General features: G+C 42.7%; 4 protein-coding genes and 1 long non-coding RNA gene across 18 annotated transcripts in view; 3 read left to right on the top strand and 2 right to left on the bottom strand.

Moving 5' to 3' along the window:
- LOC146372852 (transmembrane protein 87A) overlaps positions 1 to 11,422 on the bottom strand; it is a 19,203-nt gene extending 7,781 nt beyond the window's left edge. The window contains exons 1-11 of one of the 2 annotated variants that reach the window (XM_084950659.1): positions 11,180 to 11,422; positions 7,244 to 7,316; positions 6,751 to 6,845; positions 5,171 to 5,284; positions 5,016 to 5,072; positions 4,723 to 4,776; positions 3,668 to 3,706; positions 3,442 to 3,565; positions 2,507 to 2,568; positions 2,217 to 2,400; positions 2,032 to 2,131 (exon numbers count right to left, since the gene is read on the bottom strand). In XM_084950659.1, coding sequence (XP_084806785.1) covers positions 2,032 to 2,131; positions 2,217 to 2,400; positions 2,507 to 2,568; positions 3,442 to 3,565; positions 3,668 to 3,706; positions 4,723 to 4,776; positions 5,016 to 5,072; positions 5,171 to 5,284; positions 6,751 to 6,845; positions 7,244 to 7,316; positions 11,180 to 11,317 — 1,040 coding nt within the window. In that variant the 5' untranslated portion in view covers positions 11,318 to 11,422. The remainder of the gene's footprint in view (positions 1 to 2,031; positions 2,132 to 2,216; positions 2,401 to 2,506; positions 2,569 to 3,441; positions 3,566 to 3,667; positions 3,707 to 4,722; positions 4,777 to 5,015; positions 5,073 to 5,170; positions 5,285 to 6,750; positions 6,846 to 7,243; positions 7,317 to 11,179) is intronic. The other variant, XM_084950661.1, reaches the window with a different exon arrangement.
- Positions 11,423 to 21,967: 10,545 nt separating this feature from the next.
- Positions 21,968 to 27,754, bottom strand: LOC146372854 (uncharacterized). 11 transcript variants are annotated; one of them, XR_014802275.1, is made up of 5 exons: positions 27,333 to 27,754; positions 26,579 to 26,658; positions 24,539 to 24,720; positions 22,700 to 24,440; positions 21,968 to 22,557 (listed from the first exon to the last, which is right to left on the bottom strand). It is a non-coding gene; the product is annotated as an uncharacterized LOC146372854 (long non-coding RNA). The 11 variants fall into 11 exon arrangements; XR_014802283.1 differs by lacking the exon at positions 27,333 to 27,754 and having other exon boundaries at positions 22,700 to 24,172; positions 24,288 to 24,440; positions 26,579 to 27,290; XR_014802284.1 differs by lacking the exon at positions 27,333 to 27,754 and having other exon boundaries at positions 22,700 to 24,172; positions 24,298 to 24,440; positions 26,579 to 27,289.
- Positions 27,755 to 30,747: 2,993 nt separating this feature from the next.
- Positions 30,748 to 38,700, top strand: capns1b (calpain, small subunit 1 b). Its single transcript, XM_084951197.1, has 11 exons — positions 30,748 to 30,903; positions 32,020 to 32,078; positions 32,161 to 32,197; positions 32,595 to 32,687; positions 36,010 to 36,067; positions 36,198 to 36,262; positions 36,414 to 36,482; positions 36,580 to 36,658; positions 36,820 to 36,936; positions 37,548 to 37,606; positions 38,392 to 38,700. Exons 2-11 carry the CDS (start codon positions 32,032 to 32,034, stop codon positions 38,416 to 38,418), a joined length of 651 nt encoding a protein of 216 aa, XP_084807323.1. The 5' UTR covers positions 30,748 to 30,903; positions 32,020 to 32,031; the 3' UTR covers positions 38,419 to 38,700.
- A 1,568-nt stretch (positions 38,701 to 40,268) lies between these two features.
- Positions 40,269 to 54,161, top strand: LOC146372856 (synaptosomal-associated protein 25). 3 transcript variants are annotated; one of them, XM_084950414.1, is made up of 8 exons: positions 40,269 to 40,350; positions 43,824 to 43,978; positions 47,781 to 47,822; positions 48,450 to 48,498; positions 48,745 to 48,862; positions 50,855 to 51,001; positions 51,244 to 51,388; positions 52,851 to 54,161. In XM_084950414.1, the coding sequence occupies exons 2-8, from the start codon at positions 43,895 to 43,897 to the stop codon at positions 52,914 to 52,916; spliced, it is 651 nt and encodes a 216-aa protein (XP_084806540.1). In that variant the 5' UTR covers positions 40,269 to 40,350; positions 43,824 to 43,894; the 3' UTR covers positions 52,917 to 54,161. The 3 variants fall into 3 exon arrangements, with proteins under 3 accessions (XP_084806540.1, XP_084806538.1, XP_084806539.1); XM_084950412.1 differs by lacking the exon at positions 48,745 to 48,862 and adding an exon at positions 49,843 to 49,954; XM_084950413.1 differs by lacking the exon at positions 48,745 to 48,862 and adding an exon at positions 49,843 to 49,954 and having other exon boundaries at positions 40,274 to 40,337.
- A 3,972-nt stretch (positions 54,162 to 58,133) lies between these two features.
- Positions 58,134 to 78,637, top strand: LOC146372857 (uncharacterized). The gene is made up of 6 exons (XM_084950411.1): positions 58,134 to 58,280; positions 58,948 to 59,042; positions 60,276 to 60,432; positions 64,563 to 64,742; positions 65,007 to 65,054; positions 65,526 to 78,637. Exons 1-6 carry the CDS (start codon positions 58,139 to 58,141, stop codon positions 66,401 to 66,403), a joined length of 1,500 nt encoding a protein of 499 aa, XP_084806537.1. The 5' UTR covers positions 58,134 to 58,138; the 3' UTR covers positions 66,404 to 78,637.
- Positions 78,638 to 144,179: the final 65,542 nt, after the last annotated feature.

A 144,179-nucleotide genomic window follows, 5' to 3' on the forward strand; every position in this document is an offset into this window, starting at 1 on the left:
AAAGTCTATGCCAGGGTGCTGGAAAGGAGAGTTAGTCCATTAGTCGAACCTCGGATACAGGAGGAACAATGCGGTTTTCATCCTGGTCATAGATCACTGGACCAGCCCTTTACCCTCACAAGGATACTTGAGGGTGCATGGGAGTTTGCCCACCAATCTACATGTGTTTTATGGACTTGGAGAAGGCATTCGACCGTGTCCCTCGGGGGGTCCTGTGGGGGGTGCTCAGGGAGTATGGGGTGTCTGGCCCATTGCTACGGACCGTTCAGTCCCTATACAACCATTGCAAGAGATTGGTCCACATATCGGCAATAAGTCAGACTTGATCGGGAGATCGACAGACGGACTGGGCAGCGGCCGCAGTGATGCAGATGCTCAATTTACCGGTCGATCTACGTCCCTACCCTCAACTATGGTCACGAGCTGTGGGTAGTGACCGAAAGAACGAAGTTGCCGATACAAGTGGCAGAAATGAGCTTCCTCTGAAGGGCGGCTGGCCTCTCCCTTAGAGATAGGGTGAGTACGGCCATCCAGGAGGGGCTTAGAGCAGAGCCACTGCCCCTTCACATCGAAAGGAGCCAGTTGAGGTGTTTCGCGCATCTGACAAAGACGCCTCCTGGGTGCCTCGTTCCGTGCATGTCCCACCGGGATGAGGCCCCGGGGCAGACCCAGGACACACTGGAGAGATTATATCTCTTGGCTGGCCTGGGAACGCCTTGGTCTTCCCCCACACAAGCTGAAGGAGGTGGCTGGGGAAAGGGAGGTGTGGGCTTCTCTGCTTAGGCTGCTGTGCCCGCGACCTCGTCCCGGATAAGCAGAAGGAGATGGATGGATGGAATCAGAAACACTTTCAGTGGATCTCAAAGTTCTTTCAGTTCGCCGTTTGACTGCATTTCCACAGTGGTGACATTAATAGAAATCTATGGGAGGATTCCCCATCTGCAAACATGGCGGTTATCCCTTAAACCGTGAAACACAAGCAAGTTCTGGGATCTGCTACAGAGACTCTTATCTTCCTCCTTGTTTAAAGCTGGAATCAAACTTTTTTTGTTTAGTGAATGAAATTTAAAAAATGCAAAGAGTATGCTTTTGACATGACATCGATTCTGAGCCAGGTAAACAAACAACAACCTGTAACCCAATCATGTAGCCGCACTGATCTGAGGATGGAGTTGTGCGCCATTTCTTTTTGGGTTTTCTAACTTTCCTTGATGCATGATATAAATTTTAATGGAGTCCGTTCAGTCCTCTGGTTGGATCAGCAGAACTGACGATAGCATCAGCGGTCTGCATTTAAAAGTAATGTCATGTGACGCTGCACAGAACAGAACAGGGAGGAAATCGTATTTTTGAGCAAAGTCAGCAAAATGTTTTGATTATTTTATGAGACTTGACTGGAGACTCAACACAAGCAATTTTTATATCCTATTATTATGTAACTAAAGGTAAGACTTTACGTCGAGGATTCAAAATAATACGAAGCACTCTGGACCCATCCAGGACTTCATAGATGTAGTTTCCAGGTCTGAAAAGCGACACCATCGCATAAGAGCCTCAAACCTGCACTCTTTCTAAAGACCAGCAGGGGGCTCCTCTGGTTCCAAAGACTTCTGATTACATAGAACAGCGTTTCCCAACGTTTTGGAGCCACAGCACATATTTCACATTAGTAAAATCACATATGACACCACCAGACAAAAATGTCACAAAAAGCATTTTTTTTCCCAGTACACCTTTTTTGCAACAACAACAAAAAAATTTCCAGGCCTAAATTAACATTTATGGTATTTTTCTACGATGATGCTGGGCTACAGCTCCATCTGGTGGCAAACGGGTGCATAACATTACCGGCACTAGGCTCATAAATCTGCTAACTGGCTTCAGCTAAGCTGCTGGGTTTTTAACTGCACAGCTGGAGGTTTTCAGACACATCAGCCTCAGACTCGGTCCTTCCTTCTCCTACAGAGGAGGTTCTCACAGTGGAAACATATAAAGCACCCGCCAGCCGTCAGTAACAGCTGTGAAACTCACTTGACGATGCCGTATCCCAGACTGGCGATGATCACCAGCACTCTGGCCAGAGTTCTCTTCACTGCAGAGAGCACCTCAGCAAACACCACCGCCCCGGTGACTGCAGGAGGACACGTGACACAGGATTTTCATCACAGCTCTGTCACGCACCACGTGGGCCACCACCTGTGTGCGTCTTTGTCTACCTGACACGCCTTCATATCTGAGGCTCTGGAACTCGGCATAGTAAACGGCTTTCTCCAACATGCCCAGGAAGATGACACCTCCGATCCAGAACTGAATCCGGAGCAGGTCCCTCCAGTAACACGCGGACAGAACCAACCAGAGCACGGCGAGCAGCACGTACACGATGCACATCACCATGTAGAACTGGAAGAAAGGAGCGACAGGAAGTAAATGACTTATTGCTGCATTTTAAATACCTGAGCAAATAAATATCATTTTAATTTCTCTGCGTGCACGTGTTTGCTCTTACCATCATCAGAGGCCATTCGGACGCTGATATAAAGCCATGTGGACCCTTCATACTGATCTGGACTGCAAATACAAACATAGTGGGTATCAGACGGTGACTAAAAGCATTATCTAAAGTAGCCTCTGCTCACTGAACATCAGAGCAGACCATCCAACTCCTCTCAACATAGCTCCATGTTACAGTCCTCTACTCAACCAATCAGCCTCCATTAGCAAATGCTAGCTTTAAAAACAAACAAACAAACAAAAAAAAACAAGCAGAATCAGCCTCACTCTAAAACAAACTGAAGGACATAAAAGTCATTTTATTTCAGTTTGGACATGTTATGGACGCTGGATTTGAGAAAAACCAAATCAAAGGACTTCTTCTGTTGTACAGAAGCAGGTTTAAATGGTTGTTTTTCACCAGTTTAGTTTCATTTACACCAGGGGTCTCCAACTCCAGGCCTCGAGGGCCGCTGTCCTGCAGGGTTTAGATGTGTCCTTGATCCATCACAGCTGATTTAAATGGATAAATGACCTCCTCAACATGTCTTGAAGTTCTCCAGAGGCCTGGTAATGAACTAATCATGTGATTCAGGAGTGTTGACCCAGGGTGAGATCTAAAACCTGCAGGACACCGGCCCTCGAGGCCTGGAGTTCGACACCCCTGATTTACGCCTTTGATTGAGGACCAGCTCTCGAGCGCCCCCTGCAGCAACACCAGGTGAACTGCAGTTGATGTTTCTCAAATTCGCTCTGATTAGACTTCACTGACACGCTGGTTGAAATGCTTTATTTAAAAAGCCTGTTAATGTGATTTTGAATGATTTCATTATGAGACACAGACTTAACATATTTTAATTACAACTGTAAATCTCACTGATTGTCAACTAATCCTGAGACTAATGCAGACAGCTGTCTGTGTTTGTGTTTTATGTATGAGCGTGCACTGACGCTTCAGATTCCATTGATTTTTGGGACCAGACTGCTGGCTCTTTGACTGCTCGACTTTGAGGATGAACATGTAGGGTCCGTCATCCCAGCTCTGAGCCACCGCATCGAAACCAGGATTCCCAGCCTGAGCAACAGCGGAGAGAGAGCAGCTTTTACATCAATTTAAAGAAGCCTCCACCTGGATGTCCTGGGATCACAAGATAATCTTTCAGGAATAGCAGCTGACCTGTTTTTGATCTTTGACGGTTTCGTTCGTCTTTGCCGACTGTGAGACAAAGAAGAACAACGTTAGTTAAACTGACTCAAACACTCGAGAAGAAAATAATCTATGGATTTAAAATAACCAGAATAACTTTAATCAGTGACGTGACCAATAACAAAGTCCGTCCACATCTGTTCTCCTACATTATTCTACAGCGACTGTTACGCTTTGAAAAAAATATCTTCAAATCTCACATGACTCATACAGAGCTCTTTTAATATTGACAGATCATATAAGTGGCACACCTGCTCTAACAGAGGTGCTTCTATTGTTGCTAATGACACCTGTGCTGTTTCCACTGTGGAAAACCAAAATATCTGACATTCAAAACAAAAAATGTAACGAAATGTACTTTAAAAAGTGCCTGAACAAAATTCTATCACTTAAAATATGACAAAGCAAATACTGTAAGAACACCGCAGTGACTTCGTCCCATGAAGCGCTTCGTAATTTGGTCCAAAACATTGACATCATTTCCTGTTCTTAACTGAAGACAACAGATACGCAAACACACAAACATCACAAAGCTTTGTTTGCTGCCACAGCAGAGAAAGTAAAGGTACTTTCAGCTGCTCCCACAATTATTTAAATTTATTATCAACATAATTTCCTTAAATGTTAAGGAGCCCTGGTTCCAGACTGGGCAGGCACAAACAAGTGTAGATCTCATACTGATCCTAGATGAGGAACAGGAGCGTGGGGTTAGAAAGGGCGTGAGGTAGGGTGCACAATCTGTGACAAATCAAATGTGCGGAGGGTGAAGCTGAGAGCAGCAGCTGTTTTTACAAGCATGGAAAGAGCTTATCTCAGCTTCTGCTGTTCGTTATTTTACACATTAACGCCCCTGAAATGCAACTGTTGGTCTGACACTGTGTATTTATGCAGGCATGCAATTACATTTTCTGCATGCTCCCCTTTATGCTCAGTGAATGTGCATTCATATCTTTGTGGGGACCAAAATCCTTGTCCCCACAAAGATATGAATACCCAACGCATGTGCGTGTGCATGATGTGCTCACCTGTGGCTTTGGAGCCTCTCTCTTTCGTTTCCCTGAAGCGTTTCCTGTGCTTGGCTGAAATACAAACAGCAGCTTAAACCAACCGGACAAACCAGAAAGGATGTGTGAGCAAAGCGGCCATGATGATCCTCATCAGACATGCAGAGCATGTAAAACAGTCTGAGACACACCTCAAAGGGTCAAACTGGGAGTACAGTCAGTACACAGAGCTGAAGCTAGCTGCAGAGACAAAGGGCCGTAGTGCTTCAGGCGTTTGGCTTTTTGATTGTGAAGAACAGAATGAAAAAGCTCACCTGTGCCTGCTGCAGTGGTTTCAGCGGATGAATCGGCTCGGATTGATTCAGGTTGAACTGAGTCATAAAACAAACACGCCCGTGTTAGCGTTCAATCACCACACAGACAATTCATTCAGTATTTGCACTGTGTATGTGCGCGTGTGTGTGTTCACCTTGGGATTCTGATAGTCACAGTGGATTGTATCATACTTGTGTGAAGAATAGAACCCAGTTCCTCCTTCTCTCTCGACGCTCTCGGACACGGAGTACTCTTCCGCCAGCTTTTCCTGCAGATGGCACACATGTGATCATTTGACATGTTGGATCCTGAGACGAGACTCAGTGTTGTCACACTTATAGCAGTCCGAGGATTATGAATTTTTTTAAAAACACAACTAAAACTGTGATTTTTGTTCATTTCATTTCAGTGGGAAAGCAACTAGATGACAGAAAAAACAAAATGAAACGTGAAAACTGAATCCTGATTATTTGGGAACGCTCCTGTGTGGAGTGTAAACAGAAGGAGGACAGACGCAGCGAGCCCCAAAGGTTTGGGGTAGGGACACCATTTTTGTAGTCTTGACCCGCAGACCATCAGATTACACGTATATGTGGGGTGTGTGTGTCAACTCAAGCATATCAACATTCTCTGAGGTTTGCAACACTTCCTGTTGGAGAAGTGTTGCATCAACTCGTCTGCAGCAGAGCCAAAGTTTTACTGCCCTTCAAAAAAAGCATTGTGTTTGTATTTTAAAATATTAATGCAAAATAACTAATAGAATATATCCTTTCACTTTAAGTCAGAATGTTATGACATCCTGGAAATAAATATGGTCTTATGCACCCCATGCCCACCTTTAGATTCACCCCTGCTTCTTGCAGGTATCACTGCCGTAGACAGTTTATCATATCAGAAGAAGTTTACAGCTCATCTGCATATTTTAATGCAACTTCTTTTTTCTCTGTGTGGATGAAGCATCTACAGAGTTCTCCTTCCTTCACGCTGAAGCTTGTGGATCAGGTGCTTTGCTTTAAAGGTGACTACAGGAAGAAGCACTGTTCGCTTGGATCACCTCTGCTTCCTCGCTGTGTGTCTGTGTGCGTGGACAGACTCCACATTAACGTGCTTGCTCATAGGAGGTCATATAATTGTTGGGTTTTCTCTGTACATATTACTGTAGGGTCGACCTTAAAATAGAAAGCGCCTTGAGGCGACTGTTGTTGTGATTTGGTGCTATATGAATAAAACTGAATTGAATTAAACAATGACAACATCATCCTCACTGCTGATGTTGTGTTATCAGTGTTGCTGTTAAGAAACTGGAGCCTGTGTGGTCAGAGCCATAAATAAAGCACTAATGCAAAAAATTGCATTGAAGATCCTTTTTTTTTTAAGTCAAGTTATACATCACCTCCTTACTGATCCTCTCCCATTATTTGTATTATTCAATGAATAATGGTTGGAGTTAATACGTCTGTTAAACCCTTAAAGCTGAACGTCTGCACTTCACGTGACTGTCTGATTCGGGCTAGTGCACAAAGGCAAAACTGTCCACAAACTTCCAACCCTAACTGTTAATCAGTAATGATGTTCTTATTCGGACTCTGTGTTTTTGAGCGTCTGTGTGCGACAAAGTTAAAGGTTAAAAAGAAAATACTCAGATTATCTGTAGAAGTTTACAGAAGTCCAAAACATGGAAGTAGCGAATACTCCAAATAAGCAGTTTCCAGAGAAGAAAGCAGAGCGTCTTACGTCCAGGTTGAAGACTTCATTGTTGCAGCGCGAGCTCCTCAGATACCAGGAAATGTCCAGGTTCGGGTGCGACGAGGTGCAGTCTTTTGATACAACTGCACACACAAACAAACCAAATTAACTCACTTCTAGGCCACAATGCTGTTCCACTTGTTATTTTCTTTATTTCACTTCATAATTTTAACCTGACTGTTTCTGTGCTCAAAGTCAGCTTTCTTCTGATTGGCTATCCTTCATTAACAAAACGCTTGAAGAGTGGGTGGGCGGAGCTTCTGTCCTCTCAGACAGACACACAGGTAAACCTGAAAGTGTCTGCCTACATTTAATATGAACATATGATATGTTCTGTAAAATAAAGTTTAATAAGTCCACTTTAAGTAAGCTTTTTGTTTCAGAATGTGAGACATTACAGTTTCTGCTTCTGCCTGCACAGCAAACGTTATTATCCAACTCTGTAAAATAAAGATTTAACAAAGAAGAAACATCTGCTTACATTTGATACTGATAAAGCTGTTATTGAACAGAGTTTTACTGTAGAAGAAGTACGTCGGCTTCGTCAGGACATCCTGAAACAAACAAAGAAAATCCATTTTTATTCTCTGACAGTTAATAAAGTCACAACTAGGGCTGCCACAAACGATTATTTTGATAGTCGACTAGTCACCGATTATTTTTGCGATTAGTCGACTAATCAGATCATCATCCATTGGACGTACAGCTTATTGCACCAGCAGCATCTGCTCTTATATAACTATCATTAGCTTACAGCTTTCAGTGTTTAAGGTGCTAACTAAAAATAAAGACAAGATGACAGTTTATTAAACTTTTAATGACATTTGCAGATTGTCTCGGTGGAGTTTGATAAATTTGTCCGTCTGTTCTTTCTATCTAAATATAACAGGACACTGGAGTAAACTCTCGACCGTCTCACACTTCTGTTTAATCAGTTTTCTGTTTGACGTTTATTCAGCTGAGTGAAAATTATAACTTTAATCTCAGCCAAGCCGATTTTTCAGTAAAACAAAGCCAAACAATAATATTTTTAAGTTATCTAAGTGACTTCTATATCATGTTTAACCTGAGTAGGCACAGATCTGAAAACCACGTGCCGGGAGGTCGCTGTTCTCGCCGGCTCTAGTGAGGCTTGAACCCCAGCTAGCTACGAGCTGGTGGGTAACAGACGTCTCCGTCTGTTTCGTGGACATTGTCGTGTTTGTCGGGGAGAAAACGTACAAACTTACAGTGCAGCACTACAGAGTCACACTGCTAGTGATTGATGTACTGTACAGGAGAGACGGCACGGAGGAGATCGACAACGGTCTACAGCCGATCGAGGCGCACAACACAATGCGCTTTAAAAAAAAAAAGCATGCAAAACTGCACTAAAATAAAATCAGCGAAACAGCGAAAGGTGAACTGCGTTATAGCGAGCGACTGCTGTAACTGTGAAGATAAGTCACAACATACCCTTCATAAATACTAACATGTAAAGACCCTGACCAGCAATCATTCATGTATTTTTTATATTCTGTGGCTTTTAAACACTTTGATCACTTGGTCAGGACCAGATATCTGTTTCATTATGTTCTGATGTGAAAAACCTCACAGCTAACACAAGGTGGGCTTTGTTTTTACATGACTTGTAAAATGTGTTGAATGGTCACATTTGCTGTGAGACTTGAATCTAAGTTTTTAATTATTATCTTTACTCATCTCCTGGGAGACTAAAGCCTGTAACCTGCAGGTTTATTGTTTGTAAGCAGTCCCAGTCCGATATTTCCAGCTGCCCACACAAACACAGTGACCTCGATCCAGCCGTGGTCCCTCCCTAAAGTCGATAAATTTAGGGTTTTTCTGCATACAAGTTCCACCAAAGGAAAATCACCAGGACTGTGATAAAACTATTTTTCGCTATACTCCTAAAAACACTCATTTGCAGCCCCCTGTGTGAAGCATTAAAGGAAATTTCAGCCCGAGCTGGGAGATGCCTGTTATCATGTTACTCCGTGTTAACCGATGATCCTTGCTTTGGCAGTTGATAACAACATCAGTGGTTCATGTTCCTGTTTTTGGAAAGGTGGCTTACAGTGTTCGGGAACTTTGTGTATTTAATTCCACACCACTGCTGGTTGTGCAGATTAAAAACAGTGGTACAGTGTCAAGGCTCGCAAGATTTCAAAACTCTGCAGTTTTTGGTAAAAATAAATTTAAGTAGCCCGAATAAAAAAGAGAGCAATTTTTTATGTTTTGTTTCCCGTTTTGTTTCCGTTGTAACAGAAACAAAAATTAATCAAAAAAATTGTTACAATACAAATCACAACAACTGTATAAAAATTACAAACATCAACTCAAATATTTGGTTCTGATTGAACAGAAATTTCTATGAACTTGTAAGAACTGTGTCAGATCCTGAATCTGACATTTCCACTGGAGTCACTGGTAAGAGGCAAGTGGAACCAACATCTAGGACATTTGCTTTTTGAAGTTTGCAAAGACTGCTAAATTTGGCCAGTGGTAGTTCACTCTTTGCAACAGAGCACGCTGTTCTAAACAGATTTTTCAGGACTTCTTCTTGTGCTTGGTTCATTTTTAGAATGGTTTTTGCAATTGCTGTTTGTTCTGGGAAAGATACTGCAGACTGAGCAATAATGCATTCTTGCATTTCTCATGGGTTCTGATGGGGTCTTTCTTAAAATTACTGGTCCCAGTAACAAAGGCGCTTGTCGACTCAGAAATCGAATGAAACTCACAACACACCTGGCAGAACATCATGTTATTTAGCTCGTCATATTCCAGCCACAGAAATTCTTTTGTCCATGAAACCAAAAAAGCTGCGCTTTCTTTTTGCCTCATAGTCTGATTTGTGATAACTTTTCCGTTTTGTGATCGGCTTTTCTTTGGCTGCCCCTTCTTCACGCTGACCTGTCTTATTTGGCTGAGCAGAACTAAAATACCGGCGTAAATCCTGCTGCTTTTACACACGCACTCACATAACGCTCAGCGATTCTCTGCGCGATCAACCTCTCACATGTTTAAGCTTGCTGCGGGAGATTTCACTTGTCATGTCTGAATAGTAAGCTAATGAGTGATAAGATGATGCCAGAGGAATTGGTGCGCAATTAATCGTCACTCACCAATCAGTGCTGTCGCTCTCTACACTCCGTTCGCGCAATCACAAAGTGCAAAGCGCAAATTCAAACGCAATTTCAATATGTCACATAAGCACTGACATATATTTTCCTATGATAGCCCGGGACGTCGGGCTAGTGATTTTGCGAGCCCTGACAGTGTTGTCTTTGTGCATCAGCTTTGATATTAACCCGCAGCATTGATGAGTCTGGTTTATCATTAACCTGCATACTGTAAGTCTGGTTTTCCAGTGCACAGTCACAGCTTTACAGTCTTCTGCAGACTAATGCATGTAGCAGGTGGACAGACTGTGCTTACAGCCCAACCAATGCAGGATTTCTAAGACCCACAGCGATTAAAAATCTGATCTATCAGCAGATATTGTTTCCTTTAAGACACACAAAACTTTGTCTCCTCATACATGTCCTGCAACACCCTCTCATACTTCTCTGTCACCTCCTCATGCAGTTCTTCTGCATCTGCTTTTCTGGCTCCACAGACTCAAACATCACATGTGTGGAGCTGTTTCTCAGCATGAAGCCATACTGCTGCTCACTGATTATCACCTCTCTTGAACCTGCTCACGACTCTTTCCCAAACTTTTTATTGTTTTGCTCATCAGCTGTATTCCACTGTAGTTACTGCAGCTCTGTACATCACGCTTATCCTTGAAAAGTACCCGCACCACTTCTGCATTGCTCAGGCATCTTCTCATCCTACAGGACTGTGTTGAACAGTCCGGTTAAAAAGCCTGCTGACCTCCACATGTGTCATCTGAAGCGTCCACTTGCAGTCTTCAAATCTGCCGTCACTTTCTTTCTTACTAATCCTCTTCCTGATTCACCAGCTGTCCTCCAGTCTCTCTTCATTCACGATAACTCAAAGTACTCCTTCTGTCCTCTCAGCAGAATCTTTAAACAAGGCTTTTTATCAGAGAGGACCACAAACACACACGTTAAATCCTATATTACCGGCATCAGATGAGCGGCTGGTATCGGCCTGTTTCACATATACGCGAGTAACTGGTGATTTTATTGATATCAAACGTCTTTATGGCGCAGCTGGTTATCACAGGATCGTTCGTGTTGAGTAACGCGCCACTACTTTCACTTTAGCTAACGTTAGCCGTTAGCGGCGTAACGATTATGGCGCAGGGCAAACAGAGCGGTATTTTAGCGGCTGCTTCGCCGCTGAAACACGTTTTATCTGCTCAAAGCTCCTCTCCGCTCCAACCCGTTCATCACAGAACCTAAACGAACCATCACAGAATCACAGCGGGAGGTACGAGCAGGAAACTCACGCTATTGATGTCCAGGTCCCACTTCCCCGGTTCCGACACGGCCGCCACCGGCCAGCTCGCTTCCGCCAGCATCAGCAGGACCAGAGCCCAGCACCGGAGTCCCGGACCGGTCCGACCCGGACCCGTGAAGCTCGCCATTTGAGCTAACAGGAAGACGAGACCGACAACAGCAGCAAAGCCTCCACGACAACTCACAACAAGCTCCTGAACACTTCCTGCTTCCGGGTGACGTACACGTAGCGCAATGACTCTTCAGGGGAGACGTAATAAAATAAAATAAACTTAAATAAAATACATTTGCATTGTTTCTTTTCAAGAACGCGTTGTTGTTTTTACTTATCCGAGAACATTATTTATGAAATCGTAATAAAATTAATTAATTAAAAGTTAGAAATTAAGAGAAATGACTACAAGAGAACGTAAAACATCCAAACTAACTGGTAGCGCCGACACTACAGGGGTCCGTTCTTCGTACCTCGCTAAGTAAGTTAGCTGGATTTGATTGTTGACGATTTCGCGTGATCTTGGATCGTTCGGTTCTCCGAAGCTCATCCGGGACTTGCTGACATAGCAACAGATCCGTAAGCGTAAACCTGCTTGGGAGCAGGCTTACTTTATGTAAACAGGATTAGATCGCGGCCACTCTTCATTTATACGAAAGCAACAGCGATATTTTTCCACTGTTTTTCCATAAATAAATATTAACAATGTAACTAAAGATAATGCAGTATTTGATTCTTTTATTGATTTCATACAGATACATACAGGACATTTCCTAAAAAAAGGGAAATGTACTATTAATCATTCTATTTCATGCATTTGATTATTTCAGATGTAATTCATATTTTAGAGTAGTAATAGTAAATTACTTCGTGTAATCAAGATGAGAGACCACGGCTATAAAAGCGAAGGTGGATTTGGGAAGTCTGTCGCAGCCATGTCCTGTCCGTTTGTGCGCGAGCAACCCATTGCGGAAGGTGCAAGATTGATAAGGAGAGTTTTCAGAATTCAGCGTATATTGCGGGATAGACAGGATCCTTTAGCTCAGCGCGACAGTGTGCTCATAGAGTAGTGATGGGCAGATGAAGCTTCATGAAGCACTGAAGCTTTTCATCCAATTGGTTCACCCCAGCACAAAGCTTCTTGAAGCTTCATTTGCTCTAGTAGGACACCTACTGGACGTAAAAATATTAGTTGGCATGAATTTGAAGAGTGTGGCCTTTTGCACACAGCCTGTAAATGTCAACAACAAAAGGAGTGTGTAAAACATCTATATTGTAGTGATGCAGTATACTGTGTATATTTATACTGGCAGTATGGAAAATGATTATTTGGAAATGCTTAAAATGGAAATGATCATTTACTGTGAGGTGAGGTGTGGTTGGGTGTGGACAGTGGTGGTGCTTTTGTAACGTTGAGGTATGGACAGCTACACACTGAGGCTTTGAGCCTCAGTCCTGCCTGTTCACATTTTATTCTGTAAAAACTAAATTTTCACTGCTTTTATGACCTTTTTAGTGGGGAGAACATAGCTAGGATTTAATGATTTAACAAATCTTTTAAATCCTTTATCCTCCACAATGCTAAATGGCTGGGAGTCCTCAGTCACCATGCTAACCAGGTCTTCATCTATTTGAGATTGTTCTGAGGAAAGACAATAAAGACAAAGCACAAATATAAATATCACACACGTAACTTATAACAGTTGTATAATATTGTTATATCATTTAGTAACATTACTGCATGCTATATTATCATGGCATTTGATGGCTCACCTGGTCTTGCTCCACAATCGGTGTTCCCCTTATTCTCATGCAAAGCTCTGTAGTGCCTAAGCATGGATGAGGTGTTGTTGTTATATCCCAGCTCCCTGGCACATAGCAAACACTTCACCTTGTACAAAAGTACAGACAGTTTAACATAAATTGTATTGCACCATCAGTATTATGAAAATACATCTTCTGTAGAAATTTACATACCTTGTTGGGAGGAATAAGATCAAAATGTTCCCACACAGGGGAGGACATCCTCCTCTTCTTAGCTGGCTCCATTCTCTCCTGACTTTCTCTCCTCACTCTCATAAACCTCCAAACTGTCTCCAAACTCTCACTAACCGCAACTCTCCATCAAACACCCACATTTTTGAATGAAGTCTGAGGGGTTTATATCGCTGTCATAGCTCGCGGCAAAGTTCGAACCACTTCATGAACCAGTCACGTGGTACAGCCGGGCAGCGAGGCTTCGGACGTCATCATTTTCAGCTCCTCCCATAAATGAAGCAAGCCTCGATACGCGCATCGCGGAAACGCCCCCTCAATTACTCGACACAAGCTTCGAAGCCTCGATACAGAACGTCACATCACTAGTATTATTTACTTAACCAACTTGTTGATGAGGGGGTGCAGGACCACCACCTGTCTTTTTTTGCTCTGCCCTTTTCTTGGTTGCTGTTATAAACAAACAAACAAACAGATTATTTCAGGGTCTCTTTTCAAGAGACTAAAAGCAATATAAGTGATAAATATTACCATTCTGTAGAATATTCTTATATTTCACTTTTACTTGTTCCCATGTTCTATATGGGCAGAAATCTGTGCCATCAGAAACTGAATTTGAATAAGTTCAATTTGAATTTGAATTGCTCAGATTGAATCTGAATTGTAACTTGAATAAATGCTTTTGAAAACTGAATTTGAATTAGTCTAATTTGAAATTGAATTTATGGTTTGAAAATGATCATCACTAAATTGAAATTGAATTTTATATTTTGAAAATGAATTGATTTGCTTTGAAACTGCATTTTATCCTTTAAAAATTCAGCTCTTGAATAATTTCAGTTTCACTTCTCACCATTCAGTTTCAGTTCTACAATTCAATTTCAGTTCCAAAATTCAGTTTTTTGGAACTTACATCCGGTTCCGGTTCAAGCGCAGATTAATAGAACTACGTTTTACTAGCGGACCGAAAGTGTTACTGACGGGAATCTACAGCATCTTGAGCTGAATTAAGACTTCAGAAGTCATTCGTCATGTCGAATGAGCAGCGGATAAACTCTCAGGTTGGTAATAAATGTATTACATGTATAAGAACAAGCGTCATGTTAACAAATGATAGCTGTAAGGTAACTTTTATGCTTATTGTAGCTGTTAGCTAAAAACGCTAATTTAGCGTAGTTTGCCCTGAATTCAGCTTTGACAAACAAATATGATCGACTGTTTCTAGTAGAATTCCAGAGTTGTCATCTTGTACCCTCTCAGAGTACCCCCTCTGTATGCTTGCAGAGACCCCTACAGTAGGGAAACATGCAAAACGGTGTCCAAACCTTTGTATTTTAGCTTTATTTATGTCTTACACAGCATCCCAACTCTTTAGCTAACTTAATAACTTTAGCTAAAGTGAATAGTTAGTCTAATTCATTAGTGCAGCATTACTGGATCACCTCTGTTTGAAGTGATATAATATGATATACAACTATCACTGTGTTTAACTACCATAATAATTCTTAGGGTACTGAGTGCATGCTTAGAGAGAAATGGAGTGTCCACTGAAGACTGAAGATACTGAATCTCTACGCCTTGCCATTGATCCCTCTTGTGCCTTCATCTAGACAAGAGACATTAACTTAACCACTCTCACATGCTCTGTACCTACATCACCTTCCCTGACAGTCGTAGCTTGGCTCATCTGAGGGTGAAATTATAAGAATGTGTTATTTTGCAAAGTGCTCTCCAGGGTTCCTAAATAAAATATGGCATTGAGGTCATTTCTTTTGAATTAATCCCTTCTTCTGAAATATAAGAACCTCTCCTGGTTTTAATGGCACTTTGGATTTCCTTACTTTCTGTTCCACTTCCAAACCCAAATACATGCTGACAAGCTGACACAGTAACATGGAAGAGGGAAAGACGTTGGAAAAGACTACTACAAATAAACCTAATGCCTAACAATGAAAAGTGTAAAATAAGAACAATAATAATAATAAAGATAAAAGATGAAGTAACAAGTTTTTAGTTTTTTGTTTATTCCAAATGATCATCCAGATGTCTGTGACATGTGATGACAAACACCATAATGGAAGGCCTTAGTCATCACATGCTTAAACTCATCATATATTTTTGCATATGCTGAACAGGCAGTCAGACATGCTGTAACTGTGGGGTAGAAAACAGCATGAACACCATACGGCAGGGGTCTCAAACTCCAGACATCGAGGATGTGAGTGAAGTTGGCCCCCCCACCTTCTTCAAATCCAACAAAAGTGGTATCAAACGTTTGTGCTACGTTTGTGCTGGTTTGTGCTGCTAAAATTTTCGTTTGTGCTGCTTCTGTTTTAAAGATATTAATGAAAATGTAAAGGTCAAAAGGTCAACCAGCCCCCCCACATTACCCAAATCAAACAAAATTGATGTCAAACGTTTGTGCTACGTTTGTGCTGGTTTGTGCTGCAAAAATTTTCGTTTGTGCTGCTATCATTTTAAAGATATTAATAGAAATTTCTAGAGGTCATCAAAGGTCAACCAGCCCCCCCATATTAATGGAATCAAACAAAATTGGTGTCAGTCAGTTGTGCTATGTTTGTGCTGGTTTGTGCTGCTAAAATTTTCGTTTGTGCTACTATCATTTTAAAGATATTAATAAAAATTTCTAGAGGTCATCAGAGGTCAACCAGCCCCCCCACATTACCCAAATCAAACAAAATTGGTGTTAATCAACTGTGCTACGTTTGTGCTGGTTTGTGCTGCTAAAATTGTTGTTTGTGCTGCTTCTGTTTTAAAGATATTAATGAAAAGGTAAAGGTCAAAAGGTCAACCAGCCCCCCCACATTACCCAAATCAAACAAAATTGATGTTAAACGTTTGTGCTACGTTTGTGCTGGTTTGTGCTGCAGAAATTTTTGTTTGTGCCGCTATTATTTTAAAGATATTAACAAAAATTTCTAGAGGTCAACCAGCCCCCCCCATATTAATGGGATCAAACAAAATTGATGTCAAACGTTTGTGCTGCAAAATTTTTTGTTTGTGCTGCTAACATTTTAAAAATTTTAATAAAATAACGTCTTGATGCGTGCTTAATCATCCAGGTAAGTAAATCCCAAAAGGTTAATTCTGTTCATCTGGACATTTTCAGTTGGAGAAAGGTTTCGTCACTCATCCAAGTGACTTCTTCAGTCTCAGCTGACTGCAGGTTTCCCCAACCTTATAAACACACGTGAGTGAAGTTGCCCCCCCTACCTTCTTCAAATCGAACAAAATTGATGTCAAACATTTGTCCTGCAAATTATTTTGTTTGTGCAGGTTATGTTTCCCTAATTTTATAAACAGTACATGTACAGTGAGAGAGAGATGTTACATCTGTCTTCACTTGCATCCCAGTCATAGAAGCGTTGGAGGTCGTTCATAAGAGATTACAGGATCACCCCAACCTCAGCAACAGGACCACTCTCAGCACTGATCAGTTGTGTTTGCTTTTGGAACTGTGTCTTAATTCCACCTATTTTGCATAAGGGTCAGTACAGGCAGAAATCTAGGTGTGCCATGGGTTCCCACAGGCCCCTGGTCAAAGTCACCAAACCAGTTCGTAAGCAGGTACAGGTGTGGCCAGAAGGGTCCTCAGAGGCACTGCTTTTCCACCACAGGCTGCCACACACGACAACACCACAGACTTTCAGGAATATACAGAAACTGTCACTGCCTACATCCCAAAATGCATCAATGATGTCACAGAGACCAGGACTATCACTGTCCGGGCCAATCAGAAACCATGGCTCACAGGTCAGGTTTAAATGCTCCTAAGGTTGAAAAATGCAGCCTTCAGAGCCGGGAATTAGGTGAGTCTAAGAACAGCAAGGGCAAACCTGTCACGTGGCATCAGCTATAGCAAAGCTTCAGCGACAGCAGAAATACTTGGAGGCAGTGGCAAGGAATACAAACCATCACAGACTACAAGCCCACTCTACAGACCGTGGTGACACAATCCCCAGACAGTGTGTGGAGATCCCTTGCCAAAATCAGTACACGCAAAGCTCCAGGTCCTGATAACATCCTTGGACAAGCACTGACGGACTATGCTGTGGAACTCACAAATGTCTTCACAGACATCTTTAACACATCACTAGGGTCAGGCCGTCGTTCCCACATGCCTCAAAGCCTCCACCATCATTACTGTACCCAAGAAGTCATCTATCTCCTGCTTTAAGGACTACCGTCCTGTCAAACTCACCTCCATCATTATTAAGTTAAGTGCTTTGAACGGTTAGTCATGCATCAAATCAAATTATCGCTTTCCCCCAACCTGGATCCATTTCAGTTCGCATACCGGTCAAAACGCTCAACCGATGATGGAATTTCAACTGCCCCTCACTCAGCCCTCACACATCTGAACACTAGAGACTCATATGTCAGAGTGCTGTTCATAGACTTCAGTTCAGCATTCAACACCATCATTCCCCAGCAACTCATTCACAAACTGGATCTGCTGGGGATCAGCACCTTGCTGTATAACGGGCTGCTAGATTTCTTGACAGGAAGACAGCAGACAGTACGGGTCGACAGCAACACCTCCAGCCCAAGAACACGGAATACGGGGGCTCCCCAAGGATGTGTGTTGAGCCCCCTTCTCTTCACTCTGCTGACCCACGACGAGATCTACTACAGGGGTGAAGTTAACCATCTGGCAGAGTGGTACAGCAACAACAACCTGTCCCTGAATGTGGAGAAGACCAACAGCGACTCTACTTCCTCTGCAAACTGAGAAGCACAAGAGATTCAACCCCCATTATGAGCACCTTTTACAGAGGCACAGTTGAGAGTATCCTTACCAGCTGCATCACTGTGTGGTATGACTCCTGCATTGGGTTCTGCAGGAAAAAATGACAACGGGTAGTGAGAGCAGCCGAGAGCATTGTGGGGACCTCTCTTGCCTCCCTCCCCAGGAGATCTACTGCACCTGCCTCATATGGAAGGTCCTCTCCATTACAGGTGACTCCACTCATCCCTTCAACAGCGTCTTCAGTTTGCTGCCATTAGGAAGGATACTGAAGAGCCTCCGGGCCAGAACCAGCAGACTGAGAGACAGCTTCGTCCATTGGGCTGTCAGGATGCTGACCATCTCTGAATCGAGAAGGGGGGCCCAAGGGTACATCTTTTGCCATCTTACAATGCTGTGATTGCAGCCATTCCCCACTTTCTGTGAATGGTACTCATGGCCATTGATCAGTAGGCTTTGATTAGTTGTCATTGATCAATGGTCATAAGAATTTGCATACTAACAATCATGGAACTAACCCCCCAGCACATTGTTCATTCAGTGGCGCTAGTTTCCTTCACTATGCAAATGTACTGTTTATAAGGTTGGGGAAACCTGCAGTCAGCTGAGACTGAAGAAGTCACTTGGATGAGTGACGAAACCTTTCTCCAACTGAAAATGTCCAGATGAACAGAATCAACCTTTTGGGATTTACTTACCTGGATGATTAAGCACGCATCAAGACGTTATTTTATTAAAATTTTTAAAATGTTAGCAGCACAAACAAATATTTTTGCAGCACAAACCAGCACAAACGTTTGACATCAATTTTGTTTGATTCCATTAATATGGGGGGGCTGGTTGACCTCTGTTGACCTCTAGAAATCTTTGTTAATATCTTTAAAATGATAGCGGCACAAACGAAAATTTTTGCAGCACAAACCAGCACAAACGTAGCACAGTTGATTGACACCAATTTTGTTTGATTTGGGTAATGTGGGGGGGCTGGTTGACCTTTTGACCTTTACCTTTTCATTAATATCTTTAAAACAGAGGCAGCACAAATGAAAATTTTAGCAGCACAAACCAGCACAAACGTAGCACAGTTGATTGACACCAATTTTGTTTGATTTGGGTAATGTGGGGGGGCTGGTTGACCTCTGATGACCTCTAGAAATTTTTATTAATATCTTTAAAATGATAGCAGCACAAACGAAAATTTTTGCAGCACAAACCAGCACAAACGTAGCACAAACGTTTGACATCAATTTTGTTTGATTTGGGTAATGTGGGGGGGCTGGTTGACCTTTTGACCTTTACATTTTCATTAATATCTTAAAACAGAAGCAGCACAAACGAAAATTTTAGCAGCACAAACTAGCACAAACGTAGCACAAACGTTTGATACCACTTTTGTTGGATTTGAAGAAGGTGGGGGGGCCAACTTCACTCACATGACAGGTATGGTTGAACTGCATGAAGACTCTGGAGTTTCTCTTCTCTTCTGGCAGGACAGGAATGTGGCCTTGTCCTGTGAGCCACTGTAAGGATGTACTTAGAGTAGAACTGGACTGTCACCGGCCTCAGGCTCTTCACCCTTTTCAAAGACAAAGCAGTCATTTAGATAAAATATTAGATATTGTTTACCTGTAAATGCACAAAGTAAATTTAGAAATGTAATTATTGTCAAGAGTGAACAAGCACTGATAGTGTAATCTACAGCTGTGGCCAAACGTTTAGAGAATGAGAAGTGTTGTTTGTTTATTTACAAAGTTTGCTGTTTCAGTGATAGTTGTATATCATATTATATCACTTCAAACAGAGGTGATCCAGTAATGCTGCACTAATGAATTAGACTAACTATTCACTTTAGCTAAAGTTATTAAGTTAGCTAAAGAGTTGGGATGCTGTGTAAGACATAAATAAAGCTAAAATACAAAGGTTTGGACACTGTTTTGCATGTTTCCCTACTGTAGGGGTCTCTGCAAGCATACAGAGGGGGTACTCTGAGAGGGTACAAGATGACAACTCTGGAATTCTACTAGAAACAGTCGATCATATTTGTTTGTCAAAGCTGAATTCAGGGCAAACTACGCTAAATTAGCGTTTTTAGCTAACAGCTACAATAAGCATAAAAGTTACCTTACAGCTATCATTTGTTAACATGACGCTTGTTCTTATACATGTAATACATTTGTTACCAACCTGAGAGTTTATCCGCTGCTCATTCGACATGACGAATGACTTCTGAAGTCTTAATTCAGCTCAAGATGCTGTAGATTCCCGTCAGTAACACTTTCAGTCCGCTAGAAAAACGTAGTTCTATTAATCTGCGCTTGAACCGGAACCGGATGTAAGTTCAAAAAAACTGAATTTTGGAACTGAAATTGAATTGTAGAACTGAAACTGAATGGTGAGAAGTGAAACTGAAATTATTCAAGAGCTGAATTTTTAAAGGATAAAATGCAGTTTCAAAGCAAATCAATTCATTTTCAAAATATAAAATTCAATTTCAATTTAGTGATGATCATTTTCAAACCATAAATTCAATTTCAAATTAGACTAATTCAAATTCAGTTTTCAAAAGCATTTATTCAAGTTACAATTCAGATTCAATCTGAGCAATTCAAATTCAAATTTAACTTATTCAAATTCAGTTTCTGATGGCACAGATTTCTGCCCATAGGCTGCGTTCCATTTACAAGTAGTGACAGTCTGCCGCAACTCGAACTCAAACCCCGCTTTGTTCTTTAATTATAGGCCTTTTATAGCCGTCCATGACACGCACACACACACATAAAGCACTTTGCCTCACAATGACAGTGCAACTTTACCTAACCTAACCTTTAAAGTATCTGATATAGGATAGAAAAATGAAGCAACCAGAGATTTAATGATGAAGACTCTGGGTTCTGTAGTTCACGTTTTACAGTCCTGAATGACTCTTTGCATATGATTTATTGAAGAGGACTTTAGAATGCACTTTACATTTAGACTGTTGCTGTTTCATTTTTTACATTGTTACCGTGTTATGTCATGAATAAGGTTCACCTGCTGGGGGTTTGATGGATCAGCTGCACAATACAGTCAAAGACAGACTTTATTCATCATATGCAAGAATCCTAGTTGGATTTTTGTTTTTACTCATATTTTTGAACCAAATATTGAAAACAATTCTGACAGACTGGATACCTGGTCAGGGTGTACATTACCTTTTACTCAAGCATCCCAGGACAGAGCCCTGCCCCACCATGAGCCTGGGTGGATACATGGTTATAATATAAAAGGACCGATACTGAATATGAATATTTCATGAAAATCAAATTATAATACAAATCCCTAGGTGTTTGTTATATCCAGCAAGAGTAATATTGATTACATATGTCTGAATTGCTAACCCTAACCCTAACCCTAGCTCAACAGACCACAATGCCCTGGACTGTCAGTATTATTACACGCTGTGAACATAAGTACCTTTGATCACAGTTTATGTTGTAAAAGAGAAGGAATATTGGAAAGAAAGATCAACATTGTGATATTATTTCTTCCAAACTGACCAGAAACATGCTTGTCAGACTCTCACAGCAAAGGATCAGACTCACTGTGCATGACAGCTCGGGCCAATGATGTCTGTTAGATTGTCAGTTGTTTAGTGCTTCTGTACAGTTAGGGTCACCGTCTCTATTTCAGAAGAATTAATATGCGGAAAACACTAAAAGTTGATTGTCTTCCAATATTCTAGCATAATTAAAAAACTTTGACTTTGTAAGCACATATTATTAGTCCTAATGCCAATATGATTCTTCATAACTCCTGCTTTGAAATACTGAACTTTAAAATTTACCTGATGAAAGATAATTACAGTGGCACTCTGTCAGGATCATTCTGACTGTAAGATCACTGTATTAATCTGAATCCTTCTGCAATGTGCTGTGAATGAATGCTGATGCAACTCACTGTGGGAAAGCTGTTAATAAAATGAATCTGTGACACATGCAACACATTCACAGAGGAAGAGGACACAAAGGGAGGACACGCAGAGGCTGTGTTGAAGTCAGAAATCCAAATCTTTAGTCAAAAACAGGCGGCGGTTACAAACAGGAAGACAAGCAGTCCATCAAACAGTCTACAGGGTCAAACATACAGAGAATTCAAACAGCAGTAAAAAAATAACTGGACACTGAAAAACTTAAAGCAATGTGAGACGCAATAAAAGGAAGCAGCGCAGTATATTCACTGAATTATCATCAATTACAAAAGAGAAATCTAAGGATTGATTTCTTAAATGCAGTTAGAGTGTGGCTGGTAAAGATGGAAACATACAGAATGTAAACTGTGTGAGTTTGGTGAACTTTGTTAGTAACAAATGAGGTAAAAAAAAAAAGAAAAAAAAAAAGAGAGAGACAAAAACTCAGTATTCATGAATAATTAGAAAGCATCGAAACATTCTGGTCATGGATTTTTACAGTCTTAGTTCCACTCGCTGTCATCATGATCATGATCAATGGCGAGGTCCTGAGGTGGGCGGGGCTGTCTCTGGTGATGTCACCATGAAGGAACAGCATCTGGCACGTGTTACTGAAACGTCCCAGTACACTGGTGTAGTTTCCTCTCCAGCTGTTTGACATGTGACACTTGAACATTAAGGGGAAGAAGAAGAAACAGTGTTAGGTCAGGTGACCACATGGTTTCTAAAGTAACTGACAGGAAGTAACCAGGCCGTTAGAAATGGATGGCATGTGTTTAGAGTTACTGGAGTTGGGTAACTCTACTTACCAAAAGCAGAAGCACACAGATGAAGGATCAGATGCTGAATGTTGCAGGAACATGCTCATGTGTGGTGGTCATTCAGTGCTGCAGGTTAGACAGTCCAAGACTGATATGCTGCCCATCTGAGAGTTTGAAAACACACATGCAAAGATTTATTTTGTATTACAGTCAAAGTTGGACGTTCATTTTTGTCCTTTAAAAATGTTTGTGTATTTGAAAGCACTAACATTTAAGGATGACTGTGATTGTCTCCTTTAAAGGGGAGACAAGTGTATCCACTGATCTACGTCACTTTACCTGGATGATGACTCCTCCCTCCCTCACTCAGAAACACTCCTAATATAACCAAGCAAATAAATAATATTGAAGATTTACTTACATCATTACAAAAACAGCAAAAACATCTCCCTTTGATTCCGTTTCTCCATTCCTGCTGAACATCAGGCAACAAATATCTCAATAAATCACAGTAAAATGTAAAGCACATATTTTCTTTGTCTAACCTCTGCAGAGCCTCTGTCAAGAAAAACATATCTGTAAGCATAAAACAAATATACATTTCATAACACGTCACTGGACAAACCTCGGTCAGTCGATTTCCTCTGTGCAGTGCAGACGAGCATCAGTCAGCAAGTCACGGTGGTGAGATGGACTGGTGTCCTTTGTGACTCTGCTGGTTCTTCTGAGGAAACACCACCGTCTCTCCACACCGTCACCATCTGTGAGCACAAACTGCTGCTCTGCTCTGCCAGCATGTAGGAAATCACATATCACATATCACACACAAGGGTGAAGAAACATCAGAGCTCAACTTTGGATACTTTAGATCTAAACAGATCAAAGTAGCTCTTAGTTTCAGCAATCAGTGAGCAGACAGACAATGATACCAAACTGATTCTGTATGAATACAATATGGTATTTTCAATACAGGTGTCAAATTAATTTATTAAAACTAATACAGATATATGTGTGTGTATATATACACATCTCTCTCTCTCTCTATGATAAATTAGTTTGCTAAATTATAAGAATATATTTTTATTTTTTTTTCATTTAACAATTGCAACTGAAAGAAATTAAATATTGAACAAAAATATATTGTCACATTCTGAGCATGCTCAGCACGCTGACAGACTTGAAGTTGCTACAGATTTTAAGAAGTGATAATTATAGGGAAGAAACTTCTCTTTTTCGTCCGTTTAATCAAACATTTGATGCCTCAGCTGTCTCAGTCCTATAGCGTTCTGCAACTACAACTAACCCGAAGCTTGGATTTGGCTGCAGGTGCCCCTGTACATCCTTCTCAACATGTGGGTACCATTTAATCACACTTCTTCCTGAGCTTTGCTTCATCACAAGACCAAAGGTGGCATCCCGTGTCACAGTCTTATCATCATCCAGAAGAAACATTTGAAGAAACATCATGGAGAAGAAACATTTACGCGCCTCCTGGTTTTGTTTTCTGATCCTGCAAAAAGACTGAGGACAACAAAGCCCAGAGAACACGAGATACACAACATCCAACATTCAGACTCAACAGCCTCCATAAATGAAGAGCACCAGGTTGGTTCAGTTATAGTAGATATGAGCATACTTCACATTACTGGGTATGAATAATAATGAGGAGGCAAACTTTGAAGATGCAGAGCATGATGTCCCATCATCAGACTGCAAACAAACATCCACCAGGCTTCTTTGTTGCCAAAATTGATGATTCTCCCATCAGGGATCAGTAGAGTGTATTAACCTGTGGTATAAGCAGCAGTCACTGAAATATTATTGTTTCAGATAAGAAATCTAGCACATAAAAGCCAGGGTGGGAGGGATCTCTGCAAACTGACTTACCTCTGCAAGTGTGAAGCTCAACAAAAATCTGACTCTCCAGTCACAGACAAACAAAAAATTCCAGGTGGGAGATAGAAAACGCTGTCTGGGTCTTGCTGGATGTTGCTGGTCAGAGTCCACACATTAGCAGAGTGCTTCTTGGTCCCACTGACCCATGTGGACAGTGACTGTGGAGAACTGTTCTGGAAAACAGAAAAGAGAATTAAAATAACAAAAAGCCAAACAGGATTTCCACAAAGATTATCTTGGAATCAGCAATCAAAAAATCACTGGTTCATATTTCAATTAAATATGAACAGGTTCCTTAAATGTAAGCAGTTCAGATCTGATTTAATTTAATTTCCTTCACACAGCACATTCGTCCAGGCTGACAGGTAAACATAGAATTAATCTCAGGTAACATGACTCAGAGTAGAGATTCAGTAAGAAAGATTGCAGGCTCTAATATTATTACCACACAATCCAAGGACACACCAACAGCTCAGATTTCTAGAAGTATTTAAACAAATGTCAGTCTATCCATTCATTTTCTTCTGAATATTCAATTCATGTTCACAGTGGGAGGGTGGGGGGGTGTCGTGGAATTTTTAAAATAAAGTCTGCAACACAGAAAGAGCTGTGATCAAGCTATTTATTACTGCGCACAGGAGAGCCAGCACACATCACAGTTCACAGTCAGCGCTGCCGCAGAAGTGGTGCTCCTACTCCTTTATGCATTCCAAGGAAGAGGGAGGAAGTTACAAACTGATCCTACCACACTTCACGTGCCTCGCTATGAAACCTAACCGATCAATGGTTAAGCTGTTTTGTGCCCTTGGCCTTATCAGCACCTGTAAAGGGAGTTGTTTTCTCAAACTGCTGACGCTGAAGTAAGTTCATCTAGTTTTAGAAACTTTCACTGAACAGTAACAGTGTCACAACTAAGCATATGCATAAGCACTTAAATACTTTAAATGAGAATAACAGAAAATTTCTATTAAAAAGGCTAGAGCCTGTCCCAGTAGTCATAGGTAGAGCACACCTGGACAGGTCACCAGTCTGTCAGAGGACTAACACAGAGACAGACATCAGAGTAACAAATCTATTTAAAATTAATGTAAGTTTGCTGCAGCTGTATGTATGAACATGTGTTTCTGTGCTCACAGTCCACCTCTCAGGAACCTGCAGTTCATTTTTAGTCTACTTTAAACAGACCTCACAAAACGCTGATGTGGCTGGATCAGTAGTCTGATTTAAGTACGATACCTTTGGCCAGGGATTAATCTGGTGCATCGCTTCACTGCAGTCTTACGTATTTTCCCCACACCTGAATTAAAAAAAAATACTGATATATACAAATAACAGCTTCAGCTGATGCAGCCTGACTCAATCCTAGATGTTCAGCACACAGAGACACAGAGGTACCGTTTAAAGTTTAGTGTTAACCTGAGTCACTGATCATTTACAGTATTACAGAGTCTGGCAGTCTTTGCATGATGTCCACGTCACTGTACGTTTCTAGCTGACTCTCAGGTGTGACAGGTGTGCCAGCAGGAAAGAGTAATAATAACCTGCATCCTGAGGTTTGTCATGCAGGATTAAAGGAGCCAGGCTTTGTTCACACAGCTAGGATTGTATTTTACACTGACCCTGGGTCAGTATAAGTATCATACAGTTTAAACGAAGCACTGAAACTTGCACATATTTATTACAGATGCACTGAAGCTAATCGAGATATTTGCTGTCAGTCTGTGGCTGCGATTAAACACTTTACTGGAAACTTTATTAACTAGTACCTTCATCAGTCATGACAGAAGCTAATATTTCTGTGCTAACATCGTTTAACCAGTAACAGCTTTCCTCCAATATAAGCTAACGTTTACACCGTAACTTTAAGCTAGCACCACAAAGACGGTAAAACACGTAATAATATCTACAAATGCATCTTAAAGCTGTTATATTAGCACTCGGTGTATTACTAAGATAACCACATTAACATTACTGACACTCGCTGACTTTTAATAGTCATTCTATAAATGCTGTCCGTTTAAATGGTCTTACCTGTACACACTGCATATCCACCGGATTGCAGCCAGAGTGGATTCTGGAGGCTTCCCACGCTCCTGTTAGTGATCCTCCATCTGGATGGATGAGAACAACCTTCTGAACAATCTAGCAGGAGATGGCCCATATCTATGGGACTGATTTGTGCTAATAACGCCCATTGTATGGACTGATAACAGCCGAAGCGGGTGAATAAAGTCACCCAGTCGCTAGCTGTGCCATTACCCAGCATACATCACTCCCTCCATAAATGCAATAAACGATAGAAAAGTAACAGCCTATAATTAATTTATCTGCTGTATCTGCTGTTTCTCAGGTAGTTGCTTACATTATATAATTTATTGTGTTCTGTATACGTCACTACAATGTGATTTTGGAAATATATAAATATACGGACAACAGGCTCTTCCGCGGCAATCTCTTGTCGTCAATAAGCAACGTTTAGGGAGCTCTATAGTATTCAATAAGAGGACCCTGCACGTCAATTCTCGACGCGAGGGGGGTACCCTGCGCGTCGATAAGTGAAGCAGAGGGAGCCTGACCATGCGTCACACGTTTGACGAGTTGGGAGCGAGAACGTGTTGTTCTGTCAGTCTGCCCCAGGGCAGCTGTGGCTACAACCGTAGCTGCCTCCACCAGTGTGTGAATGTGTGAGTGAATGAATAGTGGCATTGTAAAGCGCTTTGGGTGCCTTGAAAAGCGCTATATAAATCCAATCCATTATTATTATTGTTATTATTAAATTACTTACGAGTTTAATTTGTCAGCAACTTTCTGCCAGCCCTCTCTCCTTGCTTTTGCAGCCTTTGCAGTGTTCCCTTGCGTTTTAATTAAACTCTGAAACTCCTGAAATCCCTCAATCAAGAGTTCTTGCTCTGCTGCCGAAAAATACTGAGCGCGCTCCTTCGACATTTTCGCCGACCAATCAAAGGGTTGCCGATCAATGTTTCTACTATCGATGCGTAGCCCCTTTTAAGCCACCCAGTGATCTCACATTACTTCATCCAGCTGTACTAATCGTCAACAACAGGTGTGTTCGGAGAACCGGAATAGCGAGCTCAAAGTTGGCGCGATGATTTGATCTTGGATGTAGTAAGCGAGGTACGAAGAACGGACCCCTGGGCAGCCTCAGGCATTGTTGCTGTTGTTGTTTTACACGTGCAGTTCTTTACTTTCACCACTGGAGGGCAGTGAAAACTCTTTCATTACAGTTTTGTTAAACAGCCCATTGGTTCATTTTCCTTACAGACACTGGATTGCCCAATCAGATCTCTATAATTCGCTGTGCGCTCAGCAACTTGTAGACAAAAGTTTGGTGTGGGAAAAGTTGTGAGAAGGTGGAGCTGAAAGCTTAGAGCAAACAATACAAAGAAACTAAAAATAGATGCAGTAAAATGTGTCAAATTAACGACACGTTAGCTGTCGGTGCTGCTGCACCCTGAACAGCAGTACCAACAACAACCAGTAACTGATGGCAACCAGGCCTCTCAGTGACAAGAGGCTGGAGCTGCACCGGCTCTGGAGAAGCGAGAAACATCCGGTTATACCGCATGAAGAAATCATTTATGCGAGGTTTACACTAGAGATGGCACGATACCACTTTTTTATGTCCGATACCGATATCATAAATTTGGATATCTGCCGATACTGATATGAATCCGATATAGTGTATTCTTTAATCAATAAAACAGTTTTTTTAATATCTTGTTGCTTTTTGTATAAGTTCATACTCAAGTTTAAAAAAAAACAAAACACTAAAGCTATTCTGTTATACCTATATGCAAAAAATACACTGCACCCAAAATATTTCAGTTCAGCAAAACTGATCAATCTAATAAAGTTAAACCTGCTCCATCCTCCCTATTCTGGTATTTTAAAGAGTACTTAGCAGAAATATTAAGCAACCTAACTAATAGGGTTCTAAAACTCCCAGCAAAAAAAAAAAAAAAAAGGGAACCCCACCCCCCACCTCATGATGCTTAATTGACGTAATCAACTTTAATTTGATGCAATGTGAAAAACAATGCACAGAAATCAATTATTTTTCAAGAATAATTAAATAGATTCAACACCTTTCTTCAACAAAATTGCAGACTGCACAGATGGTATCTTCCCAAAGGAAAAAGTACTATAGCTTACTAGGGTATATTAGACTTAATAGTTACTATATACAGTAATGGACTTCTATACTTCTATTTTACATCAGATTAAAACTTTGGGTGTAAGATTCGGATAATTATTTATTAAAAGCTCGACATTTTAAATGAGAATAAGAAAGAAAAGTATGTCTTTGTGCCCCCTTTTCCCTGTTCATGCCCTATCGGCCCCCCTGGCTAAACTTTGCTAGATCCGCCCCTGCACAGTTACCAGCCGTCAGCTACGTAGAAAAAGATCCTGGTGTAGAAAGTAATATTAAATAAATTCTAACAACAGCTTATCAAGCTTAAACGTGCTGCTGTTGTTCAGCCGCTGGTTTCCTCTTTCTGGCGCGAAGTGGGACAAAAACAAACAAGAGAGACGGACTCACGACAGAAAAGCCGATCAGCTGATCATTGATCAGTTTCACGATTGAAGTAGCAGCAGGAGAGAGAGAGAGAGAGAGAGGCAGTCGCTCCATATATCGGTTGTTAAGCTTAATGCTGGAATGCTTTACAAACATTCAGAGATGAACTTACACACTTGCTTTACTTCTCTCTGGGAAAACTTCCTCGGAGATGAAATGCCGGATTGCTAGCGAGGCTACAAATACACACAGCCGCTCTATCACGTGACCCGTACTGCTGCGACGTGCTACGGTTATGAGCCGAGTTACGCCGTGTCGCAAGTTTTGTGAGGTGTTTTTTGATATTTAATGGATCGATTACATTTTTTTAAAATTTTTCTCCGATATCCGATCCAGTAATTTGGGTCAGTATCGGACCGATACCGATACGTAATATCGGATCGGTCCATCTCTAGTTTACACTTCATGTTATCACCGCCAAAGGATACAGACATAGTTTTAAACGCACAATCATAAAAATGAAGAAAATAAATGTGATAAAACATAATCAATTTATTAATTAAACAGAAAATACAATTAAATAAATAAAATGCTATTTTCTGCTAAACTTCCTCCTTAAAAACCACAAACTTAGATAAAATAAAACAAATGCAATCAACTATCAACAATACAATAATATAAAATAAATATTTATAAATACAAACACAAAGTAAAATAATACAAAATAATTAAATTATAAATGCATTAAAAAATTAATAACTAAAGTCAAATGAAAAGAACAAAAATAAATCAAATCATAAAACCTTCTAAAATACATAAACAGCAGAGGATTCATCTAAACAACTGTAGAATAATTCAGTGCAATTTATTTCAATCCACACTTCTCTGCTTCAGAGTAAATAATGATAGTGATGCCTTTAATAATGTCTCTGTAAACGTGTGTTTATGAGGAAGTCTTTGTCATGATGTCAGCTGTAGTAACATCAGTAATGATGTGATCTTCAGTTCTCGAAGCTGAGACACAAGCTGAGCTCCACAGAGAGGCTGGAGCTGTCAGAGGAGGCGTTTAAAGGTGGGAGACGTAAAACAGGTCAGCCAGCTCTTTAACAGACACACCCACTGAAACAGGAAAGATGGAACATATCTGAAATATTTCTGGCAGTAATCAGCTGATGGATCAGTGGCTAGAATGTTCCTTTTACATCCCACCTTGTCCAACATTAACTTTTCCTGAAATCTGAAAAGTTCCAGGTCTGAAGTCTGTGAGTCAAAAGAAACGCAGAGGATCATAAACCACCCACATCATTTCACATCATGTCGAATATAAAAACATTAACGTGTTCATCTGCCCCGTGCAGGAAAGGCTGACCATGTCCACAGCAACACTCAGGTAAGCTGTGGACTTAAACGATGCTCAGTTGGACCCAAAGTGTGTCAGGATAATATCCCCCACACCATCACTCCACCAGCAGCCTGACGTGCGTTTACAGACAGGCTGAATCCACGCTTCCAAACTCTGATCGTTGAAACTCATCAGAACAGCTAATATGAGGTGAGATCTCTTCTGTTAGTGATGAGTCATTTGACCTGTGGGCCCCTGAACGCACCACGTATTTGAACTCTAGAGGGCGCTAGGATCTGGCGGCCTGCCCGTGCATAAGTGCGTGTGTTCGGGGAGGGGTTGATGACGCATTGAAAAAGAACGCTGTCAGTGGGCTCGCCCTGCAGTTCCTCCGTGTCCGTGTTCCCCGCAGTCCGTGATCGTCTCTCTCGCCGGCTCCGCTGTCTCTGCCTCCGTCTGTCCTCAGCTGAAGCTTCTGTAAGTACCACAAAGCTCCTCTGTGTCCTGTGTGCTGGCTTTGCCTCAGCTGTGTAAAAGTGCAGAATTGTGCATGCTGTCCCACCCACCCGGTGGAAATTTACAAAACAAGGTTAAAGTGGAGAAAACAACCCAGCGCGGTCAGAACAGGGAGGCATAGAAAGATTACTGAGGGTGAGATAAGACAGGAGCTGTGAGCCTTCAGTACCGACGAAGAAAAATGTCTTTTATATTTGATTAATGAGCTGTGACTTTAATTCGTCTGAGAAAGCTGAATAAAGCGAATCCAGCGGTGGGAGGGATGCTGGGCTGAATGGAACCTGAAAACTGTTCCAGACACAATCATTTAATTTGAATAATAATCGTTGATTTTGTTGTTTTAATAATCTCTGAGAGCCAAAATGAGCTCAGTGGATAAACTACATTTACTCATGAACTGCTCCAGCTTCAGGTATAATAATAAGCACTTTGTCTTTGCAAGAGTCAGCAAAATAAGAAGTAACAAAAGCTTTAAAGTAGAATAACATAGAAATACTTGAGTGAAGTACAAGTACACTAAAATATTAGATCAGTAAAATGCTTGAGTACATGTACTTGGTTAGATTCCAGCACAGGTCTTATTCGTAAGACTGACAGTAGCGTTGAGTTCATATTCATATTTCAGGAGGGGTGGTGCCACCATGTGTCCCCTCTCTGGACACGGCCCTGCCTCTGAATGCAGTTTGGAGCCTGATGTGTTAGTTGAAAATATTTAAAGCATGTAGTTTAATGAATCAGTGTTTGTTCTCTTTATATGATTATTTCTCCATGATGATGTTATTAATATGAAAACGGGCTATTATCAGAAGTATATAATCATATTATATTATCATATAGTTATCATATTGTTATTATAGTTATTATCTATGACATCATACTGACCAAAGAGTATAAAAACGTGACAGAGTTAACTCTGTCAGCTTTAATGAAACGTTCGTTAAACTTCTGAGTGAGTTCGTCTTCAGTCGGCGGTTTCTGTCTCAACCTCAGTGTTCAGTTCATTTACAGCCAGAAACAGTGAAAAACCTCCCGCAGATTTCATGTATCAGTGTCGATTAAATCTTTGGTCTTTTTCAGATCGACGCCAAAATGTTTCTGTTGAAAGGAGTGATCGGGAGCGTCATCAAATCTGTGACGTGAGCACACTTTTTCTATCAGTTTCTACTCGAGTGTTTATGCTGAGCTAGGCTAACCGATCCTGTGATTTCTTCCCCACAGCGACATCGACCCGTCTCAGTTCATGCCGTCAGACCCTGTAAGTGCTCTGTGTAAAGTCTGTCCTAATGCAGCCTCCAACATTTCTAATGAAAGCACAGGTAGATTTGCGTCAATGAGAAACGGGAAAAATAGATCCCAGATCAAATTTCTGGGCCCGGGTTGTGTGCAGCACCTGAATGTCGATGAACAAGTTTTAATATTTAATGTAGCAGAAATAGAAAGATTTTTTGTCTTGTTCCTGTTAACAACTGATGACACACAATGGATAACCCTGAGCTTATGTGCATCGCTTGAATCTTGAACTGTGTGACTGAAGCGACGCCCTCTCAGTGGAAGATTTTATGTGCAAACAAACACACAAACTGTCCAAACACAGTTGGAGGGAGGATGTGTGTGAGTGTGTGACCTAACAGAAGCTTCTTCTCTGTGTGCAGCCTCCTCCCCGCAGACCTCTGCAGTTCGCTGAGGCCAATGAGAGCGAAGAGGAGAAACAGTTTCGGAGGGTTTTCAAACAGCTGGCTGGAGATGTGAGTGTGCCTGTGTCCTGATGTTCTTCTCTTTAAACCAGGCTTAAAGCATTATTGGGGGCGTGGCCTCTTTCACTAAACTTTTAAAGTCACTGGGGTGTCTGCAGAAAGATCAGCGGCACGTGCCCCTTAAATCAGCTTGTTCTGGTGGGTAGAAAGTGTATTTAGGCTCATCTGTATAGACTGGGTAACACCTGTGCACTCCGTGTTTGTGCTCTGGTGCCTGTTTGGAGCATTTTTAGTAAAAACGGTGAAGGAGGACCTGCAGAGGGTTGGCGTGACAGAGGAGGACAGTAGAGATGGAGGCAGATGCTCTGCTGTGGGGACCCCTCATAGAAGACGTAGAAAACCTGAAGGGTGAAGTATAAGTAGTCAAGGTGAGAAAATGGACAGGGGACCGGATAGACGGGATGAGTGTTGGAGTATGAAAAGCAGGCAGACAGGTGTGGTGAGGTATGATGGCTCAGGTGAAACACAGACACTGACTGAGAGAGAGAGAGCCTACAGCAAAATCAGTTTTGCTGCCGACTGTGCACAGCTGTATGTTTAGCATCTGTGCTAGCAGCATGCTACAGTACGATGCGCTGCTTGCTGTGAACCAGGAAGAGCTCCTGTGTATTTTTACTGGCTTGTAAAGCTGTGAAGCAGCCTTGTTGACAGGCTTGTTCAGTTCATAAATATCTCATAACATTGTAGAAAGGCCTTTTCTGGATATCGGACCTTTAACAGAAAAATAAAAACTGTGCGCAATGAGCTCGAACCAGCTCAACAGCTCTGAAGTTTTCACAGCAGTGAACTAACTGTCAGTTTGCACATCTAAACTTCAACCGCCTGTTTTTGACCCGTGAAACGAGAAACTCCTGTAGCAGGGCGCGGCTGTACGCTCAAGTATCATCCCTCACAATAAGGACAGACATGGTTTCTGTGTGCTCTGCAGGTCGTATACAATAGAAGGATGTGTGTAGATGGGTGCATGCTTTATCTGTGCATGCATTTACACTAGAAAAATACTAAACGCACTTACAGTGCTTCCATCTGTATTGCTGACTAGAGGGTGCAGTATAGAAGCAGGAAAACTACAATATCAGGAATCAATTGTGTGTCGTGTAAATCTGCAGTCACAGAGTCCAAAGATAAAAACACAGAGCTGGAAATGAGGAGCTTTAAAGAGTCGCAATTTGGTCGTCTCAGGAGCACAAGGGGAAGCCGACTCTGTGCGGTTGGTTGTGTGTGAGTCCCCGAGTCACGTGGGCCCCTGACTGTAAACCAGGCGCAGATGTGCTTGGATGTTACAGCTGCAGGTTGAAACCCTGAGCCACAGAGTGCAGCACTGAGACGTCCTCGCACCATTACAGCCAACCGGGAATGATCGTTATTGGTCAGATAATGTCATTAAAAATGCTCCAACAGCACAAACACAGTGCAGCTCAGGGACTCCAACTAGCAGACAGACAGCAGCTACAGCCGCCTGTGCCGCCATCCACCTGTCAGAGGCCACGCCCCTAATAATGCACACTTTAAGCCTTAATACAGTTTAAATGGGTGAAGTCTAAATACATTCAGCCCCTGTACCTGAAGGGGAAATTATCTATGGAGACCAAAACTTCCAAACCAAAGAATCAAAGATGACTGAAAAAATAAAGAGAGCTGGAGGAAACTGAATTACCCTTAACATCACTGACTTCAACGTGATGAGGTGAAGAGTATTTCTACTTTTTTATCAAAGCGAATGTGTGTGTGTTGGTGTGTTTCCAGCCACTGACCTCACCGTATCCATGTCAGAGAGCCTTAAATATGATTTGGAGGTTTGTAAATGAAGTTAGTGAGAGCAGAGAAAGCTCCAGAGCTGTTGTTATTGTGCACTAGTGATTGTCTTTAATGTGCTTCTTCCTGGCCCTGCTGCACAGTCTACACTTCCACTCTGAGATGTGCTTCATCTCAGAGTGGATCAGGAAATGCCACCGGTGTAAAATTCAGCCAAATCAAACACGGAGCCGCACTCTGTGGAAGGCCTGGTGAATAAAGGAGCAGCTTTTTCCTGCTTTTTAATTACAGCGTGCGGTTCTGTCACAGACATAAACAGTGAACTCGTTCAGTGAATCCTCTGACAAACATGTGGAAACTGCAGTTCGCTGCAGGGCGTGTTACACAGAGAACTCCCTCTCTGCATTCCTGCCATTGTCTGGCAGAGCCGCAGTCATGCTGTGTGTGTGTGTGTGTTTCTTCTACTCATCTGATGGGCGTGTGCACCAGTTAGACCAGCACACAGCCGGTTCTCGGCTAAACCAACAGCAGTAATAACTGCTGTGACAGAGGCTTGTAGTAAAGTATGCTCCTCCCATTTGCTTCAGGTGGGTGGAGTCAGGAGGCTGTGAAAGGTGAGTACTTTCTGGAAATTTCCTTTCACAAGGTAAAAAAATAAAAAAATAAAAATTCAGCAGCAGTTTAGTTTAGGGTGTCTAAGGGGAGCCCGTCAGGTGACCGGGGCTGATGCTGTCGATGAGTTTGCAAAGCATGAAAACTTTGAGAACAGGCCTGGTTGTATCTGAAGAGAAGGAAGACCTCAGACACAGAAAGGAAACGGAAGAAAGGATTTCTGTTCTGAAGCTTAACGTTGGGCCCAGATGTGATGAACACCTGCAGCTTTGTTAGGTCTGCAGGGCCACCTTATAAGGGCCAGTATACTTGCTGTAACACATACTGGGCCCACCTCGTTATCTTTGGCTCACAGAACAGTTTTCAGTGCCATAACTGCCAAAAATGCTCCTTATTCAGTACAGTATTTGTCACGTGTGGTTTGTTCGTACTTTTTTACAGTTAGATGTAAATAGTGGAAAAATGAAGTAAAAAGAAGAAGGAAAAGAGATTGAAGTGACTCAAGTGGCAGTGACTAAGAGTTTAGAGCTTTAGAGAAAGCTCGGGAAACATCACAGCTCACTGCTGGATGAACATTTGATTCGAAGTCGAGGTTTGTGAGCCGATCGGCCAGCATGTGAAAATAAATCTTTCCCGCTCACCCCGTGGCCTTGGAGCCCAGCTCACAGCTACAGGCTTTCATCGCGTGAAGAAAAAAAAGAGTTTTGGAGGAAGCTGCGTCCGGAGACTTTTAGCGCTGCTTCTCTGTGTTTTGGTTGTGTTGTTGGCAACAGTGACTGCAGTGAGTCAGACGCTCTAAAAAGATCGAAGGCTTTGGTTTGAGTCATTCTGTGAGGCTGTGACTCACTCTGTTATCAGGGGACTTCCTGTGTGGAGAACTCATACACTGTGTGTGTGTGTGTGTGTGTGTGTGTGTGTGTGTGCGTGTGTGTGCGTGTGTCTCCAGGACATGGAGGTGAGCCCCAATGAACTGATGAACATCTTGAATAAAGTGGTCTGCAAACGTGAGTCCTGTTTCCTTCTGCAGCTCATTAAATCGTTCTTATTGTTATTTTCTAGTTTCAGTGTTTTGTGTGTTTGCAGTAAATTTGTATTTTAACTAAGCTGAACTGAAGTTGTGGATCTGTCGTTCAGATGGGAAGCTGAAGACCGACGGCTTCAGCAGTGAGTCCTGCAGGAGTATGGTTGCTGTGATGGACGTATCCTTCCACAAAACATAGTGCAGACTGAACACACAGTAATCTCAGTGGTTGCAGAATTAGTAGCAGCAGATCAGAAAATCAACCGTCACGGTTCTCAGTGAGTTCTGCTTGTGTTGCTGAGTTTGACCTTTGACCTGGCTCCCATCAGAGCGACAGCACAGGAAAACTGGGCTTCCACGAGTTCAAGTACCTCTGGAATAACATCAAGAGATGGCAGGTCGGTTCGCGGGGAGCAGCCGTGCAGACGGACTCTGACGGTTTCCACGCTGGTTTTATGTTTGTGTTGTTTATTATTTGTTGTGTCTTGTTTTCAGGGCATCTACGTTAACTATGACGCCGATAACTCAGGTGTGATCAGCGCTAGCGAGGTGCCTGGTGCCTTCAAGGCTGCAGGTAAGAAATGCTTGTGTGTGTGTGTGTGTGTGTGTGTATACATTTGTTGGGACCAAAAACTGGACGTTCACTGTACTTGTGGGAACCAAAGACGTTTGAGTGTGTGTAGTTTCATACTAAGTGTGTGTGTGTGTGTGTGTGTGTGTGTGTGTGTTTTGCAGGCTTCCCGCTGAATGACCAGCTTTACAAGATGATTATCCGTCGCTATAGTGATGAGAACGGCGATATGGACTTTGACAATTTCATTGGCTGCCTGGTGCGACTGGACGCCATGTGCAGTGAGTCTCTCTTCACCCTGTGATTTCAGATATGCGTGCACTCGGCTGTCCGACCGTCTTATTTTCAGCTTTACGTTTCTGAATACGTAAAGTTTTTGAGTTTGTATAATGATGTGTTTAATTTTCCTCACCTGTGAACAGCTGTACATGCTGTACATGACGTGTTGTCCCTATTTCTTTGTCTCTCTTATGCATAATAGAAGTTGTTAGTGTATCTCCAGTGTGTTGCCGTGTGGGGTGTGGTGAACCCATTTGCACGAGTCTATTCTCAGAGGAGAGACAAACCCAGCCTCAGGGGGTCAAAGCCATTGTAGCTAGTGGACCAATCCCAAGCCCAGATAAACAGGAGGGCTGTGTTAAAGTTCAAATCTGTGCTATACCAAAACATGTGGATCCGTCCACTGTGGCAATCCCCTGGGAAACAAGGGACCAGCCTGAAGCACCTAGTTCATCTCTAACCTACACCAAACTCCTCCTCCCTCCTCATCCACCCAAGAAACAAAAAGCACAGAAGAAAAAAATCTTTATGTCAATTTAAAATGCACAACGTGTGTGTGTGTGTGTGTGTGTGTGTGTGTGTGTGTGTGTGTGTGTGTGTGTGTGTGTTGCAGGAGCGTTCAAGACGCTGGATAAGGACAACAGCGGCACCATCGATCTGGACGTCAAGGAGGTAAAACCCAGACTGGTTCACTTCAGAATGTTTTCTAATTCTCTCGATTCTCAAGTTTAGACACTGAATGGATGAGTGTGGTAAAAGTAGGAACGTGTGTGACAGTCCACAGGGGAAAAGATCCAAATACAGGAGACGAGGGTGAATCAAATTCATCAAGGGGTCAGGCAAGCAAAATGGGTGGGGGTCAGGTCAAAGGCCAAAGACGAGAACGAGATTAGAAAGGCACGGAAACAGAAGTCTGAAGTAGGAAAAGAAAACACGATTAATATTTTGAAATGATATGGAGCAGAAAAAAACACGAGGTGGAGAAGGATTTACTGACTGTGAACCACAGAAAAAAACAAGTAAATACCAAAGTGCCTTAAATCTGTATTTTTTCTACTATCCACTAGGGGGCAACATTTCTTCTTCTTCATTGATTGGGTTATGGTCTCAGTCCCTAGTTTCAAGTCTTATTGAGCAAAGCATCCGTTTGATTTCGTAATTCTGGCCTGATGATGTCCAGAATGGACAACAAGTCTGAAGGTGTACCTCTGAGTGCACAGTCTCCCTCAGTTACTCAGTCAGAAATGCTCAGCTCGCGGCTCAGCGAGCAGTAATGGCCACATCGTTCTTTTCTATACACTCTGGTCTGGTTGGAAATGAACTTGAATCACACAGAAGTCTGTAGGAAAACATCGGTCAGCTCCTGGGTTGACAATCAAACTGAAACTATAAAACCGAGGAGGACAGGACTGCTTGTGGTCACATGTAAACACTGACGGTCTCTTTCTTCCTCACAGTGGCTTCAGCTCACGATGTATTCGTGAGGCGATGGAGGGAAGCCTCTCCACAGCTTCTCACTTCTCACACCTTCTCCTTCCTCTCACTCAACCCGCGATGCGCAGTTATCGTCTTCATCTCTGTAACGGGACCAAAACGCCGGCACTGAGCAGACACGAAGGGAAAGCTCGTGCTGCCGTTGCACTCTCCGGCGCTGCGGCATCTCTGTGTTAAAGATTTCTGTTCTTTTGTCTCTAAATGAATTTTATTAGGCTGAAAGTTTGATGACTCTGAACGTTTGAAAGAATAAACTGACACAGCTGATGCTACAGTTGTCCTTTTCTCTGGGTTTTCATGCACGCTTTGTCCTTGTTCATGCACGTGACCACATGTGATGTTACACTCATTCTTCTGATCGGGAATATTTTTTTACTGCATCAAATTTCAAAGCTCAACTTCAGCCTGCCGAGGTTCTTCTGCAGCCCCTGAACCTTTAGTGGCAGCTCTGCTCGTCTCGCAAGTGAAAGATGAAATATTGCTTTTACGTTTTCATTCATTCATTTTGACTTTTAAAGACACTTTTCAACACCTTACTTGTTGAGCTTGATTCTTTCATCTGAATGTGAGACATGAGACGGGCTCAGAACCATGACTGTTTTATTCTTTCACTTAAACTGTGAACATTTTTTGGAAATTTTAAGCGAAGTTACAAAACCTGAGTTGAAATGTCCTTCAGAAAATGTGTTGACGAATCCTAAAAGATTTTATTGTACAGAAACCAAAAGGATGATCGGCTTATGGATCCTAATGGTGTAACTTATCCTGCAAGTTTAACCTGTGAGATGCAAAACATTCAAAAGGTTTGACATTTTCTCTTCAGCTTATTTGTTACCCAGTGCAGTACCGTCAGAGCCCACCAGGGGGCTTCAGCCGCACACTTAGGATATTCAGTGCATACTCGGTCACACCAGGCATGAAAGTTTGTTAAAGAGAGGCTGAGAGCGCCTCTGGCAGATGTCTGAAATAAAAAAGCTTAATGAAAACTGTTTTTACACAGTCTTCAACTTCAGTTTGAATTTGGTTAAAACTGGAGGGTCATCTCTGTCCTCGACATCTGAGGTCCGCACACCTCATTAGGAAACGATGAATTTGATGTTCAGAGAAACACCATGTGACAAACACCACGTGATTGACATTTAGACAAGTATAAAGACTTTTTCGGTCATGTTTAAAAAATGATGAGGGCCTGTGTGGCTGTTTGATCACAACTATTTTACAAACATGTCATTTAAAAAAAGTTAAATGTTTGAAACACCGCTCAAACCACTGAACGCGATATACAAGTCTGCTAAACTATCACCTTTTAAACCAACTTCATCCCAGTTTTAGGCTTCAGTCATGTCCAGTGTGCCATTTAGACACCTTTGGACAGGGTTTCTAATGCTTTGTTCAGCGGATAAACGGATAAAGTGAAATCAAATGAGAAAAACACCATCACTATGACGTCATTAAGAGAGCATTAACACATGGGGGGTAATGTGTTTGACAAACGCAGGAAAGATGCAGATTTCATGGTTCAAAGCTTTCAAGCTTCAAAACAATCAAAGCAGGATTTGTTAATTCTAAAAATATTTTTTTGTAAAGTTTGCTAAACTGTCAGGATGCGAGCAGAGCTTCCTGCTGACCAGCGCTGAATACACACCCATCGTTTACCCTTAAACATGTCACTGGTTCCTCCACCTTCAGCTGCGTCCTTGTGGTGGAGAGAGGCGTTCAAAGCCGCTGCTCTCTGACGTCACGCTCAGGAAGAAAGTTTGGGTTGCTGTTTGTTGGGGGGGGCGGGGCCTGTGCGGAGGAGGGGAGCGGTGATGCTGAGGAGGAGTAACCGAGGAAGAGCAACAGGTTTCAGTGTGCTGATGGGTTCACGAGGACAGAGCACGAGCGTATGAAGAGGACCGGATGAAAGGTACGGAACACAGGTTCGTATGGATGTTGTCTCTGAAAAGAGGCAGCTTTAAAAAAACTGTTTTTATTTCAAATGTAAAAGTTGGTCATCAGAGTGACCCCGAGGTGGGAAGTAACGAAGTAGAATTTCCAGGTATCTCTACTTAACGTGAGCGTTTCTTGTTACTTTTTACTTTTACTCCCCACATTTTTAAACAAATATCTCTACTTTTACTCTTTACGTTTTAAAACAGACCCGTTACTTTAAGTTCATTCATATTGTGTGTGCTCGGTGTTAAACAGGGCCGGTGTTCCAGATTAACTGGTGTCACAGGTTAACTGGTGACGGTCAAACAGGCAATAAAAACTAAATATTTCATCTGTGACATTTGTGAGATTAATTCAAACAGACTCCGTCGTTTTGCTCTTGAACAATCAAATATTAAAAACTGCCGCGCGTGTACCTGGTAATATTCTCACGCACGAGTTGATCGCGAAAACGGCAAACAAATATACGTCACCACGCCGATTCACAGGGCAGCACGATGAGGAGAATCCTGTCTTCGTTATCATCCCCATCACTCCGTGTCAGCCTCACAGCTAAGGCTGCAGTTTAATTCGTGTACACGTAAATGAACTGCCATAGCCTGTGACCAGGTGAGCCCGTGACACACACCTGCACCTGCTGTCACCACAGAACCAGAGGTAGCCGCAAGAAATCACAATGGGGTCAAAAAACAGTAGAGGAACAAAAGACAGCATGGTACCCGGATGTTTGATTTAAAAAATAATAATCCAAAGAGCATTTTTGTGGTAAACTTACAAGAGTGATGTCACTATATGACGGAAGTAGCTGCTCAGAACAGGTTGTACCATATGAAAAGTCTCCTTTTACCTAAATTTGATCCCAGGCTCATCTTCTAAAATAATTTTCTAACGTAGTCGTGAAAAAGATTTTGAATTGATAGTAATGCTCTAAACTGACCAGAACAAACAGTCGTACTGAAGAAAAGAAGATTTGGCTTTAAATTGTGACACTTGGAGTGGGTGTAAAACAGATTTCAAGTTTTCTACAGATCCTGAAACTATCACACGACTATCTCATCTACTTAAAAAGTTGTAAATGGTCAAAAATGTTGGGAATAATAATTAAAAAACATTAAATTTCAGCCCGCCTCTGTCCTCTGAGGGCTGTTAATGCAGAAATTATGAAGGTAAAGTCTTTCATGGCTTCATTAAATATGTTAAAGCTGATTGTGACGGGGTAAAATTCACAATCCCCCTTAAATAATAGTAAAAAGTTGTAATATGAAAATATGGATCATAGTTGTGGATTTGAGCTGGAGAAGATTTTAATGACTTGTATAGTGCAGGTATCTTTATCTATAGTAGTACTGTGTAGTACATTAATACATCATATTTTGGGGGATGTGCCATGTGATGCCCCGCCCACTTTTGGGCACTCCTGAACATGAATGCTCATTATTATGCCTGTGATTAGGAAGCAGTGCCAAAGCCTGCATGTTTGTGTGTGTTGGTTATTTGTCTCTGGTCACTCTTAGCTAAGCGTGCATCACTTTAACGTGACAGCTGGAGGAGATACTGGTGATGATAGTCAAGCTAAAGGAGGTGACTCTGTCAAGTGTTACAGAAAATCTAGTTTACAGTCAACCTGATGAACATCAGCCTTTAAAAGCCGAACACAGTCGTTTTCTTCTCTGTGTTGTGTCACAGACTGAATACCTCTGTCTATTTTAGCAGTTTCATTTTGTAGACTAAAAGATTTATCAGTTTATGGTGCATAATATTTAAAACTGATTTTTTTAATATCAAGAGCATCGTGGCTCATTTTTTCTTTTCTTCTTTCTTGTTGTTCCTCTTCTTTATTCCAGCAGGTGGTGATTAGTGGTTAGGGCTAATTATGATGCTGCAGCCTGATCACACAAAGAGAAGTGTGTGTGTGTGTGTGTGTGTGTGTGTGTGTGTGTGTGTGTGTGTGTGAGGACTCAACACCTGGTTAGAAGCTGGCATTGTGTGGACTCCTAATTACAGAGGAGGCAGTTGTTGTAAGAGTGAGGAGGGATTCATTTTAGGCGCTTGTGAGAGCCGACGGCCGCACTGCATTCATGCAGATACTGTAGCACTTTATAACTGAATTGTGGTCTTTTCTAAAGAGCCTTTGTGGGAGTTGTGCGAAGACCGTGTGTCTTGCCATCACAAGAATAACATCCAGTGAAAGAGGACGAAAATTCCTACCATTTCATATTTGAATGACATATGCAGAGAGAATGATCTGAGCAGGAAACAACGGGAAAGCAGGTTAAAAAAAATATGTGTGTGATGTCATCACTCTGCAGGGCAAACTGAAACTGGAGGTAAAAAACAGAGATTCACTCATATGAGCTTTGTTTTAGATGAAAATAATTTTGACTTGATATTAATGCTCAAACTAAGTCGTGCTTAAGAAAAGCAGATTCAGAGTGGGTGTAAAACTGATTTTAGCTTTTAACAGCACTTACACCTGAAAATGTTGTGTGAATATATCTCCTCTTCTTCAAAATTATAAGAGCTCCAAAGGCTGAAAATATAACTAAAAAGCACCCAGTTTCAGACCCACCCCTGTGCCCTATGAGGGCCTGTATCTGCGTATATATAAGTGAGTAATGACTCTGATTAACCCCCGGATTAACTGGAGATGGTGGCTGGGGAAAGGGCGGTCTGGGTGTCTCTGCTCAGACCTGCGTGACTTGGACCTGGATCGGCAGCAGAAACTATGGATGAATTTAAGAAGAATGACGACAGGGACAAGAAGGAACCCGACAGTGTGCTTCAGTGCTTTTTCCTGCACACATTAAATGACTTATTCAGACTAAGCTAACCTGAGAGTTCATCCTTCTTCCTGTTTGGCCATTTGAATTGCTTGTGGTTTTAGCTGAAGATGATTTTAGTGTAATTTAGTGTGTTAGGTGTTTATTATGTGAATCACAAAGAAGCTAGCCTTTAAGGCTGGAGGAAGGAGCTAAGAGAGCTTGTTTTAGACAAGAGACGCTGCATCAAAGCCCGTGTTAGACAAAGAAGGATTATTCTGAACTGTGGATGTTTCAGAACTATTCTTTTGATAGGAAATGAGTATTATGGGTCCCCTTGACCTTGAAGTATCACGTTCATGTGTGCAAAAGGCTGCTGCAGCTGATGTTTTGAGTGCTAACTGGCTGACTGTTGACAGTTACAGTAACTGCCATTAAAACGAAACAGTCTGTTGGAAATAAAAGTAACTGCTTCTTAAAAAATAAATGTGGTTATCCTGAAGCGTGTTTGTGTAAGCGAGAGCCTGTGCTGCGTGTCTGCCTGTGCTGCGTGTCTGCCTGTGCTGCGTGTCTGCCTGTGCTGCGTGTCTGCCTGTGCTGCGTGTCTGCCTGTGCTGCGTGTCTGCCTGCCTGGCGTCTGTCTGCTCGAGTCTATTGTCAGTCATGAAAAATAATCATGGCCTCACTCTCACCCTCTCCAGCTGTTAAAGACACCTGATGCTGCAGTCTGATCCGCTCACCTGGGACTGAACACACACACACACAAACACACATGGCTGCTAACGCACGTTCAGACCCGCCCATCCTCACAGAGCAGGAGGAGTTACAGAGAAGAGCCAATCAGGTCACAGATGAGGTAAGAGGATTATGATGGTAAATAAGTGTTTTATTAATTATTAACAACCACACATAGAAATGGCCGTTTACTTGTTACACTTGTATCCAGTGCACATTAACCTGATAACACCTGTTTGTGTAATTTACCTACTTTTCTCATGCCTAAAACCCTCCTGTGATTTAAACCGTCAACGACGGTCCTTCACCATTTTCAGTCTTAAGCTTTTTCTCCCTGACTGAAAGAAGATTTCTGGTCATCTCACCACGTCCTTAGTTTCCTTTGACTGGACAAAACATGTGCTGCAGACATGAAATATACTTCCCTCTTGTAAACGTTACTCACAAATTTGTGCCATCTCAAAAAAATGTCACAATTCATGTCCATGAGCATGAACAAATAAACAATATATCTCACGACCCGGCTGTAAATCCAGGAGCAGGAAGTCAACAAACTTGACAACATAAATGAAGGTTTGGAGGAAAATGGAAGCGTTTGGAATTCTGGAATTTTGTTGTTTATAAAAAGTGAAATAATTTCTTGATATCTTTTAACCTCTTTTGTCCCAACGTAAAAACTTGTTGTATGAGAACTAAAGGACCAAACAAAGTTGTTCTAGTTGTGTCTGTGTAGCATATGGCTAAAACACAACCATATCTGTGAAGTGTATAACTCGAGCTGTGGTCTCTCTGTGGAGGCGAAAGGACTTCCTCAGCTCCACTAACCTCTAAATGTGGACACAGATTAGTTCGTATGAGACGGCACATCTGAAACATCAGGTTCCAGGACATGAAATTCATTTCCAGAATCACAAATGAATCAATTAGACGTTTGGAGTATTTCATAGACTGCCTTGAAACAGCAGTGGGATTTAAGTGATTCTACTTAAAAATAAAAACGTATTATTTCTTTTTTATATAGTGAATTTTATCAGGGATGCCAAATATTTCCTTTCAGTGCAGCCCACCATATGGAGAGCAAAAACTGCAAAGAAAAAGGGGCTATAATACACTTTACACTGTATTTTGCTTAAGGAAACATTATGTTGCAAGTCATTAATAATGAATCAGACTGCATACCATGACCAGTTATGGAGTATGGAGCTCCATACTGAGCCTGGTCTGTCTTTGGGCTCTAGGCTGGCTTCAGAAAAAGAAAAAGTTTGAATAATGCATACAGAGAAAAACCCAACAATCATGTGATCCCCTATGAGCAGCACTTTGGCGACAGTGGGAAGGAAAAACTCCCTTTTAACAGGAAGAAACCTCCGACAGAACCAGGCTCAGGCCATAAAAACACATGGATAAAGACATGCTGTGGAAGAGAGCCTGAGATTAATAACAAGTATGATTCAATGCAGAGAGGTCTACTAACACATAGTGAGTGAAGAAGAAACACCCAGTGCATCATGGGAATCCCCCAGCAGGGCTGGAGTACCTGGCTGGAACGTCTAGTACCGGCGCGTAGCATTAGAACGCGGAAGGTCACCTTTCGCGTTCCTCAGGAACACCGCGGGATGTGACAAAACGTCGGCATGTTACGCCTCGGGAGTGAGAGCGGTCTGTCTAATCTTAAAAGCAGAGATAGTTTTCAACAGTTACTTCAAGGAGCATTTTGTTGCACGACCTTACAATCCTACACTATATCATCATGACTACAAGTAACAGACTCTTTGAGCAAACTGAATTCCCAGTTCCAGATGTTATAGCTCCTCCCCCTTTAAGGCCATCTTCCCTTTCTTCTGACTGGCTGCTCCTGTAAACAGAAAACGAGATGAGGATATTGGGCCATATCCACTTATCCCCCGTCTGCAGTAGAAAAACGATGTGAAACTAAGCCAAGCCTGAATGTTCGGCTCATGGGAATTACGCGGATTCATCTTCTCCTTTGACACTTTTGCCATGTTTCATATGAACATGGTTTTACATGTGCGTTACCCTTCAGCTAACTCGGCCTAAAGAACAGATCATGAAAGTGTCAGACCAGAACAGGTAGTCGGGTATTTCCTTTGCCAACACATTTTTGAGGCTGGCAAGGAGCGAAGAAAAATACAATCTAACAGTGGTGATATGGACGGGAGCGAGTCACAGCAGCATCCTCAGCTTATACCCCGGAGAGCGTGTCACACTCTGTGTGTCAGTCAGAGAAACCTAATGAGGATAATTATAATTAGAGCATCTCAGCAATAAAACCAAGAATTCATAATAAACAAACTGGCAAGAAGAGTGACGCAAACTACTACACAACCTGCTGAGCCACAGAGGACACAACCCTGCCTGAGGGGCGGGCCTCTTCAAGGGCACCTGGCTCACCTGGTTGCCTTGGAGACAGCTGGTCTCCAGGTGCAACTGTCTGGCACAGATGAGCTCATACATTCAGTGGGGGTAGTTTTGAACACACACACACACACACACACACACACACACACACACACACACACACACACACACACACACTCCCTGGTGTTTAAAGGCTACTGCAGGTCAGAGACATGTGTCACCTCATCATCCCATCAGTGGGGAAATCCCAGAGGACTGACATGATATTTACACAACACACACACACACACACACACACACACACACACACACACACACACACACACACACACACACAGACCTAGGGGTAGATAAACAGGCAGCTAGCAGTTTCTGCGCATGACTGATGTAGACTGTATCCTCCTGCTATAACCTATAATAACTCCTTAATGACATAAAGACGATTTTGATAGAAAGTTAAAAGTTCTTTTAACTAGAAATGACTTTCTATACACATCAGATATCTTACTTGTTCCTGCTCCCATGTGTCACTCTTTACATTTGGAGCTGAAACTATGACATATTCCGCAATACTGATGCTCAGAGATGGTTACTGAACAATAGTGAGGAACAAGAACAAGTTGTAGCTTTAGATTTTCACACTTGGTGCGAGTTGAGTTTGACTGCATTTTTGACAGAGCTTAAATGTGTTTTTACACCCTCAAATATTAAAATGTAGAATATTAACTTACTACCAGCTGCTGTCATTGTTCAGCTGATGATAAGAAATTGCATCAATATCTGATATAATGGAGGACGAGGTCTATCTCGCCCCTGTAGGCGGCCATGGTCTTTTTTTGGACACGGACCGGTTTAGGTCCGACAGTATTTTCACGTACCGGCCTTTAAGGTGTCCCGGATAAATACAAAAAAATAAAACCAGTACTGGTACCAAAAAGAAATAAGATTTAGTCATAACACACGGGAAAAGACCCAGGGAAACGAGTTAACGATAAAAACAATAACAAAATAACAATAAAAACCTGGTACCAAACGACTCACGGACCGGTACCGGTCTGTGGCCCAGGGGTTGGGGACCACTGCCCTACCAGAGGCCTGGAAGCTTGAGCTTCCTGTGTAGTGTGTGTTTAAGGTGGTGATCCACACCACTGACAGGGCCATTAAGACCACCCTCCCCACTTTGCAGGACAGCTACATGAAACGATTCACCTGCATCGTCTGCTGAATGAGGAGAAGCTTCTGACCTCACACCATCACACTGTTAAACCAGGCTGAAAGACCTCCAAGACTCAGTCACTCTTGCACTTCTGTTATTGTCGCACCGTTTCTTATGTTGGTCGGATGCATTTAATGTATTTCTTTAACTTATGTGTAGCTGCAGAGGGGAATTTAAGGACTTCACTATAGGTTATACTAAACTTTAACTGTTTGTATAACTAAGAACAAAATTAAAGCTACAAAAATGACTTGATGAGCACGCAGTTCACAAGTTCATGTAATGTGTTGAATGTTAAATATTGAAGCAGTGATTTTGTGTCTTTCAGTCACTGGAGAGCACGCGGCGGATGGTTCAGTTGGTTGAGGAGGTACACACACACACACACACACACACACACACACACACACTATAATCTAGCAATAAGAAACAAAGAACCCCACAGTGATGGAGTGATGAAGCACAAACCTCACTGTGAACTTTGTCATCATCATCTGTAAATTAGCCTGCTGTGTTTCCACATGAGGAAATGACCAGAGATCCCTGTCAGGATGACTCTAACAAAGACGGATGCAGTGTTATGATTAAGTTTAAGCTCCTGGAAAATGATTTTGGACAAACGACGGCCGGGAGAGCAGAACAGTGAGGAAAGCAGGTTTTTTCATTACTCCATAATGCACAGCATTCATGTCAAGTGCTCATACGTTCTTTTTCCATAACAGCCATTTGTTTACTTTTAGTCACTGTGATCAGGATCGAGGTCATGTGATCTTACTGCAGATAAACAGTTTAGGCAGTCTTACCTTGTTGGCTTTTTACCATAAATCTAAAATAGAAAGAATTTAAAGAAGTGAGCAGGAGCTCAGTGGATCGCCACGTGGCGTCTGCAGCAAACGTCTTTAAATCGATTTCCATATGTGCAATAAAAACCTGTTTGTAAACGATGCGTCGCTGGGGCTCCTGTCAGTAACGGGTTTTTATGTGCTCCCTCCTCCAGAGTAAAGATGTTGGGATCAGGACTGTGGTGATGTTGGATGAACAAGGAGGTAAACAGGTTTTACTTGGCTTAAATGTAAAGACTTGTCTTGACCATAAAATTTGAAATTTGTGTTTATTCTTAAATTTCTCATTGTATCAAGTTTTTTTCTCATAATTTAGCCTTTTTGTGTAAATATCCCTGATTTGAGCTTTTGATTTGGAAGGCTCGCCAGTACACATTGTGTAAACATGCCCATCTCTGTATTGATCTCTGCTCCTGCTGTGGCAACACCATAAAACTCCCGTTCAAACAGAGCAGTTGGAGCGTATTGAGGAGGGTATGGACTCCATCAACAGGGACATGAGAGAGGCAGAGAAGAATCTGACAGACATGGCCCAGTGCTGTGGCCTTTGTATCTGGCCACTCAGGAAGTAGGTCCAGGAACCTGCGTCTTTATCCAAACAGGCCCTAAAAACTGGTGCCCAGTTCCATTAAATGTGTTGCAGTGTTTATCAAATGTGATTAGATTATCAGACTCCTTCAGCAACGATAATCGTAATCAGTCGTCATCATCATAATAATCAGGGGCTTAAATTACTCGATAAGCCATCTTGAGTGAATGATGTCACTCTCTGCTCGTTTCCTTTTGCCCAAGTATTAAACTCAAAGTTTTTTTAATTTAATAATTAGTTTTAATTGATCCATTAAAAAGAAAATAATGCCAAAAGACAAAGAATGCATGTTTTTACTAATAGATGTTCAGTGAATCAGGATCTGAATGATATATATGAACAAACTATTTGGTAAAAGCCTTCAGGATGTGAATAACTACACGTTTGGTGTTTCTGAAGTAGAGATTTTTTGGCTTGAAGGATCAGAAAAATCTAATTTATAGACAAAGGCCTGTAAAAATGAACTCGATATAACAGATAAGCTCTGCATCTCTTGCATCTGATGTCTGTTTATAGCAGAACGGTGACAATGAAGAGTTTTCTAACTGCACGTGACTAAAAATACCTAAATTTGGATTTGGAAGACACATTTGTAGAAATGTTCCTTAAAATCTTCTTTAAAAGAAGCACAGATGCAGAAACATCCTTCGTACATAGCCCGAGAGAATAAAACAGAATGGAAGTGGGCACCGAGGTCAAAGGACGTTGGCTCTGCACCGTTTGGTCCAGTGTGCTGTTAGCATTTAGCGCAGCGTGGTGGTGTTCTGTTTCACGTTTCTGGTGGCTGGTTTCTCAGTTCATCTGTGCAGCCGCGTGGAAATACTTTGTGATTTTTTTCTTTTATTCCACCTCCCTCCTCCTCTCTTCTCCCTCCATTCTTCTCGTTACGTTCAACCTTATTTCCTGCTTTCTTTCACCTTTGCTCTTCCTTCATCCTGCTCCGCCGCATCCTCTCATAGAGCAGTTGGAGCGAATAGAGGAGGGCTTGGATCAGATCAACTCTGATATGAAGGAGGCAGAGAAAAACCTGACTGACCTGGGCAAGTGCTGTGGTCTCTGCTCCTGTGATAAGTAGGTGGAGGTGTGTGTGGCGTGTGTGTGTGAGTGTGTGTTTGTCTGTAAACATTATTCAGAGGTAAGTATATGAGATGTAGTCATAAAATTATGGGAATCTATTTGTAAAAACCTAAATTATACCTGATTCACAGCCCTGGGCCACGTTTACTGCAGCGGCTTCACCACAAACCTCAGATTCATACAAAAGGCACTTTTCCACCATATCAAAGCAATCTGTCAGCTCGGTCCTGTTATTATAATGTTAATAAAGTTGAATTCGTTCTGTAAGGTCAGACTACAACATTCAAACACCATCACAATGAGCAGCCATCTTATTCACCAGTTTTTTCTGGCGATTTCACATTTTCAGGGCTCGGCGTTGGTGTTATGGCTGCTGCCGTGTTGGAAATGACCATATTTGTAGTTTTTGGCACTTAGCAGGAAAGCTAAACTGAGTGTTCTTCTTAAAGAAACCACTCTGAAGTGCAGATCTAAATGTGATATAGTTCTTGTTCTTTATGGGCAGAGACCCCAAACGCACTGATCAGGATGATCCCAGTGATACCAGTGAGCACTGGAGGTAAAATAGATGTTTCCAGTAAGGTGCTTTAACATACAGTGCGACGCTGACAAGGAGCAAATAGCCTCCTGAGATTTAAACATGAGAAAACTCTTCAGATTTGGTTCATTAGTTGCTTTTAGCTTTTGCTGTCGGCTTGCTTTGCTGCTCTGATTTGCTCTGAAGTAGTCCAGCGCCATGTTTGTCGTGTTTTATGGTATAAATGGACCCTTGGTGTACCCGTACTGTAGCTGCAGGAGCAGTATGGGTACACCTGTGGTTCTCACGTTTCACGTTTAACAGACTTCACTCATTAAAATCGACATCCATGGGGTCATTGTCTCTTTCTCTTCCAGACTAAAGGCTTTTGAGGAGAGTGGAGCATACAAGGCAGTTTGGGGCAGAGCCTCAAGCCAGGATGGCGTTGTAGCCAATCAGCCGCCGTCATCTCGGGTCGTGGATGAGAGAGAGCAGATGATTATGAGTGGAGGATACATACGAAGGTAGGGAGAGAGTGACACACAGAGTTTAGTGGAGTGTGTTATTGTGTGAGCTGAGAGATGGCAGCTGCATACACGGTTTGTGTGTGTCTGAGTGTGTGTGTCTGTGTTTGCTCTTCTTTACAGCAAACTGACATCTAATACTTAAGCCATCACACACAGGCAGCTGGTCAAACACAAACACAAAAACTTGCACACATCTTTGCAGCATTAATGTTTTCCTGCTTTATTCCTGCCCGTGTCAGGGCGACCGGCGACGCCCGCGAGGACGAGATGGAGGAGAACCTGGCACATGTGGGCAGCATCGTCGGAAATCTGAAGAGCATGGCCCTGGACATTGGCAACGAGCTGGAAACACAGAATTCCCAGATCGACCGCATACAGGGCAAGGTACCGCTGTCCTGTTCTGCATGTAGGAGACCTCAGTGTGTACTAATCAAATAAAATTCATTTCACCAGACTCTGTTAAATGTAACAATTTTTAGCTCGCTGGGATGAACGTGCAACCATATGCCGGGTTTGAATCCGACCTGTAGCCTTTGCCGCATGCCTTCCCCTCTGCTTTCATGTCACTCTTTACTATATCGCTCAAATAAAGCCAGATAAAGAGTAAATAGTCGACGATTACTTTTACAAGACTCTCAAAGCACCTTGTAGTAAACTCAGGTAGGGATTCGGAAGAGTAGGAGGCCAAGGAAGACATTAAGCTCTTAACTCCCACCAGGTCAGGGTTAGAGTTGGATTTTGTTTTAGCCACATGATGAATAAACACATTTTACAAAACTGGAGGACTTTACATAAAAGCTTTTCCTTTGACATGTTCTAGACCGGTGAAACTCTGTGAAAACAGCCACACCTAGAACATGCCAGCAAACCTCAGACTCCTGTATCTGCTTTGGCATCCAGTTCTCCAAGAACCCAGTTAAAAAAATAGCATGGAGCTCATGTTATACAGAGAAGAAGCACTAACAACGGTAAACAGTCAAACAAAAGGGCAATAGCTTCTCAAGACTATACTTGAACAAAAGCAACTGAAAATAGGTTCATCTTCAAAGTTGATTTCACAGGTTCTTATGTAGGAGGGCAGACTATTCCAGAGTCTGGAAGCAATGAGAGCGTGGCCTGGTCACCGTTAGGGGAGAATTCCCAGAAGTTGTTGGGATAATGATCTCTGTGATATGGAGGAAAAATAGGCAGTTAACAGACCTGAGCAGCCATAAACAGGAGTGACCTGCTGTCTTTTCTTTGTACCAGTTAAAAGTCAAGCTGCTGTACATTGAACTATGTGAAATAGAGAGTGAGAGTGGAATTAGGCAATCTTATACACAGAGTTGCAGTAGAGCAGCTGAGAGGTAGGTAAGGGGTGGATAGCTGTTTCCAGATCCTTTAGTCAGACGGAAGATGGAGTTCCATGAGTTTCACACGGATCTATCTGGGATCTTAGTGAGGAGAGGAAAGGGGAATTATGGCAGTTCATCTCAGGCTTGTGCCCAGAGAGGGAGATGAATGAAATCAATAATGGGGCTTTTTACCTGACAGAAGCAGTTTGTGCTCTTCCCTTTGAGTCAGAGATGAAAGCAGCACAGGAACTTGTGCTAACAGCACTCAAGCTAAGAATTCTTATCTATGAACAGTTCCTTCTGAGCAGGAGGTGTTTGATTATATTCACCCTACTGTGTGTTGTTGGACTGTAGAGCTTGCCGAGCCTTTTTTGTAAGGCCTTCCTTTGATTATCCAGTGCAATTAAGCAAACCTGAAAGTGAAAGATAGATGGAGAGCACAGCTGTTTGTGCCTGCCTACCACATTCTTGTTAACACTTCCTTGTTCTTTCTTTTTTCCCATCCTCTGCAGGCTAATCTCAACGTTACCCGAATCAGTGCTGCCAACCAGAAGGCTACCAACCTCATGAAACGATAGAAGTGCTCTTCCAGTCTTTTTCTATTAAACTGTGCTTTTGCGTGCCGTGCCAGTATGCTGACACTGTTATTTTAAACCTCCCATTACTCACTTTTGACAGTGAAATGTGCTGTAAAACTCATCTAGAGGCCGTAAGTCCATTATTTTTACTAGTGGGTTTAAAGTGGAGCTCTTTATTCCGTAAGCCGTATTTTAACATTCCTGTTTGTTCCCCAAATATCATAATAGAAAGTCGTAAGTTTTGTTTATTTGTATAAAATGTGACCTATGATTATTATAAGTCAGTTTGCAATGCAATGTACGCTCTGTTTTACCGCTCAGCGTGGCCTCCTTTAGCTCTTGGGAACCTTTAATGGTCCCTGTGGGGAAAAATTGGGTCACTCCAGCAGCACCATCACTGCCAGCAGTAGCAGTAGAGAGCACAATCACACAAATACGTCAATTTGTGTGAAGAGCGGCTGTCCCTGCTGTGGTGTTGTGAAACATGAGCCCATACGTCGCCTTTTCCATCTGCCGGACGGACAGGGGAATAACGGCATCTGTGCAGCAAAATGTTCTGAAAAGCAACCAGTCCAGTCCCAAATTACACAACCCTGTTCTTCCACTTTCTCCAAAATCTGCCACTGTGTATGAAACACGTATGTGACGGCGCCCTCTGTCGGCCCAGTCGGGTATTGCCCAGAAGAAGGAAATACGTATTTCCCCACAATGGAGGATCTCTGGCGACACCAAGCGGACGCAAGCGGAACATGCATTCTTCCTGGCCTCTCCCATCTTCCTTTTGTCTCCATGTTGATAGAAAATGGTGGTGACACCAAGTGACGTTGTTGCTGATTTTACGACCCTGTCTCTCAGTCGTGCACGTCAAAGGTTTGCTGACAATGCCAAAAGTCACCATATCCTAATTGATTTGTACTTGATGTCTGTGTTTGTAATGTTAGCCAATCAGGGAGATCCTTAAGTAAACTATGCTGTCTTTTTATTAGCTGCTAGGTTTGAAATCGTTCATTGGGTAATTTGGGGGATTTAGAAGCTGTTTTTTGTTTAATTATGCACTGCTGAGTAATATAGCACAAATCATAGAAGTGTAGATGATGCTGACCTATGTTGACCTAAAAAGGCCTTCATGTGCGTAACTACAAGGTAACTACTACAGCTGATCACTTGTGTGTGTTTGCTACGATAAAATGTTGAAATATGAACGTAATGAATAAAAAAAAAATGTGCGCAGGAATATAGCGTACGTGATTTTGGGACTAATTAATTATGTGAGGCGGGAGGAGGGGCTGTGAGGGTGATGGTAGTCATTAAATATTCACCATATTCGTGAGTTTGGTGACTGATGTGTTGGGAATGGGAGTGACTGGTGCATACCGCGTCTGCGGCACATGGGGGCGCGCAGCGGCCTGAAAATGTTGCGCGTTCGAGGAAGAAGAAGGAAAAAAACCACACGCGCTGCGTGAATAGAGTCTGCGCAATTCGCTTGTTCTCGTCACTCCGAACTTTCGGGAGAACCACGAAGGAAGGAGGGGAGAACAGCGCCATTTGCCTGGTAATTATTTACAGCATATGCGGCCTTTTAAAAAACACTGCACGTCACGCGGAATCCGCAATAGCAGCCCGCACGGGCGGCGTTTTCGCGCAAAACGTACGAACGTGCTACAGTGCGAAATAAAAGCGTAGCGCCGAGCTAGCAGGCGTCTCCTCCAGCTCTGACACCGAGAGTTGGAGCGCAAAGACACCGCACAGCTCCGCTTGTAATGTTCGCGATAATCCGGCTCGTGGTTACGGAAATTCGCAGGATTCGCACGTCTCGTCGTTTTCACGCAGCACCGGTTCAGCTCCGCGTAGCTAACAGACGCGGAGGAGTCGGGTGGGCAGCTCCCCGTGTGAACCATCAGGCACGAGCTCAACAAAGACACAGCACGGTCGCAGCTGATTGGTTCGCGTGGGTCACGAGGCCTGGTAGAACGCAATGTTGATCAGGTATTTAATGAGATCTGGAACATTAGTACGCTCTCGTGGATGTTTACAGCAGGCCAATCAGCGCCGGTCCGAACTCCGTGACGTAAACAGAATTCAACAGATTAACCAAAAGAAACAAAGTAACTAATAAAAGCACTTTAGAAGGATGTCTGCACTGACATGGTTACTTACTTTGTAGCTACTTGATATATGGATACACACATACATGTGTATGTAGAGGAATTTCCTACACACACGTGTGGGTGTCATTAGGTTTCCTCAGAAAGTAGAAAAAGAATAATTTCTGAAAGACAGGAAAATAGTCATCTGTCAGTGTTCGTGTATGTTAAAGTCCAGCCAGGAGGGGGCAGTATAGGGACACGAGCTGAAGGAAAAACGAGATGTTCTCGTCCACAGCCATGAAAGCGGCCTCTGTCCAACACTGCAGGTGGTTTTCCTGAAATCTGCACTGGCTGTTTATGGTTCAGTCACCCTGAAAACAGTCCACTGTCTGCTACGCGTGCAGCACTTTTTGTCTGTGTTGCTAATTAAAGTTAAGTTTTCACAACATAAAATCCAGTTCTCAGAAGTCTTGTGTGTCAAAGGAGGAGACGGAGACACTCGTAGGTTCGGTTCAGCTGCACAGCTGTCGCTCAGGTGATAACATCTGCGAAGTCCAGTTTTATATGAATTCGTCGCAGTCACTAAATTTGTATTTTTTTTTTTTTTTTTAAAGTATGTAGAAGGATTTTTGAGAACATAATTTTGTAACCTTTAAGTTGTGAGCTGCAGGTACATTTAAAAGTGCCAGTGGATGACTGGACTACCTGCTTCTGCAGTCATTTTTAAAATTGGGAACATACTTGAAACATGCATGAAATATTTATGAAACTGTATGAAGAAAGTTTTGTCTCACAACTTGTAAAAAAACATGCCAAATTTTATATTCATCACTTCAAAAATATTTGTTTCAGTGGATCAGTTAGTGTCGCTGGGACCAGAAAATTGGTCCAGTGAATAAAAATGTTTTGATTTTTTTCTTTTTTCTGAAGAAATTTAATGGTTTCACAGACTTAGAAGAAACAACGCCTCACAATAGGGAAAAAAAACAATATTGCTCAGATTCCTACAGAAACTGCTCACTCCACAGCTTGGTAGCTTGTAATATGAACGTATTAGGTGTACCAGTGCTCTAAATGCTCACTCTAAACTTGAGTGGGCAGATAAATTTGGCTGGCCATTAACATACAAAGCTTGGACGAATGGGACTGCTATCACTTCCCGTGATCCAAAACAGTAGTTACGCCTCTTTTCCGCTGGTATCTACTCGTCTTAACTCGGTTGTTAGGTTTTTCCATTAGGTAGTAGTACCTGGTACTGGTTACTTTTTTAGTATCTGTTCAGTGGGGGTTGCAAGTAGGGTTGGGTTTAAAAAATAGATTTTCCGATTCAAATCGATTTCAGTTTGAATAATGCGATATGGATTCATTAAATCCTGAGTCGACTTAAATATAAATGTATTTTTCCAGAAATGCCAGAATCTCAGGTTAAAGCTAACAAAACGATTTCAACAACCACCAACAGCTAAAACAGCAAACGATTAAAAAGCAGGTAATCCGATAAAGATGTAAACCCGACGGCACGCACAATTCACTGAACCAGCAACAAAAGAAGATCAAAACCGCTTCACGTTTAGAAACATCGTCATGGATACACTCTTGTTTTGGCAGTTTTGCTTCCACTACGATAAAATTACACTTCCTGCACAGCTCTCTCTCTCTCACTGTACTCGGAGACCAGTTTACCATCAAAAATCTGTTTTCTGCATTATTCGCTTGCTTACTACGCACCAGTCTACCGTTGTGTACAGCGCTGTCTGCCACACATGACCTCCAACAAGAAAGCCTCGTTTCTGTTCGATCCTAAAGAAATGTAAACTTTTACAAATGATGTCAAATTGCAAAACTCTCAGCTGTGTCTCTCATCAAACCTCTGTAACTTTGCTCTGCTTCACTTCAGCAGCATCAGGTAATGTTCAGATGTTGATTCATGGTTTTCTTCAGTTTGTTTTTCTACTGCAGAATATTTTAAGGTTTTCTGCTATAAAAAGCCAGGACAGGAAAATCTGCTTCATGTTTTTGTGTTTTATCCTCAGTTACTTTGACACAAAGGCATCTGCTCACACCTCTGATGAAGTCTCACAGTGTCAGCTTTGTTTTTATACATAGATATAAAATATGGATGTACGGATAAATGATCAGAATTATAAGATTTCTGACTGTCTGAGTCAAAATCAAATTGAATCAAATCGGCACCTTGTGAATCAGAATTGAATCGGTCATGGAAATCCTTGACGATAACCAGCCCTAGTTGCAAAAATGTGACGTCGACAGACTGCATGCTGGTGACTGGCCAGGCTGTGGCGTTGCTCGCTGAGTCATGAGATTGTCTCCTTCAAAGAAATCAAAACCGCCATTTTTGAATCTCGGCCACAAATAGCCACACAACATCCAACACTCTGGTCCGCGAGTCTGACAGAAAGCCACAGACTGAGCAGCAGGTGTAGCATCACCTTGAAATCCTCTATTTTTGTGTTTGTGTCATATAAACATGACATCACAAGACTTTCAGCCACGTTACTTTGATGACCACATGCACATTTAGGTGGTGCTTGTTTGCAGTGTAAATCGACCCAAACTGATCAGTCAAATCGAGTCATGGAGTCCATCCTACCCAGGCCTGCATCACAGCATGAGAAAATATGAGACAGGAAGCACCACAACTAGCTGATTAGCAATGACTGAATTTTCAGAATAAGAGCGAGGGTTAGGAGACTGTTTAGTGTAACTCAATGATGTTATTATCTTACATGGATTAAATCTCACATTAGTCAAAATGTACTCATCTGTTTATGCTGAAATTTAAAGTTATACTTCAATCTGCACAAAAGCTTATTAAGTAGCTTATTTAGAGCAATAATAAGGAATAGTTTTTAAACAGAGTGAAATATTTTGTATGCTTATGAAGCAGAGATGCTATTTCTGCCTGCTTATAATTCATTTTATCACAATGTTTTTTCCTCCATATTTCTTTTCTTTCATCGTTTTTTCCTTTGTGTTTTTTCTGCAGGTCCTGTGCAGTCAGCCAGGCGTGTCTAGTCCCGACTGGCAGCTGGATCAGGATCAGCTAGTCGTGGAGGGCGGTGAATTTGGACTCGGTCTCTGTTTTAGTGGGCCGTCCGAGGCAGCGGTGGAGCCATGTCAGCCACGTGGCGTGAGGACGATGAGGAACTGAGGGTGGGAGGAGTAAAAGGAACATTGAAAGCCAAACCGAGGTTCTCCTTCACTGAGGTGAAGCTGCTGCTGGAGGCGGTGAAGAGGAACAGATACATCATCCTCAGTGAGTAGGAATAAAAAAGTAGATTATTTCTTTTCTATTTAGGAGGAAAGTCTTCGAGGAGCTGTTTGTAACGTCCTGTTGGTCGTGTTTATCATGCGAGTGTTGAGCTCCTCAAATCTCTCATCACATAGGCTTATGGACGCCAGCTTCGCCACCTTGGGCTGCATTTGGTGACAGTGATCTGTATTCTGCTGCAAAATGCACTCCAGCCGACTGGCAGCAGGTGGAGAGCTGCTTCTGATGCTGCTCTGTCGCCCTGCTCAGAGAGGCTGCAGTCAGAATCCCTCCATCCTTTTGTTTTTGTCATCACGGCGTTTGGGCAGTTAAAACACATCCGAGGGACATTTTTTAATATTGTTTAGTTCAGGAACCCCTGACACCACTGATACAATCCAAAGCTGTGGAAACACTGGCTTCACTGAGCAAGTTGATTCTTGAAAGAAATTTCAAGTGAAACTGATTGTGGTGCTGAGAACTTGAGTCAGATGTCAAACATAACATTTGATTTTATTGTGAAGTTACAGGATGTTTTACTGGTCAGTCTGCTCTCTCTCTGTTTTTAGTGCACTGTGCTTTTAAAGATCCTTACCAGCAGAGGGAGCACGTGGGTCACCTTTTACAGCACTGCTGTGATTTAATACTTGAGACTGATTCGTTCTCTCTGTAGGGAAGTTTAACCAAGGTGTGTCGGCTGAAACGAAGAAACAGACGTGGGTCGAGATCACCAATCAGATCAACGGTCTGGGAGAGAATCACAGAGAGGTTTGTTTTACATCATTCTCAGCTCCAGAAAGTCCTTCAAAAGATGATTTGTGAAGTTCGAACAGTTCAGAAAAGCCCTGATCTGTCCTTCAACGTTTTGTTTTTCTGCATTACGTTAGGGCTGCTCGATTATGGCAAAAATGATAATCACGATTATTTTCACTGAAATTGAGATCTCGATTATTTGACGATATTTATTTAACTATAACAATGTGTTGAATAATGGCTTTAAAGATTGTCAAAAAATAATATAAAATAGTGTGCAAATACTGATAGCAGCGCAAATGTTTGCAATATAAAAAATAAATGAAAAATGTAAAGATTAATGTTTAGTGAACTTCAAAATACTGCATAATATTTATGCATACAAATAACCAAACATCAAGGCGAGCTGTGTAGCCACACAATGCACAATTGCATCAAACTGACATTGAGGTATGTCAACTAAAGTTGCTGCTCCTTCATTGTTTGATCGTATGTCACTTTGTGAGCGGTCTTCAAATGATTGAATAAATTTGTAGTGTTGCTCTGTGGTGCAGCTACGACACCGTAGCAAAGTTTACTTGATCCACGTCTGACTCCGCGAACCCATAATGTTTCCACACCACTGAAGTCGTTTTACCTCTTTTCAACCAACGGCATTCTTTCTTCAGCAGCCATTATCCTCTCCTCTCCAAATAACTTCTGCTTAGCTTTCCGAGCTTCCCACGGGTCCTCTTAATTGTTGTGACGCGTGTTCGAATCGCAGAGAGGTGCGCTCGTTTTACCACACAGAGCAGCGCGAGAGTAAAGCACGAGGGAGGTGCTAATAATCGGCTCAGTCATTTTTAATGATCGTTGAAAGCCCAGATCGTAATTTAGATTAAAATTCGATTAATTGAGCAGCCCTACATTATGTTATTAATTTATTCAAAGTTATGTAAAAACAATCAGTTCTCCCAGATGAGCGAATTAATAGAAAGGCCATTCAGTCCTGCCACACCATGCTGCCCTCTGCTGTTTGAACACAAAGGCTGTATAAAACCTTTGCAGTTATACTCATACCAAACTTAACAGTCACATAAGCTGAAAGTCTTCACTTCAGGATGCGATAGATTAATATTTTTTATCGTTTGTGCTTCATAAACGACCGGCGGATTGTCGACAGTAGTTTAATAACTTGCAGCAGTTGCAGGCAGTGTGATGGATGGGATATGTCACTCAGCACTCCTCAAAGGTTTCGTTTCCACTCAGGTGCGTCAGATCATGAAGAAATGGGCAGACCTCAAATGTGATGGGAAGCGACGCATTGCAGCGCTGCGGGGTCCCAACGGCACAACCCTGAGGAAGAAGAAACTGGGCCCCGTGGAGAGGATGGTCCATAAGATACTGATGATGAGTCCTAGAGGAGGTGAGGCGAGGCGAGGCATAGAGCAACATGGGGTTTTATCAGATTGTCCATTTTCTTTCTTGGAAAGGTTTCTAAGTGAGTGAAGTGACCCAGAAGTATCAGTTTCAGCCACGATAAGAGCTGTTCAACTCTCCAAATCTGAAGGAAAGGCGCTTCACTGCTGCCTCCTTTCACAAAGGATGCACTAAAACCCATCCTTTAGGAAAGGAAACAAGATGATGCCATCCAGCCCGTGATGAAAACACGTGTTAGTTTCACTTCACTGCTTTATAAATTCTTTAATGTAATTGTCCTTTTTACCTCATAAAAGGCTGATGTTCTTCAGAGATTAGTCTCACCCCAAGCTGCTGTCACGTCACTGCACACGTTGGCGTTTCAACTAGAGATGGACCGATCCGATATTACGTATCGGTATCGGTCCGATACTGACGTAAATTACTGGATCGGATATCGGAGAGAAATAAAAAATGTCATCCGATCCATAAAATATCAAAAAAGCACCTCACAAAACTTGCGACACGGCGTAACTCGGCTCATAACCGTAGCACGTCGGAGCAGTGTGGTCACGTGATAGAGCGGCTGTGTGTATTTGTAGCCTCAAACCAGCATTTCATCTCTGAGGAAGTTTTCCCAGAGAGAAGTAAAGCAAGTGTGTAAGTTCATCTCTGAATGTTTGTAAAGCGTTCCCACGTTAAGCTTAACAACCGATATATGGAGCGACTGCCTCTCTCTCTCTCTCTCCTGCTGCTACTTCAATCATGAAACTGATCAATGATCAGCTGATCGGCTTTTCTGTCGTGACTCCGTCTCTCTTCTTAGTTTTTGTCCCACTTCGCGCCAGAAAGAGGAAACCAGCGGCTGAACAACAGCAGCACGTTTAAGCTTGATAAGCTGTTGTTAGAATGTATTTAATATTACTTTCTACACCAGGATCTTTTTCTACGCAGCTGACGGCTGGTAACTGTGCAGGGGCGGATCTAGCAAAGTTTAGCCAGGGGGGCCGATAGGGCATGAACAGGGAAAAGGGGGCACAAAGACATACTTTTCTTTCTTATTCTCATTTAAAATGTCGAGCTTTTAATAAATAATTATCCGAATCTTACACCCAAAGTTTTAATCTGATGTAAATGTATAGAAGTCCATTACTGTATATAGTAACTGTTAAGTCTAATAAACCCTAGTAAGCTGTAGTACTTTTTCCTTTGGGAAGGTACCATTTGTGCAGTCTGCAATTCTGTTGAAGAAAGATGTTGAATCTATTTAATTATTCTTGAAAAATAATTTATTTCTGTGAATTTTTTTAACTGCATCAAATTAAAGTTGATTACGTTGATTAAGCATCATGAGGTGGAGGGTGGGGGGTGGTTCCCTATTTTTTTTTGCTGGGAGTTTGCAACCCTATTAGTTAGGTTGCTTACTCTTTAAAATACCAGAATTGGGAGGATGGAGCAGGTTTAAGTTTATTAGATTGATCAGTGTTGCTGAACTATGAAATATTTTGGGTGCAGTGTTTTTTTACATACAGGTATAACAGAATAGCTTCAGTGTTGTTGTTTATTTAAACTTGAGTATGAACTTATACAAAATGTAGCAAGATATTAAAAAACAGTTTTATTGATTAAAAAACACTATCAGATTCATATCGGTATCGGCAGATATCCAAATTTATGATATCGGTATCGGACATAAAAAAGTGGTATCGTGCCATCTCTAGTTTCAACCAGACCTTATTTTTGTTTGTTTTTCAGAAATTTGTCTCGACTTCACAGGTTTCTCCTGTTTTTTCTCACCGTGCCACTCAGCTGTCAGTGACCCAGCACCTGCTAGTGAGGTGATCTGTTGTTCGACAGCTTCACGGTGCATTAACGCCACCTTCTGGCAGCAGAGATGCTCTGCATCCTGCTAGGTGGCTGTAAAAACTGGTCTAAATTCGTACAGCTGATTTTATAACTGACTCGAGTTACAGCGTTGTGCATCACTGACACTGGTGTATATTTCATATTGCTGTGGCTTCAGTGTGTGTGTTCTGTTCTGTTGTTTATTTTATTACAGATTTAATGTGCTGTGTACACAAACTGTGGTTAGAAAGTGTTTTTATCAGCCTGCCGGGGGCTGTGTACTTCCTGGGTCAAGTGCTAAAAGTCTAGAGAAGCGTTGTACTCAGCACCGCCCCTAGAGGCTAAGGAAAACACTGCATGCACAAACTGAGTTCCTGAACTAAGTAATCTGTCTGATGTATTCTTTGCTGCTCATGTGTGAAGAGCTGCAGCTGGAAGCTGATCACATTACTGGCAGCCAATCAGTAGATGCGCTCTGTTCGCTGCCTCTCAAAGGCATTTCACTTTGCAGGATGGCGCTGCATTGTTAGTGCAGTCAGTGTAAAACTGAGAGAGGAGGTTACAGTGATATTTTTTAAAAAAAAGGTATCAGATATACAGTTGTGGTCAAAAGTTTACATACACTTGTAAAGAATATAATATAATGGCTCTACCGAGTGTCCCGTTATTTCTAAAACTTTGATTTTTCTCTGATAGAGTGATTGGAACAGATACTTCTTTGTCACAAAAAACATTCATGAAGTTTGGTTCTTTAATGACTTTATTATGGGTTAACAGAAAAAAGTGATCACATCTGCTGGGTCAAAAATATACATACAGCAGTGCTAATATTTGGTTACATGTCCCTTAGCCATTTTCACTTCAATTAGGCGCTTTTGGTAGCCATCCACAAGCTTCTGGCAAGCTTCTGGTTGAATCTTTGACCACTCCTCTTGACAGAATTGGTGCAGTTCAGTTAAATTTGATGGCTTTCTGACATGGACTTGTTTCTTCAGCATTGTCCACATGTTTTCAATGGGGTTTAAGTCAGGACTTTGGGAAGGCCATTCTAAAACCCTTATTCTAGCCTGACTTAGCCATTCCTTTACCACTTCTGATGTGTGTTTGGGGTCATTGTCCTGTTGGAACACCCAACTGCGCCCAAGACCCAACCTTCATGCTGATGATTTTAGGTTATGTTGAAGAATGTGAAGGTAATCCTCCTTCTTCATTATCCCGTTTACTCTCTCTAAAGCACCAGTTCCATTGGCAGCAAAACAGCCCCACAGCATAATACTCCCACCACCATGCTTGATTGTAGGCATGGTGTTCTTGGGGTTAAAGGCCTCACCTTTTCTCCTCCAAACATATTGCTGGACATTGTGGCCAAAAAGCTCGATTTTTGTTTCGTCTGACCACAGAACTTTCCTCCAGAAAGTCTTATCTTTGTCCATGTGATCAGCAGCAAACTTCAGTCGAGCCTTAAGGTGCCGCTTTTGGAGCGAGGGCTTCCTTCTTGCACGGCAGCCTCTCAGTCCATGGAGATGCAAAACACGTTTGACTGTGGACAATGACACCTGTGTTCCAGCAGCTTCTAATTCTTGGCAGATCTGCTTTTTGGTGATTCTTGGTTGACTCTTCACCCTCCTGACCAATTTTCTCTCAGCAGCAGGTGATAGCTTGCGTTTTCTTCCTGATCTTGGCAGTGACGAAACAGTGCCATGCACTTTATACTTACAAACAATTGTTTGCACTGTTGCTCTTGGGACATGCAGCTGCTTTGAAATGGCCCCAAGTGACTTTCCTGACTTGTTCAAGTCAATAATTCACTTTTTCAGATCCATGCTGAGCTCCTTTGACTTTCCCATTGTAGCGTTTGTGGGCGTTTGTATCCAATGAGCCCTATTTAACTGGTCTAAGAGAAGTCACCAGCTGTAGTCACTCATAATCACTCACAAGAAGTTAAGAGGCCATGCTATGAAGCTCAGTTCACTGACAACTTTCTAAGTCACCAAAATTGCTAATTCATGTTGCCGTATGATTATTTTTGACCCAGAAAATGTGATCACCTTTTTCTGTTAACCCATAATAAAGTCATTAAAGAACCAAACTTCATGAATGTGACAAAGAAGTATTTGTTCCAATCACTCTATCAGAGAAAAATCAGAGTTTTAGAAATAACAGGACGCTCGGTAAAGCCATTATATTATATTCTTTACAAGTGTATGTAAACTTTTGACCACAACTGTATCTATGAGGATCCGTCCAGTCAGAGTATCAGAATTTACTCAGATTTCATGTGTTGGTTTTCAGACGGCGACAGCGATCTGGACCTGGGAGAAGACGACGACTTCTCAAAGATGTGCAGTAAAGGGCTACCCTCCAACAGTTCCCCCTACTCCTACCTCAGTCTGACAGACGGCACTCACACTTTATCAGGAGGACCCTCTTTTGACCTTTCACCTCTCTCCTCACCTGAAAAAGAACTTGGCGGTGAGTAAAGAAAAAGCTCAGGCAGCTCGATCGAGGGTTATTTGGACCAGACTCTGAGGTGTAAACCATGGAGCTTCAGGGTCCTGTTTTACATTTAATATAAATATGAAACGGTTGGTTGTGAGACTGATCTCCCATCGTCACCGACGTACAAATCGATTGTTTAAGAAGGGAAAAAAAAGTTCTTATATCCAATTCAGATGTCAAAGCTTTTATTCTGAGGCCTTCTTGGACATTTTCATGACGTTCTCGTGTTTTTTGCAGGAGATCCTTTCCACTCCTCGTCTGACTTTGACCTGGGAGATGATGGAGGTAAGGACACTGTTGATACCTATTTTTTAAACCATGCAGTCCAGCGTTTGGCTGCAAGTGTTAAAAATCATACATAATGTGCATTTAAATTAATATGAATCAGGCATGACGTGGGTGTTTGAAAATGTTGTGAGGTCCTGTAAACTTCCTGCTTTCATTTGGCACAAGCATGAATGTCATACCTGAGCCTCGGCCATAATCTGATGGAGGCAGTGAAGTGAGGAATAAGAAATGAAAACCCTGAACATTCATCTTCTAGATTTGTGCATTTCTAAGAAAAGCAGGCTTCCTGTAAAATGTGGAGAAATACGATGTAAACATCTAAACGGTGCTGTTTCTTCTGTCCTCGTTTTAATCTGGTGACAGCATTAATGACAGTAATGAGAGTTTGCATCACCCTGCATGTTTCAGTGCTGCTCCTTTAAAGAACAAACTGCACAAAGATCCTCCTGTGGCGTTTGTCCTTCACAGAACACATGATGGATTTTGATGAAAACGACGACTCCATGTTCTCCTACCCTTCCTCCGTCCGGCCACCCCCCACCTCCCTCGATCCTCTGCCCGATAACGCCCTGATGAGGGTGAAGCCCGTCTACACGTACTCCCGAAGCAGCAACGGCCAGAGCCAAACCATCCAGAACTCCTCCTCCTCCAGCAGACCTCCACCCGGACCTTCCTCCTCCTCAGTGGCTTCCACGTCCTCTGGCTTTCCTTTGGCTTCTGATTCAGAAGCTGCTTCATCCTCTGCTGTCCCCCCACCATCACGGTCCCCCAGCACCTCCAACAGACCTGGCTCCGCCCTCCCTGCTCCCTCTCCATTCTCTCCTCCATCATCTTCCTCTGCACCTGCTGCAGCCAATGGCGCTTCCTCTCACCCTCGACCTTCTACCTCAATTCCACCACCTGCAGCTTCCTCCGCTTTCTCAACAGTCACCTCTGCGACTATTTCTTCTTCTTCTCGAAGCCAGCCTCCTCCCTCCTCCTCCATCTTTCCACGCAGTGCTCCCACCTCAGGCTCAAGCCTATCGGACCCTCTCCCAGCTGGAGCGTCCTCACGCAGGGCACACGAGCAGGTCGCCCAGGTGGCGTCTCAAAGCCTGCAGCAGCAGCGGGCTAGCAGGATGCTCCTGACCTCGGTGTCTCAGTCTCTGGAGACGTTGGCTCAATCGGTCCAGCTGCTCGTGGAGAGCCAGCATGAGTTCGTGCAGGAGTCCCTGCAGCTCCAGCGGGAGACCGTGGACATCCTGAGGGATTTCTCCAACACTGCACTAACCATGCTGAGAGACAAGGCCAGCAGCGGGCAGCTGGCCCACCATCACCACCGACATCATCCCGCCTCGCACTTCTGAAACCCAGAGGGAGAAAGGACAGGTTTGAGCAGTGCGAGGAGCTTCTCATCAGTCGGGAGTCTTTCTGGTGGGTGTTCCTGTTTGCTGCACACAAAAGCTGCTTTCCACTGGTGACTCGAGCACACGCAGATTTAGGCCCAGAGCTCAATTTTATTTATGTGCCTAAATCCTGTTTCATTTTTCCCCTTTTTCTAGTTTTATTTGTGTCAAATTCTAAAAGTTTTCCACACTGTAATAATCAGCATTTCTGATGGTGCTGAGCTGCTGTAGTCTCACAACCGCCGTGAACATTTCCACACAAACCCAGAGTGACCGAGCGCATTTACAGGAGATGATACACTACGTGGTGCAAGGACACGATCTGCAGTTTGATAATTCTGCTTCCTGTGTGGACATGAGAGGAGAACACTAACCCTGCATCTGATCTCCAGAGCCAGGCTCAAGAGTCACGGCGCTCTTAAACTCAGACTGGCTCCTTTTCAGTTTCCTGAAACACCAGAGGAGCAACACCTGGGGACAGGTGGGACAGGTGCTTCATGTCTGTAGTAAATTAGGATAAATTGTTGAGCAGAAGGAACCTGTTTTGTTGGGGTTACTGCTGAATTTCGCTGCTGCTGATGAAACTTTAGCTGTAATTGACCAATAGATGAACTGAATCTCTTTCCCTCATTAAAAACAAACAGTTCTCTTTTGGTAATCTGTGTAATCTGCTTACAGAATGCATTCATGCACAAAATCAGATAAACTTCACTGTAGACACAAACAACACATCCAGAGCGTGCAGCATAATAAAGTACCTAAAACGGGAGGCAGCAGATGTTAACGACTGATTCGTAAACTGGTTCCCTTTAACCCAGTCAGGGTCTAAGCAGCCGTGCAGTTTTCAATAGAAGCTCCGCCTTTTATTGAACAAAGCTATAAAATTGCAAATGTGCAACCTAACAGTATCCAAAGTTTCCTGACTGTAAACCATTATAGGAGGATTAACTGCTGCAGGTGACCGTGACACCGCATCATAATGTAAATGGGGAAAAACAAATGTGGCTTGAGCTGACAGAGTCTCTAATATCTTTATAAATTTACTTTTGCAGCCTGGGGCACCTTCTTAGTGTGCTTCTTGAAACTAACATCAATCAGATATTGCAGCTCTGTAACTTGTGCTGTGGCTCACACGTGAATCTTTAACTTATTTGCCTGTTTTAAGGACGGAGAAAAGCAAAGTTTCACAAAACTTTAAGAAGTCCAGTCGCTTTTCTTTCCAGGCTCTTTAGAGTGCCGTGCCTTGCACTTAGGGAGGAACACCCTTCGACTGGAGTATGAAAAGGAATCAAAGAAACTAGCGGATTATAGAAACCATCTCTGTTTCAACCTAAGATGCAGACAAAGCAGACTTATTTCCAAGAGTTTGCACCTTGGATCCACGGTGAGGCGACACAGAATGGCGTTGTTTCTGTGAGGAGCACAAAACCAACTTCTAGGTGAAAGGATGGGGCGGGTCACTATAGATGCACTCCACAACAAGATCAGATTCTGCAGGAACTCAAATCAAACCCATACTCTCTCCTATGTTAGAAGACATTTTTAGGTTTGTGGACAAGGCTAAGCTCACATTTAAGGAAAAGAAAGACAACTCCAAAAATTCCATACTTTCCTAACAAAAACTTATATTTCCCAGTCTAGACAATACAAACAAGAACAGGAAGACGTCACAGCCGAGGACAGTCAGGAAAAATGGGTGACGAACTTTTCAGGCAGGACTCTCACTGAAGCTGAACAGGAGATGCCAGCCAAACGACTCCGTTTTTGCCATTTCTCCACAGCAGCTGCCCGTAGTGGATGTCATCACAGCCACGGAAACCGCCATAAGGATTAATAAAGTAACAGCCCGAAGCAGCGAATCAGGGCGAAGGTTTCACCCACCCTCTCCAGTACAAAAGTTCCTCCATCTAACCTCACGATACAAGAAAAGAAGGCCGTCGCTGAGCAAAGATCAAATTCAAGAAACTTTAAGAAATCCAGTCACTTTTCTTTCCAAGCTCCTTAAAGACTGTTTTCTAAATGCTGGGTGTCCCCTCTGTAAACCTGCACCACGACGTGGCTGTAGTCCATTTATATTTAAACAAGCAGAAGTGGGCTGAGGACAGAACCCTGTGGAACACCTGTCAGAGGTTACTTTTCATTATTGGAGAACAACATCACGTTTCCCAATTAGATAAGATTTAAACTTATTTTTTCTAATAAAATCCTGCAGTAAGCTTAGAAAATTCATGTCATGGTTTAATGTGTCAAAACCAACACACGATTGAAGTTGTTCAATCAGAAGTGACCATCTCTGTGGAATAATGAGCTTCTGATTATTCCACTGATTCCCACTTTAGATGCAAAGGTTAGTAAGTTACAAAAAGGAAGGCTTTACTTCCTGTGTCAGGGCACGTTAACGCTGTAGAGACGGTGCCCACAGTGTCTTCGCTGTGGGGTGGTTCTCACCTTTACCTGTCATTTAAAAGGTGCATCAGCAGCACAGCTGCAGCTTAAACAGGTGAGAACTTGAGCCTCCTCGTGCCAAAGCTCACTTCCTGTTAGACGTCTACTATCAACTATTCTTCTAGCCCAGATTTAATTTAGATAACAGGGCAGTGGTGACATCAGTCGTGCCCAGTATTTAGATGTTTCCTATGGAGTTATTGTGGATTTAAATCCCAGCTACAAAGATTTAAACGTCTGAATGTCTGCATTTCCAGCCGGTTGTTGGCAGGTGCTGTAAATCTTATTTAATGTAGTTCAAAATCCTGCTTTCTTTAAGCGTTGCATTCCCAGGGACTGTTGAAACCTTTACTCGATTTTCTCATAAACCAGTGAATAGAGTTGAGTTGATAAACAATATTAATAAACTGTCTCGAGCAGAAGATTAATTTTATACTGTATTATTACTCTTCCATTTTCTGGAAAATAAAGACCGAGCTTCCACCTTAACCATCACTTTAAAGGCTCAGTCACACATCAGCACTGAATCAATGCTTGATGAATGTTCCAGGCAGTCAAACATCTCTGGTAAATTTCTCGTCGGCCGTCGTGGCCTTTGCACGAAGAAGTTATTCTCTCTTCTGCAAGAGTTTATTCCACAAACACCAAACTTCTTTGCTTATACTGGTTTTCATTCTCCGTGTGATTATAGTTTATTCTGGTGTCCACTCAGTTTTTCAAACTGCTGCTGTACCACAACAAAACACCTACTGTGGCTTTTTAAGTGGTATAGATGTAAAATAATGTCGGCCACAAGTCGAGTTGATGGACCAAAAAATCCAAAATGAATAAAAGCAAAGAATAAACAAAACAAGAAATTCAAGAAACATCCAACAGAACCAGGTCAATAAAATAAAATCTATAAATGAGTAAAAAAAAATTGCTCGTTAAACGTTAACATGTTAAAATATTTAACTTTACAGCAGAAATAAATATTTACAGCCAAGTATAGAAAACAGCTTTTATTTTTTAAATAGGTGACGTATAGCTTGCTCTGCAGAGGAGACCGACTGAGACGTCTGCTTCAGTTTTAGTCGGTGAAATTCTTGCATTTTGTAATTCTGTTGCTTATCACTAATCAGCTGGTGTTTGTCTTTGCATTCTCCAAAACAACAAATCTTGAAAATGTGGAGATCAGAAAGCAGCGGGCGTGGATGTGACTGTCCTGAATATTCAGTCTGTAGCAGGACATCAAACTTGTTTTACACTGTGGGCCACATGAAGCCCAATTTGATCTAATCTGGCTTAATAACCTGTAAAAAAAATAAAAAATAGGCTCAAACATTAAGGATGAAATTTGTAAAACTACAGAAAAATCCCAGTCAGCTCGTTGCCCAAAACACAACTTCTCTCAATTTTTTTTTATAATACTGTGGACCAGCTGAAAAAAATAGAGGCTTTATTATTTAATGAAATATTGTCAATAAAAAACAAACAAAAAACTATCATATAATGACTTGTCTTTTATTTACTTTAGTATATGGCAGGTTATCATCTTTGTCAGTAAGACGATTTAAAACTAACCGAACTTTATCGCCTTCTTTGGAATTTTAGTTTTTTGGCAGCTTCCAGGCGGGCAGATGAGGCCCTGTGCTGGTCTGGTACTGTGTGTTTGGCATCCATATCTACAGTATGCAGCACAAAGTTCAAGCAAAAAGTTTTAAGGACGAGGTTGTTGAACTAGAGAAGATTTAACAGATGATCCGGGCAGAGGGAGTGGGAGGAAGAAGAACAGCAGAGAGTCTGAAGCAGAAATAAAAATGAACACATGGACTCATCACTGAACTACAATAAAACTCGAGCGGTAGTTTGGGTCTTTTAGTTTTCCGGCTGTGTTCAGTACAAGCTCACCTGGATGTCGCCAGATTACAGACGGCAACAACGTCAAGTGTTTGAAATCAATTATGCTGAACAGTTTATTTTGACCTTTGTTTCTTTGCATTATAAGTGTGGGCCACTGCTGTCCTTGTATTTATTCATCAGAGATCTGTCTGTTAGAGCCTGAATATTCAATTCAGTTCAGACCCTACAGTAATGCAGAGAAAATTGACCCTCCACGTGTCAACAGTGGGAAGGAAAACCTCCCTTTTATCAGGAAGAAACCTCAGACAGAACCAGGATCGAGGCGAGGAGGCCATCTGCAAAAATCTGCCTTGATATAAGAAGGAAATAAGTTCTAACAGTGACCAGAAGAAAACCACTCCTCTCACACTGGAGATATGCTACACAAGAATTGATCTTTTCCAAGTGGATTAGTGGGCTGGGAGTGGGAAGCCCAGGACACCACGGTCAGAGTTATCAGATCAGCTTGGTTATAGACGGGAAAAGGTGGGTCACTCAGAGGAATGACATCATCAGTCTTGCATCTTGTTAAGAAAAAGTTTTCAACCACTGTAACTCTCTCCGCTAACACAAGGCCCAGTGTTAGCGGGGAGAGACCTTCCTCCTGGGGATATTCCTCCTCTCCAGGTCCTCCATGCTTCCACCAGGCTGGCTGCTTCCTAATTGCACAGTGAGCTTTTCCTTCTGAGACCCACACAGAAACAGGTAGTGCACACATGACCTGATTAAAAATGGATCCTCCTTCCAATGATGAATAAATTATTTTTAAAAAACAGAAGCAGTGAGTCTCAACGCCGGTTTCTCCTGTTTCCCCTTTCTAGAGAAGGGCCGCAAACCCACAACATTCATCTACCCCGATACTCGACTCCAAATAGCTAGCAGCTGGATTAGAGGAGAATTTTAACTCCCACATATCTGAAAACACTGATCCAGTGTTTTGTAGGAGATTGGGAGACTGCTTATTTGGTCAGCATTCAGCAGTGATGGAGCCATGGTACCAGTACAGACCTTACTGCACGCATCGGTAAATGGCAGATGTGACTGCCGTAACCACAGATTCAGTTTTCAGTCAGTGAACATTCATTTATTCTCAAACAGTTTTTAATTTCAAACATTCATGCAGGGAGGTCCTTACAGAGCGTGCACAGACATGCAACACGTTAGGTTCTTTTCCCGATAATAAATCAATGTGCACAAAAGCGCAGGTGAATGATCAATCAGCTTCCTCTGAAACATTTGTAGAAGATTCTACGGAGCTCAATTGGATAATGAAAGGGTTTCTACAGAAGACAAAAACAGTTGCTGTGAAAATAATTGTTAAAACGGCATTCAGTTAAACCTGGAGACCAGTCAGTGACCCTGGCAACCATCAGTAGAGTTAAACTGGCTGTTGACAGGTTGCTGTGCTTTTATGTCTTGTCTGCAAATACTTGCAAACTACTCACCAAGTGTTAGTGAAACTGTGAAAAGTACAACTCAAACAAGAAATGGAGAGTGTGACCTTCAAAGTAAAAGCTGTGTCCTCTGGATCGTGTTAGATTAGATTAGATGAAACTTTATTAATCCCTCAGGTGGGTTCCTCCGGGAAATTCGGTTTCCAATAGCACAGCACCGACAGAAGTTACAGAATGTGAGCAGAAATATACCATATATACACATATGTAACTACAGAGACATATATAAATACAGAGACATATATAAATACAGAGTGTACAAAAGGAAAATAGAATAAATAGGAATAAGAATACAAGGGAATCGCACATTTCAAGTGTTGTGAGTCTATTGCATCGTTGGATATTAACAAAAAGTATTGCACAGTGAAAAGGCACTACAGCTTAGTTGTTCCCCCCTCCTTTGTCCCCCTGTCTCCCCTCCCTCTCCCCTCCAGAGAGGAGTTAAACAGTTTATGTGGGACAAAGGAGTTTTTAAGTCTGTTGCTTCTTGTCTTTGGGAGAAGCAACCTGTCACTGAACAGACTCTTCTGGTTGTTTATGGCCGTGTGCAGAGGATGCCCAGCATTGTCCATAATGTCCAGCAGTTTCTTTAGTGTCCTTTTCTCTGCCACTGTCACCAGAGTGTCCAGCTTCATGCCGACCACAGAGCCAGCCTTCCTGATTAGTTTTTCCAGCCTGGATGAGTCCTTCTTTAGTTTGTTAGTTTTACGTTGAAGGCGAACCGTCTCCATTTCTTGTTTGAATTGTACTTTCTTGGCGAGCAGTTGGAGAGTGTTTGTAGACAAGTCAACATCTTCCATACAAACCACAGGTGACGATGACTGTTTGCTATTGACCACACCAGTCAAAGAGGGTTTCAGTGTAGCAACCAGTTAAGGTCATTATTCCCCAGTGACCAGTGGTTACCAAGCAGCATCTAGGCTTGTGACACTGAGGCCTTAAATCAGGGGTGAGGGAACTCCAGGCCTCAAGGACTGGTGTCCTGCAGGTTTCAGATGTGTCCTAATAGTGTGAATGCCTCACAGGCTGTTTCTCTTTATCCTCTATTATTCTAGTTGCTCCGTTTCTTTGCCGCTTAACTACTCCCTCAGTTTTCAGTTGATTTTCACCGTTCAAACTTTAAACTGTTCTGCTTTTTCTGCTTTCGACTGCTATATCTTTTGGTGATGATAACTTTTATACTGAGATATTCAGCTTTTTATGCCATTTTTTGGCCCATTTTGCTGACAGGGACGACATTATCAGTGTGATCACTAGTTTTGCTTGCTGGGCTGAGCCATGTTTTAGCTCAGTGAAGATCTCAGACCAGGAGGCACGGGTTCGAATCCCGCTTATGGCAACATTTTCTTCAATTAACACTTCAACTGTTTAAACTTTTCCACACAAATTTCAGCTTTTTCACCCCTTTTTAGCAACTTCTACACCTGTTTTCAACAGATAGCTTTCCTTCTTCTGCTGTTTTCAGATTCAGACTGCATTTTCGCAGGAAATGCAACTTTTTCTAGTTTCAATTTCAAGTTCTCCTGAGGCCTGGTAATGATCTAATCATTTGATTCAGGTGTGCTGACCCAGGGTGAGATCTAAAACCTGCAGGTCACCGGCTCTTGAGGCCTGGGGTTCTCCACCCCTGCCTTAGCTGTTGGATTTGGGAGGGAGGATGTAGTTACCATTTTATTTAGTGGATTCACTGAAAAAATACTAATACCGCCATGGTTGTATTTTAATCTTTTGCCTTAATTACTGCTAAAAGTAGTTGAGCAGTCAAACAAGAGCACTGGGGACCCGACCCTGTAGAATCAGTACCATCAGAGTGGGGCGCCTTTGTTGACCATAATTTCAGAATTTATACAGGAGATAGTTTTAAAGGATGCATCATTGTAAGGAATCCCAAAGGGCATCAGAGAGAAATAACCTTATAAACCCGAGGCTGTACTGGATTAGAACTAGATTCTTTTCCTTTGATGCAAAAACTTGATGTATTACTGATTTGATTGGGGAAAAGTGTAGGAAAGTGGTCCAAGTACGTAGTTCTTCTCTTTAAACTTGGTGACAGATTCTGTTTCTTCTTTGCTCTTTTCTGCAAAGTTGCTCAAACGAGTTCCCTGCAGATGAGTATTTTTGGAAAATTGGGTGGAAATAGGGACCCAGAAGTCAGTACTGGGGATATGAGTGTTGAGGCAGATGAACAGAAAACTGCTTTAGTAGCAGCTTTTTCCAGTACGAGTGGTTAGATATTACTTTTCCTTCAGGAGGCACACAGCGGTCGAGATAACAAGGCAGATTGATGCTCGTGTAGAAGGGTCAGCATATCTTTCATCATGGGTCCCATTTCAGTGCCCGAGGAAGCTGTCGAGAGCAAAGAGGCGTTATCCGGGGCTGAGAAGGAAGATTGTTTTATTCCTGAAATGAATAACTCTAATTTGGGTGGTTGGAGCTTCAGAGGAAACCTGCAGTAGGTGTTTATTGAGAAATAAGAGCCACGAGACATATGGATGCTCCTCCGGCTGTTCGGGAGTGTCAGAGGCAGCAGATGGGGAGTCTCTTTCTTCCAAGTACTGATCCAGTTGGAATGAGGGCTCATCTGGTGGCTCAACCACACCTGCTGAGGTGTGATAGAGCTGTACTGATTAAACATGCATCTACACACATTTCTGTTAGAAATCTGGTTTTGTGTTAATGTAAAAAGCAAACAGGGCAGGAAACTGTGTGGCTAGGGTTGTGAGGAACATGCACGAGTTTGTGCAGCTTGCTAGCTAACAGCAAACCACAGGCTGTAACTTTTAAAAGTTCTTAGCAAGACCGCCGTTAAGAACCCAAGCAGAGAAGAAGGACTGTGTGTCCTGTATGTGAGGTCAGCCTCGCCCACCTCCCTGCCTGAACGGGGACCCAGTGTGGGCCGGGCAGTCAGTCTTTAATCCGCAGAAGATTATAAACAAGATGAATCAATGGCTCTGTCTGAAGATGCCCTCTCAGCTACTCAGTGACTGTGTTAACGTTTTGAACTGTTGAACCACACAGGGACAAATTTTACATATCCTCAACCAAATCCTCCCTTTTTTAAAATGATCTATCAAATACCTAAGGTTCATATTAAACATGGCCACAGTTTCAAACGATGGTGTCAGTGTATGTTCCAGTAATCCCAGTGAAACGAATGCTCAGGCTGCAGGCTGTGGCACTTTTTTCTAGTCTTGGCTCTGTATGACGCAGCAGCCCGTCCATCATGTGCCAAACCTGCTTGTTAAGGGCTGATCCAGTGAAAGCTAGCTTACAGAAGCAGCTAATGTTTATATAATAAAGATTAATGTTTGATATCTTTTTACAGCTGGTTTTCTTAGATTTGTAGTGTACATATGTAATGTTTTTGCACTCATGTTATAAGGCCCTCACTATGTGCCTGTGATTCTGTTCATGTGGACGTAGCGTTTTCAGTGGGAAAAACGTCACTGACAGATGTACCCTTAGGCCCCTCCTCCATTCAGAGATGGTCTTTCCCTTTTCACGTAAATGGCCTCCTTGACTCCGCCCTCAAACCAGCGTTCCTCCCTGTCCAGGATGTTACATCCTCATCATTGAAAGAGTGTCCACTGGCCTGTAGGTGTGAATAGACTGCAGAGTCCTGGCCTGATGAAGTGGCTCTTCCGTGTTGTGTCATCCACTTCCCCAGAGGTTGATTGGTTTCCCCGATGTATAAAACCTGCCTGTGACACTAACTTTAACTGTGTTATTTATTGTAGGCTGTATTCTCCCAGTGATGAACAGAATCAACGTTCTCGGACTATTTTTCTTCTGTATCCTGCAGCTCACCTGGTCGTCCACCCGCCGGCGGCTTCAAGTCAAGCTCGCTCACAGAGACTGCAGCCTTTCTTGCCATAAAACTGGATCAGGACCTAAGACTTGAGTCGAATACATCAAAAATTGTTTTGGCAGAAAGGTTTTGGCTAAAAAAAAACAACCCAAACCAAACTTTGGAACATGAAATTTTTATGCAAATTGGAAATGGTCCATCAGAACGTTTTCTTTGATTCGCGGTGGAATGACACATCTTTGTCCTTCATGTACACAATGTGTAAAACGTATGTTGGACTAATCTACCCTCAGATCTCTCGCTCTCCCCGTCTCCTGCCTTTCAACCTTTGTGTTCATTTTCATTTGGAAAATCCAATAAAACCAACAGTCGTCGTTTCCCCTCTTCTAAAACAGATAACTCCGATTTTGTGAATTTCAGGCATTGATAAACTTGCCTCATCGGACTCACTGATAAACCTTTTCTTTCGACAGAAATGCTAATAATCAATCGCTCCACCACTCTCTCCCTCTCAGGGTCTCTCTGCTCCAAACAGTGATAAAGTCTCCTGCTACTTTCCTTTGAAATGTTCAGAAAACAAAATGTTCCTCTTGAATTCTTCACAGGCTCGCTGACAGACTCCATGTTTTAATAATTCACTTTGTTTCTTTATCTTCCTCCAGCCTCCATTTGTTCCTTATTGTCTTCATTTTCTGTATTTGGTGGAGACAGAAAAGACGAAATGAGATTTCTTTTCTTTAAATCTGTCATTTCCGCCTGTGACACCTCCCTCGACAAACCGCTGATAATACAAAATTAAACCAAATTATGATGCTCATTCAAAGCTGGTGAGTAACTTGTGTCCTTTGTGGGTTTCTGATAACACTACTTTACAACATATCAAATAATTATCTGGATTATTTTTCTGTTCAAAGTCAATACGCTGTATGACGTTTACAAAATTGTTCTCCAGCTGGATCTTGAACAGAAGACGCTGATTTTTACAGTCATTCCCAAAAATCTGTCGCAATGACGCACAACTCTCAATGCAGCACCCTGTGCACTAGTGTGAAATAATGAAAGTAGCCCAGCATGTCTGCGGTATTATAACTGATCTAACTGACCACTCAGAGACTGAAAGACACATTCAAGTGTTCTAACCATTCATGGCCAATAACTGGGTTTCCTGGGAGGAGCTGCCTGGATGACATCAAGTTTTCTGCGTCTATATTCAGACAAACATGAGGTTATTGGACTAGAAGACCACATTTTCCCTATAATGACTTTTCTGCATTGGCTCCCTGTTAAATCCAGATTTGGATTCATAATCCTTCTCCTCACATGCAAATGCTTTACTAATCAGGTCCGGTCATAACTTAACATCCATTACCTTAGCACACCTCGCTGTTGCGGTCCCCTGGAGTATTTAAAAGTAGAATGGGAGGCAGAGCCTTCAGTTTTCAGGCCCCTCTTCTGTGGAACCAGCTTCCAGTTTGGATTCAGGAGACAGAAACTATCTCTACTTTTAAGATTAGGCTTCAAACTTTCCTTTTTGCTAAAGCATATAGTTAGGGCTGGACCAGGTGACCCTGAATCCTCCCTTAGTTATGCTGCAATAGGTGTAGGCTGCCGGGGGATTCCCATGATGCATTGAGTTTTTCCTTTCCAGTCACCTTTCTCACTCACTATGTATTAATAGACCTCTCTGCATTGAATCATATCTGTTATTAACCTCTGTCTCTCTTCCACAGCATGTCTTTTATCCTGTCTTCCTTCTCTCACCCCAACCAGTCGCAGCAGATGGCCCCGCCCCTCCCTGAGCCTGGTTCTGTTGGAGGTTTCTTCCTGTTAAAAGGGAGTTTTTCCTTCCCACTGTCGCCAAAGTGCTTGCTCATAGGGGGTCATATGATTGTTGGGTTTTTCTCTGTATCTATGAAGCGCCTTGAGGCGACTTTTGTTGTGATTTGGCGCTATATAAATAAAATTGAATTGAATTGAATTGTGCAGAAAAAGTAAATGTATTGTCCATATCCACACTGCAGACTGTGCCACTATTTTCCTCTTCCAGGCACACAAACTGAGGAAGGCAAAGAGAGGAGGTGTAAACTGAGCGAATGAAAACACGCAGAAGCAAACGATGAACCCAACTGGTTTTCCTGGGTCATGGAGACAAAATTACCCCCCAAATATCCCTGATGATCTGTCCAGGTGCATCAAGATGATGTATGTTCAAAGAAATGAGCACTGATGATGAAAGACACGCACACAGATTGTGGATATTTATTCAATTGCCTTAGGCTGAATGTTTGCATACACAACTTGTCTCTCTCTCCCTGTGTGTGTTGGATTGCCACTAAACAAACAACAATCAGCTAGCAGGTTGTTGCCTGCAGGCAGCTTGTTGTAAAGTCAATACCTGTGAAATTGAGAGTCATCATTTTGCTGCAAGTATTTTATCTCCACTGACACAAAGAAACAAAATGACTTCATAATGTGTGTACAAGGCAAAACACACGCACGCACGCACGCACGCACGCACACACACACACACACACACACACACAGGCAAGACAAAGTTTGTTGCTTAAAGCTGAATAAAATCAAAAGTATGTGCACTTGTTAAAACTACACACTGGAGTTGTTTATATTTTTTCCTTCTGCTTTACTGATTGTGTTTTTTCCTTCTGCTTTACATGGATCTATTATAAGGTTCATTTCTGAACTTAATTACTTTTGCATTGTTTTACTTGGATTGGAGGCGCGCGTTTCTCTCCTTGTGTTTGTGTTGTTTTTGTTTCCTAATTTTGTTATGACAGATAGAAATGTAATTATTAGCATTCTGATTTAAGGAAACACGTGTGCTGCTCTCAAGTATTTGTTGGGAGAGCACATTATAGATGTTTTCACATAAGAAAATATGAGGAGTTAAGCTGGACTCTTGTCCAAATTTGTTCTTTTGCACATGGCCCACCGCAGGAGAGTGTTCGTATCAGACGAGGTCACACTAAATGAGGATGCTACGTCTGTTGAACTTGCAGAAGGAAGGAACCAGACAGAAACCCTCTGAGCTGAGAAATGAAGCCAGCAGGGAAGTGGCAAAAGCTGCAGTTCTTCTAACGTCCACTTCAACTGAATGCAAGAGTGAGTCCGTCCCTACAGACTCTCGTGCATAAACACCTATAAAAGCAGATTTGGCCTGACGGTTTGCACCTTCGTTACAGCTGAGCAAGGTCAGATGTTTTTATGACTCACCCGTGTGACGCTGTAGTTTTGACTGATGGGTTTTCTGTGTGTTTGTTCTCTTTTTTGATCATTTATTCAATTTTAGTTTCTGTTATGACCATTAGAGGCATTTAGATGTTATTAACACTTACAGTTAGGTCCATATATTTATATTATATATATATTTTTGCTTGTTTACTGAAACATATTCCAGTTATAGTTATATAATGGACATGGACATAATGTGCAGACTCTCAGCTTTTATTTGAGGGTGTCCACACTCAAATAGGATGAAGGGTTAGAAGTTTCAGCTCCTTAACATGTGCCACCATCTTTTTAAAGTGAACAAAAGTAATTAGAAAATTGACTCAAAGACTATTTCATGGGCTTTTGTTATGTTATTATCGATTAAGCAGATAAAAAGCCTCATTTCCATACTCATAAGAAACCCCTTCACAACACCAGGAGGAAGGTGTATCGATATCCAAGTCTACAGGAAATAGAAGACTGCATGAAAGTAGATGCAAAGAGTTCAGTGCAAGATGCAAACCACTCATAAGCCTCAAGAACAGAAAGGCTAGATTGGCTAATAAACATCCAAAGAAGCCAGCATAGTTCTAGTAAAACATGCAGATGAAACCGAGATCAACCTCTACCAGAAGACAAAGGTATGATGAAGGTGTGGAACAGCTCATGATCCCAAGCATACATCTGTGAAGCACGGCGGAGGCAGTGTGATGGCTGCCGTGGCACCGGGACACTAGTGTTTATTGATGACACAGGACAGAAGCAGCCGAATGAAGTCAGAGGTGTTCGGAGACATCACATCCAGGTAAACGTACAGTGGTAACATAAAGAACTCTGCTCTAAATCTCATTCATGCGACCTGAATCCTTTCACATCTCCACCCAATCAGAGACCCTCATCCAAGTCTCCACCTGCTTCATCTCTACAGCCACCAGCAGCCCGTGCTACTTCCTGTCATTGTTGGGGTCCACCTTGATACACAGCGTCGTTGGACCTATCGGGCTAATTGCTGCAGTTATCACTCAAACTGCACTTTAGAGCTCAGGTCTTTCAAATGCTCTCTCTTTAGTGGAATACAGTAGTTACAAAGCTGTGCTGACTGAAAGGAAAGCTATTCGTGCCATGTACCCATGAAAAGGAGGTTATTGATATTTTGCCATGTGAGTGAACTGGGTGCTGAAACAGGTTAGAATAAGCAATCGTCTCAGGTGATCAAGAAATATATACTTTACATAACCATTTAATGAGTCCTTACTGAACTGCTTCACAGTGTTATACAGCTTCGTGCATGTGGTTCGATGAAGTAAGAGACGGAAATGAAACTGAGGAAAAAGTGACTCAGATCAGAAAAAAGGGGGAGAGGAGAGAAAGAGAGGCGCACTCGATCTATAACCAGACACCGTACACATCACTGCTGAGCTGTGACTCCACATGAACCTCTGCTTTTCTTCCACATAATTGGCTTCTAAAACAAAGCAGAGGTCTGGAGGTCATCTAAGATCATTTATTATACAAGCAGATGCAGAATCTCTGGATATTCACTTTGTGTTTTCAAACTGGTTTTCAAGACATCAGAGAGCAGAGAGAATGAGTTTGCATCTCTCTGCAGGATAGCTGTTATCTGTTTGTGTGTTGCTGTTTGGGGGGCAGAGTTCCTGCATTATGCAAGAGGTGGGTGATGAACCCTCACGAGAGGGCGGCTGAGCTGAGCTGAGCTGAGACTCCGTGACCCGTTTTAGGAGAGCATGCATTATACAGCACCAGTCCTCCGACTTCTTCTCTTGTCTAAGCTGCTGCAGTGCTGAAAACATCTTTTAAAAAATGTGTCTGTCACTGGGGAATCAGTCCAACCCTCAGCTGTTGTACTGCTGTACTCCCCCACTCATGTCCTAAAATACTCACTTCAGTCACAACAACTCATCCAGAAAGCTGTCTCCTCTGCTGCCTCCCCAACATTCTCCTGTGTCTCCCAGTTCTCCTAAACTCCCCTCTCCTGGCTCACTGTAAAACCTCGTGTCAAATCTGAAAAGCTAATGTTGGTCACGCCTCACATGCGTTCTGCAGATTCAAGCTTAGTTTTTATTCCTCACCACATTTAATATGAGTGTCTCTTTTATTCAAAAATGAGAACAGAAACACAAAAATAAAAGAGAAAACCAGAAGTGTTTATATGTAAGAAATCTAAAAGCAAGCACTAACATTTAATTTTAACTTGTTATAACTTAACTTTTTTTTTAGCTGCTGTTGAGCTGCAGAAGTTCCTGCCCTGACAAGGTTGGAGTTTGAATTCACTTCATCAAATTCAAACTTCCAGACTGACAGAACTTTGTTAATGGTTGATTTGTGGAACCACATTTTTGCAGATCAGAATGTAAACTGGGATATTGCACATGAGATAAAGTCACTGTCACTGTGTTAAAGTCAAAATGAATGGAGACCAACAAAAAGCCAAACATCCCTCTTCCACAGTCCCACCGCAGAACTGCAGTCAAACCAGGAGAAAGCTGCAGGAGGCAGCATGTAGCGCATACTCAGGTAACTTTGAGGCTTTCATTGTGATAAAGGTGGTTCACGTCTTACTGTGGTACATTGCCATGGTAACTCAAAGATGCTGGACTTGCTTTGTAGTTTGGGTGAATAAAGCTGCTGTGCTCATAGGCAGAGCCGTGTACCACAATTAGAGACACGCCCCCTCTCCACGTATCAGGAGTAGAACAAAAACACCTTAAACTGATATTTACAGCAGGAGTGGGAACTCCAGGCCTCAAAGGCCGGCGTCCTGCAGGTTTTAGATACGACCCTGGGTCAACACACCTGACAGAATATAAGACAGCATCTTCTGAGTTTCTGGAGGAACTGATTTTGAAGAACACAAAGGTGTCACTGAGGACAAAACACCTCCAGTTTAGGTAACTTGATTAATATTTGGTGAAGCCATAAACATCAGCTAATACCTGCCTGGCCTTTTTAACCAAGCTGACAGCAGCATGTGGATGACAGAATTTAAAGTGTATCCTGATATAATCCCTTTAGAAATCCTTTCTCGCTGTCACCTTGGCTCTTTTCTAATTTTAAAAGTCGTCTTTGTTATTACTCCTCTTTCCTAGTTCACTCAGAGGTTGCTCACATCACTGCTGGTTTACTGAGATAATGACTTACTGAATATATTTAGCCTTTGCGTGACCAGATATGCCTTTCTGAGTCTGAGGGTTCATCCATCTCAGCCAGGTTCAATGATATTTTATGTGAATATGACTGTGCGATGTCTATTTTGGCCTGTCAGCAACACAGATGCTTTTCCTCAAACACACACAAATCAAACAGGCAGCCAGAAAAAGTTGAAGAGCCCTGCCAGCTTCATACAGTGATGTGTCAAAAGTGCATGTGCCAGGATGAAGATGAGCTGAAATATATTGGCAGCTTTTGGTTTTATGTTTGGATAATACGAAAACGTGTGCCACCCTTAGCTAATAGCATCAGTCCATATCTGCCAGCACACTTCTCACTCTTCCTCAGACCATCGTGATCTCTGAGGGCTCACAGTCGAGGCCTCCCTCCTCATTCATCCAGCATCCTGACATACAGGATGTTACACAGCACTACTGCACGATCCCTTCATCTGATTTACATCACTTTACAACCTAGGTTTAATTTGCAGAAGCTGGGTAACAGAAATCGTACATGTGATTTGGTTTCATAACCTCCAATATTTGAATATTTGGCCATATTTAGATTTTCCTTTTCATGTCTTCTGTTTAAAATGGTCAGACTAAACTGGTAACACAAGCAGCAGGTACACAAGCACTGGCTGAACTTTGAAAGGAAGACCAGAATCCTACCTCTTCTATTATCTTGTATCCTCCGGAGTCATGACACAAATCATCAAGAGAAGATGTCGTTTTTATGTCTTCTAAAGACGTTTGTCGCCTCTTACCACAAGACAGATTCATGTCAGGGAGGAAAAAGTGATGTTTTCATGATTGACAGATAGACCGTCCTGTGGAGGGATCATCCTCTCCCCAGCCACCACCTTTAGCTCTTCTGAGGTGTATGTAAGGCAGGTATGACTCAGGTTCTCCTCTCAGGCCGGCTGAACTGGCTCCTTTCGATGGACCCTCCTGAATGACTCGAGTTCCTCACCCCATCTCTGAGCCTACACAGCCTTCTGCAGAAGCTCATTTCCTGCGCTTGTATTGGTGATCTCGGTCTTTGAAAAGTGTCCCAGAGAGACAGACCCTGAGTCCAATGATGGAATAGCCTGCAACAGTGGTGTCGATACCCAGCACTCCCGAAGAGCCACCCACAGGAGAACCTGCAGTTGAGTCCAAAATGTACCAGAAAGAAAGACTAAACAAGCTGGAGATTAGTCAGATGATCTAAAGCAATCCTTACTTTGTCACGATGATGCTCTCGCTTTATTAATATCTGCAGTTAGCTAGTTTGCCAGCTAAATTACACAACAACAGTTAAATTGAGCAAAAATCTTTGCTCATATTTTAAATGCTCGTGTTTTGTCATTTAGCACATCTACTAAAAGCTAGGACTAAAAGAAATTAAGATTTTATTATGATGTCCAATAAAGTTGTTTAAATCGAACAAAATTTGAATGCTTCCCTGTTATTTTTTCTTCATCACTTCTTTGGTCAAAGGTCAAAGCAGATAATTGTTAAATTGGTCTGATTATCTCTTTTCCTCCAGCTTGTTCACTTCCTACCAGGCATCAGCTAATGAGGCCCAGAATGAGGTTTTTGTGATACTTTGTAACACACACACAAAATACACAGATCTGTAACAGATTTGGAGAGAAACCGCGCTTTCCTCCAACCAGACTAACTCCTCCATTTATCTCTGTCTGGAGGCCACTCCAGTTAATGATGCAGGACGTTTCCTAACGAGGTGCTTTAATGAGCTGACCTAACAATGAGGCATCCCTTCAGTCTGATGGCCTCGGCTCTGCTCTGTCGGGCCTGACGTCATTTCTCGTCTTCGCGTCAGAAAGCAACATAGCGTGCAGTCCAGTCATCCTTCAGTCTCTGTGGGCAGGACTGATGACTTTTCGTCTTGCTGACCGGCACAGAATCGTTCCAACACGTCAGCGCTGTGACCTTAGAGCTCAAAGAGGTGTGCATGGGACGGAGCAGTCACTGGTTTAAAGTGGATAAATCTGAGCAACTTTGTGTGTCTGTTGTGTCTCTGCACGAAGCCCCGAGTGAACCCTATGCTTACACTAAAACCTTGCTGCCTTCGACAGAAATACAAGCCTGTTAAACCAGTCATATTTTATTAAGGCACTGTTGCAGCTGATGGTTGTAAGCAACCTGGACGAGATGAAGCCGCTCTCTCGTACGGGAAGAGGCAAGGATATCGTGTTTAGCTCTGCACTGAGTACAGATCTGACAGTTTGGCCAAGTGTGTAATCATCTGTAGATTAGTCACATTCCCATCCCACATTTGAATTTTCTGGACACAGCGGTGTTTCTGTTCAGAGGAATAATAAATGTAAGGGTCTGAGTGTGCGTGTTTGGTCAGGGCAGGGCACTGGAAGCTAAAAAACAGACATCAGTTCAAACCTAACACAGTGAAAGCAATCCCTCTCCTCCTGTCTTAAGGCACCGGTCAACCCACCGGGATGATCGCTTTGCTCACCGCCATCTTGTCTCACAGTCACTTGTGTTTATATACACCATAAAGGTGCAGGAAGCTGCGGCAGTATTCTCCTGAACGATAGGTGTCGCCACTCAGAAAACATTACCACATAAGTGCTGATGTTGGAGAAGAAGAAATCAAAACCGAAAGACAAGACTTTGAAATCTCCCTCTGCACATCTGGATGTCTCTGTATTGTACACTTGAATCATACAGTCCTTACTTTGTTATGATGAGGCTATTGTAGACCTGTGTCAACTTAGCTGGGGCAACCACAGCGCACCACACGCCACAAAGGCTGTGCAACACATGATGTGACATGAGAGCATAATGGCTCCATCCTATCAGGCAGCATCATTAGAAGACATAGCATAAATTTTCACTGCTATGCAGATGACACCCAGCTCTATCTGTCCATGAAGCCAGATAACACACACCAATGAGTTAAACTGCAGGAATGTCTTAAAGACATAAAGACCTGGATGGCCGCTAACTTTCTGCTTCTTAATTCAGATCAAACTGAGGTTATTGTACTCGGCCCTGAAAATCTTAGAAATATGGTATCTAACCAGATTCTTACTCTGGATGGCATTACCTTGGCCTCCAGTAATGCTGTGAGGAACCTTGGAGTCATTTTTGACCAGGACATGTCCTTCAACGCACATATTAAACAAATATGTAAGACTGCTTTCTTCCATTTGCGCAACATCTCTAAAATTAGAAATATCCTGTCTCAGAGTGATGCTGAAAAACTAGTTCATGCATTTATTACTTCCAGGCTGGACGACTGTAATTCATTATTATCAGGAAGTCCAAAAAACTCACTGAAAAGCCTTCAGCTAATCCAAAATGCTGCAGCAAGAGTCCTGACAGGGACTAGAAGGAGAGAGCATATTTCTCATGTTTTGGCTTCCCTTCATTGGCTTCCTGTTAAGTCCAGAACTGAATTCAAAATCCTGCTCCTCACATACAAGGTCTTAAATAATCAGGCCCCATCTTATCTTAATGACCTTGTAGGACCATATCACCCTATTAGAGCACTTCGCTCTCACACTGCAGGCCTACTTGTTGTTCCTAGAGTATTTAAAAGTAGAATGGGAGGCAGAGCCTTCAGTTTTCAGGCCCCTCTTCTGTGGAACCAGCTTCCAGTTTGGATTCAGGAGACAGACACTATCTCTACTTTCAAGATTAGGCTTCAAACTTTCCTTTTTGCTAAAGCATATAGTTAGGGCTGGACCAGGTGACCCTGAATCCTCCCTTAGTTATGCTGCAATAGACGTAGGCTGCCGGGGATTCCCATGATGCAAAGTGCTTGCTCATAGGGGGTCATATGATTGTTGGGTTTTTCTCTGTATGTATTATTGTAGGACATACTGTGCAATATAAAGCGCCTTGAGGCGACTGTTGTTGTGATTTGGCGCTGTATAAATAAAATTGAATTGAATTATCAGCATCCTGTCTGGTAACGGTTTTCCTGTTGCTCATTTGCATCAGTTTTGTAAATTCTTCCATCTTCTGGCTGCAGGTGGCGCCTGTCTCTGTGAGCGAGCTTGACTTGAAGCTGCTGGAATCTACAACTTTTTTTTACTTTCCTTGCTCCATTAACAACAGCTAGACCTGTGAAGCTGAGAGGAAAGCTACTTTCTTTGGTTGTCATTCTCACCGTTAACCCGAGGTCTCTGACCGAACACTGATGGGAGAAGGAGCATGCTGCGGTCTGCGTTCACTACAGTCACACTGCAAACATGATGCATTACATCAGATTACAGCAGAAATATTCATCTATTTATCACTGATGGACATTTTTCTGCAGAATAATTTGTTTTTAGATATTTAAATAAACATTGCTACTGTACTGCTGGTTTCTTAAAGAAATGGTTCTAGAAATTCCTCCACTGCTGGCAAAGTTTTGATGATGAGATGAAACATCTATGAAACAAATCCAAACAGGAGGGAGAACAGAAAGCTGAAGATGTGCAGGAGACGTGGAAATCATGAAACACCATGTTTTAGTCTCAGACTGAATTATTTCTGCTTGCTCTTCTGAAAAAGATCCAATCATCCATATTACGAGTTCTTGTTAGCATGGCACACTTATTGCTGGCTGTGATCTAGTATCACTAAATCTACTATAGTTTATAAAACGAACCAATGAGACAGCCCCGTTCTTGTCACTTCATTTGAAGTATGAGCTAAAGGTAAATCACGGCATTGTTGGATGTCATTGACAACATAAACAACAGATTAATTTGCCTGCCTTTGTGTTCTTGAGCTGTTCAATGAGCAGTTTTTACAGTCAAACGCTGTTCCTGGCTTTAAGAGCTCCAAGCTCTAAATAACACACTGTCAGAGCACATTAGTGGGTTTTCTGAGAAATCATCCGCACGCTTAGACCGAGAGCAAAGCAGATGAGGTGTATAAGTGAGACAATACCGGGATATGAGGATTTATTAGGGGAAAATGATTTGGAAATGACTGAAAACCAAAGCTGCCATCAACAGTGAAAAATAATCTGTGACTCTGAGTTAATGGAGCCATTTACAGCACATATGGTCGGTCAATAAAAGCCTTGCAGTAAGCAGCAGAGAGCCAGCACGACATATGGCTTTAAATAGCTGGTTAGCTAGTTAGCCAACAAGGTTGTATTATGACAGATGGTTTGGTTAAAGCACAGTAGCCCTGCGGCTCGTTGGCTGAAGAGAGCTTTGCAATTCCAGTTTCTCCACTGAATCTGTTTTTTCTTCACGTTGTGTCTCCTTTGTGTTCCATCTAAGACACATGATGGACAGTCCTCAGTGAGCGTAAAGAATCAGTCTGTTCATGGTTTTTCTGCTCTTTGTTTACAACAGTCAAAATATTTCTACTCTTTCATTTTTGTCTCTCTTAACTTTCCTCATGAGTACACGCTGCTGCCCTTTGGCCAAGCTCCTGTGGGATTGTACCAAATGGGCTAGGGAAGAGGGGGAAATGTTTGGAAGATTCAAATTCAATTCAATAAAACTTTATTGATCCCGAAGGTTGACCCTGAAGGAAATTGGGTGGGAAGATATGTTTTTTTGAGTAATTTGAGATGGTGTAAACTCTTCTGGATGTATATAACAACCGAGCCATAGCAGCAATCCAGCTCTCTCCTTTTAAAGGCGTGGCTGAGCTCACCCTCACTGTGCTACAGCCCTGTCACACACAGATCCAGGTCAAAATGTTTGCTTGTCCCAAAGTAAACAGTTGGTCCAAATACTGCATGAAAATGTAAGAAAAACTTTTTCCTCTTTGAAAATTTCAGCTCAGTAAACTTAACTGAGAAATACATCACTCGTGTGTGACATCAAGTTTGAGCTTTTGCAGCGCACAGAAGCATTTATATAACACCGCATCCATTTTTCAGTAGTTTGTCTGAGATGTCATGTGGACGACGTACTCGTGCTGACGTTTTCAGGAGAGTGTCACAAAAAATGGCCGAAAAGCTGAGAGCTGCATTTTTTATAAAGCGAAAGACATTAAATGTTCATTATTGTCACAAACATGCTGCAGCCACAGAATGTTTGGGTAGTCGATTGTTAGAAACTCATTTGAATTAAACATAAAAGCATATATATATATGTATTATATTTTTTTTTAAAGGTCAAGTCAAGTGGCTTTACTGTCATTCCAACCATGTGCAGCGGTACAGTACACAGTGAAACGAGACAATGTACCTCCGAGACCATGGTGCTACATATGACAGACCAACACAGGACTACATGAAGTGCAAGTGTGCAAAAATTGCAAAAAAAGAAAACAAAGACAAAGCAATACAAAATTTTTGGACAGCTTTATAGTTGTGCAGGATAAATGTGTCAAAGCTGTAATGAAAATGCAAACTTAAAGTAGAAAACAATCAGAAATAGTTGGTGAGAGTCACGTGTGGCAAAAGATTTCATTGTTTATACACATTAGTAATGTTGGTCGGCTCATTTAAACTTATAGTTATAGTAAAGAGACCAACTAAAATATTTATTAAGTTTAATAAATTATGTATTTAACAAAAAATGAATCAAAATGCAAATTGCGTTCAAAAAACTAAGCACACCCTCGGTGTCAGTAGCAGCCAGGTGCTGCTATAGTGAAATGCTCCTGACTAACTGTGTGAGCACCTCTATGGAAGTAGAAGAACTCTGGTCTGAAGTATTTAGGTGAGATTTAACACAAGTCAGGACATCAGCTGAGAAGCAACCGTGCATCAGCCTGGGAAAGGTTATGAGGGCATTTTTCTACAGTGAAAAACATTATTTACACGTAGAAAACATTCAAGAGAACAGCTAATCTTCCCACGAGTGGATGTCCCAACAATTTCTCCCCAAGCTCCGACTCTGGGACGCATCAGCTGCAGCTGTCAGCACAGCAGTGGAGGGGAACACAGCAGTGGAGGGGAACACAGCAGTCAGTGATGGGACCATCAAGCTTGGACCAAACTGGGTCATCAACAGGACAACGATCCAAAGCACAGCAGACAACTAATTGGACCATTGCAGCAACTTAATTCTTTCCTTTTTCAGCCAAAGTCCAGACCTCAGGTTAAATAAGATGATGCGATGGGACCTTCAAAGAACTGTGTATAAATCAGTGCATGAAGGAACTGATGGAACGCTGTCAAGAACAGCGGGCCAGAACTCCTCCAGAAAGATGTGAGAGGCTGATGAAGTCATTCAGGAAACCATCGCTGCTGCTAAAGGAGGTTTTAAAGATGCTGGTAGAGCGGAGTGCATCTTCACTTAGAGTTTGTCATGACACAGTGGACTTCATCATGTTGGTCATCTCAGGTTGTATTTATCTCATTTTAAGACCTGCTGACTCTTTTAATAGAAAAACAACCCCTGAGACTGACCCACAGAAGATGCACTTATATTTAACTCAACATATTCAGGATGCACTGACGTGCTGATAATGAGCTCCACAAATACAGATGATAAGACACGAGGGTGTGAAGCCGATTAAAAGGTGCACGGCGATAGACGATGAATGTATTGTGTGTTTAAAGCCACTGTTGTGTCTTCAGATATGCAACACTGGCACGATGAGCTGTGTTGAGAATAGATTCCTTAATATACATCAGAGTTAAAGAGAATATAGTTTGGGATTGCTTGCAACATTATAATATTGCGGTTAATGGGTGTAAGAATACAAAATAGAAAATAGGCCTGGAATGGGAACAAAGAACTGGGGTGCAGGACAGGAGGGGCAGACAAAGGGCAAACGGACACTACCTTAAAAGGAGATGGGGGTCAGGGTGTCAGCACCCTTGGCCACTAGTACAGTGGCCAAGGGTGGTGAGACCATTGTGGGGGTGTTTACTGTAGGGGGGAGGAGACCAGAGGTTATAACTGTAACTGTTGTGTGTAGTTCTTTAGATCAGCCTTTAGCATGGATGCAGTGTGCTGATCTCCAGATGCATCTGTAAGAATAATGTGTAATAAAAGGATTGAATAAAACATGCAAACATCTCAGCGTGATCTCTACCAGGACCAAAAGAATCGCAGAGACCGCCGTTGTCTCTACAGCTGTTTGCATGTGTCACAGTTTTGATAAAACATGGATTAGCCTGTCCGCTCAGACAGAAATCCAGTTACCTTTTTTATTTTTTTGTCTTTTTAGACATGTGGTGAAAGTGTCATAAGGAAGTAATCCCTCAAAACTGTGACAGTGACGTCTTCTAATTTAGGCGGTCATTGGTTGGTTAATTTTAAACGTGATTTGATGTAATTAAAAGTGGCACACGCTGTAAACGAAGCTAGGTGAAGACTGCGTATATGCAAATGGACTATTACAGATATGACATATTAGACTATTATCCTTAAAGTACACGCGAGGCTTCACAGCACGAGTGTGTATTGTACGAGTACACGAGTGCGCATAAATCAAGTTGTCTTCCGCTTTACTGTGTTTGTGTGTGTCTGTCTTCCATCCTGTTAGCATCAGTCCCGTCAACAGATGATGCGTGTTGTCAATCACACAAAGCTTTTTACACGGCTTACACAAACCCACGTAACTGAGCCGTGTCATCGGCAGTTGTCGCGTGAAGCCATGCGTGCACGTTAATAACATCTGGAAGACAGCCAACACTAAATGTTTCTGTTATGCAAATACCCCACAGAGTACGTTTCATTCGTTTCTAAGACGTGTGAAAGGCTAATCTGGATTTCACGTCATGTTTCTGTGCGATGAATGACGGCACGCGTGTATGCTGCATATGGATCGCTGATTATTTTCACTTCCTCAGATTGTGGGTGACAGACACAGGCATGACACGTCTCTCACCAGGATTTGCTCATTAGTGGCTGATGGAGGGACTCCTCTTCCACGCATGAAGGTTTGGCACATGCGACACACACACAGACACACACACAGACTGCAAAGAGTTCAACCCAATTAGAGTTTCAATTACGATCCGCTTCGGGGTCATCGTCACTTTGTAAATCTCATTACATGTAGCTGCTGTTCACCATCCAAAACAAGTGAGCAGGTACTTCATTTCTGCTGCATGTGGGTGAATAACATCCCTTTCCTATAAACTCTTATTTAACTTGCTTCACACTGCTGCAAAATGGCAGCAGGGCTGTGTCAGCCCAATGTGTTCCCTTTCCTTTTTTCCATTCGAGGTGTTCTTCAGCACAGCGTCTGAGGTTTTTCCGTTTTGGTCAGCACTTTTCTCTCCAAGCGGCTGCACTGTGCCAACAGCTTTGCTCATCGTGAAGCTCGAGTTTTTATCACCAAACGCCGGGAAGAATCAGCAGCTCGCAGGATTCACCTGCTGCCACCCGCAACCTGGAAACAGCAGGGACATCCGGGACACGTCTGAGGAAAAACAAACTTGGAGTCTTTTTGCTGTGGTTAATGTGTTTGAGCAAAGATGAGAACGCAATTATCACACCTACAGGTTACTGCAGCAGTTTCAGACACAGGTGTCGCAGCTCTATGTCTTTATCTAATGTGTGAATAGAGCAGAAAATAGGTGGGATGGAGGATGTAAGCACAGGAGACCCCGTTCATATCCCAGCTGGCAGCCGGATACTCAAATCTTATTGGCTTATTTTTAGGAAAAGGTTGTGGTTTGGTTTAAATATTCACAACATGAAGCCTGCACAATGAAAATCGTTTTAAACATGATGCCTATGGGTCCTTTAAAAATGTCTCATTACCGCCTGACGTGTCCTGGCACAGATGCCAAAGGATACCTTGTGCATATATGAGACATCGGCAGTTTTGACACTTGCAGCATGAGAGGCAGCTGAAGCTCCCTGCAGGAAAAATCAGATCTCAAACTTACCCACTGTTTTTGTGGGAGCTACCTTATTCTCTACATCCCACTTGTAATACGTTTGATTATCTTTCATTTTTATGCATTTCTGTTAAACAGAATATTAACGTCAGACAAAGCAAACAGATGAAACGCAGCTGCTGCTTGCTGTGCATCCTTCAACACCGTCGAGGTGTGGAGTGCACAGAGGAAAAGCAGAGCAGTACACGACACAGTGGCACACTTTTCTCATATGTTCAATAAAACCACGTTTGACTTAATGTTTTATGAAGGCGAGGAGGAAAATCAAGACCTTAATAAATGTTGTATCTGCTGCTTGTGATCAGGAAAACACAAGCTGAGTCTTCTTTGCTCTGCTGCTGTGACTACGGCGCCGGTTTTGTTTGGTGTGTTTTCACAGAGCTGTTGTTGAAGCACTTTTGCATGCTTTGTGCACTCTTTGCACCTTGAGCTGCTGCTCTTAACATGTGTGGAAGCTGTGGAGGCTCGTGCATCATGGACATGATGGAAACCAAGACCGCTGTGACTTCATGTGTATCCTGGTCCACACAGTTGTATATGAGCTTTAGCTCTCTGCTGACTTTATTATGTTCTTGCATGCATTTCATACTCAGCTGATCTTTTCACATTTTCTGTGTTTCAAAGTAAAAGTCCTACATTAGGCAGCTGTACCAAACATTGCATTGTCTTCAAAAGTGAGTTGGAACAGACAGACCAATCTCCAACTTTACAGCAGAAATAAACATGTTTAGCGTGCCACTAAAAGTTTTGGCCTCTGCGGCTGTTTTTGTCCTTCGTAACAGCTGCACGGGTTCAGGTGGACACTGATGAAGCTTAAAGTTGGGGGTGTGGCAGCTTTAACTAACAGATAGCTTCTAGCCGGGGCTTCACCTCCACTAACTGGAGCCCCTGAGCTGGACCTCTGGTGCTCTGTGCTGTTTGAGGCTTCTGGAGCATTTTTGATGCAATTATTTGACAAATCCTATGACTGCTGTGTGATTAATTGCACAAACAGACTATCCAATTAGTCTGTGCACCAGTTTTGTTCAGGTAAATGTGCAGATACCTTAGCACTTAACCCTGCTATGTAATTATGGTGCTTCTTGCTCCAAAAGCAGAAATGGCTGCAGTGAAAATGCTGAGAACCGGTGCTGTTTGTCTAATACATGCAGTATGTGGTTGTGTGCGTGGCTGCAGCAGTGGACAGAATGTCAACTACTCCTATTTCATTTAGAAAAATGTGTGGTGTAAACCGCAGGGGGCTAACGGTCATCCTCGTGGAGCATCTTTGTCAAAATTTTACACACGTGATTTGCAGTCATCAGTGGCAACAGTTAATGGACTCTAATCATCTCACTGATGACACTCGAGATCAGAATGGCCCCTAACTGTTGCTCACTCATTCACGATGAGCACAGTTCCAATTCCACCCTTTTCCTCCTCTTTCCATCTTATGCAAACACGACAGAGACGCTTAATTTTTATATAGCTGCATGTTTGTGTAAAAGAAGATGAATTAGCTGGAGGCAAAATAATAATGAAAATGAACAGAGGAAAGCAACATGACTCTCTGACCTCTGAGAACCACTTTGTTTGTTAGGTTATAGAACAATGAAGACAATACTCAGGATTAACACCCAGGTGTGTATGTGCACGTTCACTCCGTGCCAGGAAAAACGCCGGTGCCTGAAGATTAAAAACGACCGCGCACACCTCCGGGAGTAAAGACATGTGTGGCTCTCCAGCCTGAGCTTTACTTAAAATACTTCTCAACAGGACAGTTCTGGGGGCTCTCTAATGATAACCGCCCCCTGGGGTGCTGCCTGGTAATGACATACCTTTAAAGGGAGTATAATTAGATTTTTTCATACTGTTAGTACACGTTTCACCACTAGGTGGCAGTGTTTTATCAGAAATTGTTAGTGTAGTTGCCCCTGTAGTTATAAACAGTAAAATGAGATGTTTGTCCTGATGCTGGGCAGCGGTTAGCACCCTCTTCTTACTGCAGGAAGCTTCTGATTTTAGACTTCCTGTGCAGGCTGGACGTTCTCCCACAGGACAAAGACATCGTTGTTATGTAACTGGAGAGTCTGAGTTGGCCATATGTGTGCCTGTGTGAAGGTCCTTTGATGGACCGGAGCCCAGGCTCTCACTCTGTGACAGCTGGGATAGAGTTCAGCTCTAAAGCGATTAAGAAGATTGATGGTCTAAAATCCTCCAGTGGACAGTTTGGGAGATGGCTAAGAAGTGCTAATCACACACAGCAACTGTATCGTTACTTTTGTTAACCCCGCACAATCTAAGCACTGGGGATCTTTTAATAGACAAGAACTACAACCTTTAATGAAAGGCTACTGTTGAATTTATTACATGATATTATATTCTTCCCCCCAAAAAATAATAAATATTTGACAAGAATGGAAACTCGTGGAAAATTTACTATAGGCGGTTTTACCCTTTGAGCTGATGTCTGTCCACTTGTGTCCAATAATTAATCACAAGTTAATCAGGGACAAATGATGGAGCATTATTAGCTGCCAACTTGTCATTAGCCGATGCTGTATGATATTGTATGACCCAATATGAGTGCATGAGGAAAGTGTTCACTAAGGTCAGGGCTGAGGGGCTTTTTCTTTTTTCATGTTGTCACAGGTATCGCCCCCTGGTGACCAAAAAAAAAAGGTAGGATGGAGGTTTAAGGTATCTGGATGCTGACTTGATGTGTCAGACCTGGAAGCCACAGCTGCGTCTCCCTAACATTTTCTCTACCTGTCCTGATGAACCACTGACTCTCACCATCCCGTGGTACAAAATCCTCTCATAATAATGTCACAGCGGTTGTGTCCTTACATTCTGTTGATAGCATGCTTCATCGGGAAGGCTTTAAATGCTTTATTTACCTTTACAGGCTTTTTTGGTTAAATTTGCACTGCCAACAGGAACTCTGACCAGCTGGCAGCTTGAATTGCTAATGCCAACAACATGGAGGACGATATGATCAAACTGCTTGTTGCCTGTTGTGCGAGTTACAAAGGAGAAATGATTGCTATTTTCTTTATACGCCGAGTATACGAGAAACTGCCATCGGCTGACCAACACGTGGTTTTTTCAGCCTCAGACTGTAACAGTGCTGCGAGCACTAAATACTACATTTCGTACTGAAACTTAACACATACTTTGGCAACAACAGTCTTGCTCTACCAAAGCCACAGGTAAGCTAGAAGTAACCTAGAAGCTGAGGAGGACTGAAGGAGGAGGAAAAGTCAATTTGCAGCTGGTTGATGATTAAATTTAGGTTCCAATAAAGGTAACTGGCTTGAAGATTACTTGATATATGAAATGTCAAACTCCAAACTGAAAAATGTCTGCGTGGATCTGGTGGAAATGATGACAAATTTACCAGCAAACTACTTTTTGGATCTCTGAGTGTGAATAATGATTGCTTTATACTTCTGGACTTATTGTATGATGGATAACTGTGCAAAATCCACACCACCCACACCTTCCCAAAGTTGGAGAGGCTGTGTCTGTGTCCCACAATCTGATTGGCCAGCTGTGTGAAAGACATTGTTCCTCTCGCACTTTTCTCATTTGCTGCACGTCCCTTTGTGGCACTTTTGTTGGAACATTCTTTGATTTCCAGCATCAATATGTTGTGAAAGCCCATAAACCCGCCCCAATGCTAACTATAAACCAAAGTGGGGAATAGATGCATGAATCAGCACATGAAAAAAATCCAACTCGAAGAAGTGCACTTCACACAATGACAGCAGAGCACCAAACATGCAGGGCTGTTTGTAGAACTTTCCAACCAAACCATTTTTAGCAGCCCCCTGAGGAAAATGCCCAGTAGAGAAGTCTCCTGAGAACTACATGCATTTTTATTTTTGCATTTGCATTGTTAATGGTTCAGTCACACCAGGGTCAAAATAGGAAAGAAACCTCCACTTGTCTCCAAACAACTGTGATGTGATTCGGATTAACTGCAGTCACTCTCAGACGGGCTGGAGGAGGTCTGCAAATAACTGCAGCCTAATCTATAAATACAGACAGATGGGCAACTTGTTGCAATTGTGAGTGCAGTTTGTCTGTGACGCTTCTCTTGGCAGGAGGGGATTCGACTTAACTGGCTGTATTCTGGTTGTATTTTTATAGACAAACAGGGCTATGAGCCCCTGAGTCGCTTTGCAGTGAAATCAGTCCTGTCCTGCAGCAACTATGTCACGATTTGGGAGGTCAAGGTCAAGTTTATTTATATAGCACATTACCAAAAGTCCATGCTGCACAAGGTGCTTAACAATGTGAAATGCCACTAAAATCAATAAAATGCACAACAATGATGCAGTAAAGACAGTTAAAACTAAAATGTTTAGATCGACAGACCAAAAAATGTAACAATTTAAAATGTTCGAGTGTTTGTGCAGATCTAATATTAAGAGGAAGACTAGTGTAGAGTCTGCCACAGAGAGGCTCTGTGGCAGACCTGGGGTAATATGCTCCTTCAGTTTTGTGCCAGCAGCTGCATTTTGGACCAACTGGAGACGATGCAGAGAGGCCTGGTCCAAACCAAAGTACAGACCATTGCAGTAGTCCAGTCTGCGAGTCAGGAACAGATGAATAACATGGGAGGAATTTCTGTTTATATAAGATTTGCAGATTTTGTTCATTTCTCACCAACAGGAGTAAGTACAGTAATTGACAACTTGACCCCATAACATGCAGACTGATAGTGTTGTGAGCTGAAAATCTTTAAGGAGGACACTGATTTAATTGTATTTTATTTTTGGGCACAGTGAATTATTAGAGTTTTACTATTTCCGGGAGGTTAGAGTTCTGACTGGCTCATGATGTCATCAGTAAGCACAAAAAGAAAACAAACAACAAACAGTGCGAGACGAGAGAGTATAGGCGTTGATGGAATGCTATGTGTAGTGGCGATTCCTTTTGTTTGACCAACCAAACATCCAAAAATTAAAATTTCACAAGCCAATGCTGCACTGAGATAATATTTTGTACGCAGGTAAAAGAAGTCCACTGTCCAAACTTGAAAATTGCGCTTTATGGTGTATTTATCCAGTTTGGTAAGCAACAACAAGATCTGGTAAAAAACCATAAGCCCACCCCAGTGCATGCTGGTCCTATACCAGTCTCTTTATTTATAGAAAAATGGCCTCACAGTTCTTCCTGACTGACTTAACAAGATAAACAACAAAACAAAACAATGAAACAAGTATTACCTACAAATATAACTTGTGAATAACCCCCAAAATATAAGTAAACCAAGAACAAACTTTAACAAATTTCAAAATAATAAAAAGAAAGAACAAATAGCTCCAACACTGTGCTTCATGTAAACTCCAAACCTGAACTGAGGAAAATAGATAGAAAAAAGTTGCCAAAAGCAGAATGGAGTCATGTCTCTGAGGGTGCAACAACAGCAGACTGATAGCAAACTAAAACCACCGTTAAACTCACAAAAAGGAATAAAGACTCTGAAAGTAAGACATGAACGAGCTTCACTGCGTCATGCTACTCACTGATTAATCTTCTTCCCTTTGCAGAACAATTACATGCAAGCATAATCTTCAGTGCCACGCGCTGCTATTTCAGAAGTCCCCTAAGGATAGTTTAACGTTGTCACTATTTCAGATTCAGAGAGAAAGTCTTCATCGTATGCTGATGTTCATCCTCACTTTTGTCTTTAAGAAGGGCAGCTCTGCACATTAAAAGGCTCTAAGGTGATCCATGTGAAACAAACAAAAACAGCCGTGCCAATATCGCCCTCTTTCCTCATAAAGAGCCCCAGGAGAGGTTTGGCAGGATTCACAACCCAAAACATGACTCATTTAAACTCTGCACATTCCCGATGGATGTTGGACTTCTAGGTGCAGCGTGGAAAGAAAGCGGCCATATTTGTTGGTCTCAGGATCTCATCAAGCAACGACCTCCAGCTTTCAGAGGCTGGATAGTTGGGTGAGAATGAACAAATAGGCGAGTGTCTGTCCCAGGCTGGCGGATGACTTACTGCCCTGAGTGAAGGAGTTCAAATATCTTATGGTATCTCTTGTTCACAAGTCGGGGGAGAAGAATTGGCAGGCAGGTTGGTGCAGCGTCTGATGTAATGGATACAGTACAGGTCTGCTGTAGACTCTCCTGGTGATTTTTGTGATCTGTATTCCTATGCTTATCTATGGCCACGAGCTGTTACTGTGACTGAAAGAACGAGATCGCAAAAACAAGAAGCAGAGACAAGTTTCTGTAAAAGGATGTACCAAAGACACGGTGAGGAGCAGGACCATTCAGGAGAATCTCAGAACAGAGCCACTCCTCTACATGAAAGGAGGTACATCCTGATGGATGCCTCCTGGTTATGGTGTTTTGTGCTTGTCTGACTGGGGGACACTCCACGGCAGATGCGGGACATGCTCATGTCTCACAGTTTGCTCGGAGACATCTCGGTGTCCCCCAGTCAGAAGCCACTGGTTAGCTCTGCAACCCTAACCTGGATAAACAGGTGAAAATGTACAGATGGAGTATTTTTGGCAGCAGTGATGCTAAAACACCTAAACATGCAGGTGTTCAGTCAATTTAAAGCATGCAACAATACTGATGTACAGATTTGACTAATAAATTATTTAGCAGACTGGTGGCTCCAATGATGGTGAGCAGTAGGACAGATGCCCCCACAGTTTAGATGCTGGTGGTGAGCAGATGGCAGGTGGAGACTTGAATGAGGGTCTCTGAACATCCAGGATAAACTGGAGAACGTTAAAGAAATGAGAGTCTGAGAGGCAGAACGAAAGCATGGCAGTGAATTTTAAAGAACAGGAGGAAGTCTGTGATTGGTTCATAGAGAAGATTATTGAATCAGAGTGATGACAGCAGAACTGTGTTTGACAGCAAGGGCAAAAGAATCAATGAGAATGAACGCAGGAAGGCGAGAGCACACAGAGAGCTCCGCCGAACTTCAGTTCAATTATAGCTTCATAAGAGAGAACATGATGTAAACCCCTCAGCTTTATGACAGAGGAAGAGGAAAATTAAAATCTTACAACTGGCTGCTTTTTAGAATCCTTCAGCTGTTTTCCTTATGCTTTTCCTGGCACGGATATCAGAAAGAAAACTGAGCAACCGTTGCTGCCAAAATTTGTGACAAAAAAAAAAAATCCAGTCCAATAAGCACCATGTTCATTTAACTTTTCTAAAGGAACCCTACCGCCACCTGTGGTCACGAGCTGTGGGTAGTGACTAAAAGAACAAGATCGCAGATACAAGCAGAAGAAATTAGCTTCCACTGAAGGGTGGCTGGCCTCTCCCTTAGAGATAGGGTGAGAAGTTTAGCCATCAGGGAGGGGCTCAGAGTAGAGCCGCTGCTCCTCCACATCCAAAGGAGCCAGCTGAGGTGGTTCGGGCGGCTGACAAGGATGCCTCCTGGGCGAGGTGTTCCGGGCATGTCCCACCGGGAGGAAGCCCCAGGCCAGACCCAGGACATGCTGGAGAGATTATATCTCTCGGCTGGCCACCAAGGCGTTCCTCTGGACAAGCTGAAGGAGGTGGCTGTGGAGAGGGAGCTCTGGGCTTCTCTGCTTAGGCTGCTGCCCCACGACCCGACCCTTGAAGAAGATGGATGGATGGATGGATTTCTAAAGGAACATATAGTTTGATAAAGTCTTGCAGGTCCCATCATGGAGACATAACTAAATCAAACTAGGAAGCATGGAGACATCAACAGGGTTTCCTCTTACCCATCCTCCGGGCGAGGGCATCAGTGGACACAGCTCTTAAAGCTGGACTGTGGCTCAGTGGAAACCAGCTGAGTGAAGGCTCAGAGCAAAATCATGATTTAGCAAACACACGGGTTTCATGTTAGCATGTAAAGCACATCACGTGATATTATCAACGGATTTTGTAAAGACTGATTCAACCTGCAGCTTTCTGCGAGAAGGCTGAATCACAGCATCATTATGTGAGTATTAATCAGTGGAGCTAAACAGGTGGCCCCTGATCAGATTTGTTAGTTTAATATGCTGATGGCTGCTCATGATGAAGCTGCAGCAATGAGCTCAGATCTGACTCATCAGTGGATAAAACAGGGAACTATATTTGTGTTTTTATTCCTGGTGACACAACTGTGCAAAAGCTGGAGGTAGTGGGAGAAACGGGGGTGAGAAGGTGAGATTTTGGTCATTTAAAAAGGGAGAGGAAGTTAATTAAAGACATAGGGGTGGAGGAAGGGTAGTGAGGGGCATGTGGAGAGGACAGAGGTGGTGAAGGAGCGGAGATAGAGGGAGGAGAAGGAAGGGAGGGGTGCTAATGAAGACAGGGAGGAGAAAAGAATTTTCTAATTAACACTCCTGCAGTTTGATTCAACAGGAATTCTCCCTCCAGGCATCCTGATGTTTCTCCACATCCACCCCTCTATCATCTCTCCTCGTAGCTTTTAGCTTAGCCTTGATCTTTTTCCCTCTGCATCTGTCCATCTCCTTTTCTCCACCATTTTGCCCTTTCACTAGAATCGCCTCTACTTTGTGACATATTTCCATTTCTACCTTGATTTTTCTAAACCCCCTGCCTCCACCTCTACCTTTTTCTTCCTTCTATTATTCCTCCCTCCAGCCCCCATCTTTCTTGCATCCTTTTATTATGTGCTTTCCTTCCTCCCTCCTGCTCTTTCTCCTCCAGGAGATGACAGGCTGAAACAGGTTGTTATTAATCCAGCCCGTTCTCCGTGGGTTTGTACAAGCAGACTGACAGGAGGAGTCTCCAGGAGAAGGCAAACACTCCCAGCACTGACATACCGGGCGAAGAGGAGAGGCAGAGAGAGTTAAGGAAGGAGGAAAGGTGAGGAGGTAGGAAAGAGTTATTTGGATCCCAGGTGGAAAAGGGACAAAGGAGATGAAAGAAGGATAGCAAGAAGGAAGAAAACTGGTAAAAACAAGACCAGGAAAGAATGATGATTGTTCGACAAGTATCTTTAATTTTAGGCATTTATGAGTTTCAGGTATGAAACTAAGCCTTTACTAAACACTGGCAAGCAGAGTATAGCAAGAGCAATGCAGGGTTTCAGCGTTCTCTCTGTTTGCATGTTTAAATCAAAGACTGGTTATGGACACCTGTGCATCACTTCATGTCACACTGATCCTACATTATGGAGTGTACTTGCACTGATATATCACCTTGTACTACTTTAAACGCCGACAGAAACACTTCTCATGGTGGGCATCAAATAAAGCTGCTGCCCTTTGGGAGATGCACTCAAGACATGCTTTGGTGTCGGAGCTGCAACGTTATTAGCGAGTGTTATGGCGCTACAAAGGCCTCCTGTGATTTTCCCCTTGTGGGTGTGGCTTTACTAGCAGCTAACTGCATTCATTAGCTAAAGACTACTTAAGGTTGGGGAGCACAGAGCTCTGAGGCCAGTAGGGAGTGAACCGTGTGTTTGTGGTTACTGGCTCCTTAAGAATAGGAGCATATTTTGGGTTAAGCCCAGTTTATGGTTCCCACATTGGTTGCTGTACATGCAACAAAGGACCTTAACTGTCAATACTTTTGCTTCAGGTGCACCGGACTCACTGAAGTCTTGAACGCTAGGTGTTGCAGCTCATCAGAGCAGAAGAAATCAAAACAGGAAGCAAAGCGATTGAGGATTTTTATCCAGAATGTCTCGTCTTTTCAGGCTGCAGCGTCTGGGAATCTCTGAGCTCCAATTTATCTATCAATTTAGTCACTTTAGTATAGTAAGAGTGCTCCTGTCACCAGTTTGTATGCATGTGGAATGTGATCACAAGTGGGGCCCAAGTTTTATTGCACCTTCACAGCAGACTCATTTTCCTCTTGAGGGCTCTGGACATCCTGTTGTAAAGGAGGTGACGGTTGGTCGTCTGTGTCTGCATATATAAGATGTAAGGGCGGTGGCCACAATTCAGAGATCACCCTAGTGTTTGGCTGGAGTGGGTCTCTCCATATTGCAATATGTTTATTAAATCATTTCAAAACGGTCAGTGGGTATGTTGCAGGTTATTGTTAAAATTTCCATAACAAAACTCATGCATCAGGTTCCAAAAATCAGGAGTTGCATGACGTGCAAAACGACACCAACGTGCGGTCAGCAGTTGTGACATCACTTTTGGCATACGGGAAACAACGGCAGCGTAAACGGGCTGTTTCTCACTTTGGTTTGGTGACCGAGTGTTTCTCTGTCTCTAACGTAATAATAATGGCTTTTTGGTTGCTTTTAGTTCAATTATCTGTAAAAGCCTTTAATGATTAAAATAAAAGTCGACCTGGAAACTTTTACTGTTACTTCTCCTGATTTTCTGGGAAATGCAAAATGCCTATGTGGGATGAAAAAGGAGGCGAGCGAGGAGGGCAGTATTGCGGTAGGTTGACAGTTTTCTTTGTTTTGTTTCTTTGTTTCTCTCCTTTATATTAACTCCATGTGTGGTGAGCTGGAGGTCGTTTCACCAAAGCAACAATGAGTGCAAATAGTGCCGACGTCTCATTTCACCAGGAGCCGACACTCAAACTGCACTTTCACTTCTAAAGTGTTTCCCCGATGAGATTAACACAAAAGAAGGTGATCTCGCATTTCAAGTTACAACTTGCATGTTGAAAATGTATGAAATGATTTGAAATAGAAATCTCAGAAACAACTCAGCGTTTAGTAAAATATTTCCAACAGTTTCATTGTTTTCTTCTGCAACATCTGAGTTTCTACATTCTGTCATGTGTTTGGTGTCATGAACTTTCAGTGATACAGACAGTTTGAGTCTCCTCTGTTCTTTTCTTCATTCATGCACAATCCTCCTTTATTGCTCACGGTGTCAAAGCCGAACATTAGTTAGACTCAAAGCTTAATGCTTTTAAATCCTTCTTTAAAGACCTGGTTTAACCTCTCGAAATAAAAATGTGTTACGGGCATACCACACAGTCGAAGCCTCTCCAGCTGAAAGGAGTCAGCATGTCAAATGTGTTTCACGTGGCCTTGTTTTGCTCCGACACCTAAACAAAGCGGAGCACCTTGGTTTTCTTTAAGAATCAGTTTAGTTGCTTTCTGAAAAGCGCTCAGATGAATGTTTAAAACACGTCAGAAAATCCATTCTGACAATTTCTGCAGTGAAACTGGCAGAAAGCAAATTTTATTTGCTTTAAGATACTTTTAACGTGGACTTGCATTCAGCTGTCAAGTCTTAATTTTAATGGAGTTTGTAGATGAATATGAACGGCGATTAGCTCAGCTGGTGAGTCGTTTCAGAGAGCTCGCTCATGCGGTTAGGAAAATGGTCACCTTGTGTGTCTATTGTGCGTGCGAACATTAACATGACTTTGTGTTACTCCTTGAAGGTTGCTCCGATCACCTTGTTAGTATGTCCATGAACTGTTTTCTACTGTCTCTGTCATTATTCCTCAATAGTAAGAATGAGAAGGAAAAAACCCATCACTGGTGAGGTTATAACCTCTGGCCTTTGGTGCTACTTCCTCTCCTACTGAGCCAACTGTCATCATTGTTGTACTTTTATGAGTGAAGCATTTCGTTAGTTCTGCTACTTTGGTCTGTTTTGATGCAAAGAGAGCTGAGCTGGATGGTGCTGGATGATCTGCTCCCTACTATCACCCAGCACAAGCTGTAGGGACTGAAAGGAAAAGATCACAGATAAAACCCGCTTTTACTGAAGGGTACGGTGGCCCTGAGAGCTCAAACACACTGCAACTTAAGAAAACGCGAGCAAAGAGAAACACAATGCAAAAGATGAATAAAATACAACAAAAGTAGAAAAACACAAATCTCACCAAACACAATGAAAGTCTAACAGCTGCTAACAGCAAACAGCTAATAGTAAAGCTTCTGTTTTGTTCTGGAAGGATCTCTGGGCTGTGCTGAGAGTAGATCCACTGAACCCCAACACTGAAAGAAGCCAGCTGAGGGGATCTGGGAAAATGCCTCCTGTGGCTCACAGGTGAGGAGTGTTAGACATGTCCTAAAGGAGGAGGAGACCGTGGGGTTGACCCAGGAAACACTGGAGAGATGATCTCCTGTGGCTGGCTTGAGAACACCTGTGTGTCACTGGGAGAGCTGGGGGAGGCAGCTCCACCAATTTGTCATCTTTCTTGGTTAGAAACCAGACAGACGGCTGTTTAAGTCCAGTAAAAATAATCCTTTTTACCTCCATTTATCTGAATGTAATTTTTACTATTCATACTCCGGGCTTACCTTTACCTTTAATGGAATGAATATTGTGTCTCGTGTTTTTTGATGGTAAGAACAAAAGAAAAGAGGGTGAGTGATGGGGCCTCTGGATATCTGGGGCCTGGATCTCCTCCATACCTGCTTCATACCCTGGTGGACGGGGCTATGGCTCCCCACACTCCCTAGCAGATCGTTACATGGAGAAACCTTTGGAATACAAGCATGCTGATCCACACAGGTATGCACACAGGTGTACACACGGGTGTTCACAGACGCGGACTACACCTTTCTTGGCTGCTGCCTCAAAGCACATTGTGCGCTGTCTATCTTGCGTGCTGCACAATATCGTTTATTATTTAGTATCTACTGTTATCTACTGCTAGCTAGTTTATTGTGATGGTGCTGTTTTTATTATGTTGCTCTTTGTTGTTTGCTTTCTCTTCTGTTTTTTTTCTCCATACAGGTGATCCAGGTGTTTGGTTTGTTTGTTTGTTTGTTTTTTCCTTTCTTCCCCCTTCTCACCGTCTCTTCTCCCCTTTGGTTTTCTTTCTCTCCCTCTCTTTCTTTCATTCTTTCTCCCTGTCCTATCCCCCAGTCACGTCTGTCCCGTTTGTAGCAACCGAAAATAAAATAAATTCATAATTATAATAAAGGTCAATCAAATGGACCAATATGGCAAGGCCATGATGATCCACTTGGTAAAATAAATCCGCTTGGCATCTTTCTTGGCCTTAAGACAACAATTCTGATGGCTAAAGATCCAAACTGGACAACAAAAAAAAAAGAGGGTGAGTTACATTGAAGACGGGCTGTAAACTGTTTCCTTGTGATGCAGAGGAGCCTCACAGCTCCTCACCCTTTTTCTCCCAAGACCTCTCTTCTGCTGACACAAACAAAGGGAAAGATATGAGGATGGTTAATGGGGTTCAGGTGTCACATGTTGTTATTGGGCTTCTCCTGTCCTGCTGGACACAGAGGTCTCTGGTGTGAAGCTGAGACTATATGAAATAAAACCAGAAGCCAGAGAGTGAAAGGGCTGAATCAAAGCTCTTTATTAGCTCTGACAGTCTTTCAATAATCAGTCTAATCATCCCAGAGTTTCTGTTCACTGTGTCACTGGTTTCTGGAATAAAAGCACCACATCACCCTCTGTATTCACCTGACAAAGTGAATTTTCTCTTTAAGTCTTTATAAAAAAACCCAAACAACAAATGTCTCTGAAGCTGCGTGAGCTGAGCGTGAGCCTCGAGGACGTTTCTTTGTACTGTGAATGTGATGGGAAGAAGGGCAACGGCAGGGCAAAGCAGCTCATTCGTTACCTCAAACTTTGGTGCAGGGTGCCAATTTATCTCCTGAATTCAAGATTGAAGACATTTAATAAGCTTTTGTAACTTCTTAGAGGTGCAGATGAGAAGGAGAATCCAAGCAGAACAACAGAACAAAAACTACTCAACAAATCAAATGTCCTCTCAAATATCACCGTCAGGTTTTAGAAACTCTCACAGACTTTAGAAAACACAAATCTTCCACTACATGGAGCAGAAGTACATATTCATATTGACAGATGTGATTATATGTTACAGGCCCCACTATGATGGGCGCGTAGCCAGATTACGATCCTGTAAAACAGGAGAGAAAGTGAACACAGCAGACACGCTGCCGTTCGCCTGGTCAGTCTTGCCAGAATTTATTCATACAACACAAGCATATCTGCTCCACTCTTTTGTTAACTCAATTTCACAATAACTGCTCATTCCCTCACATGGCTTGTTTTCCACCAGTACATTTCAATATTAGTCCACACTACTGGCATAAAACAACAAAGGGTTTAAATGAATGAAACAAATGACAACTACACCTCTTTTCCCATAAATGAGATAAACAAAATAATTCACATCATCATGGTAGTGTCTTATCATAGAAAGGAAACTCTGCTTTCAACATTACTGCACTACTTTCCTTGCCAGCATTTTTGTTGGCCGTACTCTTATTAGCTCTCTCGCTTCATATGTCTTTTTCAGACCAGTTAGATTCTAACACTGAAACAGCAAGTTTACACATGACTTCAGGCGGGCTCAGAACACTTTACACACACGTTATACAAAACATTTGTCATGAACACAAAGCTACAAGTTTATCAGGAACTGTAAACCCAACTGGGTTGGTGCTTCTTATTATTATATGGAGTATTATACGCAGTTGCAACAGCTTGCTAGCGTTACCCAGGCATACAGCCTAGCTATAACATCCTACAGAGCTAAAGTAGCTCACATAGCGACAGTGTAACACATCACATATCACAGACCCGTCTTATGTCATGAAAGTTTAAGTATCACAGTGTCCAGCTGTGTATTTCTTTATGTTTTTGACCACATTACTGACCTGTAAAACAGGAGAGAAAGTGAACACAGGAGACACGCTGCCGTTCACCTGGTCAGTCTTGCCAGAATGGAAAACTTACGGCAGCTATGCACCCGACTCAGTTCCCAAAGCACGCTGCTGCCCCCTACTGTCCAAACTGTTATACACTCTCCTGGCAACAGGGAACTTACATGACATTGTGGATTTAAATTACACCAATAAACCAGCAAAATAAAACATGCATAATAATCTCCATATATCACAACACTTAACTCACAATTGTGACCACATTTCTGTGTGGATCACATGCTCCCAAACAAAAAAAGATGGCTCCAGACATTTCAAGAAAATACACAGAAAGTTCACACTTCTTAACACTTTAACTCGCTCACCTAGAAACAGTTCTTGATCTTCGTATTTCAGAGCGAAGGTATTTCGTCAGTGTGTGTATCAATATGGGTTTGTGTATGGTACAACAGTGCAGGGGAATGGTTGGTATGGGATGTAGTGTGGCACAGCGAGGGGTGGCATTCCCCAGACTGGCAGGGCCTGTACTGTACAAAGTCCAGCGGGGTTAAGTGACCCGTGTGCTCGGTAAGATGGCTGGCCCAGGGACTCGTATGTGAGAACCCGAGGGGGTTTCCTGCCCCTGGCGGATCTCCTCACTGAGGCTTCCTGAGGAGTCAGCGGTCGAGCCTCATCACCCTCAGTCATTGTCTCTGGACACTCCTCCGCATCAAGGTGTTCTGGATCAGCAACAGAGCAGTCTGCAGTTTGGTTTTCACCTTGTTCTTGTTCAACTTCTCTTTCAGGAGAAGTGCCTCTGGGTTGCTCTGCCATATCACCTCCTGACCGTGGCCTGTATATTTGTTTTCCAGGTACATTCTGGGCTCCTTCAATATTTCTCTGGGACTGACGCATTGGTCTCAGATTCTTTGTTTGGCGTTGAGCCTGTGGTGATACTCTGAGCCAGTACTGCACTCTGGGTGCTTCACTGTCTGAGTTTTCTGAGTTGCTGCTTTCGGGCGTCTCCATCCCGTCATGTCCCACAGCAGGGTCACTCCTTTTCCTTCGAGCCCCTCTGGATGGCAATGGCCCCCTCTGCAGGTCAGGTAAGTCCACAGGTAGATTATTTACAAGGTGTAGGAGGTTTCTGTGAAGTATGCGGGTTTTAGCACCACCTGCCTCAGAGCATACTTTGTAAATGGGACTGTCACCCACTTGTTCCTTGACGACATACACAGTTTGCTCCCAGTAGGGTCTCAATTTTCCAGGTCCTCCCCTCTCACTCATATTACGGACTAGGACCCTGTCACCAGACTGGAGAGTGACTGTGTTCTGTATGTGACGATCATAATACTTCTTACCCCTTGCACTGGAGTGCTGGCTGTTCTCAGCTGCAATACGGTAAGCCTCTTTCATCCGTGACGCCCACTTTTTGGCATAACTCTGAGGTCTACTGGGAGGTGGGGGTGCCGACCAAACATGAGGTAGTGGGGTGAAAAGCCTGTGGCCTCATGCCTGGTGCAGTTGTAGGCATGCACTATCTGGGGTAGGTGCTCCTTCCAGTTGCTCTTCACCCTCTCCTCCAGCGTCCTTAGCATTTGGAGCAGCGTCCTGTTAAATCGCTCGGCTGGGTTGCCCTGTGGATGATATGATGTCGTCCTCAAGTGAGCAACCCCAGCCAGGCGTTGTAGGGCCATGAACAAGTCATTTTCAAATTCTCTGCCCTGGTCATGGTGTAGCCGCCTTGGAAATCCGAACCTGGGGATGAAGTCATTAAATATCTTCTCCGCCGCCGTCCTTCCCGACTTGTTTTTTGTGGGGTAGGCCTGAGCAAACCTGGTGAAGTGGTCGATGACTACTAAGATGTACTCGTAGCCCCCCCTACTGGCTTCCAGGTGCATATAGTCCACAGACACCAGTTCAAGCGGCGCAGAAGTGGAGATTGATCCCATCGGGGCTCTGATCTGTTTGACCGGCTTCTTTTTCTTAATGCAGGGGCATTTCCTGGTCACATACGCTTCAATGTCCCTCTTCATAAAAGGCCAGTAAAAACGGTCCCTTGCCAAGTGAATGACCCTCTCTGCCCCAATATGACCCAGGTCATCATGAAGATGTTTCAGCACTAGGGGGCGATATTGTGTTGGAAGCACAAGCTGCCTCCGCTGTCCTGCCGTGCGATACAGTAGCTGGTTTTCGATATTGAGCTTTCCCCACTCGTGCATCAACTTCCTCACAGGGCCGCTGGCTCTCCTTCTGTCGTCATTCGTTATTACTGTTTTTGTTTCTTTCAGTTTGATCAGTTCGCTGATAACAGGATCCCCCCTTTGTGATGTCACCAGATCACTGTGACAGACTGTAAATGGTGATCCGTTCACAGGTGGCTCCGGGCATGTTAAGCTCAGGGCAGCAACATATGCAACGTCCTCTGTCTTTGCTGACTCACAACCCTCCCAGGCAGCATGGACAGCCTCTCCCGTGAGCTCTTCCGTACACTTTGTGAGATAGGTGTCGATGTCAAGTGGGAACCAGGAGAATGTGTCCGCATCTATGTTCACCTTCCCCGGCCTGTACTTGACATCGAACCGGAAATCTGCCAGCTCACCCACCCAGCGGTGGCCCACCGCATTAAGCTTTGCAGTGCTCAGCACATAGGTGAGGGGATTATTGTCCGTATAGACTGTGAAATGGGGTGCATAAAACAGGTAATCCCTGAATTTCTCACATACCGCCCACTTAAGGGCGAGGAACTCCAGTTTCCCTGAGTGCAGGTTATAATTTTTCTCAGCAGGGGACAGAGTTCTCGAGCCATAAGCGATGACCCTCATTCTTCCACCCTGGCGCTGATACAACACCGTGCCTAGTCCCTCCTTAGAGGCATCTGTGCGGAGTACAAACGGGAGTTCAAAGTCTGGATACGCCAACACGGGTGGGTGAGTGTCTATCAGCTGCTCTAGTATCCGCTGGTGCTCATCTGTCCACACGATAGGTGTCTTTGATGGCAACTGGGCCCCCTTTCCCTTCGTGAGCTTTCCACTTGCTACTGCTGGGGCGGTTTTCACATTCAGCAGCTCGTAGATTGGCTTAGCGATGCTAGAGAAGTTTTGGATGTACATTCTGTAATAGCTCAGGAACCCAAGCAGCTTCCGCACCTCACCCACTGTATTGGGTGTTTTCTCTTGCAGCAGCCTGATTGCATCAGTGTCTTTTGGGTCAATCCTGACACCATCAGCTGAGACCAGCCTCCCCACATACCTGACCTCCTGCCGGAACAGCTCACATTTTGTGGGCCGAAGCTTGACACCATGGGCTTTTAGAGACCTCAGGACCTGACGTACTCCCTCAACATGCTCATCAAAAGATTTTGCGTAGCAGAGGATGTCGTCGAGATAAGGGATGCAGCAGCTATCACGCAGGGAATCTAACATCTCCTCCATGCTGCATTGAAAAGCGGCTGGGGCATTGGAGAGCCCAAATGGGATCCTCACCCATTCATAGAGACCCCAAGGAGTGATGAATGCTGTCATGTGTCTGGATCCCTCTGCCATGTAGCCCTGGTGATAGGCTTTGCCTTGATCCAGGATGGTGAACCAGCTGTGGCCTCCTAGTGTGTCTATGAGGTCCTGGATGCGAGGCAGTGGGTGGCGGTCTGGTACAGTCTTTTGATTTAAAAGCCTGTAATCGATACATAATCTCAATGTTCCATCTTTTTTTCTGACACACACGACAGGTGCTGCGTACGGTGACTTTGACTTAACTATCCACCCTTTGGCAAGCAGATCTTGGATGTATTCTTTAACCTCTTTGTAGAGGGGTTTGGGCACTGCAGCATAGGTTCGCTGTACTGGGATGTTGTCCTTTAAATTTATGGACATTTGCAGGCTTGGAATACACCCTATGTCTTCGTCATCACAAGCAAAGGCTCCTGACTCCTCGTATAGCATTTGTTTCACCTTTCTCTGTTGCTCATCACTTAGGTGACTAACATCCACTGGCGGGTGCCACAGTGTAGTAGGGGGCAGGTCACTCATGGGGCTTGGTGGCGGGTCAGTGTTGCCCCGGGCTTGACTGTGCTCGCCGCTTGGGCTGCCTGTTCCTATTACTCCATCAATGGCTTCAATGGTGCCTAGGACCGTGGAGCTGGGCAGGACCACCGTCTCGGTAGAGTGGTTGGAAACTGGTACCTTCACGAAGGGTCTCTCATCCTGCTGGATTGCCAATAGCCCTTCACCTATACTCAGTGGCAACAGTGGTGTGTCATCTAGGTTAGGTTCAAACAGCACGAGTGGGCTAGAGTCACTAATGTCTAAAGATACTCCACACCTAATATACGCTACTTGACCAGGATTAATAGTGGCACCTTTCCTGCCCACCTTTACAGTCGCATTCTGTTCTACTTTTGGTTTGGTCTGTATGAAGCTTACAATAGCCTCTGCCTTTGCACTGTTGATCTCTAGGGCACCAGTCAGCAGGTTGACGAGGATGGACATGATTTTGGGTCTGCTCTCGTTACTCTTGATGAGTTCTTGGATGACATTAAAACCAACCAATGGTCTTTCTAAATCTAGCCGACTAACTAGAAAAGGTACTCTAATGGATAGATCTGGATCGTTGTTGCCTTGCAGGTTTACCACCACTTCCATCCACCCATCATATGGCACTGCCTCCCCCGTGACAGCAGTTACACTGAGTTCCTCATCCATTAGTTCACTCAGTGGGCGGATCTCTTTTTCAGGTAGGTAGTTGTTCTTCCAGGCGTGGTCTACGATGCTCACATTTGCCCCGGTGTCTAACATGGCAGTCACTGCATAGCCGTTCATGCTGCATTTCAATAGGGATTTTCGGCCAATCAGTGGGGCAACTTTCTCAGGTGGGGGTAGGTGGTTACCCATCTGTAAGCTCATAGACTGGTCCCTCTTTCCTAACTCTAGTACTGTGGCATCATGGGGCTGGGATTTGTCCCTTGGATTGGTCAGGGGTTGCCCCTCAGCCCTGACCGGCACTCGTTTCCCGACTGCATATTCCTTTTCAAGCAGCCAATAGCACGATGGCCTACTTCTCCACACGAAAAGCAGTGGTTACAGCTTGGCCTGCCTTGGGCTACACACTGTGGACACCCATATGATCTTTGTGTCTTTCTGTCCGATTTGGTCTTGTCAGAGGCACTCTGTTGGACAATTTGATGGGCAGCCCCGGGCACCAGGGCTGGAGCAGTGAGCTTTCTCAGTGTCTCCATGGCCTCCGTTAGAGCCTCGACCTGAGCACTCAGTCTCTGAATTACATTGTCTTTACCTTTGACTCTAGTCTCGCCCACAATGCCGGTCATTCCCTCTGGCTCTGCAACTGTGCTGTGGGCTTGTGTGAACTTCCGGCTGGCGCTACGCCCCAGTCTGCGTTTTCTCTCGTTTTCCTCCATCGTGGTCTGGATAACCTGTCTTAAGAGAGCTTCATCAGAAACAGTGGGGTCAGCCAGGAGTGGCTTCAGGTCCCGCCTGAGGTCCTCGTGCCTTTCTCCCATGCCTTGATAAACTGCGTTCAGGAACACGCCCTGGAGTGTGGAGGCATCATACTTTATGACTAAACTTGCCTGCTTGGATGTGAACGTTATTCTCTGTTTCAGTCCGATCATGTGATACAGGAATTGCTGTGGAGATTCGTTCTCGTGTTGTTTAGCACACATCAGTTCCTGAAAGAGCTCGGTGCTGGTTTTCTCTCTCAAATGGGACTGTAGGAAACTTTTCAGTTCTGTAACCGTCAGGTCTTCCTTGTTCACAAGCATGTCTTTAAAGTTTCCACCCTTGATTACGCGTAGGACTCCTCTAATTATGTCGTCATCTGTGTGTTGTTCCCTGCGACCGTCATCAATCTGTTTGCAGATACTGTTAAAACTAATGTCCGATGCAGTATCAGTTATCTGCCCACCGTGTATTTTGAATTCCTTCCTCTGTAACAGGGGCAGATCGCGAAGGGCAATCACACTCTCGTGGGCTGGGGCAGGCAGTGCTCCCGCAGCCATGTGGTGTTGCTGGGGAATCAGTGGATGTCTGATGTCAGTTGGTGGTGAGTTAGTGGCACGAGGCCCGCTGATGTGACCGCAGCTACCCGTCCTACACTGTGGTCCCTCTGGGTCGGGTGTGTTGATGCTGTGTCTGTGAGATTTGTTCTGCCCCTCCCCTGAATCTGTGAGCAGTTGGTGTATGTCAAAGTTGGGGGTTGCCACTTCGGGAGCGTAGCCACCCATGGGAGATATATGTTTGTCATTAACGTTATCACTGGCTGGTGGCATCACAGGCGTCCCTTCACCACTAGCCAGATCTTTGGGGGGTGGTCTACCCTTATCCCGGTTAGTAATAACCAAGTTAATAGTGTCTTGTAAACATAACAACATGACCAAGCCCTCATCCTCTAGCTGTAGGAGTGTGGAGCTGTTCATATAAGCAGTGATGTACTCAATGCAAACTTCCTCATCGTCCTTGTTCAGCCTTTCTGAGTCCAGTTCAGCCACCGGGTCAAGGTGAGTTGCAATGTTGTATGCTTCATCAGCCGTTAGCTGGTAGAGTTTCTTTTTGATGGACCAGCTGAGTCTTCTCCTCTCGTCGCCTGACATGACACTTTGTTGCAGCCTGGTGGCGTTACTGGTCCCACCCTCTTTAGCAACACCGTCACTTTGGGTCCAATGATCACTGGATCAGCCGGACGTGCTCCTCAGGCACCGCTGATCCCGGACGAGCCCCCAGAAATCTGTTACAGGCCCATATTTCTGTGTGGATCACACATACTTCTATTTTGCATTAATTTGTGGATGTAATGCTATTTCATTAGAAATGGTAATATGTAATAGTCTAATACTCCTTTAATGTCGGGACAAAGTGACAGCGTGTTCAGTGTGTCTGAAGGTTCTCAGTCATCCAGGTCATCGTAGTCTAAGGAGCTTGGAAAGGAAACCATCTGGACTTCTTTATGTTTCTTGAAGATGTTTTGTCTGAGAAGCTTCTTCAGTTCTAAGAGCAACTGGTGGAGATCCTCTACCTAATCACATGAGCCAAGGTGTGAAAACGGGTATAGGTCACACTCAGCCAAGGTTTCAGGTGAGCTCATTGTGAACCCTAGCCCCACCCTATCATGTGATTTACTGAGGTCAAGTGGGATGTGAGTGGGCGTCTCGGAAGGATCTCAAAACCAGATTAAAGATGGCAGACAGTTGGTGTCGTAAACCACCGCCTCTGTTCAAAGATGGTCGTTCACAGTGGACACAAATGTCTTCTTTCACTCCTCTGTCTTCTCTGTCCAAAACGTGAACGCTGGTATCCTCGAAAGAGTGACCTTTGACCTTTAGATGCAGATGGACAGCCGAGTCTCGTCCCGTTGAGGTAGGTTGATGGGGGGGGGGGGCTTAGAAAGTGTGTTCTGTGCAGAAACCTTTGGCTTCACACCGTTTTGAATGGTGGGAAGTGCAGACAGCATTGCTTGGTCTTCTGGGTAGATTATCATTTAGTTAGTATCATCAATACATAATACCAACAATAGATGCACAGCACACTGGAGTCAGGGCAGAGAAACAGGACAGGAAAACAGAAGAAGAGTTAAGAAAGAGAAAAGAACAGCGGTGGGTGGGAATGAAAAAGTGAGACTGAGTAGGATGGATAAGTGGCCCAAATGAGTCGAGAGGAATGCGGCCAAGTTTTAGTCAGAGAGCAAATGTTAATTTATGCTGTGTTCAGAGATTCTTTCAGGAGGGCAGAGCTGCTGCAGATTAGCCAAAACTCAGTAACAAAGGGAGTATAAGCACTCCATGAAAGATCTCCTTTCAGCAAACAGCCGGCTGTTTAAAAATTAGGACAGTGTTTCAAGAGTAGAGAAGCTTTGTGCTTTCTTTTGTTTCATCCCAAATTGTCAACTCTGTGTTCCTTAAATAAGCTCCTTTACCGTTCACACTTTTCCTCTTCAGTATGAAGATGCTGTTAGAAATGAATGAGTTGCACACAGCATCACCTACATCAAAATGCAATATGTCTGCCCAGCATCTCACTATTTGCTTTCTTTTGTACCTTTTAAATGTCCTGGCTGCTTCTGAAAACACTTGGCAGGGTCTAGAAATTCATCCATCCAGACGCTCGGACATGCTCGGGGTGGTACGACCACAAGCACACCACTGTGAATTTGCATGATGCTGATATGTGATTGTCCTGATGTTAGGTTGTATTTTGGTGTATTTTAACTCACTCAGCTTAAATTTTATGTAATATTTAATTGCAAATATTATTCTTTTTTATTATTGTTATGAATTCTATTTCATTTTTAAATGTTACTTGATTTTATATCTTTGTATGTTTCTTCTTTTTTATATATGTATTTATTTTCTGGCCTTAGTAAACTTTTAAAACTTTGCAAAGTAATTTTTAATAAAAAATAAAGTCAGAAAGGAGGCTGCTGTATGGGTCTCTGACTTTGCCTTTAAATTTTGATGATGGATTCAGAGCATGAGGGAGCTGACAGGTTCTGCAGGGAGAAGAGGGACGCCTGCTGAGAAGGGCTATGGTGTGTGTGTGTGTGTGTGTGTGTGTGTGTGTGTGTGTGTGTGAGCTGCATGTAGACATAGACACTCTGGCAAACATACACACTTGGATGCACTCAGAAACACACTCATACGCAGATACACGACACATAATCTGACGTGCCTGAAGTTGAGCATTAGCTAACCGCCCTACCAGCCTTTCATCTACGCGCCTGTTTCAGTCTTGCTTTCTAACTTTTCATCTTTATGTGTCTCCCTCTAAGCTAATTAATCTTTATCTCTTTAGATAGCTGTAATTGTGCTGATTTTTTTTTTTAAAGTGATCTTCGTTAGCCTGTTAGCACATCAGATCCAAAAGGCGTCTGCTCCTCTGAATGAGATCTGTCTGAGAACGACCTGCTGGGTGTTCCTGCAGGCAGGGCGAAAGTCTCAGGCAGGATGTGAGAAAGAGGGAAAATCGCAACATGACATGCTCATTTCACACGTGGCGTGTGTTTAAAACAAATCGCAGGGTGTCTTTTTATCCATACGTTTATGCTCACAGCAAAACTGTCTCAAGCAGAGATCAGTACTCTGAATGAACAGTCACTAAGGCAGGAATAAGCAAACAAAAGATGGAAGGTTAATAAAGTCAACCTACAGATTCAGAAATGATGCTGCTGGGAACGTAAAAGTTTTCAGGCGTCAGTGTTGAATCTGCACAACGTTTTTAGACTTTAGACACAAACTGAAGACAGTACGTGGCCTTCATGATGACATGCTAGATGTCAGCAGAACATCCATCCATCCGTCTAGATATAGATATCATATCTAATTTTCACAGATAAAAATCACAAAATGCTTCACAATCAAACAAGAAGTATAACGTATCACAACAATGTAAAGCAGCAGAATAAAGTGAGTGGAGTCTGTACAGCGTAAAGAGAAGTTTTTACCGAGTGAGTGGGGCCAGTGGCCAGCTTTCTGACCCGATGACCTGCGAGCTTGGGAAGAAGAACAAGGTTTCAGCAGGTGAGAGGTGTACAGGGGAGCCTGACTATGTAGGGCCCTAAAAGTTCAAACTACAATTTTAAAGTGAAACCCATAATGTACTTGTGAAAGGAGGCTAAAGGGTATGCGATCTTCTGTTGGTGCTAGTTAAGTCTTGCTGCAGTATTCTGCACAGTCTGAAGGCCATCCAAAGCTGGCTTGTTAAAACAAGTCAGAAGATCACAGCAGTAATCCAGACGGGAAACGATAAAAGCATGAATAATCATCTCAGTTCGGCCTTTTGAAATACCTCTATGATTGAAAATTATTTAAAAATCTTCTAGTTCACGTCTATATTTTACCCTGAAGTTTCTCTCAGGTGTTCACAATTTTCTATCCCAGGACAAACGCTAAGGTGAGTCGCCCGGCAGCTGTTAGTAGCTCCAAACACTAGACTGGCTCTTTCAGTCGGTCCTTTCTTTCACACTTACAGCTCTGAAACTCTGGGACAGCCTACCTCTCCATCGGGGGCCTGCAGTAACCAGTGAGTTCAACGTACCCGCGCTCTCTTTGCACTGTGCACGTACCCCTGAGGACACTGAGGATAAACAGTCTGATGGTAAACAGCTTGCTGAGCAAACCCAGGGTTCAATTTAACTACAACTGAGTTCACGTGAAAGGGACAACGTTTGCAACAAAATAAAACTAGAAGACGTAAAACACATAATACAGACTGAAGCGACACAGCTGCTGCAGTCAGGGTGGGCAGTTGGAGTGTGTGTGAGTGCGATATTAAGAGTGCTGTATGAATGTGTGTGTGCTTTAAACACTTTGGTAAAGCGCTGCTATGTTAACAAAGTCTAGTCTATATGAAGCCAAGAAGAAAGCCGGCAAACATGCCGACTGTATGAGTTAAAGGACTTTTCAATATCACAACTCTATCGTTACGAAACGGGAGAATCTGAGGGATTATAACTGATATTCTACTAAATTAATGTTTATGTGTGTGAGACAGTTTTTACTGTCTGAGCTGCAGTCCGGTGGTTTTTAAGGGTTCGAGAATGAAGAGAAAGTAGAAAAAAAGAAGTCCACAATAACTGTCACGTGTGTCTGTGGCAGGCAGGAAGTGGACCCAAATGCAGGACTCAAACACAAAAAGGTAAACTGAGAACAGAAGCTTTAGTCACTGGGAAAAAACCCTGAGTAAGAAACTAAGAACAAAACACTTGGAGACTAGAAGTGTGGGACTAAGAAAGAAACAGAAACACAGAGAGACCTACAGTGGTACAAAACCACAAAGGGCAAATGAAAACACAGGACTTAAATATACAAGGGAGTAACAGGAGGGAAACACAGCTGGGACTAATCAGACATAACGAGACGCGGAGGAAGCAAAACTGAATACACTGAACACAGGACAAGGAACTATCAAGATAAAACAGGAAACCAGAGACATTCACAAAGATGTGGACCTTACACTGAGACATAGAGACGTGAATCACTAACTTGTGAGACAGAGGGACAAGAGGGCCTAGACGAGGAACACGGGGAAGGTAAAGCAACAGAAACTTAAAGTAAGAATATAACACAAGCAGAAAACAATAAAGGGAACCAAAACCATGAATCAAAGAATAAAAATGATCAAAAAACACAAACATTGAGTCAGCAGACTCAAGACCATGACAATAACAAATACGTGCTCTATTTTAGGGAAGTATTTTAATGCTCATAGGAGAGAAATAAATGGAAAAAAACAATAAAAGACTAAATCTGGATCTAAGAGTGTGAATGTTAGATAGAATTCCATTGAATAAAACCTGTACATGTCTCAATGACTGTGCACTTGTGACTTTTCAGACTGTGCTAATAAATCACCATCTGTTGGCTGACTGATGAAACATCCTGCAGCAGTGTGGCTTTTACATCAGCAGATCAGAGCTCCCCCATTGGCTGGCTCTCTGTTTGTGTCCTTTGAGCATTCCTCAGTTGTGTTCCCTGCAGGCTGAAATCCCAGTGAGTTGGACCACAGAGACCTGTGTTTCAGTCAGAACATCCCCAGGCACACTGATTCTGGGTTTTTCTATCATGGGTTTCTTCTCATGAAATCTGCTTTAAGTCAGCTTCAGGTTTCCTTCAGTTCAGATCTGTCCACCTTGGTAAGTCTGTTCCCTTTCGCTGGGGATCGTATTGGGATTATTTAGTTAGTGTAGTTTGAAAGTGAAGGTAGACGGCTGTGATGGTGTATGAATGCTGCAAAAAAGTTGGATCACAAATTATGTGGAACGACTGAGAACATCCTAAAAGTTTAAACCATTGAGTTGTAAAAATGTTTTTCGAGGGTGAGATTATCTTTACAAAAGATTCTTTTGGCAGACTGGGAACGTGAAGTTGGATATTTTAACACGAGAGTCTGACTTGTATTTAGAAACAGCCTCCGGTGGACATTAGAGGAATTGCAGTTTCTGGACCTTTTCTTAAACTTCCATTACTAAAAACAAATGACAAACGTTCCTCCAAAGTTTTTGGGCTGCACTTATTTCATAGTTAAAAAGTTAGCAACCCTGGATATAGGGAAGGTTCATGTTCCTATAAAATGTTGGTATTCAGCCAAAACAATACCTCGTGTCAAACAATAAAGAAAAATACAGTAAATGATGGCAGGAACCACATGGGCATTCCCTTTGAGAAAATAAGAAAAAAACTGAAATAAAATACAGTAAATTGGGCTTCAATTACCCAGTTTACTTTTTCCAAGGATATTTTTTGAATCAATGCTGACAGTTTGCAGCTACAACAAACAATGTGAGGAAAAGCACAGCTGGGTTCAAAGTCTTTTTCTATCAGGTTTACCCATGACTGTCTTCCTGATTATACTACCCAGACCAAAGACATCTGGTGCGCATGATGTCTGATACAATTGTGGTCAAATCAGAATTGGTGTTTGTAAGAGAGCCATCTGATGGTCAGAAAGTTGCATTGCAGGTGACGGTCAATATGCATGACATTAAAGGCAGAATAAGGGAAAAACTAATTGTGCACATTATATGGGATGTTCCGGCTAAAACGGTGCATGGTGGCAACCCTTCTAATATCAGACATTAAAAAACTAATAAAAATCTGTTTCTTTGATCAGATTTCTTAGTCTGTTATCAGAGTAATCGAATCTGTAAGTTCTGTCAAAGGTTAATACTTTACCTCTACTGGACTCGTCTTTAACTGTGTCTGCATCTGAGTCCAGCTAATGGCACCAGAGGTCTGAGTGTAGTAAGAACGAGAGCTTGGAGAACTAGCAAAGGAATTATTAGCTCACTTCTTACAATAGGATCAGGTTGGGGTACTGTGGGCAAGCTGCTGAACAGGCAGGCAAGGTGATCCAGGTAAATGATGCTATAGGAAAGGAACTTGCTGACAGTGAAGCCAGAGGTAAGGTATCCTGACTGTGGTTCTTCTAATAACTCTTTTTTTAAATTTAGCAGAAATTAGACAAAAAGAAAGAAAGAAAAGAGGGAGGGAGAAAGAAGATTGACCCCCAGAGATGGTGACAGTAAGGATAAGAACGGGTTGATGTTGGTCTGGCATTAAATGTAAATGTAAAACTGATACAGCAGCTGAAAACATTGGACTTTTCTTTCTCTTTTCTTCTTCTGACGAAGTTGTATTTTTGTATTTTCCTACTCAGTTGTATATAGTATTTGTATTTCTATTTTATTCTATTGTATATATTATTCTATTCTATTTTATTCTATTGTATATAGTATTTTATTTTATTCTATTGTATTTTATTGCATTACAGTGTTTTCTAATTTCTGCTACATAACTTTGCACTTTTGCTGTAACAAAACAAATTTCCCACCTGTGGGACTAATAAAGGTCATCTTATCTTATCTTATCTTATATCCCAGAAGTGAAAAAACTTATTTCATACATTTGATTCTATTGCTTTAAATACAACTAATAATTAGATTTCCATGATCTTGGGCTTGAGCCATTGCTGGGATGTTTGCGGGCAGTGTTGACTCACTGACTATGAAACACACATGTCGTAGATGGTAACAGTTTCTCCACCCAAAAGCCAAAAGCCATCAACAGACTTCTCTGCAGACCTGCTCTGGACTTTTAGAAGAACGAAGCTCCATATGTGCGTGTGTGTGTGTGTATGGGGGTGGGGTGGGGGTGTATCCATGATCGTTTAGGTTAATGACAGTTTGGGGAGTAAGTTGGAGGGCGGGGTGGGGTGGGCTGCTTTTAACCATGTAAAGCACTTTGTGCTACATCTTTGTATGAAAAGTGCTTTATAAATAAAGATTGATTGATTGAAATATAAAAAACTGCTTCACACTTGGTCATGACTGAAAAGTTATTTGTCCAGTGTGCACCAATGAAGCATGAGAGCATTAACTTCCTGCTGTGTTCTTCACTACCTGAGCAACCACTTAACCTGACAGCAGTGTGAAGGTGAGTAAAAGAGGCACGAGGCTGGAAGCTAAAATTAGCAGGAGGTGGTGGCCTTTCATGTATTATAGATACAACATTTGGTAACCGGCACACAGAAAAACAAAACTTGACACTTTGAAAAACAAGACACTTTAAGTGAGTGTCTGAATGAAGCTGGACAAATGGAGAGAAATGACCGTTTCTCATTTATGCAGCCAAACACAGTATGGATTGTTTTAACTTTAATCCTCAAAACCTGCTTCATGACAAGAGCGGGTCCTGTTCACCTGATCTTGGAGTCCCTTTCCAAACCCGAGCAGTCATGTACTCTTCAGCTTCTACACCTACACTTGTTCAGGAGTACCCATGCTTGCAGTGGTGGTGTAAATGGTGCCAGGTGTGGTGACGTCACTGTTTGCACATGACACCGTTGGTGTGGCCATAAAGGGCCCTTTAGAGCTTTGGTTTAGTGCATGTGTTAATGCTTTAGAGCCAGAAGTTGCCTTATATGCATAAAAACATGTCATGAGTAATGCACTTGCTTTAGCTCATTAATAAACAGCATGGGTGTAACTCTCAACCCAACTGGTTGTGGCAGATGGCCGCCCCTCCCTGAGCCTGGTCCTGCTGGAGGTTTCCTCCTGTTAAAAGAGATGTCATGGTTGCTGTTTTCCCCTCCTCCCGCCAGGGCAACATCTGGTTTTCTGGCCTTCTGCTGTTCTCCACATCTGAGACTCATCATTCCTGATTATTCCAGCCTGTTTTTAAGAATGTTCCTCGCTGGATCATTGTACTTACCCCAGTTAGCGTAGCCAGGCTCTCCTCAATGAATTCCCTTGTGTTCCTTGGTTTCCTTCTAATGGTTGTTTCTCCTTCTCCTTGTACAGACCCCCGGGGACCCTTGCCTGTTTCCCTTGGACCCTCCTTGGATGAGCGTGAGTGAGAGTGAGTCACTACGTGAAGTATATCAGATCACTCTATATATGTATATATTTCACTTGGTATTGTAAAGTCCTGCCTCCCCTCAAGGCAGTTATTCCTTCCCACTGTCACCAAAATGCGCACTCATAGGGGTCATATGATTGTTGGGTTTTTCTCTGCATGTATTGTTGTATATAAAGCGCCTTGAGGCGACTGTTATTGTGCTTTCGTGCTGTATAAATAAAATTGAATTGACTTGAAGTAGTGATAAGTAACATCCAAATAAAATCCTAGAATTTCACACACAAAACTGGAGCCCAGACTTCTTGGCCAGTCTGTTAGTATAACTACCTGCACAACAAGTTGAATTATTTGTCAGATAATCCATTAAAAATGCTCCAAATCCAGTTCAATGATCCAGAAGTGGTGCATGAAGTCTAGCAGACAGCGACGGTGCCTCCATGTTGGGACAAACGCCAGTCAATGTAACAGCGACCCAACCTCTAGTACCCAGGTGGAAGAGTTATAAGAAAATTCCCCTGAATAGGATTGTTATGAAAGCAAAGCTATCCAAACGGCCTTTTGCAGGCGGCTGTAAATATGCTTTATTTCTGCGGTGAAGTTGGACATTTAACACCTATGCAGACTGACTCCAGGCTCATGTGGACATTAGAGGAAATGCAGATTTTGGAACTTAAATAATTGCTTCATTTTCAGCTCCAATCGTTGCCCCTCGGCTAAAGTGCATGTGCGCATGCTTCAGCATCCTATGTGAATAAAAAGGTCTTTACAGTGTCCACAATTATCATACACATCAGTATGATTGAGAGTCATTCACTGATAGGCTTCTGAAGCTGTACCTTAAAGCAGACACCTAACCAGCACACGCACTTTCTCAGCACTGGACATGAGCCCAGGATAAAGCAGCTGAAGCTACATGGACGGCTCTGAGGCAATTACACCATCTACACTGTCTTCTGTCAGGGAAGGAGATAGAAGGTCGTGAACTCTTCAACCCACCTCTCCACTTTGATTTAAAAAAAAGAAAAAACAAGACAAATGTATGGGTGACGTGAGAATTGTTAATGTTTCATAAAGTTCCTGAAATCCAGCCTTGGATTATCAAAAGTATTGTGACAGGAGGAAAGCAGACACAACACGGCAAACATTCAGAGACTAGACAGCCTTGGTGCTTTTGAAAGCAGGACTCATTTTACAAAAGCTGATTTTAAATCTGAGAGGTGGATACTGCTTAATCCAAAGGGCCGACTAACAGTGAATTAGAAATGTGGAACCTTTTGGTGTTGTGCTGTAATGAGATTTTATTCTTATCCGGATCCATCGGTCATGTTCTCACCTCATCTTAAACCAGAGGTCTCACACTCATTTTACTTTTTACACTTCAGTCCAATTTAATCTCAAGTGGGCTGAAACAGCAAAGCCAGTGCATAATAACTCACTGTTTTTTTTACATTTATCCCAAGATGTCTTTAAAATACATCTGTTATTTCTTCATCAGTGTGCTGTCATGTGGATTATAATCTGAGTACACAGGAAAGCTGGAAAAACCCTCACGTGTAGAGAATTTGGGGTCTAAACAGCAACATTGCTTTACTTCCTTATGATGGAAAGGCATTAACTGTCCGTACTTCCCATGACTGAGAATAGCAGTGAATGTGCTGGAAAGAAGACCCCTGAATAATTAAAGACTTTTCTACAATTTTCATTCTCTGTAAAGCCATCCAACAAGCATGACTGAACCCTTCTGTGGGCCTGTTGCTGCAAAAGAAATGTGTCCAGTTGGCAGTATTAATAAAGCAGTCGCTCATTCTGAAGGTTTCTCTGCTCAGGTTTCATTTCCTGCTTTGCTCTTTTATTGTGGCTGTCATGCCGGAAAAGTGAACCACAAATCTTTGAACTTGCACTTTTTGGAGTTAATATAGGTTATAGGCTTTATATAAAAGATGGACCTATACTTGCTGATGTCACCCTCTGATATGTGAACTACAGTTTTTAGGGGTGACCATATCCAGCAGCATCCAAGTCACACACAATGTCCATTTTTCATGCTGACAGACTTCTTGGATGTGCAGTTTGTGCAATTAACTTCATAACAAGCTGCAGTGTGTCTGAGAAAGCTGCATTAAAATGCTTCAACAGCACAAACACAGCTGAATGTTTCAGTTCTCTGATTGCACCATTGTCATGAAGCATGCTGTTAGCAATGGAGACCATCACAGTTTTTGCATCAGGCTGTAAACGTATATTTCTGCAGTAAAATTCGACATTTTAACACGGGAGTCTACGGGGACTTACTCACTTTTCGAGCCAGCCTCTTGTGGCCACTGAAGGAACTGCAGTTTTTTGGCCTTTAACCTTGTTTTTATTCATCTTTGTCTTATTCTTTCAGAAGTCCATCTCACCACCAGAGCTGCATCTGCTGTTGAAATACGACTCTCTAAGCACCTTCCTTATATTTCTATGACTTAAACGATGTATTGGTACGCTTTATTTCTGAAGCATCGGATTTTGTAGCTTTTCAGGAGAAAACTTTTTGAAGGTGACCATTGCACAAGTTACAAGTGTCAGTTTTCAATTAAATTTTTGAAATCTTGTTTTGGCCTTGTGATGGAGACATGGATTTATCTGCAGCGTCTCTCATCCAAAAGGACCAAGGATACCGACTGAATTTGGAGATGTTTTTCTAAAGTGGAAATTTCAAAACATGTTGTAACTCAGGGGCTCACGGGATCAACTTGTTAGATAATTAGATAAAAAGTGCACAGCTTTCACCTCTTTGTCCTTCTTCTGCTGTTTTTTTAGAACAACATGCACTGATGTGACAACATTTACCGAGAAAGCTGCTCGGAGGTTAGAGAAGAGGTGCTGAGTGGTACAGATACTAACATTGGGTGTTTTTGGTTAATTTACCTCATTTTACCTTTTTAATTTTGTATATCCTTAATAGATCTGTCACCACTGAAAAACGTGTTTCTTCTCGTCTGTGTAGGAACTGTAAATGATAACCCTGGGTCAGGTTTAAAAAAACACACATGGGGGCTTCTGGGCGCCATGACAGGTGTCCTCCAAATGGACCCTGAGGTCACCTGGATCCAATGTGGCTGTCTGTGACGGACCATTATATTCTGTAGGGGCAACACCCCCCCCATGCCTAACATGTCCTTAGATGGCACAACACCCATCCATCTCTGCAGGTTCCGAACGAGTCTTCCAAGCTCATTCGCTCAAGGTGCTACATGTGGAGGCAGGTCCATGAAAACCTTGATGAAGTGTGACTGTTTCACCCTAGCTGCTATCTTTGCGCCTCTGGGTACCCAACTCAGGAGAAATGCTTTCTCAAGGTAAAAAATTAGATCTAGGATCTTTGCACATATTGGAAGTGGAAGTGCAGAATTCCCAGTTCCAAAGAGACATACCGGGACTACTCTCCAGTCTGACTTGCAAAGGCTCATCTGCCCAACAATCAGCTTCATCCTCAGTCATGCTATAATGATGGCTACAGATCCAATAATTAACATGTCTGCAAAAACGTATCGCTGATGCAGGAGTTTAACCTTTTCATTACCAAACTGTAGGTTTTAATTGTATTTGCAGTTATGAAAGTATATTCTCGCTATCAGAAATTGTAAACAATGACACATTTACATTTTAATATCAAACACCCTCTTAGTTTGCAACCTCTGCAACTGAAGACTATGGAGCACCTACTTTCTGTTTGAGCTTTAGTCACAGACAGGGATGGGAATCGAGAACCGGTTCTTGTAGAGAATCGGTTACTGGCAGTTCAGATGTTTGGAACTGTTAGTCGGCTTGCCTTGTTCATGTGCCCGAGGAGGAAAATAGCCAAGAACCCAGAGTGACGTTAAATGAGGGAACGCTGACCGCAGCCCAGTAACCAGACTCTGAACTTCAACAGGTAAACGGATGAGCGTTTGCATGTTTCTACCTGCTCAGGTTTCTAAAGTAGAATCACTGTGGCGATCCCTTTAAACTCTCTTTGTGCTGGTTTTCGTCGTTGCTTTGTGCTGTTGGCTTTGCCTTCATACCTAAATACTAAAAGAAAGATTGTATGTGTGCCCTCATTTGTGTAGGGATTTGTGTTGTGGTATGGGAATGTAGCCTATGGGTTTATATTGTTGACTGACAATTATGAGACAATGAGTTTCAGGTCATTTTACGGATAAATGTTACTTCTGATTAAGTAACATATGGCATTACTTTAAAGAAAGAGTTCTGTGTAATATGTATAACAGATTACTACTGAGTAATGACCCCAAACAAAGAGGAGAAATACCTCCAACATGTGCAAACATTTGAGCACACAGCCTGGAATTATTCTTTATTGGAGCCAGTGAGAGTCAAGAAGAGAACTGATAATGGAATCAGATTCCATTAGTTCTTATCAATCCTCTCGCAGAGGAAGGAGGATGTTTTATGAAGAGAATTAGCCATAAATGCACAACAGCCTTACAGAAGCCTGGACCTTGCAATATTACGCTACACGATCAAACACAGAAGAAGCTCGCTGACTGTCCTGAAGTCACTGTTTGACTGACAGGCAATTTACTGGAATTCCAGCACAGAACGTCCCCAGCAATGAATACTCTACAAAAGTACTTCAGTGAAATAGAAGTCCACAATGTCGAAGTTTAACTGTACTGAAGTGGAGCGAGTGTACTGGTATCTTGTGCTTAGTAGTGTGTGTGTGATTCTTTACATGAAAAAGAGCTGAACAAAGACTTCACACATGCAGATCGATAAATAGAGTGATGAAAACGTGTCGTTGAGCAGATTTCTTCTAAATTAAAAAAGAAGAACAGCATTTGCACGAGTGTTTCCTCCTTTTCTTGTGTGTTGGGAGCTTTTGTAGAGTTCTTTCAGTGATATATATTGCATGGCATTCTGGAAGTGCAGCTTTCTAAACAACTTGTTCTTTTCCGGAGTTTAAAATTCAGCCCTCAGGCAACAATTTACTTCAGCTGTAATTTCAGCACCGCAGACAGAAACACGCTCATCACCACTTTCCCTCAAGAGTCTCTCCTGCAGTGTTGTTATTTGAGCAGCAGAGTCTCGCTGCACTAAGCTGCTTTATGTTTTCATCCAACTGTTGAAGTGAAGTTTATACATTGCATACTGGTGAAGTGTTTTTGTTACACAATCCTTGTCATTGCAAGTACTTCAGTTCTCTTAAAGGCCAAGTCCTGCATTTCCCATGTTGGGTTTTATTCTAATAATTGTCCACTCTGGTCTTGCCAAGTTTGCATAAGCCACTCAGACATCAGCAAACCTTGGCAGATCCTCGCAGCTACCTAACAGCAAATCCATCTGCCCGGTTGTTTACCTGTGTTTACTTTAGGTCGTACCTGGTAAAAGTATTGGTAAAAATGTCTGAAAAGCCAAAAGTTTTAGAAGGTATGAATGATTGCCCAGGTACACGTTGTTTTGGTAGAGTTTGCATTTTTCCAATTCTCTTGGTGACAAATCTGGAGTGAAGGCCCTCCAGCAGAATGTGGTGGGAAACAGTACAACTAGAATTTATGTACCACAGAATACGTGGAAAACAACCTGCAGCTTCAGTCCAGCTCTACCTTATTTTTTAACCCAGCTTTTATTTCTTTATAAGTTCCTTTTATATATTAATAATAATATTTCACAAAGAGAATAACTAAAACCAAAGCACATTGCGTAATTACAGGATGCATAGGTCTTGGTTAATTTGTGATAGTTTCTTGAGAACATGGAGAGAGTTTTGTAATGTTTACAGTCTTGTAAAAAATTAAACGCACACTAACTATTAGGCCTTTTTTTTTCTCAAGGTCCAGGTCCTCAGGTGCGAGCAGCAGAGGTCCGGCCAGTCCCTGCACCTAGACCAGTTCCCTGGGTAAGGGCAACCAGGAGCCAGTTTTTCCCTGCACTCCTACCAGTTCCTCGGGTGGGGGTGGCTGGTGTTCGGCCAGTCTTAGCACCTGCTCCTCGGAGAAAAGCAACCAAGCTTCAGCCACAGTCACAGCTGGAGTCGAGCCCTGCGCAGCCTCAGTCAGAACGTTGTTCACCCGCTGGGGGTTCAAGAAAGCCCGCCCAGCAGTTCCCTGTGTAAGCTGGGGGTTCTTTTGAGGTAAAGTCCTGTCTGCAGTCTGCATTTGGGTCCTATCCTGCTTGCCCCAAACAGCAACATATGACAACTTTAACGTGCTAACTGAGACCTGTAGAATCAGAGACGTAGCTCTTGGGGGTTTTGCAGTTGCTGGGACGTCGACTCCTGGGAAGACTGCCTTGAATGTTTTCCACTTGGGGATAATCTTTCTCACTGCAGAATGGTGGATTTTAAGTGGTTCCCAGACTCACAGGCAGCAGTAATTGCTTCATGAAGACCAGTGCTGATGTTTTTCCTCCTTGTCATTGTGTTAACCTGAATGATCCAGATCAACAAAATGTCAGAACTTCAGCTTTAATGGAGGCGGACATGTGACACCTGGCTGCTACTTTCCCACTTGATTGCCATGGAAGTAAGGCATACTTAGTGCATCTGTACTTTGGCTTAATTTTAGTCAAATATGTTATATGTGGTTGTTTATCATAAGCTCCCAAAGATAAAGGTCAGCGTCACACTGAAACAAGGCTCACATCAAGTTTTTTTTTTTAGCTATCCTGCAAACAAACAAACCAAATCAGTCACATAATGTCCTTGGTGGAGGTAACAGGTGAGCTTCAAATATTGGTGTTGGTGTATTTGCTCTTTTTGCGTTATGTGCCCTCATTGCAAGTGTTAAATAACCCTTTCAGAAATTTTTAGAAGGTAAAAAAAAGTCAGAGAAGCTTCATTTTTCACGTTTAATACTGCAGGAAGACAGAATGGTGAAGCCAGTGATTATAATGGCCTATCCCAGGCCCCAAAGACATACAGATAATGGGTCTCTCCTACCTGCTGCTTTGATGTAACAGCTAGTATTGCTTTTGTAGTGATGATGCTCATGGCCCTCTGTCTGTGTACTGTAAACCCCCCCCCCAGAATAACCCTGCATGAAATTACACATCTTTATTCACTTCACAAGTTTGTGTGGAAGGAAGAAGACCAGAAGTACATCAAATATATTCTTATCAAATAGACTTCTTTTTCTTTTTGAAGTTTCAGACCGACTGTTGGATACCACTGCATTTCTATCAAACATGCTTCCATTATTAATAAGATCATTTAATGACTTGGTTCAGATCTGAACAAAACTCAAGACAGACAAGACCAAAGCAGAGAGTTCTGGCCATAACGCGCATCACCGGGTTTGGAAAAATAATCAAGATATTAAATCATGATGTGTATTTAGTTTCTAATAGGACTGAAAATGTTCTTTTTCACATGACTGTAACTGGACCGGACAAACACAACGCTTCCTCTCCCAGTCCCGTCACTCAGCCCTGAGGCCAGAAAAAAAAAACCAAACATGAGCCTCTACTGCATTTTGGGTTCTTTATTTCTGATACCTTCACTAATAGTTTCTGTGAAAAACAGTCTAGTGACAGTTTGCATAATAGTAATGACTTCCAATCTGTTGATTCATGCACAGTACACACAATGAATATGTCTGTACTTTTACAGGGCAAAAAAGGTCCATATTTAGTGAAGTGAATCATTTTGCTACTCAGTTCTGAGTTATACACATCACATGTTTTCATACTTATTTGGTTCAGTACGGTGGCCCTGAGAGGCCAAAACGTTTTTCCTATTTCCGTTGTGTTTCGTGTGCTTTTGCGGCGTTTTTCTTATTGCTGATGTTTTCTTTAGTTGCAGTCAGTTTGGCCTCTCAGGGCCACCGTAGTTCAGGCATTAAAACCACTGTGTTATGTTTAGAGAAATGTAATGTCATGTTATCTTGGTTAAAACGTTTTCAGAAGCTGATGATGTCCTAAAGTCAGATGGACAGACACGGACTCACCCCAGAAACGTCTGTCAGTCTAAAGGCGCTGAAGTTAAAACCACCCAATAAGCACAGGAGGTCCACTTCATTTCAAAGTGAGAGGAAGAATAAGCAGCGGAACAGCTGTTTATATGGATCACATGTGTAATATCCAGGATATCCACACGGTCTGTCACGTGATCGAAGCAGCTGCAGTAATGTTTCCAGGAAAATGTAAAAGGAGTTCAACCAACAGTGCACAAATGTAAGTCATGGAGGCAGAGTCGAGGTTTTCAAGCTGTTTCCAAACAGATGATCTAATATTTAACACCACTTTACAGCCCAGCAGAGTCCAGTTTTAGGCCCCTATACATCTTCTGAACAACAAAAATACCTAAGACAAGCTGAATAAGAGGCCAAGTGAGAAGGCACTTAAATATAAATCTTTAAGGCTCTTTTGATGTTAAGTCAATATAAACTAAAGTTCACAGAAAGATAAACAGCACAAGTGTTAATGTGGGCCTTGGCAGGAGTCTGAATTAAATCAGGAGACGGTTACCCTTCCTAGAAAATCCTGCAAGAGCAAAGAAACTCTTATCGGTCTATCGCAGTCTGAGTTCAGCTGATATCTCAAGTGTCTGAAAGAGACCGTGGTGATCGATACGGTGGGACTGCTAATATATTCCTATTCAATAACATTATTTTAATCACATAATATTAAAGAAATGTGGCCTTGCTCCAGCTCTGCTTTGCTTCAGTCTCTCGCTTTATTTCGGGTTCAGTGAAGCAAAGATGTTGGGCAGAAGCACACGTGGAGCCCACAGTGAAGCTTTCTGTAGAGCACAGGAAGCCTCCTGACTGCAGGCGTGGAAGCGAGTCACAATAAGCACTGTGTGTAAGTAATGGCACCCGTGTTTCCATGGTGTGAGACTTTATCCTTCTCCTGTATCATGGGCTTCAACTCCTCTACATTCTTCTGCTCATTGAACAAAAGAACAGTTTTATGTTCTCATTTAACTTCACAAAGGAAAACTTTGATTCTTTGCTGTTTTTAACTTGAAGCAAACACTTTTCTTCTGTGTCAGAAGCGTTGATGTTCAGTTACACGCACACGCGTGTTAAGAAGGATGCTCAGGATGGCTGCTGTGCTCTGTTATTTAATTCTCTGAAGGCCTGCGCCACTTTCAGACTTCTCATCTGTTTCGTCCTTTAGCTCTTTGTGTGTCTCCTTCACTTTCTTGTTTTCTCATTACTAGATTTGTTCTCTTGTTAGCTCAGCTTATCGCTCTTTTTGTGAAACTTTTTTTCCTTCAGGTCTCTTTAAAAAGAAAAAACAAAGAGGCTAGATTAGCACGGCTTTATTATGAATCTTGCAGGGAAAAAAGGAGGGAGATTGAGTGTCGGGGTGGTGAATAAGGTTGGTGTCCCTCTGAGATTTGCATGAATTACATAGGACCCAGTTATACAAGTGCTTGATTTTAAAGGCTGCACTGAAGAAAGGAGTAAAATCATGGATGGAAAATGTGCAACACCTGAAAGTTTTTACAATTTGATGCCATTTGGGAACTGAAGCCCGTAAAAATACAGCGATACAGGAAAAGAAACCAGCGTGAAATCCAGAGGAGGTTTCCAAGAACATTTTACTTTCTCTTTACCAGCTTGGAAAAGCTTCTTTTGTGGCTTTTGAGTGTCTCCTTTGCCTTGAACTCAGCTGTTTTGAACAATAGCTGGATTAGTGTATCAACTGCTGCAGATAAGGGTTAATGAGAAATCTGCTGTGGCACACTTGCTGCTCTTTCATGGGCCCTCTCACATAAACATCTTTAATAGTCACATTTCATCATGACTTAGTGCAAATGATAGTGATCGACTTTATTATGTTGCTGAGTAATTAAAATTGTCCCATTAGCTTCAGCAGGTAATTCTTGCCCTCATCGCTGTTTCTCAACTGAACTTTATTAGCAGTCAGCGTTTATTTGTCCACACGGGACATGTGACATGGGACATGTGACATGTAGGGATGGGTACCGGTATCCGGTGCCATGATGGCACCGGTTCTGACATAAACGGTAGTAACCAGACCGAAAAGCAGCGCACATTTCGGTGCTTTATTTTGGTGCTTTTTTTTCCTGAGCTGTGATACACTTTAGATTCTAGCCAATCATTTTACGTTTCCGAGGATAGTAGGCGGGTCCAGGTACGTACGTTCTTTTAGAGCAGAGCTACAGATTAAAAATGCCCAAGGCAAAGCGGTCAAAAGTCTGGCTGTACTTCACAGCAAAAGATGCAAACTCAGCAGCCTGCAACAAGTGCTTTAAGCTGATACTGTGATACTGTGCAAAGGAGGTAACACCTCAAATCCGATGAAACACCTGGCGACGCATAGCGTTTTTTTTTAAAAGCCGAGAAATGCGCCGTATTTGATAGCTTGCTGCGAGACCTCACACCGTGCACATCTACTGCGGGTGTGGTGCCTGTTATCGGACCCGGAGCAACATCCCCCAAAAACCCGAAGAGGAGAGTCCTGGCCCCTAGCCCTGCCAGTGTAGCAGAAATGATGAGGATGATGATGCAGCAGCAGCCGTTCTTCTCTGCGTGAGTAGCTTAATGTTGTTCGTGTGTAATTTACGTTGAGTAGGCTAACCACGTTATTACATTAATGCATGTAAGGTGAACTAGCAAACATCATCATAGCTACATGCGGCTGTCTTCTTGTTTGATGGCAGATGCTCCCTTCACCCTGGCCAAAAAGGCTAAAATGACCAAAGAAAAAGTGGAAAACAGTTAAACATGAGAGGTTTTTGGACAAAGTTTGTGTTTTTTCCATTGATTAAGCACTGCTTCCAGCCAAGAGTGATACCATATATGCCCCATAGCTGCAGAAAAGGCTAACATTGTTATCTTTTTACAAAAAACAGCTGAACATGAGAGGTTTTTGGACCAATTTTGTGTTCTCCATTCTTTAAGCACCGGTTTGAGCACCGGCACCGTTTCAAAAGTACCGGTTTGGCACCGGTATCGGATAAAACCTAAACGATACCCATCCCTAGTGACATGTGACATGGGACATGTTTATTACCAGAGTTAATGTCAAGTATTAATAATATCATTTATCCTTTACAGCTGACATCAGCAAGAGAAAGGTTGGAGGACATCATGTCTGATCATTCTGAACAAAATTATCAGGACATCAAAGAACAAAGCCTGAAAAACGACAAAGGAACGAACACACACACACACGACAACGAGAGATTTCTGGTGATGTTATCGAGACACCGATGACTATCTGTGACCTCAGCAAAGACACTGACGGCTTCTTTATGTGAGTTTGGTGAGTGATGTCATGAGCAACAGACGATGAAGATGAATCAATTTTTTACATGGATATTTGTGGCTTCCATTAAAGTGGAACTATTTAGCTTTTCCTTATTTTCTATCATGGATCTGCTGTTCCATTGGTGGATGTTCATATTAAATATGGCAGAATTTTCAAAGAATAAAGGTCAGTATATGTACAACTAAACACTTTAAGCCTCTAGACTGCTTTAAACACTCAGTTTTACACAGTTTCTTCTTCTCTTGGCTCTGCGTAGAGCACAGAGAGAGGAAATCGGAGGGGGGAGACTAAATGACTCATTTCAGACAGATTATGAACTTGAGGCTGGAAACAGCCCCAGATTAAGACAAACAAGATTATTCTGAACTGTGAATCACACAAAGCTACTCCAGTAGAGTCAAAGTCTGAAAATGAGCAGCATAGCTGCCTCCTCCCTGCATCTTTATTTACATATGTTTAATAAAGGTGCAACAGGGAAAAAGACACACTACACAAAGGAAAGTGATAGGAAGGACAACAAAAATAAGCAAACAAGAGGCTGGAGGGAGCTATAAAGAGAAAGGCGAGTGGAGTAAGACACGAATATAGATTGTGATTGTGGTGATTTATGAGCGAGGACTCATTCAGCCAAACCCCAGAAACCCAATTATGTCTGAAAAGCCTTTAATGTCCTCTATTACACCGCGGGCGATGCCGTCATTCAACTCATTTCTCCAACACGTGAATATCAGCCGCGGCTCCTTAACACCGAGCGACTATCAATGTCCCTACACAGCAGAAATGTTCCGTCGCCCTTCTGCTCCTCAGAGAGCCCAGAGTTTGATGAATGAGTGGCCATTATACAGTTATTCTAAGTCTGGAACTACACAAGAATGGAGACAAGAATGACAGTCAGCTATTTGTCAGACAGGCCTCATATGGCTGTCTGGACAGCTGGTGTTTTAGCCTGAAAGAGGTCAGGAGCCACTAAAACTGGTCCTGCAATGATTTATGTGACTTAGAGTTTCATGTGCTATTTGCTAATTTAAAGTAGATAAGTTAAAATATTTACATTTGCAGCTGCTCAAGTGGAACGGTTCACCGGCTGGCTGCAGTGTAGATAAACCAGAGATTCACTGGAGTAAATGGCGTCTTGTCACTCATACGGGGACAGTGTCAATCCACACAGGTTCATTTCTATCACTGGCTACAGTAACATGCACACATTTTTTAAAATGAGCACCTGAAGTGAGATGTGACTGTACCATTTTTTGTCATTTATGCAAATGAATCAAATTTTGGACCTCAGCTCAAAAAGTGCTAAAGTTTGCACAGGAGTGGTGAAAATGAATCGCTTTATTGCTTTATGCACACAGAGGGTGCACAGTGTCTCCATTAAATTTCAGCAGCCCTGCTGCTGTGTATGAAATTTGGTACAAACCTTTTAACATCGTTCATGTAATTTTGAGTACATTTAGTTTGATGTTGGTTCAGTTCTTTCTTTAATCTCAGCAGCACCATGCAAGTGATACATCCTGCATTTGTTTTCCTCACCGTCTAGAGCAGGGGTGAGAACTCCAGGCCTCAAGGGCCAGCATCCTGCTTGTTTTAAATAGCTGGGTCAGCACACCTGAATCAAATGATTAGTTCATTACCAGGCCTCTGGAGAACTTCAAGACATGTTGAGGAGGTCGTTTAGCCATTTAAATCAGCTGTGCTGGATCAGGGACACATCTAAAACCTGCAGGATACCGGCTATGTAATGTTTGTTCAGTGCAGTCATTGCTCTGTGGCACTTGATCTTTTAGGAATTTGAATAAAAAAAACAATTTTTCTGCAGAGGACCCGTCCTGTACTCGAAGTCTTAACAAAATCCAAATTGTTGTATTATTTTTCTAAAAGATAAATCCCCTGCACGGCTGTCATGAAGGTAGAAACTAGGCACCAATGCCAAAAACATTTCTATTTCAAACATGGATCTCCATGGGGACTGAGTCGCTTGGAGTCGGCCTAAAGTGGACAATTAGGTGAAAAACAGTTTTTCGTCATGTTTTTGCTGCTTACCGGGCTCAAAAGCTGGTGTGTGGTTATTTTACACAACAGGAATTTTGGTGGACTTGTCATAATTTAGTAGCCAAGAGGATGTAAATGCAGACCCAGGGTCTAACCACCATTTAAGTGTGCACCAAGAACAGGTTTCAAGCTGAGACTGGAGAGTGGGCAGGCAGTACTTTGTGAGTTAGAATCCTTATTTCTTAAGCACTGGTCTGAAGAAAAGCTCCAAACAGGTAGAGAGATTCCAATCCAGCCTCTGGGATATCCAGAGATGCATCCTGGGATATTTGGAGGAGAGCTGGTGATGCTGTAAAAACTATTTACCAAAAACAAATAGAAATTCCACAGTTCTCCTGCACAGGCTGGAGTGTCGGCCTCTGAGTCTGGGCTTGCGTTTGAAGGAAACTTGGAGCAGGATAATACAGCGTGTCAAAAATGAGAAGTTTCACTAGAACTAGTTTGATGAAAATGACAGTTTCTCTGGTGGACTTCAGTGACCTCCTCAGTCAGATGTGAATCGAGCAGAGCACCTTTCACATGCGGTAGAACGAGAGATTTCGCAGCCGACAAATCTGCAGAAACGATGTGATGCAACACGGAGCAGGATATCAAAGGAATGTTTAAACTTCTTGTGAATTCATGACAGCAAGAACCGAAGCTGCTCGAGAGCAAAGCGGAGATGTGATTTCAGATGAACTGGCACATGCAGCCCGGTTGCCACGATATATATCCGTGGAGCAGAGCGAATGACATTCTGGCCAGATTTGGTGTCAGCGCTAAGCTGGAAGTGCAGGCGCGGCTGACAGTGAGCTCGTCTCAGACAGACACCTGTCCTCGGCCTTCTCAAATCTATATTCGGCACATACCTATGCTGTTTATTTTATCTCATTTTTATATTCAGCCCGGCCACTGTTCAGCCTCTGATCTACAATGGATCAAAAAGCCCAAAGAGAAAAACCACTCAGCACATGGAACACAGACATGCACATACATGAGTGCACACATTTCTGTAAATAATCATGTTTGATGGCAGCATGAAATATAAAAGGACAAGAAAAAAAAATCCCCTTTAATGTTATCTGAGCAGCAACTTTTAACATTTGATCTACAAGAACAGACCTCACAGGGCTGTTTGGCTCTCGTCCTCTCATGTTTATAAGTTCATACTTTTTCTGTCCTTTCATTTTCTTCTGTAACAGAATATTGACACTGATACAATTTCGAAGGCTGCTAAAGAAGTCCACTCTGTTTAATGCAGCTGAAATTTGTTACAAGTCATCCTTCGCTGAGACAACACTGAAGGACGTGGTCAGCATGCCGTCGGTCAGCTTTATATTACTGTTTCATAAAATTGTCTTCCAGGTCAATAAACTTTTGACTGGCCATGAGAGTGAATGACAGCGTTTGATTGTGTTGTTTATGGGATAGACAAAGACACTGTGGCATAAATTTAACAGAAAGACATTAAAAAAAAAAGGTTATCCTGCATTTTTCTTTTTGTGAGAAGAAATTTCATCTCAGTGTATCGCAGGTAAGAATGTGAAGCATATGCTGGCCGCACTGCCCATCAGAGGACTAACAGAAAGAAAATGACTTCTTATATCGACTGCAATTTAGAATCTCAGCTGACTGTAAAATGTTTGTCTTTTTGGCTGGAAAGCTGGAGAACCTGGAGAACACGCCCAGAACCCAGCTGACCAGCGGTGACTTCAAACTGAACTTCTTGACGCTACAGTGCAGATAAACTCCGACAGTCCTGCAGGAAATTCTTAACATAGTTTGACTTTTTTTTAAAGATTCGCTTTAGTTGGAAGCAGGAGGTCAAAGCAGTTTATTTTAGACTGCTGCCCCCAGAACACAGGCTCAGATAAACCACAGAAATGGATGAACGTCTTCAATAGAAGCTCTTTAACATGTTACTGTCATGAGCTGGTTGTGTGGCAGGCAGACAGAGGACCCAAAATGCAAGACCTGGCAGACAGACGTAACTTAAGAAACAGGTTTAGTTCCTGGCAAACGGCTGATTGAACAATATAACAAGCAGAGCTGAACTATAGTAAACTAACTGAAACCCCAAACCCTGACTAACAAACAGACACGCAACAAGAGACGATGACGACATGACAAGGAACAGAAGAAAACTAAGGACCTAAATACACAGGATAACGAGAGGATGGGCAACAGGTGGAAAACACACCTGGAACAAATCCGACTAACAGGGGAAGCAAAACTAAACATAACGCACGTGAGACCAGGGACTGTCAGAATAAAACAGGAAGTGGCAAGCACACTGACACTCAGACGAAGACGTGAGCTTGACACCAGGACAGGGAATAACAGACATGGAAACAAACGACACAGAGAGAAAAGACTGGGCTGGAAATGGGGAACAGACATGAAAGCAAGCAAAAGCCAAACTAGAACATAAGAACCACAGACGACACGGCCAAGAGACGGAGAGCGAGAAAGACACCAAATTTTGACAAACATAAACAGACAGGACTGAGTGCACACTGGGGACGCTGAGGAGGAAAGACTGGAGTAGACTGGAGATGAAAGGGAATTGAATCAACAAGAACTAGAAATGTAACAAAACTCAGAGGCTCTCTTAAACTGAAGAGCAGAATCTCAATATTCTGCAAAAATGAACAACAAGTCTAAACGAGTCAAAAATCAGGGTCACAGGCCTTGAACCAGGACAGTTACTCTACATGCTAACAATGAAATGTAGAAATTGGAGCTTGAAGCCTTTCATCCTGTAAAAGCATTTTTTTTAACTGATCTGGAGTAACTGATGGGAATTTTGGGACATTTGCTTAAGACCACCACCTCTGACATTTATGAAACGGTACGCTTATTTAAGCATCTCTTCTTCTATTCTACTTACTGTGGAGACTCCGGGGTCTGGGCCTGGCTGATTAAACCCTGCTTCTGTTTGGGCCTGCAGATACACCCAAAGAAGTTTTCAAATCTGTCGTGGTGTGAATGAAGATAATAACACAGCAGTCGGGGGACACTTTTCTCTCTGCAGCACGTGTGTGTGTGTGTTTGCTGAGCGAGTGCGCGACGTCTCAGCGCTGCGTGTGCACATGTGTGTTTGTTTTAAGTGTGTCTGTGTGCATGTACAGTGGGATTCGTGTGTGTGTGTGCTCCTGGAGGTGTAAGCCTTCCTAAGATAAGCTATCTGCAGCACCCAGACACTGTAACACAGTACTGATAGACACTGGTTATCACTGCAACAGTAAACCCCAGGGAGAGAGAGACCTGCAAAGAAAGAGGAAAGGAGAAAAGAGAGAGTGGGGACATTCAGATGGCTTTGGGAATTCAAGCAAAGGAGGGAAAGACATCAGAAAGAAGATTAAAAAAAGAGAAAATATGTGAAAAAGCAAAGAAGAGAGGCAAAAGAAAAGAATTATTGCTTTGCCACATCCATCCATCCAAACGACTTTCCTCTTGCTCAGGTCGTCCATGGCTGGACTCCAACGTGTTCCCAAGTCAGTCGAGGCCAGTGTTCCCTCTAAGCTGCGCGCGTGCGCAATTGCGCACTGCTGGCACGTCTCTGTGCACAGAAAATCTGTGTTGCGCACAAAAAAAATCTAACCTGAATCGAAATGAAAATGAATACTTTAACAATTTTGCAGTGTTAGTCAGTGAGTGACTGGCTGCTCCCACATGGGATTAAAAATGTACCATGTTGACCAATCAAAAAATGATATGGCAACGTGGCATCTAGTTGTTAAGAAACGGGGGGAAGTTTTAGGAGTGACGCGGTGCTTTGAGATGTGTGAGATTTGCGACGTTTAGCACAAATCTTGTGTAGTTAGTGTGTAGTGTAGTCAATAGTTTTGTTGTGTGTGTCAGAACAATGAGGCGACTGCTGAATGTTACAGGTGTTACAGCAGTGATACATCTGCTGCTGTCAGGCCTGCAGGTATCAGGCTGTTGTTCTCCTTCATCTCATAGTGGACAGAAATTATTTTTTGGAGTGGCACAAATAATTTGTGTGGCATCAGATTTGATGCAGAACAGCTGATTGTTCTGTAAATAGTTTGAAATGTTTATTTGGCTGAATTAAAAAAAAAAAGCTGCAAAAAACTTTGTTGTTTGCCAAACTCAGTTACTTTTTTGAAGAAGTAACTATATAATTAATTGCCCACCATTGGTCATTATATCCTGTATTTTGCAGTTACAGACTCTCTCCCAGACCACAGACTCATAATACAAGTCAGAGCTTTATAAAAAAAAAAAAGAAAGTTGTGTTTTCAAAATTGGAGTTCAAGTTATTTTTCCTTCCAATAGTGTTAACATGCTACACAGGTCATGAACAAGATTTGTTTAAATTGTCATTGTAAGTGGGCTAAAGCAGTTAATTAAAAGTCGTCTAACATAAATGTAAACGCTGTAATTTGATTATTTTAATAAACATGTGACTTGGATGGATTTGATGCTGGCGTGACCACAGTGCACACGTCTGCTGTTGCTCACAGTGGTCCAAGGGGCCGCTCGGAGTTTGTGTGTTCGCTCAGACACATGAAACATTAGAGGGAACATTGGTCGAGACTTCTTCTCCAGCATGTCCTGGAGTCACCCCAAGGTCTCATCCTGGTACACTGTGCCTGAACACCTCACCTGTATAGGAGGCACCAGGGAGGCATCGTGATCAGACACACAAACCACCTCAACTGGCTCCTTTCAATGTGGAGGAGGAGCAGTGCCACTGTGAGTCGCTCTTGTATAACTGAACTCTCTTCAGTTTATTTTCCCCTCATGACCTCATTCTTGTGCACAATACTATAGAGCACCAAATCCCAGAAACAATGCTCTCAAAGGGCTTCATATTGTAAGGTAAAGACTGCACAATTTCAGAGAGAAAACCACAATCATCAGATGACCCACTATCAGCAAGTGCTTGGCGAAAGTAGGAAGAAAAAACTACCTTTTAACAGGAAGAAAACTCAGGCAGAACCAGGTAAACTGATCACGTCGCACTCGTGCTCATCTCCAGCATCCTCATCACTGCAGACAATGGCTTCTGCTCCTCTGTAGGGTAACAACTCTTCACCCACCCTGAGTGGGTGAAGCACTTCACCCTTCTCTGGCTGAGAACAATGGCCTCAGACTGGAGCTGCAAATTCTCATTTCAGCTGCTCCACACTTGGCTGAGAAAGCTCCAGTGCCAGCTGAAGGTCACCGCCAAATATGAATCCAAAATGAATTAAAAATAACTCTTGTTCATAATTCTGTTATTCACTTAATCCTTTTAAACTATAAGCTGTGGGAAACAAAGAGCAATGTAGTTTAAAGCTGAAAACATGACAGAAATGTGCTGGTGTACCAGCATCCAGCAGATTTTAGTGAGAAATCTGAGAACCCATTAGGAGCCACAGTCTGTCTGACTGCAGCAGCTGATACTGGGAGAGGTGTGGAGAAAAGCCTGGACATGCTGCCAACAGTATGAAAGGATGCACTACAATATCTGAGATTCAAACAAAGAAGAAAATCGAGTTAAGTTGTGGCAGCAAAACCCTTGTTTGCATGATGTGTCCTCCAGCAGATATAAGCTGTGTCCCAAAGCGTCGGCTGCCTCCTCCGGAGGCCGCATTTGAAGGCCGATTACGTCACAGCCAGGCGACGAAGGCTGTCCCAATTCGTCGACTCCTTCAAACGCGGCCGACAAATGCGTCCTTCATTTCCCCGAATTTGAAGGATGGGACGGGTGTGTCCTTCGTGGCCCACCATATCCCAGAATTCATAGCGCGGCCCAGCCAATTCCAGTTTCCAACAATGGCGGCCGCTACCAAGTTTTAAAATTACTCTTATTAATCTTTCTGGGTTACAAAATAAACTTTTAAGACATTTTCAGGCGAGAAAGTAGCTGTGTAAACTTCAAATATCTGCTTGGTTTATCAAGACATCGCATATTTGCAAAAGTGCGCCGACGTTTTCAGAGACGTCTGTTACCCACCCGCTCGGGTCACTGGAGCCGGCGAGAGCAGCGGACTCCCGGCTTCATTGTTTTCAGACCCCCGCTCTTTCGCTACTCAGGTTAAACATGATATACAAGTCACCCGGATAACTTAAAAATGTAATTGTTTGGCTTTTTTCGGTGTTTTATTTGTTCCGGAGCAAATCGGTTTGGCTGAGATCAAAGTTATTAGATTATTAGATTAAATAAAATGTTATTAATCCATCGGGTGGGTTCCTCCGGGATTTTCACACAGCTGAATAAACGTCAAACAGAAAACTGATTAAACAGAAATATGAGACAGTCGAGAATTTACGGCAGTGTCCTGTTATATTTTAGATAGCAAGGAGCAGATGGTTGAGTTTATTAAACTCCACCGAGACAGCGGTGACGCTAATCTGAAGGCTAGACCGTCCCATTTCACAGCCTCGCACTTCTGGCCTTCTTCTCCGGCCCACTGCGAAGGCTGCGTCCTCCGAAGAATGCAGCCTACGTTTTGGGACACAGCTATAATGACCTCAGAAAGGACGTAATGGAAACTAACTGGAACTTAGATTCTATATTTATTCTTCCTAAACACTCAAAGTGCCTTTGACATCCATGCATTCATACAGTCATGTATTCTTTACACTTTATCTATCAAATTACTTTAATAACATGCAGATCTTTGGAGTAGGGGAGGAAACCGATGCAGGAGAACATGGGAACTGCCTGGCTCACCACACAGATCCTTCTCGCTGAGTGGGAACAGTGCTAACCGCTGCATCACCGTTAAGAACTACAGTATGGTTACTGACAACCAAAGCAAGAATCTGAGCATGTGCAGTTACACAAAGAGACAGAAGATGATGGGACATCTTAAACCCACATAAGGATTGTGCAAAGTTCACCAAGATACTTGCCAAGGATGTGTCAAAGTCCCCTGCAAGTAGCGCCTTAAAACTTGGCACAGGATAGAACTCGTATGTCTGAAATCAATAAACACATCAGAAATATGATGCTGTCCCTGCACCTCACTCACTGTATAACTGGAGGTCAGCTGTCTGGTTTTCAGTGAGAAGAATGCAAATACGGTGATGCTGAAGAAAGCTGGAAATTGAGGAAGAAATAAAGGGGAAAGTAAATAAAAGGGAGCGAGAATGAATGATGAGGAGCTTCAGCTGGGAAGATGAGGTGAGAGCGTTGAAGGCGATACTTAACAAAAGACGAGAAGAGAAGGCTGATGAAAAAAGGAGGGGAGACGAGGGAGTGGAGGGAGTGGAGACAACAGAGGACTTTTGGGATTTGGAAAGTTGAAAGTCAAAAGGAGAGAGGAGGTGATGTAAGAAGATGAGAGAACGAAGAAAAAACAGGATGATGTGAGGAGTAGACAGAAGGAAAAGAAGTGAAGGATCAGTGAGGTCAAGGAGAGATGAGTCTAGTCCTGAGACGTGTTTCTGATGAAAGGAAAGTCAGAACATCTCTCACAATCAGGTTTTTAAATTGATTTAAATTGATAAAAACAACTTTTTCATCATCGGAGAATAAAATCATTTTTCGCTCCATGTTCTGATCCTTTTAATTTAAACGAGGACACACTGATATCCTTCCATATCCTCATGATGAACTCGTAGTGAAATAATCATTTGTAATGTGTTGAAATCCTTAAGCAACAGCAGCTGTCTGACATTAATGCAAATTACATTAAAGCAGAAGCAGATAATTTATTGCATTTTACTTAATTAATTAACTGAATCTGTATCGTGCAAACTTAGCAGATTTGTGCAGATCAGACCCGACTGCTATTTTTAGAATGTGAAGTGGACGTCCTCAAACCCTGACTGCTTGCATTTTCACTGGATGTGTCCACAGTCTAAGCCTGAGAGTCAGCCACGCCAGCTTACCAGTATAATAACGAATATCTAAAATCCCCGTTTCTTAATGCTGCTCATGCCCCGAACGACAGTTCAGAGTACCTGGGTGGAGCGCTTGAGGGTGCTCCACCTGGTGAGAGTCGTCCCAGTAAGACTGGGAGACTTCCCTGGAGATCTTCAACTCCCTCCTCCAGCAGAGCTTCGACAGCATTCAGGTGCAGACTGGGGACATTGAGTCCGAATAAACCATGTTCAGCACCTCCATTGCTGAAGCTGCTGCACTGAGCTGTGGCCGCACGGTGGTTGGTGCCTGTTGTGGTAACCCTGAGACCAACCAAGCAAACCCACAGATCTGTTAGTGCTGTCCCAGTGCCAGACACCACAGAACACCCACATTACAGCCCTGTTGGGGATTGTAAGTGTGCATTTCGTGCTGACATCATCTTCCATCAAACTGTTACATCTTTTTTGTTTTTACCTGTAAAAAATACAAACACAAAAAACCCAAAGCCAAACTGGTTTGATGGATGTCGCTTTTTTGTTTTAATATAGAGACAATTAAGAAAACCCATCCAGCCATAGCCTGTCATTGATCCTGTGCTCCTTTCAGACCGCTCTGTCTCTGTGAGCGCTATTTGTCCAGGTTTCAGCCACAGTTGGTGAGTTTATTGGATAATTTTGAGATGTGATGTTATGTTGATCCCAGCCTCCCCCACACCCGTATATCGCTTTCCTGTCCCTCTCTCTCAGTCACCATTTCATTTTTCATCCCTGCAGTATTTCCTTCCTCACACCTTCCCCAATTATCCTGTCACATCTCCCACCAGGTGTGTGTGTGTGTGTGTGTGCAGCAGCTTCACAGGTTCTCTGACATCTCTATCCTTACAGATAATTGGATGTTGGGTCACGACATCAAAAAGCTGCCAGGGGAGGACATGTATGGGGAGAGCGACAGAGAGAGAGAAAATTGGAAGAGAGAGATGAAGAGAGTCATGAAATAATTTTGAATTTCCTTGCAGATCAATACAACAACTCACAACTAAAACACGTCTGACACGTCTGTGTTTTTGGGATTAAAATGAAGCTGCCGGTGGCACATGGGCAGCAGCACAGCTTGAACCCTTTAATCAGACCTACAGGAAGGTATTTTATGAAGAGGCTGCTGGTAGACATTATAGCACATATGCAGTCAGACAGAGCACTCATCCAGGGATGAGGGAGATCGTGACAACGAACAGGATGAGATGCAGACAGTATACACACAAGAGGGAGTCAGGGCAGAGAGGAAACATCTGGGGAACACAGGTGAACATAGTCAGACTGATGAGACCGGGGAGGCAGAACAGAAGATGATGCACGCAGGACGAGGGACTGACAAAACAGGAAGCACGAGAAACTGAGAATGACTGCATAGAAAGAGCGAGAGCACAGAGGAACCAGATTGGGGAAACAGAGGCAAATAAACATGGAGACGAGACTGACTGCACAGTAAG

Source organism: Perissodus microlepis, chromosome 14 (genome assembly GCF_051167445.1).
Source record: "Perissodus microlepis isolate ML-2025 ecotype Zambia chromosome 14, ASM5116744v1, whole genome shotgun sequence".
In the NCBI taxonomy this organism is placed as follows: domain Eukaryota; kingdom Metazoa; phylum Chordata; class Actinopteri; order Cichliformes; family Cichlidae; genus Perissodus; species Perissodus microlepis.

What these genes read in the sequence shown, in the direction of transcription:
- LOC146372856 (XM_084950414.1), top strand. Translation starts at nt 43,895, where the DNA reads ATGGCTGCTAACGCACGTTCAGACCCGCCCATCCTCACAGAGCAGGAG. An exon ending in GATGTTGGATGAACAAGGAG is followed by an intron (nt 48,499 to 48,744) that starts GTAAACAGGTTT and finishes CCGTTCAAACAG; the next exon opens with AGCAGTTGGAGCGTATTGAG. An exon ending in TGTATCTGGCCACTCAGGAA is followed by an intron (nt 48,863 to 50,854) that starts GTAGGTCCAGGA and finishes TTTCTCTTCCAG; the next exon opens with ACTAAAGGCTTTTGAGGAGA.
- capns1b (XM_084951197.1), top strand. Translation starts at nt 32,032, where the DNA reads ATGTTTCTGTTGAAAGGAGTGATCGGGAGCGTCATCAAATCTGTGAC. An exon ending in AGCGTCATCAAATCTGTGAC is followed by an intron (nt 32,079 to 32,160) that starts GTGAGCACACTT and finishes TCTTCCCCACAG; the next exon opens with CGACATCGACCCGTCTCAGT. An exon ending in AGTTCATGCCGTCAGACCCT is followed by an intron (nt 32,198 to 32,594) that starts GTAAGTGCTCTG and finishes CTCTGTGTGCAG; the next exon opens with CCTCCTCCCCGCAGACCTCT.
- LOC146372857 (XM_084950411.1), top strand. Translation starts at nt 58,139, where the DNA reads ATGTCAGCCACGTGGCGTGAGGACGATGAGGAACTGAGGGTGGGAGGA. An exon ending in GAACAGATACATCATCCTCA is followed by an intron (nt 58,281 to 58,947) that starts GTGAGTAGGAAT and finishes TTCTCTCTGTAG; the next exon opens with GGAAGTTTAACCAAGGTGTG. An exon ending in GATGATGAGTCCTAGAGGAG is followed by an intron (nt 60,433 to 64,562) that starts GTGAGGCGAGGC and finishes GTTGGTTTTCAG; the next exon opens with ACGGCGACAGCGATCTGGAC.